Consider the following 144,179-nt stretch of genomic DNA (forward strand, 5'->3'; position numbering starts at 1 on the left):
CGCTGGGACCACCAGATTAGGGTGGCCGCGGCCATGCGGTGTGGAGCGTTTGTATGGTCTGTGCAGAGAGATTATCAACGTCTTGACAATATTTTGATTTGATCTTATGTAGACAGGCATGTGCCTTTCCAAATCATGTCCAATCGATTGAATTTACCACAGACGGACTCCAATCAAGTTGTAGAAACATCAAGGATGAGCGCTGGAAACAAGATCAAGATCAAGAACAAGATTAAGCACCTGAGCTCAATTTCAAGTCTCACAGCAAAGGGTCTGAATACATATGTAAAGAAGGTATGTTTTTTATTTTTAATAGATGTACAAAAATGTCTAAAAATGTCTGTTTTTGCTTTGTCATTATGGGGTATTGGCTATAGATTGATGAGGAAAATGTTTTATTTAGTACATTTTAGAAAAAGTCTGTAACGTAACAAACTGCGGAAAAAGTGAAGTGGTCTGAATACTGTTCGAATGCACTGTATGTACTTCTGGATGGTGTCCATATTGATCGTGTCCCTGCTTACAAATAACTGGGCATCTGGATAGATGAAAAGCTGTCTTTTTAAAAAGCATATTGATGAGTTAGTTAAGAAGCTGAGAATAAAAATTGGCTTCTTCAATATAAATAAGTTCTGCTTCTCTCTAAATAGTAGAAAGCAGATTATTCAGTTGACGTTCCTATTCCTATTTTAGTACTCATCACAGCATTCTCTTCAGGAAAGTTGGTAGGCCCTCGTTGATGTCACGTTGATACATCGCAACATCATACAATGTTTTCATTTGTAGAGCCTTTTTACAAAAAGTTCCACTGTATCCAACATCATTACTGTCACGCCTGCTCCAGCTTTGCCTCAGGTGGCTTGTCGAGCTTCCACGCCTTAGCTGGCATGAGAGGTTTTCTTGCCTCGGTTGGTTCGGCAGGCGCCCATCACACGACATGCCTCAGCCAGTTCATCGGCCTCCCACGCCTCAGCGGGATCGTCAGGCTCCCACGCCTCAGCGGGATCGTCAGGCTCCCATGCCTCAGCGGGATCGTCAGGCTCCCACGCCTCAGACGGCTCCTCAGGCTCCCACGCCTCAGCCAGATAGTCGAGCTTCTGCGCTCCAGCCAGCTTGTCCAGCGCCCATGCCTCAGCCGGCCCATCAGGCTCGCCCAGGTCGGACACTGGGTGGTGCCCCTGGAGGGGAGGGGGGGATATTTCAGGGCTCATCTGTAAAAGAGTCCTTGGTCTCACATTATTATTTTTCAAATTAATCAAGCTCAGTCTAGTTGGTTGTTGATCATTGCTAGACAGCTATTTTCAAGTCTTGCCATAGATTTTTCAAGCTGATTTAAGTCAAAACTATTACTAGGCCACTCAAGAACATTCAATATCATCTTGTTAAGCAACTCCAGTGTACATTTGGCCTTGTGTTTTAGGTTATTGTCCTGCTGAAAGGTGAATTTGTCTCCTAGTGTCTGTTGGAAAGCTGACTGAACCAGGTTTTCCTCTAGGATTTTGCCTGTGCTTAGCTCTATTCTGTTTCTTTTTATCCAAATTAAAATTCCCTAGTCCTTGCTGATGACAAGCATACCCATAACGTGATTCAGATACCACCATGATTGAAAATATGAAGAATGGTAGTCAGTGACGTGTAGTCTTGTGAAGAAGCATCGTGAAGAAGGCGCAGCAGCGCCTCTTCAACCTCAGGAGGCTGAAGAAATTCGGCTTGTCACCAAAAGCACTCACAAACTTCTACAGATGCATAATCGAGAGCATCCTGTCGGGCTGTATCACCGCCTGGTACGGCAACTGCTCCGCCCACAACCGTAAGGCTCTCCAGAGGGTAGTGAGGTCTGCACAACGCATCACCGGGGGCAAACTACCTGCCCTCCAGGACACCTACACCACCCGATGTCACAGGAAGGCCATAAAGATCATCAAGGACAACAACCACCCCAGCCACTGCCTGTTCACCCCGCTATCATCCAGAAGGCGAGGTCAGTACAGGTGCATCAAAGCTGGGACCGAGAGACTGAAAAACAGCTTCTATCTCAAGGCCATCAGACTGTTAAACAGCCACCACTAACATTGAGTGGCTGCTGCCAACACACTCAACTCCAGCCACTTTAATAATGGGAATTGATGGGAAATGATGTAAAATATATCACTAGCCACTTTAAACAATGCTACCTAATATAATGTTTACATAACCTACATTATTCATCTCATATGTATACGTATATACTGTACTCTATATCATCTACTGCATCCTTATGTAATACATGTATCACTAGCCACTTTAACTATGCCACTTTGTTTACATACTCATCTCATATGTATATACTGCACTCAATACCATCTACTGTATCTTGCCTATGCCGCTCTGTACCATCACTCATTCATATATCTTTATGTACATATTCTTTATCCCCTTACACTTGTGTCTATAAGGTAGTAGTTTTGGAATTGTTAGCTAGATTACTTGTTGGTTATTACTGCATTGTCGGAACTAGAAGCACAAGCATTTCGCTACACTCGCACTAACATCTGCTAACCATGTGTATGTGACAAATCAAATTTGATTTGATTTGTGTTGGATTTTCCCCAAAAGCTTTGTATTTGGGACATAACGTTTTAAAAAATTGCCACATTTGCATGTTTTGGAATATTTTTTATTCTGTATAAGTTCCTTCTTTTCACTCTGTCATTTAGGTTAATATTGGGGAGTAACTACAGTGTTGTTGATCCATCCTCAGTTTTCTTCTATCACAGCCAATAAATTGTTTTAAAGTCACTTTTGGCCTCATGGTGAAATCCTTGGGATTTTCAATGTCTATTGTTGAATGTTTAACCAATCTATCAATAGGTGCCCTCTTTGTGAGGCATTGGAAACCCTCCCTGGTCTTTGTGGTTGAATCTGTGTTTCCAATTCAGTGTTTGATGGAGGGACCTTACAGATAATTGAATGTGTGGGGTACAGAGGTGGGGTAGTCATTCAAAAGTCATGTTAAACACAACTTGTATTGCTAATTTTCACTCAACTTATTTTGGCTTGCCATAAAAAGGGTTTGAATACTTATTGAATCAAGACATTTCAGCTTAAATTTGTAAAAAAATATATATAATAATACATTTAGACTTTTTGTGTGTATTGTGTGTAGACCAGTGACACAATATATTAAATTCAGTCTGTACCACAAAAAATGTGGAAAAAGTAAGGGGTGTGAATACTTTGCACTGTATGTTTTAGGTGCATTATTATACAGTATCAGTTATCTGTGATAACAGATGTAAACAAAGTGTAGGCTGCCCTTTTTCACCTGCCTTTTATTTGACTATTGTTATATCCTTTTCCCCATGGAAGCACCCCTAGAGAACATAGTTACCCCTAGAGAACATAGTTACCCCTAGAGAACATAGTTACCCCTAGAGAACATAGTTACCCCAAGAGAACATAGTTACCCCTAGAGAACATAGTTACCCCTAGAGAACATAGTTACCCCTAGAGAACATAGTTACCCCTAGAGAACATAGTTACCCCAAGAGAACATAGTTACCCCTAGAGAACATAGTTACCTAGAAATGCTACAAATATACACAATCTTGGGAAGAGATGACACTTCAGACTTGTCAAGCTACTCAAGCTTGTTTGCCAGCCAGTGGCTATAGAAAGCCTATAGCAGTCATTTAGGCAGCAGGCATATAAACAAATTATGCAGTCAAATAATACCTCTGACAAGTGCTGGACCGACGTATAAAAATGCTGCTCTATATTGAATTTAGCCTCACAATTCTTCTTCGTCGTCTGCCATAACAGCACAGGACTTTGTGCAAAACCACTGGCAGTTAAAACCAGCTCTGGATGGCACATCATAAACAATAATGGAATGACAGTTAGGAAAGAATCAAAATGGCCGAATCAAGGGCACTAAACAATAGCTCAGGCACCCTGAGATTGAAAACAGAAGGCAAGCAAAAGCTACATGAATAACCCCATAACAGGTGTGGGTTGCTGATGGGATTTGGGGACTGACGCGTACACACCTGCCATCTGTTTTGCATCTGTTTTACATTGCAACGGCTGAAGCGGCAACCTTTTTGGGGTTTTGGAAATGAATACATTTGGCTTGCTCATTACTGCTTTGCTTTTGTAAGCAAAACTCCAGGGATGAGGATGGGTTGTGTAAGGATAATGCAATTAACAATGAACAACAAGGAATTGTGATTGGTAAACCCTTAGATTTACTCTTCATCAAAAGGCATTTATACATTAATGAGCACTTCATAAACATGACATGGCTGTGAGGCAAGATGTTATTGAAGCTTTGAAATGCCCCAACATCATTGAACATTTCAATTATTTCTGTCTAATTTAACCCTATCAGTCCCGGGACTCCAGAAAACATTCAGCTTTTCATTTATCGGACTTTCATTTACAGTGCATCAAAATAAAATGTTATTTGTCACAAACACATGATTAACAGATGTTAATGCGATTGTAGCGAAATGCCTGTGCTTCTAGTTCCGACAGTGCAGTAATTTTTAACAAGTAATCTAACAATTCCCCAACAACTACCTAATACACACAAATCTAAAGGGTGAATGAGAATATGTACATGTCAGTATATGGATGAGTGAGGGCCGAGCGGCACAGGCAAGGTGCAATAGATGGTATAAAATACAGTATACATGTAATATGAGTAATGTAAGATATGTAAACATTATTAAAGTGCCATTATTTAGAGTGGCATTGTATAAAGTGAGGAGTGATCCATTTATTAAAGTGGCCAGTGATTGGGTCTCAATGTAGGCAGTAGCCTCTCTGAGTTAGTGATTGCTGTTTAGCAGTCTGATGCCCTTGAGATAGAAGCTGTTTTCCAGTCTCTCGGTCCCAGATTTGGTGCACCTATACTGACCTTGCCTTCTGGATGGTAGCGGTGTGAACAGGCAGTGGCTCGGGTGGTTGATGTTCTTGATTTATTTGGCCTTCCTGCGACATCGGGTGCTGTAAGTGTCATGGAGGGCGGGCACCTTCTGGAGAGCCTGGAAGTTGAGGGTGGTGCAGTTGCAGCTGTGATACAGCCCGACAGGATGCTCTCGATTGTGCATCTGTAAAGGTTTGTCAGGGTTTTGGGTGACAAGCAAAATTTCTTCAGCCTGCTGAGGTTGAAGAGGCACGATTGCGCCTTCTTCACCACACTGTCTGTGTGGGTGGACCATTTCAGTTTGTCTGTGATGTGTATGCCGATGAACTTTCCACCATCTCCACTGCTGTCCCTTCAATGTGGATAGGGGGGTGCTCCCTCTGCTGTTTCCTGAAGTCCACGATCATCTCCTTTGTTTTGTTGACGTTGAGTGAGAGGTTGTTTTCCTGACACCACACTCCGAGTGCCCTCACCTCCTCCCTGTATGCTGTCTCGTCATTCTTGATAATCAAGCACTCTACTGTTGTGTCGTCTGCAAACTTGATTATTGAGTTGGATGTGTGCATGGCCATGCAGTCGTGGGTGAACAGGGAGTACAGGAGGGGGCTGAGCACGCACCCTTGTGGGCCCCCAGTGTTGAGGGTCAGCAAAGTGGAGATGTTGTTTCCTACCTTCACCACCTGGGGGCGGCACGTCAGAAAGTTCAGGACTCAATTGCACAGGGTGGGGGTTGAGACCCAGGGCCTCCAGCTTGATGATGAGCTTGGAGGGTACTATGGTGTTGAATGCTGAGCTGTAGTCAATGAACAGCATTCTTACATAGGTATTCCTTTGATATGATCCTTGACTAATCTCTCAAAGCACTTCATGATGACACTTCAAGACGGTAGTCTTTTAGTTCCACCTTCTTGGGTACAGGAACAATGGTAACCATCTTGAAGCATGTGGGGACAACAGACTGGGATAGGGAGCGATTGAATATGTCCGTAAACACACCAGCCAGCTGGTCTGCACATGCTCTGAGGACGCGGCTAAGGATGTCATCTGGGCCAGCAGCCTTAGAAGGGTTAACACATTCAAATGCTTTACTCACATCAGCAATGGGGAAGGAGGGTGGATGGTGGCACTGTATTATCCTCAAAATGGGCAAAGGTGTTTAGTTTGTCTGGAAGCGTGACGTCGGTGTCCGTGACGTGGCTGGTTTTCTTTTTCTAGTCCGTGATTTCCTGTAGACCCTGCCACATACGTCTCGTGTCTGAGCTGTTGAATTGCGACTCCACGTTGTCCCTGTACTGGCATTTCGCTTGAAGCACTTTGTTACATTACGTTACAGCCTTATTCTAAAATGGATTAAATTGTATTTTTTTCTCATCAATCTACACACAATAGCCCATAATGACAAATCCAAAACAGGTTTTTAGGAATGTTTGCAAATGTTTGCAAAAAATACCGAAATATTAAGACCCTTTACTCAGTATTTTGTTGAAGCACCATTGGCAGTTATTACAGCCTCAAGTCTTCTTGGGTATGACGCTACAATCTTGGCACACATGTATTTGGGGAGGTTCTCCCATTCTCCACTGCAGATCCTATCAAGCTGGATGGATGGGGGAGTGTCGCTGCACAGCTATTTTGAGGTCTCTCCAAAGCCACTCCTGTGGTGTCTTGGCTGTGTACTTAGGGCCGTTGTCCTGTTGGAAGGTGAACATTAAGACCCGTATGAGGTCCCAAGCACTCTGGAGTAGGTTTTACTTTGCTCAGTTCATCTATCCCTCGATCTTGACTAGTCCACCAGATGTGATGCTTTGCATTCAAGCCAAACAGTTCAATCTTGGTTTCATCAGACCAGAGAATATTGCTTCTCATGGTCTGAGAGTCCTTTATGTGCCTTTTGGCAAACTCCAAGAGGGCTGTCATGTGCCTTTTACTGAGAAGTGGCTTCCGTCTAGCCACTCTACCATAAAGGCCTAATTGGTAGAGTGCTGCAGAGATGGTTGTCCTTCTGGAAGGTTCTCTCATCTCCACAGAGGAACTCTGGAGCTCTGTCAGAGTAACCATCGGGTTCTTAGTCACCTCCCTGACCAAGGCCCTTGTTCCCCAATTGCTCAGCTTGGCCAGCTCTAGGAAGAGTCTTGGTGGTTCCAAACTTCTTCCATTTTCGAATGATGGAGGCCAATGTGTTTTTGAGGACATTCAATGCTGCAGAATGTTTTAGTACCCTTCCCCAGATCTGTGCCTCAAAACAACCCTCAGAGCTCTACGGACAATTCCTTCAACCGTATGATTTGGTTTTTGCTCTAACATACACTGCCAACTGTGGGAATTTATATAGACAGGTGTGTGCCTTTCCAAATCATGTCCAATCAATTTATTTTACCACAGGTGGACTCCAATCAAGTTGTAGGAACATCTCAAGGATGATCAATGAAAACAGGATGCACCTAATCTCAATTTCGAGTCTCACAAAAAAGGGTCTGAATACTTATGTAAATCAGGTTTTTCAATTATATATATTTTTTAACAACAACAACATTGAAAAACATGTTTTATTAAGTTTTATTTTGGTCATTTTGGGGTATTGTGCATAGATTGATGCATTTTTTTGTTGTAGTATTTAATCCATTTTAGAATAAGGCTGTAACATAACAACATGTGGAAAAAGTCAAGGGGTCTGAATACTTTCCAAAGGCACTGTATGTCCAGCCCTTATATTTAGTCTCACAACTAAGTGTTTTACCATTTTCTTTTAACCAGGGCTACTAAGTAGAACACAAAATACGTAAACAGTTACATTCTCGAGTGTTGTTGACAAATGCATAAACGGATAAAAATGAATTCATGCAAATACTGTTAGTACAGAAATAGTTTGCTCACTGGCCAATTAATATCCAACTAGTCTATGACAACTGTGTGGAGTTTGAAGTTTGTGACAGCAACTATGTCAGCTTATTACAGTATTATAGACACTATGTCCTGGATTTCTTTAGATTGTCTATGTAAAGAACCTCTTACCTTGTAAGGACTTGTGTAGCTTGTGAGCATCAAAGCAAATGTTACATGAGTGTGTGTTCGTGAGTATCTCAGCTTTTCATAGGTAGCTTTTAATAGTGTGTAGCTCGAACCATTCGGATTCTACAGACGTTAAACATTATTATTGTACACAGAGTCCATTCAACGTATTCTGTGAAATGTGAAGCACAGTTTTACTCCTGAACTTATTTAGGTTTGCTATAACAAAAGGTTTGAATGCTTATTGACTCAAGACATTTCAGCTTTTCATTTTTTATTAATTTGTAAACATTTCAAAAAACATAATTCCACTATGACATTATGGGGTATTGTGTGTAGATCAGTGACAGAAAATCTAAATGTAATCAATTTTAAATTCAAACTGTAACACAACAGAGTGTGGAAAAAGTCAAGGGGTGTGAGTACTTTCTGAAAGCACTGTAAACTATCAGAACTAGACATGAAAATATTTACATAAAATCTGTAATTTGGCACACTTTTCCACTAACATTTTAAAGGATACATAAATATGGCATATTTGGGCCCTTTTATTGCATTCTCCAGACCCCCTTAAACATTTACGCCATCATTGGGCTTCATGTACCTATTATTTTCGGAGATATGGCCATGTGATTCCTGTCCAATATGGCCCCATGATATGATCAGCCTGAAAGCCTGAGGGAATTGGAATTTGTGGAATTGTTGGGGAATTTGAATTGGGAATTGAATAATTGGAATTGACCTAATATTGGAATTGAGAGGAATTTAATTATTTAATTATTTCTTAAGACTGAACAGACATTTGAATTGAATTACATGGAATTTACAGGGAGAGGGAATTGAATTAGAATATAATTTGAATATAATTTGTGGAATTAACCCCAACCCAGCTAGCTAAGTTCTATCTCTGTGTTTGCTGATTTAAAAAAAAACGTTCTCAATATCTATTACCAGAGTGTGCGTCGTGTTACAAAACAGGTTCCATCAGGACACAAGTTGCTTGCCAATGGGTTTAGAATTTTGGAATATTTACAAGTGGCAGTTGGGATGCAAGTGCGCATCGTATCAATCCTCATTTTGCCCAAAACAGTAGCAGACTCGAGTGATCACTATCAAACACATCAGTGCCCACTCCATAAAGGGCTTAGGGGCCAAGTGTTCTTTCAACATGTTGTCTTATGTAAACAAGTCCATGTCCGAGGTGCTGCATAATGGAAATGTCTGTCTCTCTCTGGAGGTTGTGTCCTTTGATTGAATAGAGCGCAACCAGCACAGCTGTTTCTTTGTGCATGATAATTCACCTTAGGCGTTACAATCCTGTACTTGTGGGCAAGTGGGCATGACTGTTATCCAAACCCAACCGGCATGTAAGTTGTGACGACATCAGCTACACAAATCTCACAAAACTTAGTTTTGGAATATAGTGACTTTTAGAAAAAAAATTAAAAATCCTACATATTATTTTTAGTTACTCTTGGCACTGGAATAAAAGTTTGACTAATATCAATGCCTATAGGCCATTTTCAACCAGGGAAGTTTTTTTTTTTGCGTTCAGTTGCCTTTTAAGTTCATAATGAGTGATAAACAATGCAGGGCTATTTCCAAAGAGACTGGAACTAGCCCTGAATTGACAGGAAAAGTCGACCAAGGTGAAAGAAAAACAAGAATTTCCGTGATTGATTTTTCTAAACAAAAACGTGTCTTTAGCACAGGATGATTTACTTTAAAGCCACATTTCCTTTCACAAATTCAAATAACAATGGTAACTATGTATACTTAATGATTATTAAGTCATAACAGATATGAAAGGTTATTAAAGTATACATTGTCTTTTGTGAAATAAGCCACATTGATATTTATTTTAAAAAACAGATTCCATAAAATGGAATAAAAATAAATGTGCACACTGGTAGGCCTATATGCTCCCAAGTGTTTTAAAATGACATTTTTAGGATAGCGTTTCATCAGTTGGGGTATGTACTTAATAAAATGACAGTAAGGACTTGGGACCATGTACCTGTGTGCAGATGTATTTTGTTTTTGGATATATTACTTTCTCTTTCCTTCTTAAAAAGTAAAAAGCAACCAGCCCGTCTCCCCTACTGCTGACCTTTGCAACCTGTCATGATCATTTCCACCAGAGGTCTATCTGTGAAGCCAAAAGGACATTCTACTCCACACGGATTTCCCACTTAAAAAGAGAAAACCCAAGGTCCTGGCACAGGGAGGTACAATGAATGGCCAGAATGAGAAAAGCACCACTCAAAGTAAGTATCCCTGGTTTTGATCAGAACAATAACAAAGCAATTGCACATTTTTCTTACAGGTTAGTCAACAAACTAGTCCTCTGCCTGCCCCGCAGCCACTCCCAGACGTCAATGTGTGGGACGTGTATGCTAAATAATATTTTATGTCAATTTGCTTGAGAACAAAGCCAACCAATACGAAACATCCTCCTTCCTGATTCAAGGAAGGAACATTTCCCTCACAGTGAAAAGTGTTCATGATAGTGCCCATTGCTAAATCCTACAAACCATTGATCAGCTGCGACCTATAAGTAGCTACCAAAATAAAGAAAACACCAACATAAAGGTCCAATGTAGCTGTTTTTTATATCCTTCCTGTTTGGCATATCCCTCTAGTGGTGTGGGGGCTGTGCTTTGGCAAAGTGGGTGGGGTTTATCCTTCTTGTTTGGCCCTGTCCGGGGGTGTCCTCGGATGGGGCCACAGTTTCTCCTGACCCCTCCTGTCTCAGCCTCCAGTATTTATGCTGCAGTAGTTTATGTGTCGGGGGGCTAGGGTCAGTTTGTTATATCTGGAGTACTTCTCCTGTCCTGTTCGGTGTCCTGTGTGAATCTAAGTGTGCGTTCTCTAATTCTCTCCTCGCCTTTCTTTCTCTCTCTCGGAGGACCTGAGCCCTAGGACCATGTTTTGTCACGCAGTTTTGTCACACAACACAATGCCACAGATGTCTTAAGGCTTGAGGGAGCGTGCAATTGGCATGCTGACTGCAGGAATGTCCACCAGAACTGTTGCCAGAGAATTTAATGTTCATTTCTTTACTATAAGCTGGCTCCAACGTTGTTTTAGAGAATTTGGCAGTACGTCCGTCCGGCCTCACAACTGCCGACCATGTGTATGGCGTCGTTGTGGGCGAGCGGTCTTCTGATGTCAACATTGTGACATCCATAGTGGTGGTGGGGTTATGGTATGGGCAGGCAGGCATAAACTATGGACAACAAAAACAATTGCATTTTATTGATGGCAATTTGAATGCACAGAAATACTGTGACGATATCCTGGGGACCATTGTGAGGTCCATTATTTTTAAAGGTATTCCCAGTCATGAAATCCATAGAGTAGGGCCTAATGAATTTATTTAAATTGACTGATTTCCTCATATGAACTGTGACTCTGTAAAATCTTTGAAATTGTCGCATGTTGCGTTTATATTTTTGTTCAGTATAATTTATCGCCTGGTGATGTCGCCAGGCAGGCCAACACTCCATCCCACCTAAACAGGCTGTAATTTTAGGTGGTCTTTTCAAACAGCTATTAATGTGCACTATCATAATTTTCACAATTTTACGGTATTATTCCAAGCTCATATATACAGTATAAAACACAGTAATATCATGTTTTTTACTGCACTGGACCATAAATATCTAAGGAAGTATCAAGGTTTTGCTCGACTGAGGTAGAGTATCTCATGATAAGCTGTAGACCACCCTATCTACCTAGAGAGTTTTCATCTGTATTTTTCATAGCTGTCTACAAACCACCACGATTCTGGGGACTTTAATGCAGGGAAACTTAAATCAGTTTTACCTCATTTCTACTAGCATGTTAAATGTGCAACCATAGAAAAAAAAAACTTTAGACCATCTTCACTCCATACACAGAGATGCGTACAAAGCTCTCCCTCACCCTCCATTTGGCAAATGTGACCATAAATATATCCCTCTGATTCCTGCTTACAAGCAAAAACTAAAGTAGGAAGCACCAGTAACTAGGTCAATAAAAAAAGTGGTTAGATGAAGCAGATGCTTAGCTACAGGACAGTTTTGCTAGCACAGACTGGAAAATGTTCCGGAATTCTTCCAATGGCATTGAGTAGTACACTATCAGTCACTTGATACATCAATAAGTGCATCGATAACGTCGTCTCCACATTGACTGTCCATATATACCCCAACCAGAAGCCATGGATTGCAGGCAACATCCGCACTGAGCTAAAGGGTAGAGCTGCCGCTTTCAAAGAGCGGGACTCTAACCCAAAAACGTATAAGAAATCCCATGCCCTACGATGAACCATCAAACAGGCAAAGGGTCCATGCAGGACTAAGATCGAATCGTACTACACCGGCTCCGATGCTCGTCGGATGTGGCAGGGCTTGCAAACTATTACAGACTACAAAGGGAAGCACAGCCGAGAGCTGACCAGTGACACGAGCCTACCAGATGAGCTAAATTACCTCTATGCTCACTTCGAGGCGAATAACACTGAAACATGCATGAGAGCACCAGCTGTTCGAGACGACTGTGTGATCATGCACTGCGCAGCCGATGTGAGTAAGACCTTTAACCTCTCTGGGATATGTGGGACGCTAGCTTCCCACCTGGCCAAAAGCCAGGGAAAATGCAGAGCGCAAAATTGAAATAAATTACTATAAAAATCTAAATGTCATTAAATCACACATGCAAGAGCGCAAATTAAAGCTACACTTGTTGTGAATCCAGCCAACATGTCAGATTTCAAAAAGGCTTTTCGGCGAAAGCAAACAATGCTATTATCTGGGGATAGCACCTCCGTAAACAAAGAGAGAAACCATATTTCAACCCTGCAGGCGCGACACAAAACGCATAAATAAAAATATAATTAATTACTTACCTGTGACGAGCTTCTTTTGTTGGCACTCCAATATGTCCCATAAACATCACATATGGTCCTTTTGTTCGATTAATTCCGTCGCTATATATCCAAAATGTCCATTTATTTGGCGCTAATTGATAAAATTGAAGTCGGGATAATCTGTGTTCAATACAGGAGTAAAACAAACTGTAGCATGCTTTCTGGTCACACGCCTCCATCTAACAGTACACTTCAAGTGACCCTCGTTCAAGATGGCCGTACTTCTTCATTACACAAAGGAAAAACCTCAACCAATTTCTAAAAACTGTTGACATCCAGTGGAAGCGATAGGAACTGCAAGGTCCCTTAGAAATCTGGATTCCCGATGAAAACCCATTGAAAAGAGTGACCTTAAAAAAAAATCTGAATGGTTTTTCCTCCGGGTTTTACATGCTAAATAAGTTATGTTATACTCACAGACATAATTCAAACAGTTTTAGAAACTTCAAAGTGTTTTCTTTCCAAATATACTAATAATATGCATATCTTATCTTCTGGCGATGAGTAGCAGGCAGTTGAATTTGGGCATGCATTTCATCCAGGCGTGAAAATACTGTCACCAAGAAGTTAAAAAGGTCAACATTCACAAGGCCGCTGGGCCAGACGGATTACCAGGACGTGTACTCCGAACATGGCCTGACAAACTGGCAAGTGTCTTCACTGATATTTTCAACCTCTCCCTGTCTGAGTCTGTAATACCAACATGTTTCAAGTAGACCACCATAGTCCCAGTGCCCAAGAACACTAAAGTAACCTGCCTAAATGACTACCGACCCGTAGCACTCACGTCTGTAGCCATGAAGTGCTTTGAAAGGCTGGTCATGGCTCACATTAACACCATTATACCAGAAACCCTAGGCCCACTCAATTACCTTGACTAACTGGTACCCCCTGTATATAGCCACGCTATTGTTATTTTACCGCTGCTTAATTATGTTTTACTTTTTTTGTATTTTCTTAAACCTGCATTGTTGGTTACGGGCTTGTAAGTAAGCATTTCACTGTAAGGTATTCGGGGCATGTGTCAAATAACTTTTGATTTGATTTGAGTCTACCTGTTGGCCCAGCGAGCCATATGACCAGCCAAGGGCGCCAACCTGCGGTACAATTCCCAGAATCCATCCACTACGTGCGTACGCAAGTGTGTCCCACCTAGGGACTATTTATTGGCCCGGCAGGGCCTCTTAGAATCAGGTGCACTAGATTAGAGTCGGAGTTGGAGAGTCCTGAATAAAAGTGATACCAAAGAAATGTTAGTGGTCAAACATGCATTTAGTTTAGTTTGTTTCAGGATATTTTGTATAATGTCAAGTGCACTTTATTTTACCTGTAGAAGACCACAACATAAAATTAATTATTTCAGTTTTTACCTCAAAATTCCACTCAAAAGCAAATGAAATCAATGTATCAATGAAATTGCAAAAAAGTATCAAAAGTCAAAGTAAAAGTATAAACCATTTCAAATTCCTTATATTAAGCAAACCAGACAGCACAATTTAATTTTAAATTTTATATTGACGGATATCCAGGGGCACACTCCAACACTCAGACATAATTTACAAACGAAGCATTTGTGTTTAGTGTGGCAGTATGATCAGGGATGTTCTCTTGATAAGTGTGTGAATTCGACCATTTTCCTGTCAAAATGTAACGAGTAATTTTGGGTACCAGGGAAAATGTAAGGAGTAAAAAGTACATTATTTTCTTTAGGAATGTAGTGAAGTAAAAGTAAAAGTAAGGTACAGATACCCCAAAAAACTACTTAGGTAGTATTTTAAAGTATTTTTACTTAAGTACTTTACACCACTGCTTTTAGCTTAACATTGACCTAGGAGTAAATGCTGTATTCCAGAAGTGTTAAATACAAGCCATCAGTTTACATTTAACAGTAACCTAATGTAAAAATGTAATTCTAATATCGAATTCTAATGTCTTAAATACAACACCAGGTCTGTGTTAAATGTACACTGTTATTGTGTTCACTGATGGCATGTATTTAACATTTCTGGATACAGCACTTTAGGTCAGTGTTGAGGTAAAAGTGTTCACTGATTGCTACCATTCAAAAGTACGTAGACAGTCATTTCTATGCTTTATTATAGGCGATAGGTTCAGTATTCAGCTTTCAGCTTTCTGTATCAGAAAGTTGGCTGGCACTCTCTGAAGTCTCGTAGATCGATGCATTGCACTCTTCTTGTTTATAAAGCCCTCCTGCATAAACGTCCGCCGTAGCTTACTTCATTGTTAACTTACAGAAGTACGAGATACCAGACCCGGTTTCAGGGGTGGCTAACTCTGGAGATCCCTTCGATCTCCACTGAGTTAGGTGAAACTGCTTTTAGGTTTTTTGATCCTTACTTGTGGAATGATCTCCAAGGCCCTCTAAACTTGGATGAATTGGTGCCTCAAGGGTAAGATGACATACAGTTGGTAGTGTTAGAGCTCCCTTTGTCACAGACATCTGACAAGAGTCACAAGGGAGATAGAGAAAAACATATGCAGTGATTTTCATATTACAGCAAAAGGAACAAAGATTCACCTCAGCCCAACAGGCATTTCAAGATGTGTAAAAGTAATTTGGCTAGAAAGTCCCCCTTTGAAAAATCCTGCCGACAGGAACTCGGCTGGGCCAAAAAACAAGGACAATTTCTCCCACAGGGGAATTTCAGCTACACCTTTCAAAGACAGAGATGTAGCGCTTGTTGAGATGAACCGTGCATCACCAGCACCTCGACACTGAGGGAATGAGGTGTCCATTTTAAGACAGGCCCAGTCTTAGCAGGAGTTGAGACTAGACAACTCCTGCTGAGACCGAGGCTGTCCTAATAAGGACACTGTAAGCAGTAGCAGGGTAAAATAAATGAGGAAGCCAAGCCAGTAAAAAAGTATGTTACAAACTATGTTGTGAAATGTGTATTGTTTGCTCTATAACACATCCTTTCACACGCCACCGTGATACTCAATAAGGCTGTGACAACAAAAAGAAAACAGTCACACAGTGTCGGAATGAACTCAACTACACATACGTTTGTTTCATCAAAAAAAACGGCGAGCAAAAAACATTCAGTGAAATCCACAAAGCAAGTATTGCATGTAACAAACAGTTGTATGACCTGCAGCATGGTCAAGTTAATATTTTTTACAGTTTACCAAACAACTGCTGATTTAGAACCACCGAGATACCATAAGTCAGCAAAAAGACAACAGGAGCCCTGCCTCTGCTATTCCATCACCCTTTCAACTTAAACATCATCAAATCAACAAGGCTATATACTCTTAATTTAATACACTGAAAACAAACGTAAAGATACCAAAACAATTTATCAGTGTTGCTAAATATAATGTGGCTATCCATGGTACTGATTTCTGTCTGTGTGTGTGCATGGTGAGCAAGTAAAAACTCTTCTTTTTTTTACTCACAGTACTTGTAGACTAGTTGAACGCCAATGCCATCCTCCTGTCTTTCATGTGGGCTAAACGGTCTATGGCTCTGTCATAAAGCATAATTTTAGTTTTTGATGTCATAGGCTACCTAGCTAAAGTGCTTGCTAGCCTAACTTCCTCGCATGGGCAACAATGAACCAGCTAAGTTAGCTAGCTAACTAACATGAGCCTACTAGGCTACATCTAGGCTACATATTGAACTTCAATTGTCCCAGGCCAGTGGCACAATATATGAATGTATGGTTAGATCAGAATCGCCGCCATAATCCTTTGTCTGTAGAGAGAATTAAGTCAAAGCCACAAGTCCAAATCCCCATCTCCATCCATGGCTTAGGAAAGGGGTGAGTTAGCAAGCTAGCCACTGCAGGACATCAACACAAACAGACAAGTTTTTCTGACAATGACGACATTTACCTTAGGATGTGATTGGATTGGTTTGAAGCGAAATCTAAACACCTTAGGACGAGTTTTGCTACGACCAGGACAGCCCAGAGTTGACCGTTTGGCTGATTGTCTAATTCTTTCATAATTGTTTTATCAAGGCAGGCCAAATGCTTGCTGGTATCAATCAATCAAATGCTACAGCGGCAACATGTCATACTCTTTTGTTCCAGACAGCATCAGATACATGGGCTACACATACTGAGAGAGGGGCACTGTTTCCCTCCATTCGATGATTTCTCCAGTGAGATTTAGTGAGATTTAGCCACTTGCAAATTGGGAAAATTATGAAAACACAGAGACCCAAATATTTGGGGAAGCCTGGCTTCCCTTAGCATCCATGAATACACACCACTGACAGTAAGGGAACAACAAATACGATTCAGAGTGGATACTGGAACAAGCTGGGCCTAATTTGCTCCAGTGCAAACAATTATGTTTCCACAGGGTATTATGTGTAAACAATCTGTGCCTCTCTCTTTCGCTCACTGTTCTCTCTTCCCTCCATCTCTCCCCCTCTCTGCAGTTTGAATATAAGTCTCTAATGGAGGAAATACATTGTCTTTAAGCCCTCTTTGCAGCAGCTTCAAAGCAGCAGTTAATCAGGGACACAATAATGTTGTTTCTTTTTTATAGGATTGGCATTGTCATCCGATTACAATCAGGTATAGGCAGTAAATACTGAACTCACAGGGGTCTAAGGTACTGTTGACGTTGGCCTTGTAAATATCATATACAATTAGAATTGTGGATGAATATGATTGATGCAATGATCATAGTGTAAATGCTTGTGAGTGCATACAGATATGATTTACCTCTAGTCTGTTTCTTATTTCTCTGGTAGGCCAGATTTGAGTGTGTCTATTTCAGTAACCAATTTTGAACGTTCATTTTGCCAATGCAAAATATACACTGCTCAAAAAAATGAAGGGAACACTTAAACAACACAATGTAACTCCAAGTCAATCACACTTCTGTGAAATCAAACTGTCCAGTTAGGAAGCAACACTGATTGACAATAAATGTCACATGCTGTTGTGCAAATGGAATAGACAACAGGTGGAAATTATAGGCAATTAGCAAGACACCCCCAATAAAGGAGTGGTTCTGCAGGTGGTGACCACAGACCGGTTCTCAGTTCCTATGCTTCCTGGCTGATGTTTTGGTCACTTTTGAATGCTGGCGGTGCTTTCCCTCTAGTGGTAGCATGAGACGGAGTCTACAACCCACACAAGTGGCTCAGGTAGTGCAGCTCATCCAGGATGGCACATCAATGCGAGCTGTGGCAAGAAGGTTTGCTGTGTCTGTCAGAGTAGTATCCAGAGCATGGCGGCGCAACCAGGAGACAGGCCAGTACATCAGGAGACGTAGAGGAGGCCGTAGTAGGGCAACAAACCAGCAGCAGGACCGCTACCTCCACCTTTGTGCAAGGAGGAGCAGGAGGAGCACTGCCAGAGCCCTGCAAAATGACCTCTAGCAGGCCACAAATGTGCATGTGTCTGTTCAAACGGTCAGAAACAGACTCCATGAGGGTGGTATGAGGGCCCGACGTCCACAGGTGGGGGTTGTGCTTACAGCCCAATACCGTGCAGGATGTTTGGCATTTGCCAGAGAACACCAAGATAGGCAAATTTAATGCACATAGATAACGTGACGAGATCCTGAGGCCCATTGTCGTGCCATTCATCCGTCGCCATCACCTCTTGTTTCAGCATGATAATGCACGGCTCCATGTCGCAAGGATCTGCACCCTGTGCTCTTCACAGATGAAAGCAGGTTCACACTGAGCACATGTGACAGATGTGACAGAGTCTGGAGATGCCGTGGAGAACGTTCTGCTGCCTGCAACATCCTCCAGCATGACCGGTTTGGCGGTGGGTCAGTCATGGTGTGGGGTGGCATTTCTTTGGGGGGCCGCACAGCCCTCCATGTGTTCGCCAGAGGTAGCCTGACTGCCATTAGGTACCGGGATGAGATCCTCAGACCCCTTGTGAGACCATATGCTGGTGTGGTTGGCCCTGGGTTCCTCCTAATGCAAGACTATGCTAGACCTCATGTGGCTGGAGTGTGTCAGCAGTTCCTGCAAGGGGAAGGCATTGATGCTATGGACTGGCCCGCCCATTTCCCAGACCTGAATCCAATTGAGCACATCTAGGACATCATGTCTCGCTCGGATGCCTATATTTCATTTTTGTCAGTGTGTATCCCAGGGGTTGATTGTTTATATGAATCACATAATGACTGCCATGGCGCTGTAAGGTAACCTAAACAGAGAGCTCTGCATATTTTGTACATATTTTAGATGATTGAGTGTCATTGAAGGACTGATGGCAAGTCTGCTTGTTTAGTTTGGCTAGCTAAGAAGCCTGCTGCATTTAAAATATGCATTTCACTCAGCACCGACTTCTTGATCAATGAGACCTGACTGAATTGTGGAAATGGCAAAGAGCTCGTGATGAGGATGACTACTGCTCTGGACTGATGTGTGGTCAGCTTCTTTCCGCAATAGCAGCTGCAAAGGCATCACCCAAGTGGGTGCTACACGTTAGTTGTGGAGGAGAACTAAGTCCAGGCTACAGAGGTTGAGCTTAGAACAACATCATCTGGCATCGATTATCTGGCATCACCATCATCAAATCACCTCCACTAACCCCAATACGTTGCCAGAAGAAGGCCACACTAAAATGTCCAGTTTTGTCACACAATGCCAAAGATTTCTCAAGTTTTGAGGGAGCGTGCAATTGGTATGCTGACTGCAGGAATGTCCACCAAAGCTGATGCCTAAAACGTTGTTTTAGAGAATTTTGGAAGTACGTCCAATCTGCCTCACAACCGCAGACCGCATGTAACCACGCCAGCCCAGGAACCTCCACATCCGGCATCTTTACCTGCGGGATCGTCTTAGACCAGCCACCCGGACAGCTGATGAAACTGTGGGTTTGTACAAACTGTCAGAAATCATCTCTGCGAAGCTCATCTGCATGCTAGTCATCCTCATCAGGGTCTTGACCTGACTGCAGTTTGGTGTCATAACAGACTTCAGTGGGTAAATTCTCACCTTCGATGGCCACTGGCACGCTGGAGACGTATCTTCTTCATGGATGAATCCCAGTTTCAACTGTCCCAGGCAGATAGCAGATGGCGTTGTGTGAGTGAGCGGTTTGCTGGTGTCAACGTTGTGAGCAGAGAGCCCCATGGTGGCGGTGGGGTTATGGTAAGAGCAGGCATAAGCTACGGACAATGAACACAATTGCATTTTATCAATGGCAATTTTAATGCACATAGATAACGTGACGAGATCCTGAGGCCCATTGTCGTGCCATTCATCCGTCGCCATCACCTCTTGTTTCAGCATGATAATGCACGGCTCCATGTCGCAAGGATCTGCACAGAATTCCTGGAAGCTGAAAATGTCCATGGCTACCACAGGGTGGCGACATTGAATATCTCTGAATCACTGGTGTCCAAAAAGGAGAAGGGTAGGCTGTTGAACAGGTCGAGGCCCAGGAGTGACACTATGGCGAGACACATGAAACTAAACAGCTGGCGAAGCTTTCTCCCCGTATTTAAGAGGTAGCTGGAGGGATCCCACAATGTCAATTTTGGAGTTGGCATAACCACATAGGGCAGTTGAGGGGGTGCCCAAAGGTTGGTGGGAGAAAAACTATCTATGTCTCTAAGTTAAGCAAAGACACATTAGCTCCTGTGTTGAGGAGGAGTTGCAGGCTGTCCTCATCAATCATCAGAGTGGATGTTTTAAATGCCACTCGTCCAGAGCTGACATTGTGAATCATTGTGGTTGGTTATTGGGGAACATACCATTGTTGTCTATCATCTTGGGTAGACCTGCAGACTTTAACGGCGACCAACTGTGTTGTTGTCCCTCTAGTGGTGTGGGGGCTGTGCTTTGGCAAAGTGGGTGGGGTTATATCCTTCCTGTTTGGCCCTGTCCGGGGGTGTCCTCGGATGGGGCCACAGTGTCTCCTGACCCCTCCTGTCTCAGCCTCCAGTATTTATGCTGCAGTAGTTTATGTGTCGGGGGGCTAGGGTCAGTTTGTTATATCTGGAGTACTTCTCCTGTCCTATTCGGTGTCCTGTGTGAATCTAAGTGTGCGTTCTCTAATTCTCTCCTTCTCTCTTTCTTTCTCTCTCTCGGAGGACCTGAGCCCTAGGACCATGCCCCAGGATTACCTGACATGATGACTCCTTGCTGTCCCCAGTCCACCTGGCCATGCTGCTGCTCCAGTTTCAACTGTTCTGCCTTACTATTATTCGACCATGCTGGTCATTTATGAACATTTGAACATCTTGGCCATGTTCTGTTATAATCTCCACCCGGCACAGCCAGAAGAGGACTGGCCACCCCACATAGCCTGGTTCCTCTCTAGGTTTCTTCCTAGGTTTTGGCCTTTCTAGGGAGTTTTTCCTAGCCACCGTGCTTCTACACCTGCATTGCTTGCTGTTTGGGGTTTTAGGCTGGGTTTCTGTACAGCACTTTGAGATATCAGCTGATGTACGAAGGGCTATATAAATACATTTGATTTTGATTTGATTTGATTTGAAGAAGTTGACAGAGTTTTGAAATCAGTGGAATGGCTGGCTTGCTTGCTAATGTTACTTGTATTATCTGTGTAGTAATATTATTCGTATCTCAGAAATCTATTTGCATTGCTAGTAATAGCCTAATGTTAGCTAGGTAGCTAATATTGAACCTAGTTGGTTGGCTTTAGCTACCTGCAGAATCATGTATGGTAGTAACGTTATGAGTTGGGATTATGGTTAATTGTTTAACTAACTATTTACATACGTAAACAAAAGACTCCACTATGGATTTAACCATTCCACTGTTCCGTTTACACCTTCTGTACCCTGTACATGTGACAAATAAACATAGCTTTTATTTGATATAGTGTGTGTTTACCAGCGATGGTAATATGAAAAACAACATGACTTGCACCAAAGTCAAATTAGGATATAAAGTTAGGCCAACAAGACAGTGTCCAAGTTTTTTTTAAATATCAGAATGCCTTGCTTTTATTACGTCCCACTCACAACCGTAAGTTATTTTATGTAATTAGCTTGACATTAACTTGTAAGGAATGATCTTGTTGTGAGTTTATTTTCCTGTAATAATGAATAAAAATTTGCTAAAGTTAAGATGTTGTCAGCTATGAAATTGTCATTATTTTAACTGGCTAACTTAACATTAGCTAACAAGCTAGAAATGAACCAAAACACTGTTTAGAAAGTTGCTTTTAAATGCCAGGTTTGATAAATTGACATATATTAAATTCATTTTTAAAAGGATGGGTTTATTGGTGTTAAATACACCAGTTATGCTATTTTGGACCACCAGGCTTCTTATGTCATGCAGCCTGTAGTTTTTGTAACGATAACGACAAGTTTGATGTCGGACGACAATAGAATGTTCACAATGTTACTGCGACAACTGTCTACAGACATGTTGATAGATGTAGTATAAACCAGCCTCACTCTGTTTAGCACATGGCATCACATGTGAATTCTTAAAGAGATGGGTGGGGCTAAGGCTTAAGAGGGTGTGAACAATGCTTAATGGGTGTAGACAAAGAAGAGCTCTGTAGTAGCTGTACCAAAAAATTCAAGGGTCATTTTCTCAAAAGTGAGGTTACAAGTTTATCAACTTTCAAAGCAGAATTACTTTCCCATTGTTCCTCAAATGCAGTGTATGATATACCAATACCTTTTTATCCAATGTAAAAAACACAATTTCAAATGTTGGTACATAAGACTGAATTGAGCCGGTCAGTCACATGTTTAAAGGAATAGCATGCTAGTAGATACCCATAGACTTCCAGTCATTGCACTAATGCTAGATAGCATTTGGTCGCAAAACTACCTCTAACGTCCTTCATACTGGACACAGAGACATAAAAATGGTATCTACGAATTAATCTGCCAAAATCCCAAAGTATCCCTTTAATATGGCTATCATCTCCCATTGTAATTGTTTTCGGACAGATGTGTGTGAAGGTATAGTATTATAATGGCTGCTTGAAGAGACCGTTTAACTGTCGTTCAATTGGTGTAATACAGTACATTTTGGGGTATGGGGAATTCCCTGCTATTATTTTTGTATGGAATGCGGGAATGTGGAGCTTATTTGCAATAGCATGAATGTCTTAATGACGCCATTTTGTCACAAACACAGGTGTAATGTCAAACACATGCATACGCAGGCAGCACACACACACACACACACACACACACACACACACACACACACACACACACACACACACACACACACCATGGAGAGTGCAGATGGATGCATAAGTAACACATGTGGTGTCAGTGTGGCCAGTTGGCTGTTGTGGTGAGCTGACACCGAGCACTTGATATCACGCCACGTTTTCGTATAAAACAATTTCATGCCACAATCCCCCCAACAATGCCCCCGTTTTTCATCCCTCTTTAAAAGGTTTTTCCACATGGCAGCACAATGCTTTGATCCCCTGATTAGGCACCTGCTATGGAGATCCATGCTATGGAGATCTAACTCTTTCACCTGACTCCTATAATTATACAATTGACTATGAGAGAATTGTGGCGCAGATAATAGTTTTCTGTCTCCAAAATGTGCCTAATTATTCATATGCCCAATTATTAATTTGTTGTTTTAATTGCGACAATGACACCCAAAATTATTTTTTTACCCAATATAACAGCACTACCAGAATCCCGTCATATCCTCTTTGAACTGCCTCAGAACATTAAATTGTGTCAGTCCAGTATAAAATGTATTTGTTACTGTGGTTTTCCATTACGAATAGTAGCTTTTGGAGGCATAGGATATTTGGATGTTGACATACCTGTCCAGGTCTGGCACTCTCACAAAGGTAGGTCTCGTACTCGATGGCGAAGACGGGTGCGTTGTCATTGATGTCCGTCACTGTGATCAGAATTATGCACTTTCCCACTTGTAATGGGTGCACTGAAAAAATAAACAAGAGATAAACAAGTGGTCAATGATAAGCACAACCAAATGCACTGGTCTTTGAAGCATGTATCTGGTAGTTGATGGTGTAAAGCAGAAGAAGAGGATGCAGGGAAACTAAATGTTTGAAGCAACACCCAGTTGCATGTCCTGCCCTACAACATCAGTTTCCATTGTTGGGTTCGACATTTTGAACATTGAGATATTAAATAAATGATAGAGAAGAAGCATAGAATCAAAGGAGAAAGTTAAGGGTTCTCTGTAGAAAGCCAGTAGGCTTTGGAATGTGTTTGATGGAGGAGAGGAGAGCGACATATTGATACAGGAAAGACAGATGGACATCTGTGTATTAGATGAAAGAGGAGTTGAGTTCAGGAGGTGAGGACAGAGTCTCTTAAGAGAGTAATACATGTTTGGTATCCTGTTACCCTATTTATTAGCTTCCTGTAGAGCCATAAATTGTAAGGATTGGAGAGAAGGAGGAGTGTTTTAAGTGGGATATAAATATCTGGATGGGACACATGTTGGGTTGTCTGATTACAGCTGTACAGAACCTTTGGGAAGAATTAAACTTGGTTAAGCTTCTCTCCTGTCCTTGGGTTATTTACTCTGAAAAGTAAGAACCTAACACCATTGACTGACAAATTCACCACACACCTGTATCTGTAAGTGTCTTAAGTTAATTTTATAGAGCCACAGGATCGATTTCAGAGATATAATAGAGTTATAATTTGGCAACAGTGTCCAGGTAAATAAAACCAAAGCATGGATTGCTGTATTACCTTGTAAATAGACTGGGTAAGGGCACCAATAAGTAATTTTCTAATTTGGGTGAACTATCCCTTTAAGAAAACATTCATTTTAAAGCCATCAGAAAACCGTCTGTGTAGGAAGTCTGGAAGTTTCCTCATAAAGAGTCAGAGATCGACGACAACTCAGTGGTTTTCATGGCCAGACAACATACTGTATGTCTGCTTTTTAATTAACAAGATCATTTTGTCTTGTTCACGTCATCTTCATCTGAATCTTTACCTTAATATATATCACGAAACAAAAGTTTATCTCAATACTTTGTTATATACCCTTTCTTGGCAATGACAGAGGTCAAACGTTTTCTGTAAGTCTTCACAAGGTTTTCACACACTGTTACTGGTATTTTGGCCAATTCCTCCATGCAGATCTCCTCTAGAGCAAAGGGAGTCGAAAAGCGAACACAGAAGGCTATTGTGTAAAACATCTGTCTCTGGATTACATCTTCAAACTAAGGGCAACCATGGCATCCGTGACAGAGAGGGAGAAGCTACATTTTCAGATATTACACATTTCTAATTTTGCCAAAGTTGTTTTCATTTGAAGTTAAAGCGTACTGTTAGCTAGCTGGCTCACTAGCTAAGCTTACATGTATGATCTGTGTAGTAATATGATTCGGATCACAGAGCCAGTTGCATTGCTAGTTCTAGCTTAATGTTAACTAGCTAGCTAGAATTGAACCTGGTTGGTTAGCTACCTGTAGATTCATGCAGGGTAGTAACGTTATGATTTAGGATTATTATTCATTGTTTAGCTAGCTAGCTACATGTCTAAACAAAAGACTCGCTATCTACGCAAGGAACTATACCTAACTATAACATTAAACATTTAACTATAACATTGGGGTCCCACAAAGGTCAATATTAGGCCCCCTTCTGTTTACCATCTATATAAATTATCTCCCACCTGCTTGCCAACAAGTTAACATGCAGATGTATGCAGACGATACAGTTCTGTATGTACACTCAAAAAATAGACAATTGGTTGTTAACAGGTTAACTGAAGCTATGGTACATTTTTCTAAATGGATGACAAATGATTTTAAATATCGACAAGACTGTATGTACTTCTCTAAGAAATCCATTGCTTCTTCCCAACGAGCTGTTCTTGTTCATGGGTAGAATCTGAAATGTGTGTCTAACTTCAGGTATCTTGGTGTCATTTTGGACTCCAAACATCTGAAGATTATCACGTTAATTAAGATTGTATTATCCAACTTTAGGTTTATAAGATCTTTCCTTAATCTGGAGGCCGCCAAACTATATATGCATGCAATAATCACATTTGAGATATTGACTCACATGCTGGTCACAAGCAGAAGCAACTATTCTGAAACCAATTTAATCACTCTACAAACAAACACTTAAGATTTCATATAACAAACCAAATAGTTACCACCATTGTCAAATCATTTACAAACATTATTTATTTAGTCTGGAATGCTTTAAGCAGTGTGTAGATGCAAGCCTTGTCAACTTAAGATCTTGCATGGTCTTGCCACTGAACCCCTATGCTGGCATATCATGCTCAAGAAAAGCACCCAACAAGGGCAGTAACTAGAGGGGATTGCATTGTCCCTTTTCAACACAGTAAAATGGACCAATTGGCCTTCTCTGACACAAGTACATTTTCTAACATTTGTCAGGTTTGTAGGCCTCCTTGCTCGCACACGTTTTTTCAGTTCTGCCCATAATTTTTCGATAGGATTGAGGTCAGGGCTTTGTGACGGCCACTCCAATACCTTGACTTTGCTGTCCTTAAGCCATTTTGCTACAACTTTGGAAGTCTGCTTGAGGTCATTGTCCATTTGGAAGACCCAAGCTTTAACTTCCTGACTGATGTCTTGACATGTTGCTTCAATATATCCATGTTATTTTCCCGCCTCATGCAGCCATCTTTTTTGCGAGGTGCACCAGTCCCTCCTGCAGCAAAGCACCCCCAAAACATGATGCTGCCACCCCCGTACTTCACGGTTGGGATGGTGTTCTTCGGCTTGCAAGCATCCCCCATTGCCCTCCAGACATAACGATGGTCATTATGGCCAAACAGTTCTATTTTTGTTTCATCAGACCAGACCAGACATTTCTCCAAAATGTACGATCTTGTGTTATTTGCAAAACGTAGTCTGGCTTTTATATGGTGGTTTTAGAGCAGTGGCTTCTTTCTTGGTGAGCGGCCTTTCAGGTTATGTCAATATAGGACTCGTTTTACTGTGGATATAGATACTTTTGTACCTGTTTCCTCCAGCATCTTCACAAGGTCCTTTGCTGTTGTTCTGGGATTGATTTGCACTTTTTGCACCAAAGTACGTTCAGATCGCATCTCCTTCCTGAGTGGTATGACGGTTGCTTGGTCCCATGGTGTTTATACTTGCATACTATTGTTTGCACAGATGAACGTGGTACCTTCAGGCATTTGGAAATTGCTCCCAAGGATGAACCAGACTTGTGGAGGTCTACTGTTTTTTTCTGAGGTCTTGACTGATTTCTTTGGATTTTCCCATGATGTCAAGCATAGAGGCACAGAGTTTGAAGGTAGGCCTTGAAATACATCCACAGGTACACCTCCAATTGACTCAAATGATGTCAATTAGCCTATCAGAAGGTTCTAAATGACATAATTTTCTGGAATTTTCCAAGCTGTTTAAAGGCACAGTCAAGTTAGTGTATGTAAACGTATCATCCACTGGAATTATGATACCCGCTGTGGGGATCCAATCAGCGGAAATTTCAAGTGCGCCACGTATAGTTTTTGATAAAACTCAAACTTTCATTAATACACACATACAAGGTACTGAATTAAAGCTACACTCGTTGTGAATCTATCCACCAAGTCAGATTTGTAAAATTATTTTCGGGGAAAGCATGAGAAGCTATTATCTGATACCATGCACCCTCAAAATACTGCAACGTCACCTAACACGACAGATTTTGCGTTAGCCGTCGCAAACCAAAACGCTGAAATAAAATATAAAACATTCATTACCTTTGACGAGCTTCTTTCTTGGCACTCCTAGATGTCCCATAAACATCATTTAGGGTCTTTTTTTCGATTAAATCGGTCCATATATAGCCTAGATATCGATCTAAGAATACTGTGTGATAAACGGAAAAAATAGCGTTTCATAACGTAACGTCATTTTTTAAAATTCAAAAAGTCGACGATAAACTTTCACAAAACACTTCGAAATACTTTTGTAATGCAACTTTAGGTATTAGTACAGTACATCAGGAGGCGATGTGAAATCTTTAGCTGTCCGTGTAGAAAATCATGTCTGAAGAGAGGTCGAACAAACATCCGGTCGGAGACCGGAGAGAATGAGTTCCCTTGATTGGGCTCGACCAAGAATCAAAGCTGAATCAAATGACATGACTCTAGACACCCTGTGGAAGCTGTAGGCACTGTAATCTCGGCTCTATTTAATTCGGTTCACTTTGAACAATTCCTTGAAGTCGCGGAAGGATATATTTTTCCATTTTCACTGAACAGATTTCCCTGCACTTTTCGATGAAATGCACATTCTGTTAAAGCCACAGCCGTGATTTAAACAGTTTTAGAAACGTCTGAGTGTTTTCTATCCACACATACTAATCATATGCATATACTATATTCCTGGCATGAATAGCAGGGCGCTGAAATGTTGCGCGATTTTTAACAAAAAGCTGCGAAAATTCGCAACAGCCTTAACAGGTTTTAACCAGCATGGCTTCCACAGCATTCTGCAGTGATACGACATCCCATCTGGCTTGCGCTTAGTGGGACTATCATTTGTTTTTCATCGGGACAATGACCGAACACACCTCCATGCTGTGTAAGGGCTATTTGACCAATAAGGAGAGTGATGGAGTGCTGCATCAGATGGTTTGGGATGGGTTGGACCGCAGAGGGAAGAATAAGCAGCCAACAAGTGCTCAGCATATGTGGGATCTCCTTCAAGACTGTTGGAAAAGCATTTCAGGTGAAGCTGGTTGAGAGAATGCCAAGAGTAGGCAAAGGGTAGCCTCTTCAAAGGATCTTAAATATATTTTGATTTGTTTAACTGTTTTTTGGTTCCTACATGATTCCATATGTGTTATTTCATAATTTTGATGTCTTCACTATTATTCTACAATGTAGAAAATAGTAAAAAAAATAAAGAAAACCCTTGAATGAGCAGGTGTGTCCAAACTTTTGACTGGTATTTTGTACTTTCCACAATTGACAAATAATATCCAGAATAATATCCAGAATAATGTAGGCTCTTCCTACGAAGGATTTCTACCTATAACAAGGACTGGAAGTACAAAATAAAAATTGGCAAGCAATTACAATTTATTTTACACTGCACCTTGTGATTCCATTCTAGCCTAACATCATTACCCCATAGCAACAGATGTGTGATGCATACACGCACTCACCCCACCCCTCCGACACAAATACCTCTACCCCTCTCTCCCGTTCCACCGATAGACCGACCATCAACACCCTACGCACTCATTCATACATACACACAACCACAATCTCAGATGTTTAACAGTTGTTCAATCCCCAAGCCCAACTCAAGAGAATACTTGATGTGTGAATGTGTATATAGTTGTAATTGTTTGAGAAGGCATGCCAAATTGAGCAGGAATGGAAGATTTGATTAACCAATGTCTAGTCGTAGCTGATGGAGCTCGGGTACCCCCTTCCCCCCAACACGCGCTGTTCCCCGTTTGTGACCCTTCTTCCCAAGCATCTCTGTTCAGTCAGACCATTTGATTATTCTGTGCCGCCAGTGTCACAATAATTGACCCCCTCTCTGATTGTCCAAGTGTGGCCCCCTCCCCATGGATTACTGCAGCCAATTCTGCCAGCACTGACACTACCTGGGTGGGGGTTCTCCACCGGTATTTCCACCGGCTAGGTATGAGGTCGTCAAGGTTGTCATTAGTAGCTTTTAGAAAATGTTTGTATATTGTGCTCTCCCTTTGTTGGACCAACCCTGCCAGGCAGGCTCAGACTCAGACTGTTTGTGTGTCTGCTTGTGTGTTTGTGAGTCTGCTTGGCCATTACGACTGCCCTCTCAGTTTGTCCTCTGTGATAAAAAAGCATTTGCCACAATATCATTCCAACAGTCTCTCGCTTTCTCCTTCTCGCTGTCCTTACTTTGGGTCAGTTCTGCACGTTGTGGCTGCATTATGAAGAGGATATGACAACAATGATTTAGATTTATTTAGGCTGCAGGGGAGATCAAATGTTTTTCGTTAGATTAAAGAAACAGGAGTACACTTCTGAGAATCCGTAGGCGAGTGAGTAAACTCCCACTGCAATCCGTTCTTCTTGCTAAAGTGCAATCATTGGAAAATAAAATGTATGACCTACGATTAAGATTATCATACCAATGGGACATCAAAAACTGTAACATCTTATGTTTCACTGAGACGTGGCTGAACGACGATACGGACAATATAGAGCTAAAGGGATGTTCCATGCACCGGCAGAACAGAGATGCACGAGAGGCAGCCCCCCAATTTTATTTGGATGGGGGCACACGGAGTGGTTGGTGTAGCTGAGGGTTGAACCAGAGCCAGTCAGGGAGTCGAGTGAGAAGCTCGACGCAAGATTCCGGAGAGAGGTCCTGGCGTTGAGAGCGCTGCAGAGTGAGTGTGCTGAGGAGCATGACACCAGTCCATTGTCATGTGCACAGGTTTCACGCATCTGGCCTCGGGTGTGTCGCCGTTCAGGCACCATGTTATGCGGTTTCACACAACGTGTCTCCAGTGCGCCTTCACAGCCCAGTGCGTCCTGTGCCAGCGCCCCGCACTTGCCGGGCTAAAGTGAGCATCCAGCCAGGACGGGTTGTGCCAGCTCTACGCTCCAGACCTCCAGTGCGCCTCCACAGTCCAGTACGTCCTGTGCCTCCTCCCCGCACTCATCCTGAGGTGCGTGTCATCAGCCCGGTGCCACCTGTACCGGGCCCTGCATCAGGCCTCCAGTGCGCCTCCACAGTCCAGAGCTTCCGGCGACAGTACCCAGTCCAGAGGTTCCGGCGACAGTTCCCAGTCCAGACTTCTGGCTAAAGTTCCCAGTCCAGAGCATCCGGCGACAGTTCCCAGCCCGGAGCTTCCGGCGATGGTCCACAGTCCGGAACCTCCTGAGGCGGTCCACAGTCCGGAACCTCCTGAGATGGTCCACAGTCCGGAACCTCCGGAACCAGCACCTCAGTCATCGGATTCATCAATAAGTGCATCGACAACGTTGTCCCCACAGTGACTGTACGCACATATCCCAATCAGAAGCCATGGATTACAGGCAACATCCACATCGAGCTAAAGGCTAGAGCTGCTGCTTTCAAGGAGCGAGAGACTATTCCGGACGCTTATAACAAATCCTGCTATGCCCTCAGACGAACCATCAAACAAGCAAAGTGTCAATACCGGATTAAGATTGAATCGTACTACACTGGCACTGACGCTCGACAGATGTGGCAGGGCTTGAAAACTATTACGGATTACAAAGGGAAACCCAGATGCGAGTTGCCCAGTGACACGAGCCTACCAGACAAGCTAAATGCATTTGATGCTCGCTTCGAGGCAAGCAACACTGAAGCATGCACAAGATCACCAGCTGTTCTGGATGACTGTATGATAATGCTCTCGGTAGCCGATGTGAACAAAACCTTTAAACCGGTCAACATTCACAAAGCTACTGGGCCAGACAGATTACCAGGACATGTACTCAAAGCATGCGTGGACCAACTGTCAAGTGTCTTCACTGACATTTTCAACCTCTCCCTGACCAAGTCTGTAATATCTACATGTTTCAAGCAGACCACCATAGTCCCTGTGCCCAAGGAAGCGAAGGGAACTTGCCTAAATGATTACCACCCCGTGACACTCACATCGGTAGCCATGAAGTATTTTGAATGGCTCACATCAACAGTATCCTCCCAGACATCCTCCAATTTCCATACCGCCCCAACAGATCCACAGATGAGACAATCTCAATCGCACTCCACACTGCCCTTTCTCACATGGACAAAAGGAACACCTATGTGAGAATGCTGTTCATTGACTACAGCTCAGTGTTCAACACCATAGTGCCCAGGAAGCTCATTACTAAGCTAAGGACTCTGGGACTAAACACCTCCCTCTGCAAATGGATCCTGGACTTCCTGACGGGCCACCCCCCAGGTGGTAAGACTAGGCAACAACACGTCTGCCACACTGATCCTTAACACTGGGGCCCCTCAGGGGTGCATACTTAGTCCCCTCCTGTCTTCCCTGTTCACCCACGACTGCGTGGCCAAACTCGACACCAACACACCATCATTAAGTTTGCTGACGACACAACAGAGGGAGGCCTGATCACCGACAATTATAAGACTATAGGGAGGAGGTCAGAGAACTGGCAGTGTGGTGCCAGGAGAACAACCTCTTCCTCAATGTGAGCAAGAGAAAGGAGCTGATTGTGGACTGCAGGAAAAGGCGGGCCGAACGGGCCCCCGTTAACATCGACAGGGCTGCAGTGGAGCAGTGTCGAGAGTTTCAAGTTCCTTGGTGTCCACATCACCAACGAACAATCATGGTCCAAACATACCAAGACAGTCATGAAGAGGGCACAACAGTCTCCCCCTCAGGAGACTGAAAGGATTTGGCATGGGTCCCCAAATCCTCAAAAGGTCATACAGCTGCACCATCGAGAGCATCCTGACCGGTTGCATCACCCCCTGGTATGGCAACTGCTCGGCATCTGACCGAACGTGCTACAGAGGGTAGTGCATACGGCCCAGTACATCACTGGGGCCAAGCTTCCTGCCATCCAGGACCTATACAATAGGCGGTGTCAGAGGAAAGCCCATAAAATTGTCAGAGACTCCAGTCACCTAAGTTATAGACTGTTTTCTCTGCTACTGCACGGCAAGCGGCATAGCCTCGTTATTGTTATTGTGTTACTTTTTAGTATTACTTTTTATTTTAGTCTACTTGGTAAATATTTTTTTAACTCTTCTTGGGTTAAGGGCTTGTAAAGTAAGCATTTCACGGTAGTCTATACTTGTTGTATTCAGCACGTGTGACAAATAAAGTTTGATTTGAATCTAATGTAGCCAGAGAGTTTCACTGCAAGGTTGCTAACGCTGTGGGTTCAAATCCGTTCTCAATCAACAAATGTCTGGCTACCATACAAGGTCGGTCAGTTCAGTCTTACAATGGCAGGGATGTAAAATAATTATGTTCAGTATGTAAGAAATGGGAGAAAACTGTCAGAAACAGAGTGAAGTGAGGTGGTACTATTTGAACTTGTCTGCTTTCATTTTACGTTGCAAAATGTTTTGCTAGCAAGAGTAGGCTTTTTAGGGCTTTCATTTTTGGCAAACTCAATAGAAAAGTATCCTGAAGGGATAATCAGGTGAAGAGAGAGTGGGAGTTGTCATGTTATCAAACTTTGGGTTTTCATGCACATACAATTATGCATAGCTTACCACCTTGTTAATATTGTTATGTGTTGTGTTTCTCGTTGCTTTTCAAGTCTGTGCTATCACTCTCTTAGGAACCAGAAGGAGAAAGTTTAAAGGGGAGGAGTCGACAACTCCAGCAGACACGTTATTATCAGTGTTCTATGAGAACTGGAAATAAGTGTGTGCATGGTGTGCCTGTAGAACAGAGGCCATAAGTCTCTACGTTTTTAAACCTCACTGTGAATGTTAATTATGTTGTATTTTTTGTTAATGTTTTATTGTCATTGTTTGTCCATTTCTAAGTCATTTCCAAGTTTAAGTAATGTCGAACAGTATGATATCAAATGTTCAAAGAGGATGGACTGATGGGTTCAGATTTCTAAACTTTGAATATTATTAATCATTAGCTATGCTAGAGACATGAGGGGTTCCCTAGTCTAGGGTCTACACCATAAGTTAATGGGTATCTGTAGGAGGAATGTATATGATCTGTGCAATTAAGTTTGTAATGTACTGAGTGTAGGGGAAACAATCACGTGGCAGCACTGATAAGGGGAGAGAGCCGTGGATTAGTGATGAAGGGGGTCGAAGTCAGGTCAGGTCAGGTCACATTAAGGGAGAAGGAACAGTTTATTGCCCGTATCACTTAATTACCAGCCTAGCAACAAAGATGCAATGTTTAGCGAGAAGGAGGTGACTCCACCCCAAATTGGGGTATATACCTCTGTATATCTGTATGTGCGTCAGTTGTTTTAGTCTGCCCTACACATAAAACTGTTTCCTGTGAGAGACAAGTGTTTTCACTGTTCTATGAACTTAATGTGTGTTCTCAGTTGTGTTTGATTTAATTTAGTTCCCAGACACTTCCACCCAAATGCGCGAAGAGTCTGATGGGCCAACACATGTGGCGAGAGAGAGAGGAAAAGAGAAGCACTGATCTCAGTTGTCTTTAGGTATATTTAGCTGAGAGCGAGGGAGCGAGAGAGAGAGAAAGAGATGAATGAAGAGGCTAGTAACCAAGCACTGTAAAATTCTATCTTCAAAGAGACAGTGTGGTGACAGTGTGGTGAAGAAGGCGCAACAGCGCCTCTTCAACCTTATGAGGCTGAAGAGATTTGGCTTGCCAACGCTTAATCGGGAACAAACTACCTGCCCTCCAGGACACCTACAGCACCCGATGTCACAGGAATGCCAAAAAGACCATCAAGGACAACAACCACCCGAGTCACTGCTTGTTCACCCCGCCACCATCCAGAAGGCGAAGTCAGTACAGGTACATCAAAGCTGGGACTGACAGACTGGAAAACAGCTTCTATCTCAAGGCCATCAGACTGTTAAACAGCCATCACTAGCACAGAGAGGCTGCTGCCTACATACAGACTTGAAATCACTGGCCACTTTAATAAATGGAACACCAGTCACTTAAATAATGCATACATAAAACTCAGCAAAAAAATAAACGTCCCTTTTTCAGGACCCTGCCTTTCAAAGATAATTAGTAAAAATCCAAATAACTTCACAGATCTTCATTGTAAAGGGTTTAAACATTGATTCCCATGCTTGTTCATTGAACCATAAACAATTAATGAACATGCATCTGTGGAATGGTCGTTAAGACACTAACAGCTTACAGACGGTAGGCAATTAAGGTCACAGTTATGAAAACCTAGGACACTAAAGACTGAAAAACACCAAAAGAAAGATGCTCAGGGCCCCTGCTCATCTGCGTGAACGTGCCATAGGCATGCTGCAAGGAGGCATGAGGACCGCAGATGTGGCCAGGGCAATAAATTGCAATGTCAGTACTGTGAGACGCCTAAGACAGCGCTACAGGGAGACAGGACGGACAGCTGATTGTCCTTGCAGTGGCAGACCACGTGTAACAACACCTGCACAGGATCGGTCCATCCGAACATCACACCTGTGGGACAGGTACAGGATGGCAACAACAACTGCCCGAGTTACACCAGGAACGCACAATCCCTCCATCAGTGCTCAGACTATCCGCAATAGGCTGAGAGAGGCTGGACTGAGGGCTTGTAGGCCTGTTGTAAGGCAGGTCCTCACCAGACATTACCAGACCCACCAGGGGTGGACCAGACAGGACTGGTAAAAAGTGCTCTTCCACTGGTAGAACCATGTCTTTGTTTGCTTAGCTGTTCGATCCTTTGGGATGAATAAACTTGGTTTAAGCTTTTACAATGTTCACCGAGTTCTTACTCTGATATTTAGAATCTAACAACAACAAGGTACGAAATGGGAGAAAACATTCCGAAACGGAGTGAAACAAGAGGTACTTTTTCATTGCAAAATGTTTTGCTGTGGTGTGAACATGTCCTAATGAACACGACTCTAAACGCCTTGCTTTAATTGAGCAAATAACACAAAATTAGATGTATCAGTTGCCATCTATATAATTTTGTGGATGACACATTGGCTGTGTTCCAGGCCGCCTAAATCTAATAACCTCTCAAAGTGTTTAACATGACAGTAAAAGCATCAATATGATTGTAATTAACACGAGGTTGAGACAGAGAGCTGGTTTCAAGCGCAGGAAGCAGCAGGTGTTTATTGCAAAGGACCACAGGAGGAGGCAGGTTGCTGGGTCCAGGGGCATGCAGAAGGTCATACACAGGGGTCCAAAAGGGCAACGGTACAGGCAGGGAAAAGGCTAGTAACGCAGTCCAGGAGATCAGGTAATAGGTAGATAACAGGAAATCCGATAGGCTAAAGTACAGGCAGGGAATAGGCTAAAGGTGTCGTTAGTGAGGCATGCAAAAACTATCGTACACGGGAGGAATAACTCACGGGAAACCCAGCGCTCTGAAAGCCGTGTGTCACAAAACAAACAATACCTCACAGTGACTGGGTGCAAAGAACTGAACTAAATAGTGTGTAATAATGACATACAGGTGTGTGAACAGGTGATTGGGATTTGGGGAGTGAGCTGCGTTCAGGGGATTTAGGTGTTTGAGAGTGTGAGCTGGAAAGTGAGCTGCATTCAGGGGATCTACGTGTTAGAGGGTGTGAGTTGGAAGCAGATTTTACAATGATTTTGAAATCTGATGCCCAAATCATAGATTTTTTTTGTACCTTTATTTAACTAGGCAAGTCAGTTAAGAACAAAGTCTTATTTTTCAACGACGGCCTAGGAACAGTGGGTTAACTGCCTGTTCAGGGGCAGAACGACAGATTTGTATCTTGTCAGCTCGGGGATTTGTGTTATTCATGGAGATGTTTTCATATCATTTGCATGAACTTGCAACCTTTCGACTGCTAGTCCAACTCTCTAACCACTAGGCTACCCTGCCGCCCCGGTTACTCTGCTGCCCGTCCTGTATGATTAATATGTGCAGTCGGTCTGGAATGCGGCCAATATCATAATGAGTTTTCCTGTAAGCATACAGGACATGTGTTTGTAGTGCAAAATTCCAGTGCAAATATCCAATGTTTATCTCCCTCATGCAAATGATATCAAAACATCTCCATGAATAACACATTTGCGAAATGAACACCTTTCACTACTGTAGTGTTAGCTACATGTCTCCACAGTGCTGATTGCAGCTCGACTCGGAAATAGATTATGTGCATCTGTCAGTGACTCATGCACATCTGCTGTTAATTTACAGAGGTGAAGCGGGAGAGAGTGCAAGAGAGGGAGAGAGAGAGAGCACTTAATTACTGTAAATCACACACACACACTTCTCAGTAAGGCAGCCAGCCACAGGTGAGAAGCAGATCCAGGAATCTTGCCTCACTCTCCAGGTACAGTAACCCAGTTGGTGTATGATGCTGCCCAAAGGGAATACATAAAGAGAGGTGATATTTTAGCTGAGCTCTACCAACTCTGACAATGGCAATAAAGTATGTTGTCATAGAGATACAGCTCCCCACTCTATTCAATGTCTTGAGGGCATAGACTGGAACTAGGTATAGAGAGACAAAAACTGAGTGTTAGCCTTTGGATCAAACTTCTGTTCTTGCAAATTGGCCTGCTTTGGTACAACTTATCTCTAACTTCCTAATAAAGTTTGGACTTAATATCCAAATCATGAGGATATCCAAAGTAATAATTGCTAACTCTGGCTAATACAATGGACACAAGGCTTCTTCAGGGATCAGCCATGTCTCCCACCCAGAGAAACATAGGAGAAGACACCTCAATCTTCCCTGCCAAGACACATTTAAGGGACCTGCGATGCCTCTGACCATGATCTATTGACTTTAAAGTCTCTATTTCAACAAACCTAATGCAATGATTAATATTAGCGCTGGCATTACACTCTTGGAAAAAAAGATGCTATCTACGACCTTAAAGGATACATTAGCTGTCCCCATAGGAGAATCCTTTGAAGAACCATTCACACTGATTTAGGGGCTAGGCCTACTTTAAATTGCAATCTGGACATGGACATGCCAAACAGTCAATAAACAAGATTCAATTCACTAGGCTATTGATAAGGCCTAAAATTACAGTGTATAATTCTAACCAAATTCTTATAAAAATGCAACAACTTGTTTTAAATAGGCTATGTCTAAATGCAGTTACAGGCCCAATAAATGATCCCTGTGAGCATGTAATACAGACAGATAGGAAGGAAATCGCTCAGGGATTTCACAATGGTGACTTTAAAACAGTTAGAGTTGAATTGCTGTTATATAGGGGAAACCTGAGTAGCATTGTAGTTACTCCACAATATGGAGAGTGGTACTCAGTAACCTATGGTATTGGTTGGTCACCAAACATAACAAGAAGTTCAAGACAGTTGGACAAGCATTCCAGGTGAAGCTAGTTGAGAAAATGCCAAGAGTGTGCAAAGCTGTCATCAAGACTCTCAAATATAAAACCTATTTTGATTTGTTTAACACTTATTTGGTTACTACATGATTCCCTATGTGCTATTTCATAGTTTTGATGTCTTCACTATTATTTTACAATGTAGAAAATAGTACGAATAAAGAAAAACCCTTGAATGAGTTCTAAAACTTTTGACCGGTAGTGAACATGACCAGCATTGCCCATCCCCCACCAAAATGAGTTGATCCCAAGAAAGTTGCTGTTCAGCACGTAGGCTTGTTTTGGTGGAAGACACATTCGAGCAAGCAAGGGATGGCCTTATTCTGCTGGACAGACACTTGTAAGTAGCAACATTGGATATGGGTATTGATTGTTGGTGTTACTGCTGTAGCTACAATGTGTAGTTATTGCTATAAATGTTAGTTACAAAGTACTTTCAGGTTTCATAGAACACCATTGTAGCTGGTGTAACTAGCAGCTTAGCCTAAAGAAAGGGAAGGAACGGTAACATAAAGCCACATCATAATGTGAACAAAACGTTCAGATTGAAATATATTATATAACACTATGCATCTGACATGAAGAATATGGAATCCTGTCAGCTCTGTTTATGACATTTCCTTCGGTCAAGTCATCTTGAGTCAAAGATGAGTATCTTGTTTTTCTATTTAGTTGAGGAATCTTCTATCAACTACATTCCATGTCCACTTTCATAAGTGATATAAACAACAAAGTAAATCACTAATGAACATGTTAATTTTTGCCTGTTGAACTGTTCAACAGCATAACCACTTTGATGAGTCTTTTATATTGTGTAGACCTGTGCTGTGATGCGTCGTTTATATTGTGTAGACCTGTGCTGTGATGCGTCGTTTATATTGTGTAGACCTGTGCTGTGATGCGTCGTTTATATTGTGTAGACCTGTGCTGTGCTGATTTATGGATTTGTTTTTGTTGCTTTTTGAATAATTAATTTCTTTAGATTTTACTTCAGGAATGATGAACCCCTGCTCGGATGAAACCTCTTTCCTGGATGAAACAATTGATCAGTCAATCTCCCTCCTGGCTGGCTGAGCTAGTGCTGTATAGCCTATATTTTTCAGCCAATGCAAACACACCACTATTTAGGATATCAAGTTTATTCAAATGGTATACTGACTAGCAAATCCTGAACATGCCGCAAGCAATTGTGGTCCCACAGGGACCCTGTTTATTGTGTATGTAGACTACCTAGTGCTTTTTCTTCTTCTTTTTTCCCCATATTTTTCTATCTAGACATAACTACAAGACATTTACACAACTGTATTTATTTCTCCTTTCAGGAAAGATGAGCTTTGTGATGCGACCTGTATGACAAAGAAGAGAAGTACTACTATTCACATCAGCTGTGTCCCTGACACATCAACAGGGCTGCAGTGGAACGAGTCGAGCGCTTCATGTTCCTCAGTGTCCAAATCACTAAGGAGTTACGGTAGTCCACACACAGGAAGAATGAAGAAGGCGTGACAGTGCCTCTTCCCCTTCAGGAGGTTGAAAAGGTTTAGCGTTGAGGGCCCTCAAACCCTCAAAAGGTTCTACAGCTGTACCATTGACAGCTTCTTGACCGGATGTAACACGGCTTGGTATGACATGCCGCTAAAGAGGGTGGTGCAGACAGCCCAGTACATCACTGGGTCCGGACTCCCTGCCATCCAGTACTTCTATATCAGGCGGTGTGAAAGGAAGGCCCAGAACATCGTTAAAGACTCCAGCCACCCAAGCCATAGACTGTTCTCTCTGCATCTTCATGTCAAGTAGTACCGGTGCATCAAAACTGTCAAGCAGGCTCCTGAACAGCTTCTATCCCCAAGTCATAAGACTGCTAAATAGCTGACAAAATGGCTATATGGACTAATTGAGTTCATAGTCTGCATAGTCATTTGCACTCTCTCTATGCACACTCACTGACCCTCCAACACACACACAAACACACTTCATATTTCGCTCACACACACATAATATGCACATATATTTATACTGACTCTACACACACACACACCCACTCACATACAATCATCATATATGCTGCTGCTACTCTGTTTATTATATATCATCCTGATGCCTTACCCCTATACATATCTATCTCTATCACTCCAGTATCCTGGCACATTGTAAATATGGTAAGGGAACTGACTGACCCTGTATACAGTATGCTTACTTACTTTCTCTTGATTCTCTTGATATTTCTACCTTAAGTTATTTTTAGTATTGTTATTGTTGTTGATCACTGCACTGTTGTGTTTAGAGCTTGCAATAAAGGCATTTCACTGTATTTGTGATGCAAAATTAAAACTGAACTTGAAACTTGAAACCTGGTGTTAGGGCTGGAAAATCCCAATGCGCCAGTTTTAATATTGACAAAATTGCAAACTAATATGCGTTTGACACTTGCGCCTCCATAGCGCCAGCTGAAAATAGAGCCCTGTGTAAGGTGGCATCCGAAGACTGTGTTCCCAAAGGCTACTTTGATATTGGAGCAAACTCACAATCTCTTTACTCAACATAATTCAAATCAATATGCATATTTGTCCATGGCTGTGTCCGAAATCTGTCTTTCCTACTTACTAAAACTGCATACTGTGTACTCATCAAACTTCCTACTATTTAGTATTCACTGTTTGGTAAAAATGTATGCAGTAAGAAACAAATATTAACATACTAATCATACATACTGAGAAATCTAATGTGTAATTGTAATGCTCCGGGTGTCGTGGGTGTGGAGTCAAACGCAGGAGACAGAGAGTGCAATGCTGTGCTCTTTAATTGCACCAACGCACCACAGGGTGCTCACAATATTCACGGCCCCAAACACAGGGAATGAAAAATGTACAACTGAAAAATGCACGACCAGGAACTAACAAGTTCCTCTACTACAGAGCCGAAGGTTACAATGATTAATCCCGCACAACAAACAGGCAGGCCGGCTGTCTAAAGAAGCCCAACTAATCATCACAAACAGGTGCTACCAATAAACATACAAGGAGGGGGAGGAAAGACAATCAGTGGCAGCTAATAGGCTGGTGACGACGACCGCCAAGCGCCACACGACCGGGAAGGGAAGCCACCCTCGGTCGGACTCGTGACAGACCCCCCCCCCTGCCGACACCGGCCTCGCCTGGAGGACGAGGTGCAGGGCGATCCGGATGGAGGCGATGGAAATCCCTCAACAAGGATGGATCCAAGAGGTCCCCCACCGGTACCCAGGGGGGGACCTCCGGCACCTCACTGTCCTGCAGGGGACCAGCTACCACCGGCCTGGGGAGAGACACATGAAACGAGGGGTTAATACGATAATAGGAAGGGAGTTGTAATCGATAACACACCTCGTTTATTCTCCTCAGGACTTTAAAGGGCCCTACACACTGCGGACCCAGCGTCCGGCAGGGCAAGCGGAGGGGTAGGTTTCGGGTCGAGAGCCATACCCAGTCCCCTGGTAAAAACACGGGGGCCTCACTGCGGTGGCGGTCAGCACTCCTCTTCTGCCGTCCACTCGCTTGTTGTAGAGATTCCTGGATGGCCCTCCAGGTCTCATTGGAGCGCTGTACCCATTCCTCCAAAGCAGGAGCCTCGGTCTGGCTCGGATGCCATGGTACCCCAACACACACTGACAAGGGGACACGTTAGTAGAGGAGTGGCGTAGTGAGTTCTGAGCCATTTCCGCCCAGGGAATGTTTCGTGCCCACTCCCCTGGCCGATCCTGGCAATACGATCGCAGAAACCTACCCACCTCTTGGTTCACTCTCTCCACCTGCCCATTACTCTCGGTGATAACCGGAGGTCAGGCTGACAGAGACCCCCAAACGTTCCATGAAGGCCCTCCAGACCCGGGACGTGAATTGGGGGCCCCGATCAGAAACGATGTCCTCCGGCACCCCGTAGTGCCGAAAGACATGGGTGAATAATGCCTCCGCAGTCTGTAGGGCTGTCGGGATACCGGGCAACGGGAGGAGACGGCAGGACTTAGAGAACCGATCCACAATCACTAGAACCGTGGTGTTCCCCTGAGCCGGCGGAAGATCGGTCAGGAAATCTACGGATAGATGTGACCATGGCCGTTGTGGATCGGGGAGGGGTTGTAACTTCCCTCTAGGAAGGTGCCTAGGAGCCTTACTCTGGGCGCACACCGAACAGGAGGAGACATAACCCTTAACGTCCTTTGCCAAAGTAGGCCACCAATACCTCCCCCGAAGGCTCCCCACTGTCCTCGTCACCCCAGGGTGACCCGAGGAGGGTAGGACGTGAGCCCACCGAATCAGTTTGTTCCGAACACAAAACGGCACGTACTTACGCCCCGCCGGACACTGAGGAGGCGCAGGTTCCGCCTGTAACGCCCGCTCGATGTCCGAGTCCACCTCCCATACCACTGGTGCTACCAGTTTAGAGGCGGGAAGGATGGGAGTAGGTTCGGTGGACCCATCCTCCGTGTCGTAAAGACGGGACAGTGCGTCAGCCTTTACGTTCTGGGAGCCCGGTCTATACGACAATGTAAACCGGAACCGGGTGAAGAATATGGCCCACCTTGCCTGACGTGGGTTCAGTCTCCTAGCTGCCCGAATATACTCCAGATTCTGGTGGTCGGTCCAGATGAGAAAGGGGTGCTTAGCCCCCTCAAGCCAGTGTCTCCACACCTTCAGAGCTCTAACCACCGCTAGCAACTCCCGGTCCCCCACATCATAGTTACGCTCCGCTGGGCTGAGCTTCCTTGAGAAAAAAGCGCAGGGGCGGAGTTTTGGTGGCGTACCCGAGCACTGTGATAGCACGGCACCCACCCCATCCTCGGACGCGTCCACCTCCACTATGAATGCTAGAGAGGGGTCCGGATGCGCCAAAACGGGCGCATCGGTGAACAGCGCCTTCAACTTGTTGAAAGCTCCGTCCGCCTCTGCTGACCACTGCAACCACACCGGGTCCCCCTTCAGCAGTGAGGTAATGGGAGCCGCTATCTGGCCAAAACCCCGGATAAACCTCCGGTAGTAGTTGGCAAAACCCAAAAACCGCTGCACCTCTTTTACCGTGGTCGGAGTCGGCCAATTACGCACGGCCCTAATGCGGTCGCCCTCCATCACCACCCCCGAGGTGGAAATGCGATAACCCAGAAAGGAGACGGCTCGTTTAGAGAACACGCATTTCTCAGCCTTTATGTATAGGTCATGCTCCAGCAGTCTACCAAGCACCTTACGTACCAGAGACACATGCGCGGTGTGAGTGGCCGAGTAGATCAGAATGTCATCGATATAAATCACCACTCCCTGTCCGCACAGGTCCCTGAGAATCTCGTCTATGAAGGATTGGAAGACGGCTGGAGCATTCTTTAACCCATACGGCATGACGAGGTACTCATAGTGGCCTGATGTGGTACTAAATGCGGTTTTCCACTCGTCTCCCTTCCGAATACGCACCAGACTATACGTGCTCCTGAGATCCAGTTTTGTGAAGAACTGCGCTCCGTGAAATGATTCCACCGCCGTAGCGATGAGAGGTAGAGGGTAATTATACCCCACTGTGATGGCGTTTAGACCTCTATAATCAATACATGGACGCAAACCTCCCTCCTTTTTCCTCACAAAAAAGAAACTCGAGGAGACGGGTGAGATGGAGGGCCGAATGTACCCCTGTCCCAGCGACTCCGTGACATATGTCTCCATAGCCAACGTCTCCTCCTGGGACAACGGGTACACGTGACTCTTGGGAAGCGCAGCGTTTACCTGGAGATCTATCGTACAATCCCTTCCCGGTCGATAAGGTGGTAATTTAGTAGCTTTCACTTTACTGAAAGCGATTGCCAAATCGGCATACTCGGGGGGAATGCACACGGTGGAACCCTGGTCTAGACTCCAGCGGAGGGGCTGGGTGGTGGAATGCGCAGGACCCTCTCCGAACGCCCGCGGGCAGCCAGCAGATTGTCCAGTCGAATAGACATGTCAATCAGCTCATCCAGTGACAGAGCGGTGTCCCGACACGCTAACTCCCTGCGGACGTCCTCCCGGAGACTACACCTGTAGTGGTCAATAAGGGCCCTGTCGTTCCACCCAGAACCTGCTGCCAAGGTCCGGAACTCCAGCGCGTAATCCTGGGCGCGCCTCCTCTCCTGCCTGAGATGAAATAGTCGTTCTCCCACCGCTCGGCCATCTGGAGGGTGATCAAACACGGCACAGAAGCGGCGGGAAAACTCTGGGTAGTGCTCCTTCGCTGAGTCTGGGCCATTCCAGACTGCATTCGCCCACTCCAGAGCACGACCCGTGAGGCAGGAGATGAGGACACTCACCCTCTCCGCTCCCGAGGGAGTGGGTCTGACGGTGGCCGGGTATAGCTCCAGCTGAAGCAAAAACCCCTGGCAACCTGCCGCCGCTCCATCATAAGCCCTTGGTAGCGTCAGACGGAGGGTGCTGGAGTCGGGAGATGGGGAGTCCGGAGCCGGGGGTGCCGAAGGTGGAGAGAGGAGACCACTCCTCTCCCATCGGTCCATTCTCTCCATTACTTGATCCATCGCGGATCCGATCCGATGGAGGACGGTAGTGTGGTGGTGAACCCGTTCCTCCATCGATGGGAGAGGGTTGGCTGCTGCTCCTGCTGACTCCATTCAATCTTTAGGTGTGGGATTCTGTAATGCTCCGGGTGTCGTGGGTGTGGAGTCAAACGCAGGAGACAGAGAGTGCAATGCTGTGCTCTTTAATTGCACCAACGCACCACAGGGTGCTCACAATAATCACGTCCCCAAACACAGGGAATGAAAAATGTACAACTGAAAAATGCACGACCAGGAACTAACAAGTTCCTCTACTACAGAGCCGAAGGTTACAATGATTAATCCCGCACAACAAACAGGCAGGCCGGCTGTCTAAAGAAGCCCAACTAATCATCACAAACAGGTGCTACCAATAAACATACAAGGAGGGGGAGGAAAGACAATCAGTAGCAGCTAATAGTCCGGTGACGACGACCGCCGAGCGCCACCCGACCGGGAAGGGAAGCCACCCTTGGTCGGACTCGTGACAGTAATGGTGATTTGTTCATTTTTGTACAGGACATCCCCTATTCTGATTATTAGCTGTTGTCAAATACACGTGGGTGTGAAAAGACGATTCTCTTCCTCAATAGCAGTGGTGTAGTGGAGGGTATATGCCGTATACCCACTTATTTTTCTGTGGGCATGTAACGGCTGTTGGAAGGAGTGGAGGACCAACGTGCAGCGTGGTACGTGTTCATCTTTATTATTTGAACTGAACACTGACTAACAAAAAAAACAAAGAGAATGAACGAAAACCGAAACAGTTCTGTCGGGTGCAGAAAGACACAAAACAGAAAACATAGAACCCACAACATAGAATGCCCACCCCAACTCACGCCCTGATCAAACCAAAATAGAGACATAAAAGGATCGCTAAGGTCAGGGAGTGACAGTACCCCCCCCCGCCCCAAAGAAGCAGACTCCGGCCGCAAAACCTAAACCTATAGGAGAGGGTCTGGGTGGGCATCTATCCACGGTGGCGCCTCTGGAGCGGGGACCCTCGCTGCTTACCCCGGACTGGGGACCCTCACAGCGGGCCCCGGACAGTCGGGAGACTCTGGCAGCTCCGGACAGGCGGGAGACTCTGGCAGCTCCGGACAGGCGGGAGACTCTGGCAGCCCCGGACAGTCGGGAAACTCTGGCAGCTCCGGACAGGCGGGAGACTCTGGCAGCTCCGGACAGGCGGGAGACTCTGGCAGCTCCGGACAGGCGGCCTCCTCCTTGGCCGAGGCACCGGACACACTGAGCCGTGGAGGCGCACTGGCGGTCTCGAGCGCAGAGCTGGCACCACCTGTTCTGGCTGGATGCCAGCTTCACGTGGGTGTGAAAAGACGATTCTCTTCCTCAATAGCAGTGGTGTAGTGGAGGGTATATGCAGGTATATGCCTCTCGGGCTTCCTTGCCAGCAGTGTTCGTGTTATTATATTATTAATAATAATATTATGTGTATTATTATAAAATAACAAAGAGAATGAACGAAAACCGAAATTGTCCTGTCTGGTGGAGAAAGACAGAAAACAGAAAACATAGAACCCACAACATAGAATGCCCACACTAACTCACGCCCTGAACAAACCAAAATAGAGACATAAAAGGATCTCTAAGGTCAGGGCGTGACAGGGTATTGTGTATACTCACTTCTTAATCCCCACGAATACTTATCAAAGTAATGTACTGGAGGTGTATGCCTATCATTTAGGGCTGATGGAACAGATCAGAATGTTTATCTTAAATAGTTGATAAACTATTATTTATTCACATTTTAGGCACATCAATGTACACACGAGAGTAAGCCTACACAGGAATGTTCTATTTCAAAACTCTATTCTATAATGCGCACCGCAGATGCAAGCGGTTTCATGGACAGAAATGCTCATATCCATTAGAAAGAGGAGGGATTTAAAGATGCAACAACTTTCAAGGGTCGAAAACATGATTAGGATAATGCCTTTGGCTTCTAGACAATGAAAGAATGTTGAAAAGAAAACAATAGAACAGGAGAATGCATATGAGTTAGTCTTAATAAAAATAATTGCCTTCACATTTCAAAATTGTAGACCTCCACGAGTCTGGTTCATCCTTGGGAGCAATTTCCAAACGCCTAATGGTACCACGTTCATCTGTACAAACAATAGTACGCAAGTATAAACACCATGGGACCACTCAGCCATCAAACCGCTCAGGAAGGAGACGCGTTCTGTCTCCTAGAGATGAACGCACTTTGGTGCGAAAAGTACAAATCAATCCCAGAACAACAGCAAAGGACCTTGTGAAGATGATGGAGGAAACAGGTAAAAAAGGATGTATATCCAGAGTAAAACGAGTCCTATATTGACATAACCTGAAAGGCCGCTCACCAAGGAAGAAGCCACTGCTCCAAAACCGCCATAAAAAAGCCAGACGACGGTTTGCAACTGCACATGGAGACAAAGTTCATACTTTTTGGAGAAATGTCCTCTGGTCTGATGAAACAAAAATAGAACTGTTTGGCCATAATGACCGTCGTTATGTTTGGAGGAAAAAGAGGGATGCTTGCAAACCGAAGAACACCATCCCAACAGTGAAGCACGTGGGTGGCAGCATTATGTTGCGGGGGTGCTTTGCTGCAGGAGGGACTGGTACACTTCACAAAATGGATGGCATCACGAGGATAGAAAATTATGTGGATAATTGAAGCAACATCTCAAGACATCAGAGTTACACCAAGTTAAAGCTTGGTCACAAATGGGTCTTCCAAATGGACCCCAAGCATACTTACAAAGTTGTGGCAAAATGGCTTAAGGACAACAAAGGCAAGGTATTGGAGTGGCCATCACAAAGCCCTGACCTCCATCCCATAGAACATTTGTGGGCAGAACTGAAAAGCGAGTGCGAGCAAGGAGAACTACAAACCTGTCTCAGTTACACCAGCTCTGTCAGGAGGAATGGGCCAAAATTCACCCAACTTATTGTGGAAGGCTAGTGGAAGGCTACCCAAAACGTTTTACCCAAGTCAAACAATTTAAAGGTAATGCTACCAAATACTAATTGAGTGTATGTAAACTTCTGACCCACTGGGAATGTGATGAAAGAAATAAAAGCTGAAATAAAACATTCTCTCTACTATTATTCTGACATTTCACGTTCTTAAAATAAAGTGGTGATCCTAACTGACCTAAGATAGGGAATTTTTACTAGGATTAAATGTCAGGAATTGTGAAAAACTGAGTTTAAATGTATTTGGCTAAGGTGTATGTAAACTTCCGACTTCGACTGTATATCTCACTGGTCATCCCCAAAGCCACCACCCCCTTTGGCCACCTTTCCTTCCAGCTCTCTGCTGCCAATGACTGGAACGAATTGCAAAAATCGCTGAAGTTGGAGACTTATATCTCCCTCTAACTCTAAGCATCAGCTATCTGAGCAGCTTACCGATCGCTGCAGCTGTACACAGCCCATCTGTAAATAGCCCATCCAATCTACCTACCTCATCCCCATATTGTTTTCTAAAACTTTTTTGCTCTTTTGTGCACAAGTATTTCTACTTGCACATCAGCATCTGCACATCTATCACTCCAGTGTTAATTTCTTCGCTACTATGGCCTATTTATTGCCTTACCTCCTTGCGCCATTTGCACACACTGTATATAGACTTTTTCTATTGTGTCATTGACTGTACGTTTGTTCCATGTGTAACTCTGTGTTGTTGTTTGTGTTGCACTGCTTTGCTTTATGTTTATCTGCTACTGCCAGGTCGCAGTTGTAAATGAGAACTTTTTCTCAACTGGCCTACCTGGTTAAATAAAGGTAAAATACAAAAAATTAAGAATTCATATACTGTCCCTTGCAAAAATGCCCGTTATATCTACTTCGATTTGAGTTTAATTCAATATTCACTCATTGTCTAATTAATCGCACTGCTTAAAATGTTTTGAATGTCAAATGAAATTGACTGAGGAGTGGTTGTAGTAGTACTCTATTCCAATAAAATATGTTAAAAGTTCAATTAAATTTACAAGGAGGGACATTAGAGTACCCTACTCAACTCTACTGATATGTTGAAAGTGAAATGTCATTGACTAAGGAGCAATGTTAGAGTAGATAGTACTGTGCACTCGTAGAAAAAAAGGTTCCAAAGGGGTTCATCAGCTGTCCCCGTAGGAGAACCCTTGGGATAACTGCTCAGGGGCACAAAGACATATTTTTACTTTGTCAGCTCGGGATTCGTTATGTTAGAGTAGTTAGAAATCTACTTAAACATGTTGAAAGTAAAATGATTAAGGAGCAATGTTACACTCCTCCAACCCCAATGGGGGTTTGCCACGGTGCAGGTTTAATTGAACTCCCGCCTCAGTAGTACTGAGTCAGATGGAATGATTGGGGAACAGGTGCATTTATTTTGGTGAAGGTCACAGACAAAGTCTGCAGCGGGAGAACCCGGGCATTGGGAGGAAAGCATGTGTGTGTGGATCAGCGTCGGCCATCGTTCTGAATCAAGGTGAGGCTCGATCAAACACCACAAGTTCTAGAGCCAGCGATCAACTGCAGTCAACCTCTGTAGCAGCAGAGCATCTGCTCAAACTCTCCTTTACAAGTCATGGAGATGAAGGGTCTGTGCAGGTTCTCCCTACTAATTTTCAGACTTCCGGGAGAATTTGGCAACATCTCAGTGAGCCTTCTACTAATTATATTCATTGGGATATAGTACAGGAAGCTTAAGTATATATTTTAGGATACAGGATTTACTTAATTTTAAAGATAATTTGGGATTTGTCCGTGTGAAATATTCTTAAATTGTATTTGATGTCACTGTTGAAGAGGCACTACATAATATTTGCCTCTAGGGGTGCTCTTTAGGGGTCTCTTAAATATACATATTGTCCAGAAATCACCTCATTGTATAGAAAGCAAACATTTGATGTACACAATTAGCAACTCCATTGTGTATCCTTAAGGTGTAAACAGTGATTGACAAGAACCCAGATATAATGTAGCAACTGTGCAGACAGAGCATAGTAAGAACACTTACAGCTCTCCATGGCAAAGATGGTGATGTTATGTATGGCGTTGACTTCTCTGTCCAGGGGCTTGGCAGTGCTGATGACACCGGTGGTGGCATCTATGTTGAAGAAGCGCTCCAAGTCGGTGTTGCGGTCTATTGAGTACCTGGAGTTAGGTAGACAGGAGAGAGAGCCTATTGAAGAGGCTTCCTATCGTGGGCCTGTTTCAACAGCACCCGCCGTATAAACGCATTCTATGGACCATCTGTGGGCAATGCATTAATCAGGGATGCATACTGTACATTTATGCAGGCTGTTATAATAAGGAGCAATCATACATCGAATGATGAAGGCTACAACTGATGCATACCATGTACATAACAAGCAGTTGAACAAACAGCAAATGTATTTGTCGTAGAAACACAAAATAGAACTGATCAAAAACGTTCAAACAGTAACAGAGCATTACGATTTAGAACTTGCTATGATGAATCCTTGCCACACCCCTACCTGATGGGACTGTTGGTGGAATCGGGGTCATGTGCGGACACCGTCCCGATGGTGGTGCCCACCTTTGCTGCCTCCGATATTAACATCTTGCTGAGCGGCAAGGAGAAGACAGGCGGCTCGTCCACGTTCTCCACGATGAGGCGCACTGTAGCTGTGTCGCTAAATGGGCCAAGGGAGAGGAATCGCAGGTCGATGTTTCTATTGGACACCTCGACACGTAGGGTGTAGCTCGACTTGGTCTCAAAGTCCAGGCCCTACCGATTTGAAAGGGAGAGAGAGATATTTATTGAATGAAGTAGGGAAAGGAGTAGGGAGGGTCAGACTTTGGGCATGTCTGAATACCAGTACTTGAGTTCTAAATAGTAGCCTAGTTGGGAATGTGAAAATATTGTATGTAAAATGTTGACAATTTCGACAATTCTTTTGGCTTTTCATCTAGTATGAATTCGCTGCATGCTATTGAGGAAGATAATCATCTTTTGGGACCTTGTGTGTGTTTGACAACTGCTGATAATCACAAAAGGGGATGTGCATTATACATTATATTATGTGCTCTACCAAAATAAAAAATGGTTGGAAACAACACGATTGTGCATTAGATGAAATAATATTTGTATGGATGATGTTGACATTTGTTTCTTACTGCATACGTTTTTATTAAATAGTATATTCTAAATCCACTATAATTGAGAATTTCAATAAGCGTTTTTCTACGGCTTGCTATGCTTTCCACCTGGCTACCCCTACCCCGGTCAACAGCACTGCACCACCCGCAGCAACTCGCCCAAGCCTTCCCCATTTCTCCTTCTCCCAAATCCAGTCAGCTGATGTTCTGAAAGAGCTGAAAAATCTGGATCCTTTCTTTCTAAAAATGATCTGCAACCCCTATTACTAGCCTGTTCAACCTCTTTCGTGTCGTCTGAGATTTCCAAAGATTGGAAAGCAGCTGCGGTCATCCCCCTCTTCAAAGGGGGGGACACTCTTGACCCAAACTGCTACAGACCTATATCTATCCTACCCTGCCTTTCTAAGGTCTTCGAAAGCCAAGTCAACAAACAGATTACCGACCATTTCGAATCCCACCATACCTTCTCCGCTATGCAATCTGGTTTCAGAGCTGGTCATGGGTGCACATCAGCCACGCTTAAGGTCCTAAATTATATCTTAACCACCATCGATAAGAAACAATACTGCGCAGCCGTATTCATTGATCTGGCCAAGGCTTTCGACTCTGTCAATCACCACATCCTCATCCGCGATAGCCTTGGTTTCTCAAATGATTGCCTCGCCTGGTTCACCAACTATTGCTCTGATAGAGTTCAGTGTGTCAAATCGGAGGGCCTGTTGTCCGGGCCTCTGGCAGTCTCTATGGGGGTGCCACAGAGTTCAATTCTTGGACCGACTCTCTTCTCTGTTTTCATCAATGATGTCGCTCTTGCTGCTGGTGAGTCTCTGATCCACCTCTACGCAGACAACACCATTCTGTATACTTCTGGCCCTTCTTTGGACACTGTGTTAACAACCCTCCATACAACCCTGCCATACAACTCTCCTTCTGTGGCCTCCAATTGCTCTTAAATACAAGTAAAACTAAATGCATGCTCCTCAACCGATCGCTGCCTGCACCTGCCCGCCCGTCCAACATCACTACTCTGGACGGTTCTGTCTTGGACAACTACAAATACCTAGGTGTCTGGTTAGACTGTAAACTCTCCTTCCAGACTCACATTAAACATCTCCAATCCAAATCTCCAATCTAAATCTAGAATTGGCTTCCTATTTCGCAACCAAGCCTCCTTCACTCATGCTGCCAAACATACCCTTGTAACACTTAGCATCCTACCGATCCTCGACGTCATTTACAAAATAGCCTTCAATACCCTACTCAATAAATTGGATGCAGTCTATCACAGGGCCATCCATTTTGTCAGAAAAGCCCCATATACTACCCACCACTGCGACCTGTACGCTCTCGATGGCTGGCCCTCGCTTCAAACTCGTCGCCAAACCCACTGGCTCCAGGTAATCTACAAGACCCTGCTTGGTAAAGTTCCCCTTTATCTCAGCTCGCTGGTCACCATAGCAGCACCCACCTGTAGCAGGCGCTCCAGCAGGTATATCTCCCTGGTCACCCCCGAAACCAATTCTTACTTTGGCCGCCTCACCTTCCAGTTCTCTGCTGCCAATGACTGGAACGAACTGCAAAAATCTCTGAAACTGGAAACACTTATCCCCCTCACTAGCTTTAAGCACCAGCTGTTTTGCACCCTCATCTCTACTTTGCACATTCTTCCACTGCAAATCTACCATTCCAGTGTTTATTTTTTTTACTTTCTATATTGTATTTATATTAGAATGATACTCAGGCACTCCTCACTTTGTGCAAATCAAAGTACCTCACTATCTTGATCACAGAGACCGTTAAAACCACAAAAGTATGCATTAACAACGCTGCTATGCCTTCTTCCGGGTGTGTGAAATCTATGTGAGTGTTTACGAAGATTAACACACTTTGCCATGCTGTCTCCCCTTATGGTGAGAGTAAGAATTCAAGAGAATGAAAGCCCCATTGTTTAGTTCATCGAAGATACATATATTTGCCTTTGATTGATACACACATTTACTACTGTAGCTTATATTGTGTCAACATTTACAAATCAGTCAGACAATATTTCAAGTAAACTAGAGTAGAATGGTTCATAAGTTTCAAGTTTCTTGTTCTTTGGAATACCTAGGATAGGATAAAGTAATCCTTCTCACCCCCCTTAAAAGATTTAGATGCACTATTGTAAAGTGGCTGTTCCACTGGATGTCATAAGGTGAATGCACCAATTTGTAAGTCGCTCTGGATAAGAGCGTCTGCTAAATGACTTAAATGTAAATGTAATGTATTTACTTCGCCACCATGGCCTTTTTTTTGCCTTTACCTTCCTTATCTCACCTCATTTGCTCACATTGTATATAGACTCATTTTTCTACTGTATTACTGACTGTATATTTGTTTTACTCCATGTGTAACTCTGTGTTGTTGTTCGTGTTGAACTGCTTTGCTTTATATTGGCCAGGTCGCAATTGTAAATGAGAACTTGTTCTCAACTTATCTACCTGGTTAAATAAAGGTTAAACAAAAAAATTAACAATTCGAAATAGTATGTAGCATGATTACTACACAATTACTACACAATATGTAGGATGGATGGAAGGAATACAGTGCCTTGCAAAATCATTCATCCCCATTGGCATTTTTCCTATTGTGCTGCATTACAACCTGTAAAATTGATTTGTATTTTTATTTCATATAAATGGACATACACAAAATAGTCCTAAATGGTGAAGTGAAATGAAAAAAATTACTTGTTTCAAAAACATTTAAAAAGCGTAAAACTGAAAAGTGGTGTGTGCATATACATTCCCCTCTTTGCTGTGAAGCCCCTAAATAACATCTGGTGCAACCAATTACCTTCAGAAGTCACATAATTCGTTTTAAAAAAGTCCACCTGTGTGCACCTAAGTGTCACGTGATCTGTCACATGATCTTAGTATATATACACCTGTTCTGATAGGCCCCAGATTCTACAACTCCACTAAGCAAGGGGCACCATGAAGACCAAGGACCTCTCCAAACAGGTCAGGGACAAAGTTGTGGAGAAGTACAGATCAGGGTTGGGTTATAAAAAAATAGCCAAAACTTTGAACATCCAACGGAGCACCATTAAATCCATTATTAAAAAATGGAAAGAACATGGCACCAAAACAAGCCTGCCAAGAGAGGGCCGCCCACCAAAACTCATGGACCAGGCAAGGAGGGCATTAATCAGAGGCAACAAAGAGACCAAAGATAACCCTGAAGGATCTGCAAAGCTTCACAGCGGAGATGGCAGTATCTGTCCATAGGAAAACGTTAAGCCGTACACTCCACAGAGCTGGGCTTTAAACCATTGCTTACAGAAACAAATAAGCAAACACGTTTTGTGTTTGCCAAAAGGCACGTGGGAGACTCCCCAAACATATGGAAGAAGGTACTCTGGTCAGTTGAGACTAAAATTGAGCTTTTTGGCCATCAAAGAAAACGTTATGTCTAGAGCAAACCCAACACCTCTCATCACCCTGAAAATACTATCCCCACAGTGGAGCATGGTGGTGGCAGCATCATGCTGTGTGGATGTTTTTCATCGGCAGGGACTGGGAAACTTGTCAGAATTGAAGGAATTGTGGATGGCGCTAAATACAGGGAAATTCTTGAGGGAAACCTGTTTCAGTCCTCCAGAGAGGACAATGACCCTAAGCATACTTCTAAAGCAACACTCGAGTGGTTTAAGGGGAAACATTTAAATGTCTTGGAATGGCTAGGTCAAAGCCCAGACTCAATCCAATTGAGAATCTGTGGTATGACTTAAAGATTGCTGTAAACCAGGGGAAACCCATCCAACTTGAAGGAGCTGGAGCAGTTTTGTCTTGAAGAATGGGGCAAGAATCCCAGTGGCTAGATGTGCAAGCTTTTAGAGACATACCCCAAGAGACTTGGATCTGTAATTGCTGCAAAAGGTGGCTCTACAAAGTATTGACTTTGGGGGGGGTGAATAGTTATGCTCAAGTTCTGTTTTTTCTCTTATTCCTCGTTTGTGTCACAAAAAAATATTTCAAAGTGGTAGGCATGTTGTGTAAGTCAAATGATACAAACCCCCCCAAAAAATAAATGTTCATACCAGGTTGTAAGGCAACAAAATAGGAAAAATTCCAAGAGGGGTGAATACTTTCGCAAGCCACTGAGGATTGAGATAAGAGACAAAGGTTTTTTTAAATATGGAAGGGAGTAAATAAAAAAATAAGGAAGAGAGGGAGAGGAGAGAGAGAGATGAACGAGAGGGAAGGAAGGAAGTGAGGAACAATAGGAACAAGGAAGAAAAAAATAAATAAATAAGTCCGCTAAAATCACAATATATGAAGGCCCAGGTTTAATTCATACCCTTTACAATTCTGATCTCATTTTGTCCACACATATACAATTGTTTTCTGAACCTTCTCAATCTCTGAACATTGCTGTCATATTGACTTACAGTACATAACTGTGCCAAGGCAAAATATTGATCTTAAGACAAAGATACAAGACCCTGAAAATGTTTTCTGACGCACTCGCGCACCTCCTCATTTATTCATCCTGTCAAAGTTATGAAATTACTGCTTTTTAAGATATCAAATGCAAAGTATTTAGCTCATTGTCTGTAAATAATTCAAATTGTATAAAAAAGCTAAAGAGATATTTTTTTATCTCCATCTCCATATTTTGTCAAGAGTAAAAAGCTTTATGATTAGGTTCAGAGAAACTTAAGAATAATTTAGAATTCAAATTCTTCAAATTCCAAGGGACATCTTACAGACTTTGGCCGTGTATGAATACCCATACTTGTGTTCTAAATCGAAGACTAATTGGATTTGCAAAAATATAATATAGTTTTATAGTATGTCACATTTCTAAAATGTCATGTGCTTTAAATGCTAGGATGTCATACTCATTTTGGTTTTTCATCTAGTAGAATTCGCTGCAGGCTTTTGAGCAAGGGAATCGTGTTTTCAGACCCATGTGTGTTTTACAACAGCTTATAATCAGATAAGAGGAGGTCTGTATCAACATGAACGAAGGGCGGGAAACAACAGAAGTGCGCATTTTGAATGCATTCTCCATATGGATAATCCTAGTATGTTGATATTTGTTGCTTACTGCATACATTTATACTAAACAGTACATTCTAAATGGTATGTAATATAATTAGTAGACAGTATGTAGTTTTAGTAAATAGTAGGGGGCAGCAGGTAGCCTAGTGGTTAGAGTGGTGGGCCAGTAACCAAAAGGTTGCTGAATCGAATCCCTGAGCTGACAAGGTAAAAATCTGTCATTCTGCCCCTGAACAAGGCAGCTAACCCACTGTTCCCTGCTAGGCCGTCATTGTAAATAAGGATTTGTTCTTAACTGACTTGTCTAGTTAATTAAAGGTTAATAAAAAAGTAGGCAAGACAGATTTTGAACACAGCCTGAGGAGCTATGGTGTGTACCGGCTTTAGTTCCAGCCTAGTACTAACACACCTGTTTCACATAAGCCTGTCTCTCAATGGGAATTTCATGGTTAAATAAAAAATGATTAGCTGTATCAGTTGTGTTATTGCCGGCGTGGAGCAAAGGCATGCACACAAAGTAGCTATCTGGGACCAGAGTTGGAAAAGCATTAGATTAAGGATCTGCATCTATAGAGTGTCCATGGACAAGAGTTACACATTCATGGAATGTGTCAATCTCACTTGGAGATTTGAATTGGTGTTGTTGTCGCTTTGACACCAACTTCTGACTCTGACACAACTTCCACTGTCCTAATACGGACACGTTATCTATTGGTTTTATAGGGTGTCCATGAGGACAGTGCAATACTATAGCAGACCTCTAGCGATGGCTTCCTTAAAGGAAAGGTCTGCATTATACCTTTTGCAGAGTGATGAGGCCTTCCTGTGTGTCTCTGTCGGGGGTGATTCGGAACAACCCGAGGCCATCCCCATCCACAATCCTGTACTCCATCTCAGCATTGGGCCCCACATCCGAGTCTAGCGTCTTTATCTTGGCTACCACTGACGCCACTGGCAGGGACTCAGACATGCTGAATTGATAACTTTCTACAGGCGAGAGACAGAGAGAGACAGAGAGAGACAGAGAGAAGAGGAAAATGATAAAAACAGCCCACACATACAAGTTATTGATGATACCATTTTCCATCTTCGCTCTATGTCCACGCTCATCGCCCTGTTGCTAAATGAATGCTACCTGTTTCTGTTGTTATTTTTCTGTAGGGTTCCTCTACCCTGTGCAGATTGAGCTATATTAACTATTGCGTGAGTCTGACATGTCTGTGGATAGATTCCCACCACCATTTCCTTCTCAACCAACAACTTCTGGTTTGTGTCCACCCTGAGCTTGGAAGGTTGGGAGCTCGATCCCTGGCTGAGTCATTAAAAAATCTCTATATATTTAACCTTTATTTAACTGGACAAGTCAGATAAGAACAAATTCTCATTTACAATGACGGCCTACACCTGCCAAACCCAGATGACGCTCTGCCAATTGTGCGCAGCCCTATGGGACTCCCAATCACGGCCTGAATGTGATACAGCCTGGAATCAAACCAGAGTCTGTAGTGACGCCTCTAGCACTGAGATGCAGTGCCTTAGACCGCTGCGCCACACAGCCCAACACTGTTACACACATCTCAAGGAACCATGGAACCTTCAGGTTTGCAACTTCACTTTATTAAGTTTATTTGAAAGTGACAAAGTACATTAATCAACATTTTTGTGAACGTGCCAGATTTAGCCAGCCTGCTAATTTCACTTGAAATCCATGGGCAGGTAGACAAAAGCATGCTCATTCTCCACAAGTCACTGGGATGGAGCTTTTTGATCTGAAAATACAGATCTTTAGATGGGTCAACCCCTTCTCTATCACTCAATAATGCTGTTATAGCATTGTCTCAATACCCTCTTCTTAACAATGGCACCACCTTTCATTAGGTAGCGATAAAAAAACGGTTGTTGTAAAAATCCAGTAAAAATAGCCTTTTCTAGTTGAGTAATGGTGTTCTGTGGTTGATTATGGTCCTGTAGATATAGTCTGGCCCCCAAAATACTGTATACAGTTTTATTAAAACAATGTTATTTTTGCCCTTATTAAAAATCAAACTTTAGACCTTTGCACGAGCGAGCCGGAATGTTTCATAGGAGCAGGAGCCTATCTCCTGTTTCTCTCTTGAGGCAGCTTGATGTACAAGTACACCCCCTGGACATAACTCTAGTCTATCGCAGAGCCTTACCCTCAGTCTATCTCCTTAATGCTGAGTGCCAAGCAGAGACGCATCCGGTCACATTTTTACAGTCTTTGGACTTCAGAGTGGTGCAGTTGTCTAAGGCACTGCGTCTCAGTGCTTGAGGCATCACTACAGACACCCTGGTTTGAATCCACAACCGGCCATGATTGGGAGTCCCATAGGGCGGTGCACAATTGGCCCAGCATCGTCCGGGATTGGCTGGTGTAGGTCGTCATTGTAAATAAGAACATGTTCTTAACTGACTTGTGCAAACTGACTGAAAAGAAGGGCTTACTGCGAGAGAAGTGTGGTGGGTTGTCGTTGACGTCAGTGAGAGTCACCATGACGGAGGTGGTCCCAGAGAGTCCTCCCATCTGGCCCACCATGTCCTTGGCCTGGATGACCAACAGATACTGGTCCCGTGCCTCACGGTCCATATTGGGCAGAGCTGTCTTGACCACGCCTGCAAAAAAAGATTCAATAACACTTTACTTAGGGCATTCAGTTATAACAGTTATAATATAACTTGGTACATCTTGGTATGTTTTTGAATCAACTTATGTTATGTCTTCTACGTGGCAATTTTTCAACCTTCTTGAAATGACTGATTCATTTTTTACTCAGATTCATTATAACATTATAGTAACTCCTAAAAAAGAATAGACAAATCCCACTACGACTTGCCCAGCGTGCAAAATTTGGCACATTATGTAATCATGTGGTCTTTGTTACACAAAGAAAATGATGGCGAGATCAAGGCATCGTGAGAAATAAGTCATATTATGGTTCTTATGATCTCGTCAGATTATTAGGTTAAAACCAGATAAAGATACATTTTTATGGTTGATTAAACAACATTAACAAAACCTCCTTAAACAACCAGTACACAACCTGACCACAACATAAAATACATCATAACGATGTCATTGCAACCTCTTTTGCTTGCTGGGAAGAGTTTCTCCCTGGTATGACAATGACCATATGGTTGTATTCTAGAATAATCCTTGGCAAATGCGCCATCACCTCTCTGAGCCTTAAACTCATAACTCAGGAACGTTATTACAGTTTGTCCCCGTCGCCCATGGTCAGCACTCTGGTTCATGCATGCAGTACTCCACTCAAAGAATGATGACATAAGAGGCACCGCGTTAGGTTGTAAATGCTGTCCTTGATGGCAGAGGAGAGGCTTTTAATCTGGGAACAGACTACTGTACGTGTGCACCCCCCTTTACACTCAGTAACATCAGGAGAACCATCATAAAACACAGTTTGAGTTGTATTAAGTGATAACTAGATAACAATTTCTACCTTTGATAAAGTACCAGTCAAAAGTTTGGACATACCTACTCATTCCAGGGTTTTTCTTTATTTTTACTATTTACTACATTGTAGAATAATAGTGAAGACAAAAACTATGAAATAACTCATTTGGAATCACGTAGTAACCAAAAAAGTGTTTAACAAATCAAAATACATTTTATATTTGAGATTCTTCAAAGTAGCCACCCTTTGCCTTGATGACAGCTTTGCACATTCTTGGCATTCTCTCAACCAGCTTCATGAGGAATGCTTTCCAACAGTCAACCAATACCATAGTTGTTTAGTAAACTGTTTAGTAAACTAATACATTAACTTGCTTGGCTGTAGGTAACGTTTTGTTACATGCATTGTTTACTTTCATTTGTGTGTAGTTGAATTTATTCCCGCCACAGTGTGACTGTTGGCCGAATTTTGGACATCCTTTACTCATCTCATATGTGTATACTGTATTCTATTCTACTGTATTTTAGTCAATGTCACTCCATCTAAAAATGATACATTTCTTAATTCCATTCTTTTTCTTTTAGATGTGTGTATTGTTGTGTATTGTTTGATACTACTGCACTGTTGGAGCGTGTATTGTTTGATACTACTGCACTGTTGGAGCGTGTATTGTTTGATACTACTGCACTGTTGGAGCGTGTATTGTTTGATACTACTGCACTGTTGGAGCTAGGAACACAAGCATTTCGCTACACCCGCAATAACATCTGCTAAATATGTGTAAGTGACCGATAACATTTGATTTGATGTCATTTTGTTGTCTCAGCTTTATCGTGTATTACGGTGGCATATGAACTAATGGGTTATAGAGCAAACATTGCAATTATCACAACATAGGTTGTAACATGGCTTTAATCCTGGCTTGACTTCCTCAGTGATCTTACCCACGTACCGCTACTGGGCAATTTTAAGAAATATTCAGTGATGTATTTATCTACAAACTGAAAATGTACAAAACATAAAACACTCAAATAAGCTTTCAATCTAATTGCCTTTTGTAAGTTTGAGGAAACTTGACTTTGCTGTGTAACATAATGTCAGAATCCTCCAATATATCTCATATTTTAATTTTGCAATCTAACAAACTATCCCTGCGGAGGTTTAATAATTTGTATGTAATTATGCGTAAGGGTGACGGCAGACAGCACAGAATGTGATGGGATGCTAGGTATCCCTATTTTGCACTTAACCCCTAAACCTGCTCCAGGGGTGCTTCACTGTGGCTGACCCTGGCTTCCAACACCTCGGGGTGTTCGTTGATCCAGCTTTTAGACAGTATACACCTCTGTGTGATTTGGTTTAATCCTCACCTGTCTTTGGTTCCACGGAGAAGTAGGGCTGGCCCTCGAGGATACTGTAGATCACCCTGGCACTGTTTCCATATGTGGGGTCATCCGCATCTGTTGCCACCACCATCACCACAGATGTGCCTGTAATGACAAATCATTTGGCCATAAAAACAACTGAAAAGCCTGTTTCACCATTCTTTTTTTTTTTCAAGCGTTGTAGTTGAACAGACAGGATAATGTAGGTAGACAGAGAAATGCTGATCATTTTTTTTGTCGAAATAGCTGTGGAACCAGGATTTGATCCCATGAGGGATCGGATGGATAGTGAACGTGGTGATGTTATCCTCTAGGACGAAAGGCCAAAAGTAGGGTTGTAGTGATAATGTATTGCATGGTGTAGGCTAGAGTTGGTCTTGCGTTTCAATTCAATGGGTTACATTTTTTTTTATTTAACTAGGCAAGTCAGTTAAGAACAAATTCTTATTTTCAATGACGGCCTAGGAACAGTGGGTTAACTGCCTTGTTCAGGGGCAGAACAACAGATTTTTACCTTGTCAGCTTTGGGATTCAATCTTGCAACCTTTCAGTTACTAGTCCAATGCTCTAGCCACTAGGCTACCTGCCTCCCCGTTCTCATGAGCCTGGTTGTGAGGTGTGCTTTGAAAATCAGCGCAAACTTTGTTATTTCAAACTGCTTCAAAACATACCTTTGCGAATTTGAAACTTGTGATAAAGCCTGCTTATGTTTAATAAACATTTTGAACATGATCCTAATTAAAACACATGGACACTAATAATAGTTATTTTGTGAATTTATCATTTCCGCCATGCCCTGAATCGGGAAGAATAACAAGTTTCAAGACAGCCCACATGGAAGCTACCACAGACATACAGTACATTTGCGAGTTTTGATTGCATGCATGTATTTTTTCCATTTGCATTGGTATACACATACTCACACAGTTCCAAGACATGATGCATTCCCCAACATACAATATCAGCATATAAAATGTCACCCAATCACTACCTTGGTGGTTCAACTGGCCTTCAGTAATTCAACTGCAATTCTTCAGCACAATCAATTCAGTCACAAGGGGACCATTTCAGCCAGCTATAGTGGCTACTCAAATGTATTGGTAGAATCTTGAATTCAGTTAAATAAGTCCCCCCCCCCCGGTCCCTTTCTCCTCATGATTGAGAAGGCCGCCTCCTTTCCCGGTTGTTTAATGGCTTCACAGCCGACTGCTCTTTCACTATATCTTGGTCAAGGTACAATTCAATGGCTCTCTATGAAGACAAAAGTCTACTTTTCGACGCTTCTTGTATTTTTTATGTTTTTGCCCTTTGCCTGCCAATTGTGGCTTTGGACATATTTATTTCATAAGGGATACAGAGATGTCACCACTGTGTTACTTTGGTGGCACTTAAAGGGAAAATTGGGGGAACATATTTGACCTTTACGGTAAAATGTAAAAACATTGACCAAAGTTACTGGAATCTTCAGGAATTTAGGTAATTAACAGAAAATCTATAACAATCTATCGTAACTTTGGTAATTTATACTTGAATGTATAAAAGAGAATGTGTTCTCAGTCAATTTACCTGGTAGAATAAGGGTTAAATAAAAATTAAAATACTATAGCCGGCATATTTCGGTTTTCTTTCTACGTGCCATCTCAATAGTCACAGTAAATTGTCTTGAGAAGCATTACTGCAAACAAGCTATTAATTACCAAATTAAACAAATAGTTCTCTTTATCGGATCCATTCACACTACATTACCAAAAGTATGTGGACACTCGTCAAAACTTTATATGGAGTTGGTCCTCCCTTTGCTGCTATAATAGCCTCCAATCTACTGGGAAGGCTTTCCACTAGATGTTGGAACATTGTTACATGGACTTGCTTCCAATGAGCCACAAGAGCATGAGCGAGGTCGGACACTGATGTTGAGCGATTAGGCCTGGCTTGCAGTCAGCATTCTAATTCATCCCAAAGGTGTTCGATGGGGTTGACGTCAGGGTTCTGTGGAGGCCAGTCAAGTTCTTCCACACCGATCTCGACAAACCATTTCATTTTTGCTTGGATTTCACTTTCTGCACGGGGCATTGTCATGCTGAAACAGGAAAGGACCTTTCCCAATTTGTTTCCACAAAGTTGGAAGCACTGAATAGTCTAGAATGTCATTGTATGTTGTACGGGTAAGATTTCTCATCACTGGAAATAAGGGGCCTAGCCCAAACAATGAAAAACAGTCTCAGACATTATTACTCCTCCATCAAATGGTACAGTTGGGACTACAGGTAGCGTTCTCCTGGCATCCGCCAAACCCAGATTAGTCCGATGGACTGCCAGATGGTGAAGCGTGATGCATCACTCCAGAGAAAGCGTTTCCACTGCTCCAAAGTCCAATGGCGGCAAGCTTTACAATGGCGGTGACTCCAGCCAATGCTTGACATTGCGTATGGTGATCTTAGGCTTATGTGCAGCTGATCGGCCATGGAAACCCATTTCCTGACGCTCCCGATGAACAGATATTGTGCTGACGTTGCTTCCCGTTCGATTGCTACAGACAATTTTGTGAGGAGACCAATTTTCGGGATGTCTCATGGTCTGACAAATACCACTCTAGCTCTGTCACCTTTCACCGTAGATGCGGAAATGTGACATCGGTGAATGTGGTGGATTCATAAGCATCCGATGCAAAAGCATCCAAGATATCTCTATCTTAAACTAACAGTGATGGTGATTTTTTTTAATCCTAATTAGATTCCCGCTGGTGCGTGGACATCAACTCTATGGGGTAAAAAAAGGTAAGGGCATTGATCAGAAAACCAGTCAGTATCTGGCATAACTACCATTCGCCTCATGCAGTGTGACACATCTCTTTTGCATAGGGGTGATCAGGCTGTTGATTGTGGCCTGTGGAATGTTGTACCACTCCTTTTCAATGGCTTTGCGAGGTTGTTCTATATTGGAGGGAACTGAAACAAGCTGTTGACACGTCGATCCAGAGCATCCCAAACTTGCTCAATAGGTGACATGTCTAGTGAGTATGCAGGCCATGGAAGAATTGGGACATTTTCAGCTTCCAGGAATTGTGTATAGATCCTTGGGAAATGGGGCCATTCATTATCATCCTGAACTATGAGGTGTTGGCGGCGGATGAATTGCACGACAATGGATCTCAGGATCTTGTCACTGTGTCTCTGTGCATTCAAATTGCCATCGATAAAACGAAACTGTGTTCATTGTCCGTAGCTTATGCCTGCCCATACCATAACCACACCGCCACCATGGGGGCACTCTGTTCGGTTCTGCAAACCCACAGTTTCATCAGCTGTCCGGGTGGCTGGTCTCAGATGAACTCGCAGGTGAAGAAGCTGGATGTGGAGGTCCTGGGCTGACGTGGTTACACATGGTCAGCAGTTGTAAGGCAGTTACCAAATTCTCTAAAACAACATTGGAGGTGTCTTATGGTAGAGAAATTAACATCCAGTTCTCTGGTAACAGCTCTGGTGGACATTATTGCAGTCAAAATGCCAATTGCACACTCCCTCAAAACTTGAGACATCTGTGGAATTGTGCTGTGTGACAAAACTGCACATTTTAGAGGGCCGTTTTATTGTCCCCAGCACAAGGTGCAGCTGTGTAAGGATCAGGCTGTTTAATCATTTTTTTGATATGCTACACCTGTCAGGTGGATGGATTATCTTGGCAAAGGAGAAATGCTCACTAACAGGGATGTCAATGCATTTGTGCAAAGAATTTGAGAGAAATCAATTTTTTTATGTGTATTGAACATTTCTGGATCTTTTTTTTCAGCTCATGAAACATGGGACCAACACTTTACATGTTGCGTTCATATTTTTGTCCAGTGTAGTAAGAAAGTTAAACAAAATGTCCTCTATGCTACACAGTGTATGCCTATTGCTTGTCACCCACTATGCATTTTTTGCACCATTCCATAGGACTTCCCAGCAGGAAAAACTGGTTGAAATTAGATGGTTGAAATTAGATAACTCCAACTAAAAACTATTTTTGCTCGGTTTTGCCAGCTGGGTTGATGTCACTTAATGTTACTCACCCACTGGGGACATCTCGGGGACCCTGGCTGAGTAGGGCCCATTCAGGAACTTGGGCTCATTGTCATTAATATCCTGGACCTTGATGACAAACTCGGACTCAGGCTCCACGGGCAGGTTGTTTTCGCGATTCCTGGCCTGAGCCCGGAGTGTGTAGTAAGCCTGCTCCTCGCGATCCAGACGCTTGGTGGCATGGATATCACCAGTGTTCTCGTCAATGGTGAAGATGGAGGTAGCTCCCTGGCCATTGAGCACGTACTTCACCTGCCCTTCACCCTTGTCCACGTCCGAGTGCAGCTACAGGGGTAGAGATGAGGTTATATTACAAAATAAAACAGCTTTATTTTCCATTTGTCACAATGGAGAGTGGTCCTCTGCTCTGCACTCAATAACACCCCCCAAACAACTAAACAAACACATGTTGAGGTTGTGGGAGTCAGATAGTTATTGAGACAATATCAAAGATGACACTTTACATGTCTTTGTGTTAATAGTTTGAGTTTGAGTTTATTTAATTTTTATAGGGACAGTGCACATTAATCAACGTTTCAGTAAAAGTGCCAGTTTTAGCCAGCCGGGTAATTTTCAACCGCAGTCCCTGGACAGGTTATTGAAAACAATTACAATATAGACAATAGCAACATAGGACAAGCAAGACATAGCATACAGACAGAGCAACATAGGACAAGCAAGACGTAGCATACAGACATAGCAACATAGAACAAAAAGCAGTAAGACAAAATTCATAAAAGCAACAAAGTGTTTCCACACCTCACAAGCTACAGACAACATAGAAAGCGGCAATAGCACTTCAAAATCAAACCAGTGACACTATTGATTTACTCATATATCAAATGATGAATTCCTGTTTTCCAGTGTCTGTTGGAAAGCAGACTGAACCGGGTTCTCCTCTAGGATTTTGCCTGTGCTTAGTATTATATCATTTATTTATTAGTGTTTTATTAGTGTTTGCTGATGACAAGCATACTAATAACATTATGCAGTCACCACCATTATTGACTCCACAAATTTCAGCTTTTATTTTTAATGAATTAGTAAAAATTGCTAAAAACATAATTCCACTTTGACATCATGGGGTATTGTGTGTAGGCCAGTGACACAATATCTCAATTTCAATTTGAAATTAAGGCGGTAACACAACAAAAAATGGAAAAAGTCAAGGGGTGTGTACTTTCTGAAGGCACTGTATATCATTGAACTAATATACACTGCTCAAAAAACTAAAGGGAACACTAAAATAACACATCCTAGATCTGAATGAATTAAATATTTTTATTAAGTACTTTTTTCTTTACATAGTTGAATGTGCTGACAACAAAATCACACAAAAAATATCAATGGAAATCAAATGTATCAACCCATGGAGGTCTGGATTTGGAGTCACACTCAAAATTAAAGTGGAAAACCACACTACAGGCTGATCCAACTTTGATGTAATGTTCTTAAAACAAGTCAAAATGAGCCTCAGTAATGTGTGTGGCCTCCACGTGCCTATATGACCTCCCTACAACGCCTGGGCATGCTCCTGATGAGGTAGCGGATGGTCTCCTGAGGGATCTCCTCCCAGACCTGGACTAAAGCATCCGCCAACTCCTGGACAGTCTGTGGTGCAACGTGACGTTGGTGGATGGAGCGAGACATGATGTCCCAGATGTGCTCAATTGGATTCAGGTCTGGGGAACGGGCGGGCCAGTCCATAGCATCAATGCCTTCCTCTTGCAGCCACATGAGGTCTAGCATTGTCTTGCATTAGGAGGAACCCAGGGCCAACCGCACCAGCATATGGTCTCACAAGGGGTCTGAGGATCTCATCTCGGTACCTAATGGCAGTCAGGCTACCTCTGGCGAGCACATGGAGGGCTGTGCGGCCCCCCCAAAGAAATGCCACCCCACACCATGACTGACCCACCGCCAAACCGGGCATGCTGGAGGATGTTGCAGGCAGCAGAACGTTCTCCACGGCATCTCCAGACTGTCACGTCTGTCAAAATGTGCTCAGTGTGAACCTGCTTTCATCTGTGAAGAGCACAGGGCGCCAGTGGTGAATTTGGCAATCTTGGTGTTCTCTGGCAAATGCCAAACGTCCTGCACGGTGTTGGGCTGTAAGCACAACCCCCACCTGTGGACGTCGGGCCCTCATACCACCCTCATGGAGTCTGTTTCTGACCATTTGAGCAGACACATACACATTTGTGGCCTGCTGGAGGTCATTTTGCAGGGCTCTGGCAGTGCTCCTCCTTGCACAAAGCCGGAAGTAGCGGTCCTGCTGCTGAGTTGTTGCCCTCCGACATCTCCTGATGTCCTGGCCTGTCTCCTGGTAGTGCCTCCATGCTCTGGACACTACGCTGACAGACACAGCAAACCTTCATGCCACAGCTCACATTGATGTGCCATCCTGGATGAGCTGCACTACCTGAGCCACTTGTGTGGGTTGTAGACTCCGTCTCATGCTACCAAACATCAGCCAGGAAGCATAGGAAATGAGAAGTGGTCTGTAATCACCCCCTGCAGAACCACTCCTTTATTGGGGGTGTCTTGCTAATTGCCTGTAATTACCACCTGTTGTATATTCCATTTGCACAACAGCATGTGAAATGTATTGTCAATCAGTGTTGCTTCCTAAGTGGACAGTTTGACACTAACATTGAGTGGCTGCTGCCAACACACTGACTCAACTCCAGCCACTTTAATAATGGGAATTGATGGGAAATGATGTAAAATATATCACTAGCCACTTTAAACAATGCTACCTAATATAATGTTTACATACCCTACATTATTCATCTCATATGTATACGTATATACTGTACTCTATATCATCTACTGCATCCTTATGTAATACATGTATCACTAGCCACTTTAACTATGCCACTTTGTTTACATACTCATCTCATATGTATATACTGTACTCGATACCATCTACTGCATCTTGCCTATGCCGCTCTGTACCATCACTCATTCATATATCTTTATGTACATATTCTTTATCCCCTTACACTTGTGTGTATAAGACAGTAGTTTTGGAATTGTTAGTTAGATTACTTGTTGGTTATTACTGCATTGTCGGAACTAGAAGCACAAGCATTTCGCTACACTCGCATTAACATCTGCTACCCATGTGTATGTGACAAATACAATTTGATTTGATTTGATTTCACAGAAGTATGATTGACTTGGAGTTACATTGTGTTGTTTAAGTGTTCCCTTTATTTTTTTGAGCAGTGTAGAATAATCCTTTGAGACTGTTGAAATGATTTGATCTGGTTTAGACATTTTTTACAAGACTTGCGTGTTAAGATTAAGTCAAGTTGTTCTGTTCTTCACACACCTCAGTCTTTGCAGAATCAGCACATTTCTGGAACACATGAATACCAACTGCCGTTCTTGGTCAAGGATATCTTGTTAAACATAATACATCAGTGTACAACACGCTTTACATTTCTCAGGTACCACTCCAGGTGCCCTCGGTTTCGGGGATCTGTTTTCAAGAAAATGTGTTTTTCTGTCATTTCTTATTTATTAGAGGTGTAACATGGTGTAACATGGATTTGCGTAGTTTATTATTTTTCCCCTGTGTACAAACTTAGCTCATTTTTACCATGGATTTCATTCAAATACAGCCACTGAATCTCGAGTTATTGAAATGCAAATATTGGAAAACAAGTTTATTTTACATCTGACTACGTATGTGAAGAAACATAATGCGCCAGGGTTTTTCACATCACATTCTGAATTAAGGAGATTTAGAATCAATGCTATTAATATAATTGCTTTATGTAAAAACAAAAACATAAGCCTACTGGGTATCTCTAAAACTGATCATCCTACCGATCCTCGTCTTCGGCGAAGTCATTTACAAAATAGCCTCCAATACCCTACTCAATAAATTGGATGCAGTCTATCACAGTGCCATCCGTTTTGTCAGCAAAGCCCCATATACTACCTACCACTGCGACCTGTACACTCTCGTTGGCTGGCCCTCGCTTCATACTCGTCGCCAAACCCACTGGCTCCAGGTAATCTACAAGACCCTGCCTGGTATGTCCCCCCTTATCTCAGCTCGCTGGTCACCATAGCAGCACCCACCTGTAGCATGCGCTCCAGCAGGTATATCTCTCTGATCACCCCCAAAACCAATTATTCCTTTGGCCGCCTCTCCTTCCAGTTCTCTGTTGCCAATGACTGGAACGAACTACAAAATTCTCTGAAACTGGAAATGCTTATCTCCCTCACTAGCTTTAAGCACCAGCTGTCAGAGCAGCTCACAGATTACTGCACCTGTACATAACCCATCTATAATTTAGCCCAAACAACTACCTCTTCCCCTACTGTATTTATTTATTTATTTTGCTCCTTTGCACCCCATTATTTCTATTTCTACTTTGCACATTCTTCCACAGCAAATCTACCATTCCAGTGTTTTACTTGCTATATTGTATTTACTTCGTCACCATGGCCTTTTTTTTGCCTTTACCTCCCTTATCTCACTTGCTCACATTGTATATAGACTTATTTTTCTACTGTATTATTGACTGTATGTTTGTTTTACTCCATGTGTAACTCTGTGTTGTTGTATGTGTCGAACTGCTTTGCTTTATCTTGGCCAGGTCGCAATTGTAAATGAGAACTTGTTCTCAACCTGCCTACCTGGTTAAATAAAGGTGAAATAAATAAAATAAAAAATAAAATCTTTGGGCTTGTTTTCATTTCTCAATGGAAAATAATTATAATACAATACATTCATGACTGTAATATGTGTCTGGCAGTGGGGGCTACTGAGGGGAGGACAGTTCATAATACGGATTAAATGGAATGGTATCAAACACATTTTTGTTTTGTTTTCATGTGTTTGATATAATTCCTTTCACTCCATTCCAGCCATTAAACTCAAATTTAGCCATTATTTTAGAGCCGTTCTCCCCTCAGCAGCCTTCACTGGTATCTGGAGATTGAAAAGAAATGCTCTATATCATCTCAAACAGGAAATCTATGTTGCCCTTCTCCCTCTCTACCCATCCACCCCCGCTCTTTCTTTCCCTCTGTTTCAAATAGAGAAACACTTTTTCTCTGACTGAAAAGCTTTATTTAATTTCGGTCTCTTGAGGCACCTGGGTCACAAGCTAGGCTCTTAGCTTTTTCTCCTCTAATATTGAAACCATCATAATTTTCAAGTCAACCCTCTCCAGACTCAGGAGTATGAAAAGAGAGTTTGTGTGTGTGTTTGGTTTACTATCCTTGTGGGGAACAGAAGTACTTACAAGGATAGTAAAACAAGTTAAATCCGGACAAATGGGGACATTTCGCAGTTCCCCACAAAGAAAAAGGCTATTATTGTCTTAGGGGTTAGGGTTACAATGAAGGTTAGGAGTTAGAGTTAGGGGTTAAGGTTAGGGAAAATAGGATTTTAATAGTTAAACAAATGTGTGTGCGTGTGTGTGTGTTTGGGGGGCATGGTTATGTTTTGTTCTGTGTTCTGCTCAGTCATCTGTGTATTTACAGTGATGAACCAAGGAGAAAAACACAGTCTATTCCATATCCGCCCTCCTCTCTATAGGAAAAGGCTCGCAGTCCCAATAACAAGACTGTCTCCATGGCACAGCTCAATGCTCTTTTCTAAGTGACTGCCCGCAGCTACTTAAGTTACACTGTTATTTGTTCAAAGTTGCTCAAGGGATGCTAGAGTTGGAATAGGTGAGGACATCAGTTCCGTCAAGGCCAAAATAGCTAGTTGCCATTGAGATATGACCGAAAATATGACATGTTTGCAAGGGTTATAGTCGTGTAAACAAAAACAGGGAATGTACATGTGAAATGACTTAATAATGTGCTTTCAGTACATTTGGAATACAAATACTAATACTAATGTATTTGGGAAGTAAAAATGCTCTCCAGACAAGCTTTTTCAGATGTTCGTGAAAGCAAAGACAGGTTAGAATGCATTTTTAACATGTTACAATTCAATTTGTCTTACAATCAAATGTGTTATTGTGCAATTATTGTATTTCCAACACGTTTTTAAACATATACATTTCGGGGTAGGGAACATGGCTGTGTATTGATGTTGTGTAGAACTCCTTTTTTTTCTCCCCCTCAAGACTTGATCGAGTACAGGTGTACAACTTAGCTTCCCTGTACATTTTCCAATATAAAATATTAATATCACCTGTATTGGCGCAGCAATTCGTCTATAATGTTGCTTGATCAATGGTTAGGCTATTAGCTGGTCAAAATGAGGCTTCAGGAAAAGTAAAAAGCTGCCATATGCCATAAAAAAATATTTGTAACATTTTGTTCAACCCCTTTTTTTCTTTTCATTTATTGGCTCCACCCCATAGGATAGTATGTCACACCGATGGAAAATACACAACAGGCAGTCAAATGTTATGGTTAAAACATAAATAATGACACTTTCAGAGGTTTCTGACTGCTCTAAAATGCAACTTCTGAACATCAGTCATGGATCCTCATTAATTAAAAGATTTCAAATGTAGTAATTTCAATTGAAAGAGTCCTGTGTTGTTATTTTTCGTCACTAACTCCGAGTCGGGAGTGGGTAATTTGCACGCAATGGTGCCTTCCTTGGACGTAGTAGCTGTTTTTAGACCCCCCATGATTCCCCTTTGGTCACTACAGAAAGTACCATTGAATGTTGATAGGGCAGACTGTCAGCGCCAAGAAAGGCATGCCACCTGTCGAGGTTATAGGGTCACCAAAAGCATCTGAGAGTAGGCCTACCCCACATGGGTTTAGGGTCTGAATAAATGCATGCATCCCTGAAGGTCAACACTTGTTGGCATGTATTAGCTCTATCATTGCTGCAGTCATCCAATCCAAGTGACGTTGGAGCCAATAAAGGAACCATAACTAATTTAATGAGCCATTTGCAGTTTCACTGACCGGCCCATTGTACTAAGACTTTCATGGCAAGTCTTTGAGACAGCAATATGCTCCTGGCAGGATCACTCAGATAGACCCCCAGAACGTTGATGTGTACTTGGCAGTGCAGAAATGCGCAGGGGCAGAGTTCTCCAGTGATGGAGGAGACCTAAGCCTACCCAGTGTAAGGTCTCAACCTACCAACAGCCGAAGCCATGGGAGCTGAGGCACCACTCGAGATGTGTTCTTTTGCAGGGTTTTTGGAGTATACCGCAAAATGGAGCCAATAACAGGGTTTGAGAAACACAACGTGTCCCTCCCAGGGACGGATCACGTATGCCAATTGGCCAGGAGGAGTGAAACTGGTGGGACAGAGAGAGGGATCGAGGGGATGGTTGGTCTAATGCGGAGAGTGAGAACCAGGAGTGGGAGCACCACATCCAGTCGCCAATATCTACCTTCACCATCACTAGGGCCAGGTAAAAGAACCAGAGGGCAGAGACAGACCCAGGGGTCGCCGGAGCAATGATCACTTTCAGGATGTGAGAAACCAGGCGTGGGAGAATTAATATGTAAATACTGCACTCAGAACCACTTAAAAGAAGCAAAAATGCAACAGGTCACAAATATGTATAATACAAATAAGTGTTATTAGATAGAAAATAAGTCTAAAATGGTCATTATTTCCTCTGATGTGATACCCTCTTCATGTCACACCAAGGGAAAAAAGCTGTTATATTCTTATTTCTATTATACATTCAAAAGGCACCAAAGGACTAAGAAATGGACCCCTTGTATGTTAATGGGAGAAATATTTCTAATAAAGCTTACAATCTGTTCAGACCATGTGCTCCAGCAATGTCTTATGTACTTCCTCATTGTAAGAGAACCCTCCCCTGCGCAATTAATCACAAAATTGTGTCACACTATGTGGACATTTTGGGGACAAAATTTGATCAAATCAAGAACTATTTGGAAATATCATGAATTGACTTCAGGACTACTGTTTCTTAAACTTCTGTGTCATAAGTAAAAGAGTAGGTGAACAAAATTTCATTCATGTTTTCATTACATTAGTTATCTTTTTTTAAATGTGTTTTTGGTTCCACCCTTCAGCTACCCTCAAACCCTCCCATCTATCTCTGAAAACCATCCTGTTTTGATTTCTAATTGCCATATATTTTTAAACTGTGCTGTAATGTTTCGTAAAAGTTCTGAATCTGTCTATTCTCATAGTTTCTACAGATTGTAAATTAAAGATGAACATGTTTTACTAAGAGTATTATTATATTATTGATTGATTGACTATGGCTTTTCAAGAAACAAAAGTTTGTGCTTGTCAATATAATTAATTAAGAATTATAGAGAATTAAAATCACATCAACTACCCTAACTATGTGTTAGTTTGTGTTTTCAGTGAATTTATCACAAAGCTCATCTACATTTCCTGCGGCACATGAAAATGATCTAGCAACAAAAGGGTGATCAAATTAAAATCCTACATCAGTGTGGAGAAGTGGCTAGTTACAAATGTCTCTCAGTTCAGGATATATCCCTTTAGGATGGTCAGGTCCTCAGGATGTTGCTTTTACCAATGTCAGAAAAGAGCTGAGCACACAAAGTCCACACAGACTATGACCCTTGTGGCTCATGTCTGTCTTCCAAGGCTAGTGGGCATCTCTTACTGCTCCACAGAACAAAAAAGTGCTAGATATTACAATGTCACATCTGAGGACAATATATTTGCTATCTGCTTAGAAAAAGGCCCACCAGAAATGTATAACAAATGCAAGCTTGAAGTGGCTTAAAGAAAACAGACTAAAGAAACAGCTCATAGAGAACAAACTGGGTACTGAATATAGGCTAAAAGTAGTGTGGGTACAGAAGTTGGTTGATGTCAGACATGCACCTACCCCCAATGCTCTCTTGCTGATGACTGGGATAGTGGTGCATATTTCAGGATTCGGACAACACCCACTCTTTTTGACTGATGATTGATATGAGGGCATATATTTCTTACTCCAAGTAAAGTGACACAGGATGATCATAATGCTCCATGACAGTGTCATAAAGTACATTTTCTACAAGTTATTTAAAATATGATAAAAAATATATATACATAACTGTAAAGAATTCATTGCAACAACAAAGGATTTACGAAACAAACTTTCAAATGAAATAAATTCTTGCCAGGGAAAAATTCATTTGAATAAATATGGGTTTTGAAAATCTTATATAGGTGTCATAGCCATCCATAAAAAAATACAATTTAAGTCACAACAAGTGAAAATATATGGGTCATGACATTGTTAAGACCATATTATGATAGGTTATGACAAGTTATTTCAGCTGGTAGACACAAACCCGCCACCAAAAAATGTTTGAGCCGACTAATGTTTCCACATAATTTCAACAGACTGAATTAACATAATTACTTTTTGACCGAATGGGAAAATTTCTATTCATTTCCTGAACAGAATGGAAACCTGAATTGACCCTAACCCTGCTGTAAAAACTTAGTGCCCTCAAATGTCCGAAAGATGGCCAACTCCTATATATACCCATGGCGTATGTACAGATAGAGACAGCCAGGCAGAGACAGCCAGCCAGCCAGGCTATCAAAGGCTGTGTGTGTGTGTGTGTGTGTGTGTGTGTGTGTGTGTGTACATATGTCTGTGTGAACGTGTCTGTCTGTGGGTGTTCATGTGTGTGTGCATCTATCAAACACAATATATTTCAACAGTGATAAAGGGAGACAAATGAACCTAGCTAACACAAGCCTCCTCGTTTGTCCAATGGCACGTGGCGAACACCAATTATGCCAGCGAGAGTACAAACCCAGCTCGTTTCAGACACACTAATTTAGTATTCATCCGTTTCACTTCCTGTATCGCAGCTAACCCCACATCTCAACTGGCCCCTCCGTAAATGTCACCCGATGAAGGAATATGGCGTTGTCGTGCCATCTCCCCTGCCAACACACATCAATTATCAGTCTCTCTCCCCTCAACGAATGTGCCCGTTCATCAGCACATAAACCATCCTATCAAATAAGCGGCGTCGAAATGCATGTCATATCCTGAGTGATGGGCTTTGGCCCGACACACTCCAAGACAGTACATGGGATTTAGTTTGGGCAAATTTAATTACAGCGGGTGGGACCGAGAGCTGATGGATGCCATGCAGCTCTAATTCAATACTTAAGACTCAATCATCCCTCTTTATTTAAAGGACGTTGTATGGAAAAATGTGGAAAAGTTCAACTTGTTATAAAATAATAAAATCTATTTCTATGTAATTGCTAAGTATTTACTGAAGTAATATGTAACAATTTTGTAACTGTAGTAATAATAGTGTTACTATACTGGTATAAGAGCAACTTAATGTAAAGTGTTACACTTATTCTCTCATGTGAGATGTGAAGAAGTTACTGTAAACAACAACCTTATGGTAGGGTAAATGTAAGCACGCTAGCTTAGCGAGTATGAAGTTATTTTTGAAACTTTGTGTCCCAGGTCAGGCAGACAGGAATACAATACAGATGACCCTGAAAGTAATTAATGTTACAGGTTTTATTAGCAACGATTATGTTATGTGCTTGACTTTGTTGACACACTTATTGTAAGTTGCCCGGAATAAGAGCGTCTGCTAAACGACTAATGTGTCAATGTACCCTCATTCCCATCATGAAAGCAAAGCCTTGGTTAGTATTGGAAACGACTTAAAACTGTTATAACAGTAGTCCTACTGTTATTATAATCACTGGTCGAAGCCCTGTTCAGAAAGGTAACAGGGGAAGTTCATATTAAATTACATTTGACGATGTCTCGGTCTACTTGACTTACATACAATCTCTCCCTTTATAGGAAACAAATAGAGACATGACCAATTGAATAGTCTATCTCCCAAATTAATTTTACAAGAGATCTAACAGAATAACAAAATAGAGCTGTTTGCCAGGGCACTGCTCACTCTTATGCAGGGCAGAACAGCTAGTGTAACGGCTGTCGTCAGAAGGATGAGACCAAGGCGCAGCGTTCCTTGAGTTCCACATAATATTTATTGTTGAAGTGAAACTTTTAGACAAAACAAAACAATAAAGAAAGAATGAAAACAACAACCGAACAGCTTCGTAGTGCAAACTACCTGGTCACAAACGAAGAACAAGATCCCACACAGAAGGAGGGAAAAAGCTACCTAAGTATGATTCCCAATCAGAGACAACGAGGGTCGGAAAGGAATTTGATAGCTTTGGATTGACTCATATGTTTTCAGTCTCATTGCCAGAAACTCCTTTCCCTTTTTAAGTTACATTTTGGGGGGTGAATGAATGAACGCATCAAGAGTGCTAGCTATATAAATGCAAATTGTATTGTATTACTTTGTGGTACTGCTCCATTCAAGAGAAATCAAGAGCTTTTTTCCTTGTATCATCTTCATTAGAATCAGAGATGTCTGCTCATATCGTTTTCAGCACATAAAGAGCTCTACTGGCTTGAATGAGAAGAGATGTTCATGCCACAGCCACCAGCCCATCTACATAATTGTATGAAAGGCAGACTATTCATTTTCTCCATAATTAGTGTGTGTTTGTCTGTGTGTGTGTGTGTGTGTGTGTGTGTGTGTGTGTGTGTGTGTGTGTGTGTGTGTGTGTGTGTGTGTGTGTGTGTGTGTGTGTGAGAATAGCTGTTGTGGTGTCGCTTGAAGGCGAGCCAGGAGAAAGCACTGGTGATTGCCAACCTGATGACTTTCACCTCCTGCCCTGAAAAATGGCCATGGAGCAGCCCAGAGACTGGGAGATACGGATTAAAAGCCCTGGAATTGCATTTCATTAATAAACACATATTCAAAATCACACCAAAGAGAATGTACTTCACCTTGGAAGGTGAAGTGTCAGGTTTTTTTTGGACTGCGTGGTAAACAGGAAATTGTAATAGACTGCAGCAGCGGCCCAGAAGATTCAAAGACGCTCCTGGCGAACGTTCTCCTCCTCGACTGCAAAGGATCTCCTCCAATTAAACCCGGACTCAAAGGGCTTCTCCTCAGGAGAAACCCGGCAAACAAGGGAAGGGTAGGGGAAAATGTGATCGGCTCAGGCCAGGATGCTGTGAGTCGCTCCATCCCCTTAAGGGGGAATCGTGTGGAATGCCGCAGTATTTTCGTTCAGGCCTGGAGGCAGTGGACTTAAAGTATCAGTAAATAACTACAACCTCCTCAGCGACTTCAATATTCTCTTGCCATGCTCATACATATCAAACCCTGCTTTTTCTGTCTTATTAAGGCTGCAGCCAGGGTTGGGTAGGTTACTTTCTAAATGTAATCGGTTACAGTTACTAGTTACCTGTACAAAAATTGTAAATTGTTTAATTACCCAAACTCAGTAACGTAATCTGATTACATTCAGTTACCTTCCCCTTAAGAGGCATTAGAAGACAAAAATGTGTGTTACCAATTGAACGACATCTAAGATAAATCAATGTTAAAGTTTACATAGCTGGCCTTTATGGATGTTACATTTTACTTATGGGGTGGTTATGTAGGCTTCTTTTAACCCATTGCTTTCTACTACATACGATTAAATTATCTATTTATATTAAAATCCAAAGTCTATCAGAATTCCAGTCATTCCATTAAATGTTATACCCCTTGATCTTCAAGAATAGGACTTGGAAATATGGAAGTATAAATCAGCCAAATTGTTTTACCTGAGCATGATCACAAAAATAAGGACTTATTAGCCAGCCCTATTCTGTTGTTTAGGATTTTGTTAACATGGAGGACTGATTGGGCTCATTGATTCGAGTTGAAAATAAATGCTGCTCTCATGTAATGGCCTGCTTTGAGCACTACTGAAAAGTGCTATTTACATGTGAAAAATGAATGTCATTTTCTGCATTTGCTATAGGCCTATTGTTTACCTTTTTGTTGGTGACACTTTGATATCTTGATAATATGCAGCTGTTTAAATCCATAATTGAAACAATAACAAAACGGTGGCCCCACCTCTGTTTTGGTAAATAGCTGATGCATTGTCCTGGAGAAATGTAACCACTCACGGACTAATAGCCAGAGCTATGGATGCAAGGACTTACCATCAATGATATCAAAATTATTGTTATAACCATGTTGAGGCTATACAGTGTTTGTTTACATTTACAATGTTTACAAATATTGTCGAAAAACAAGTTGAGAATTTTTTAAGTAATGTTCTTCAAGAATCAATGGATATATAAATATTTAAATATACTACCGTTCAAAAGTTTGGGGTCACTTAGAAATGTCCTTGTTTTTGAAAGAAAAGCAAAACCCGCAAAATACCAGTCTCAACGTCAAGAGCGAAGAGGCGACTCCGGGATGCTGGCCTTCTAGCCAGAGTTGCAAAGAAAAAGCAATATCTCAGACTGGCCAATAAAAAGAAAAGATTAAGATGGGCAAAAGAACACAGAAACTGGACAGAGGAATTCTGCCTAGAAGGCCAGCATCCCGGAGTCGCCTCTTCACTGTTGACGTTGAGACTGGTGTTTTGTGGGTACTATTTAATGAATCTGCCAGTTGAGGACTTGCGAGGTGTCTGTTTCTCAAACTAGACACTCTAATGTACATGTCCTCTTGCTCAGTTGTGCACCGGGGTCTCCCACTCCTCTTTCTATTCTGGTTTGAGCAAATTTGCTCTGTTCTGTGAAGAGAGTAGTACATATCATTGAACGAGATCTTCAGATTCTTGGCAATTTCTCGCATGGAATAGCCATCATTTCTCAGAACAGAAATAGACTGACGGGTTTCAAAAGAAAGTTATTTGTTTCTGTCCATTTTGAGCCTGTAATCGAACTCACAAATGCTGATGCTCCAGATACTCAACTAGTCTAAACAAGGCCAGTTTTATTGCTTCTTTAATCAATATACAGTTTTCAGCTGTGCTAACATAATTGAAAAAGGGTTTTCTAATGATCAATTAGCCTTTTAAAAAGATAAACTTGGATTAGCTAACACAACATGCAAATGCGGAGGTGTTGCTAACATTTACACTAGCAAAATTCAATTTATTAAAAAAAGCTTAGCTTCTAGTCATGAAATCTATGCAGCCTACTCAATCAATTTTTATAGCTACTGTTTACAGGCCTCCTGGGCCATATACAGCGTTCCTCACTGAGTTCTTTCCAGTTTTTAATAATGGATTTAATGGTCCTCTGTGGGATGTTCCAAGTTTTGGATATTTTTATTCTAAAATTGCTAAATTGTTTTTTCTGCTCATCAATATACACACAATACCCTATAACGACAAAGCAAAAACTGGTTTCGAAATTTTTGCACATTTGTATAAAAAAAACTATAACATCACATTTACATAAGTATTCAAACTCTTTACTCAGTACTTTGTTGAAGCACCTTTGGCAGTGATTACAGCCTCAAGTTTTCCTGGGTTTGACACTACAAAAGCTTGGCACACCTGTATTTGGGGAGTTTATGCCATTCCTCTGCAGATCCTCTCAAGCTCTGTAAGGTTGGATGGGGAGGGTCGCTGCACAGCTATTTTCCGGTCTCTCCAGAGATGTTCGATCTGGTTCAAGTTCGGGCTCTGGCTCGATCACTCAAGGACATTGAGACTTGCCCCAAAGCCACTTTTGGTTTGTCTTGGCTGTGTGCTTAGAGTTGATGACCTATTGGATGGTGAACCTTCACCCCAGTCTGAGGTCCTGAGTGCTCTGGGGCAGGTTTTCATCAAGGATCTCTCTGTACTTTGCTCCATTCATCTTTCCTTGATCCTGATGAGTCTCCCAGTCCCTGCCACTGAAAAACATCCCCAAAGCATGATGCTGCCACCACCATGCTTCACCGTAGGGATGATATTGGCCGGGTGATGAGCGGTGCCTGGTTTCCTCCAGACCTGATGCTTGGCATTCAGGCCAAAGTGTTTAATCTTGGTTTCATCAGACCAGAGAATCTTGTTTCTCATGGTCTGAGAGTCTTTTAGGTGCCTTTTGGCAAACTACAAGTGGGCTATAATGTGCCTTTTACTGAGGAGTGGCTTCCGTCTGGCCAGTCTTACATAAAGACCTGAATGGTGAAGAGCTGCAGAGATGGTTTTCCTTCTGGAAGGTTATCCCATCTCCACACAGGAACTCTGGAGCTCTGTCAGAATGACCATCGGATTCTTGATCACCTCCCCGACAAAGGCCCTTCTCCCCGATTGCTCAGTTTGGATGAGCGGCCAGCTCTAGGAAGAGTCTTGGTTCTTCCATTAAAGAATGACGGAAGCCAGTGTCTTCTTGGGGATCTTCAATGCTGGCAGACATTTTTTGGTACCCTTCCCCAGATCTGTGCCTCAACACAATCCTATCTCGGAGCTCTATGGACAATTCCTTCGACCCCATGGCTTAGTTTTTGCTCTCTCATGCACTAACTGTGGGACCTTATATAGACAGATGTGTGCCTTCATTTTCTATGAAAGTATCTTTACTTTTACTTAAGTATGACCATTTAGTACCTTTTCCACCACTGCTAATATGTGCCGAAAAGACTAAGGACACACAAATGGTTACGTTCATGGCTTTGTGGTGGTGTCCTCCCACTTGTCCGCATGATCAAGATTAATTTACGTGTAAGGCAACACTCAGTAGATTCACCCCCATGAGAGACACGCGTTCCAACAACATCTCGGATTCCCAAGCGAAAGAGACGTGTTCATCGCTGTATTGTAACAGTTTTGACTTGAGGTTATTATTTATAGGGGTGCCAGGTAGGTTGTGCCTACCAGAGAAAACATTAGTTTCTCTTTTTGGTTTGGGAATTTTTTTGATTTATTTCACCTTTATTTAACCAGGTAGGTTGGTGAGAACAAGTTCTCATTTGCAACTGCGACCTGGCCAAGATAAAGCGTAGCAACTCGACACATACATCAACAGAGTTACACATGGAATAAACAAAACATACAGTCAATAATACAGTAGAACAAAATAAAACAAAAAGTCTATATACAGTGAGTGCAAATGAGGTAAGTTAAGGAAATAAATAGGCCATGTTGGCGATGTAATTACAATATAGCAATTAAACACTGGAATGGTAGATTGGCAGAAGATGAATGTGCAGGTAGAGATACTGGGGTGCAAAGGAGCTAAATAAATAAATACCAGTATGGGGATGAGGTAGGTAGATAGATGGGCTGTTTACAGATAGGCTAAGTACAGGTGCAGTGATCTGTAAACTGCTCTGACAGCTGGTGCTTAAAGCTAGTGAGGGAGATGTGAGTCTCCAGCTTCAGAGATTTTTGCAATTCGTTCCAGTCATGGACAGCAGAGAACTGGAAGGAAAGATGACCAAAGGAGGAATTGGCTTTGGGAGTGACCAGTGAGATATACCTGCTGGAGCGCGTGCTACGAGTGGGTGCTGCTATGGTGACCAGTGAGCTGAGATAAGGCGGGGCTTTACCTAGCAGAGACTTGTAGATAACCTGTAGCCAGTGGGTTTGGCGACGAGTATGAAGCGAGGGCCAACCAACGAGAGCGTACATGGCGCAATGGTGGGTAGTGTATTGGGCTTTGATGACAAAACGGATGGCACTGTGATAGACTGCATCCAGTTTGTTGAGTAGAGTGTTGGAGGCTATTTTATAGATGACATCACCGAAGTCAAGGATCGGTAGGATGGTCAGTTTTACGAGGGTATGTTTGGCAGCATGAGTGAAGGATGCTTTGTTGCGATATAGGAAGCAGAATCTAGATGTAATTTTGGATTGGAGATGTTTAATGTGAATCTGGAAGGAGAGTTTACAGTCTAACCAGACACCCAGGTATTTGTAGTTGTCCACGTATTCTAAGTCAGAGCCGTCCTGAGTAGTGATGCTGGACGGGCGAGCAGGTGCGGGCAGCGATCGATTGAAAAGTATGCATTTAGTTTTACTTGCGTTTAAGCAGTTGGAGGCCACGGAAGGAGAGTTGTATGGCATTGAAGCTCGTCTGGAGGTTAGTTAACACAGTGTCCAAGGAGGTGCCAGAAGTATACAGAATGGTGTCGTCTGCGTAGAGGTGGATCAGAGAATCACCAGCAGCAAGAGCAACATCATTGATGTATACAGAAAAGAGAGTCGGCCCGATAATTGAACCCTGTGGCACACCCATAGAGACTGTCAGAGGTCCAGAGAGATGGGAATGAGTCCCATCTGGTCAGTCAAGTCTACACCAATACAAAAAAGGACTTATGTAAAAGTCAGGATGGAAATACACTTTTCATAAACCCTTAAAACATTGGAAAGAACTTAAAAAACAGCTATTCTTTTGCGTGGGTTGTATTACTAATATACATGATTACACAACACATATAATAATATCACACAATGATTTCTGGTTCCTCCAGAAATGTCCTGTACCTCGGGCCTAAAAGTCCAGCCCGGTAAGAGTCCAGCCCGGTAAAGGAGTTCAGGGAAATCAAGTGACCTTAGTCACGCAATGTTTGTCCGTTCCTACAAGTGTAGCGTACACCCAGTATCAAGTCATACAATCAATATAACAATTATTTTACCACACAACTATAAAGAGTATCAACTCTTACTAAGTCCTCAACTACAACTAACTACATAAATCATCACAGTATACATCACATCAAAACAAATGAAATACCGTATACAAAAAGGTTGTAAAGAGTGGATCCGATCCTGAGTACAAAACACACATTTGAAGGCAACAAAACAAACGGGATAGAGAAGCTTCGGGAACTGAGGGATGAACACATCCTCATTCACGTCTCCATCACAACCCCACTTTTGCGCAGCTGATGCTGGCTATTTAATTGGGAATTAAAGGCAAAGCGCCCTATTGGAAGGAGAAGCACTGAGACGGTTCAGAAAAATTCAGGGCTGTCACAGTATGCCCCTGCCATCTACATACAAGATCTGTTTAAATACTGAAAGCATTTGAAAGATAAAGGAAGCTTTCGATCGCAATGAACTGTCAGCGATTATTTGACTGGGTCGAGTATGAAATGAGAGGATGTACATGCTCGCGTTCGAGAGGCCTCTTTGATACAATTGCTATTCGGCTTTTCTTTCAGATCGTAAACAAGATACATTTTGAGTCTTAAGAAAATGTCACTGCTTAAGTACCTTTGCTATGTCTTCATTTACTGTAGACTATGGTAGGGTTGATTAAGGGATTAGAATAATCTTATGCCTGTGCCATCCAGACCTCCCTGTTGCTGTACAGTATGTAGCTTTCCAATGTCTCTGTTTTGCCAACTCAGTGCCATTCAACAATAGTATCTCTTGTAGTATTTTAATGAACGGAGGCAGTAGCATGAGTTCACTAGTAGTCCGCAACCCAAACCGCCAGGCCCAAAGAGGAACGCCCTAACCACTATTCCAATTGTAAGGTGCCTATCGACTAGTGTTGTTACAGTATAATTTCATCTTAATTTCCACATACAGTGTTAGTTGGGTGTTTGAATTACTTTCTTCCCCTTGTATTGCCCAACAATCTATCAGGAATCAAGGTAAGACCCAAGTGCAGACTGTGTGAAGTAACAATGTTTATTTTAACAGGGGCGGGCAAATGACAGGTCAAGTTAGGCAGGGGTCGATAATCCAGAGTAGAGGCCAAGTTACAGGACGACAGGCAAGCACAGGGTCAGGTCAGGCAGAGTTCGGTAATCCAGAGGTGGAACAAAGGTACAGGATGGCAGGCCGGCTCAGGTCGGGGACAGGCAGAGTGGTCAGGCTAGCAGGTACCTGGTCAGGACAGGCAAGGGTCAAAAACCAGGAGGACGAGAAAGAGTGACTGGGGAAAATGAGCTGAGACAAACCACTGGTAGGCTTAAGCAAACAAGACAAACTGGCACAGACAGAAAACACAAGTGGGGAAGTGGGGAAGATCGGCGACACTTGGAGGGGGTGGAGACAAGCACAAGGACAGTCAGAGCTTCCTTTTCCTTGTGGATATGTGTACCCAATCCAGCCATTTGGTTTAATGCCATAATCACATACAGTGGCAAGACAAAGTATATGAACCCTTTGGAATTACCTGGGTTTCTGCATAATTTGGTCATAAAATGTGATCTGATCTTCATCTAAGTCACAACAATAGACAAACACAGTCTACTTAAACTAATAACACACAAACAATTATATTATGTCATGTCTTTATTGAACACACCATGTAAACATTCAGTGTAGGGTGGAAAAGTATGTGAACCCTTGGATTTAATAACTGGTTGGCAGCAATAAACTCAACCAAATGTTTTCTGTAGTTGAGGATCAGACCTGCACAACGGTCAGGAGGAATTTTGGACCATTCATCCTTACAAAACTGTTTCAGTTCAGTAATATTCTTAGAACGTGTGGTGTGAACCGTTCGAGGTCATGCCACAGCATTTTAAATCAGGTTGAGGTCAGGACTGATGTTGATTTACTCCTGTGTTTTGGGTCGTTGTCCTGTTGCATCACCCAACTTCTGTTGAGCTTCAATTGGCGGACAAATAGCCATACATTCATTCCCCTGCAAAATGTCTTGATAAACTTGGGAATTCATTTTTCCGTCGATGATAGCAAGCTGTCCAGGCCCTTAGGCAGCCCCAAACCATGATGCTCCCTCCACCATACTTTACAGGTGGGATGAGGTTTTGATGTAGGTGTGCTGTGCCTTTTTTTCTCCACACATAGTGTTGTTTGTTCCTTCCAAACAACTCAACTTTAGTGTTTATCTGTACACAGAATATTTTTCCAGAAGCGCTGTGGAACATCCAGGTGCTCTTTTGCAAACTTCAGATGTGCAGCAATGGTTTTTTTGGACAGCAGTGGCTTCTTCCGTGGTTTCCTCCCATGAACACCATTCTTGTTTTACGTAGATTCGTCAACAGAGATGGTAGCATGTTCCAGAGATTTATGTAAGTCTTTAGCTGACACTCTGGGATTCTTCTTAACCTCATTGAGCATTCTGCGCTGTGCTCTTGCAGTCATCTTTGCAGGACGGCCACTCCTAGGGAGAAGCATCAGTGCTGAACTTTCTCCATTTATAGACAATTTGTCTTACCGTGGACTGATGAACATCAAGGCTTTTAGAGATATTCTTGTAACCCTTTCCAGCTTTTTGCAAGTCAACAATCCTTAATATTAGGTCTTCTGAGAACTCTTTTGTTTGAGGAATGGTTCACATCAGGCAATGCTTCTTGTGAATAGCAAACTCAAATTTTGTGAGTGTTTTTTATAGGGCAGGGCAGCTCTAACCAACATCTTCAATCTCGTCTCATTGATTGGACTCCAGGTTAGCTGACTCCTGACTCCAATTAGCTTTTGGAAAAGTAATTAGCCTAGGGGTTCACAAACTTTTTCCAACCTACACTGTGAATGTTGAAATTATGCATTCAATATAGACAAGAAAAATAAACTAATAACACACAAATGATTGTAAGCACACTGTTTGTCTATTGTTGTGACTAAGATAAAGATCAGATCAAATTGTATGACTAATTTATGATCCATCCACTACTCCATCTTGGAGGTGCCCTATCAAAACCTATAATTCTTATCAGACCTTAAGCAGGAGGCATAAGTGGACACCATTGGCCTGTTCAGGAGGATGCAAAGTTACAGAATGTTCAGATAGAAAGCCTTTTTTCTAAGAACAGGCATGATTGTCAAGTAGAATTATAGAATAAAGTAAGCTCTATTTATTTCTATCGGCAACCTTCTGAAGGTTTCATCTCACTAAATAAACCCCTGAAGTAAACATGCAATTGAAAACCATTGTGCTCTTCATGCACTCTTTATGAAAAGGTTTCTACACAAGAGCATCTAATGGAGATGGATGAAGACCTGAGACCCCAAGACTCTCTGAAACGCAAAATGTTCTCTGTTGCTCCTAAATCCTTCCTGTGAACTCACATCTTTAACAAATGCATAAACAGGTAAATAAGTATTGGATAACACAAGTAGCATTAACTCCAGTCATAGTTGGGTCAAGACTTTTTGATCATCTTGTACTCAGCATCTTTTCTCCCCTTCACCGTATCCATCTATATTGTGTCCATATTAGGAAAGTCACACATCCACCGGTTCCCTGTGTAAATGCACAGCTGAGAGAGAACCCAGATGAGAGAGAAATTCTTACCTTGCCCACGTAGAGTGGCTCGTCCCCTGTGTACTCCTCCAGCACGAAGAACTGGTTCCACACCCAACTGCGCCTCTGCCTGTGGTGTGCCCCACCTTCGCAGCTTCTTTGGTATGTCCCTACCGGCGGCAGGGGCACTGAGTTAAAGCTCAGGCCAGAGCAGCCCATCTCCCAAAGTGGTAATAGCAACAAAGTCAAAAGGCTAACCACACTCCACATGGGTGAACAGTTCAGTCTCATCATTACGATACACATTTTTTGTGTGAAAATGAACTGCGAAAGACTCAAGAAGAAATGTTGTCAACCATACACAGGGTGAATTTTGGGGTTCAACAGAAGCAACAACCCAGTGCAGGTGTCGTTGGTTTAATGAGCAAGTGTATCCTTCAGCAGACAGACGGAGGATAGTTATTGTTGGTTGTCAAGGAGTCAGAAAACGGCTACTGCAGCAGAATGGTCTTCTGGGCACAATGAATAATTGGAGCCTATCAGAAAGAAAGAGAGGGGTGGAGGGGGAGAAAGGAAGGAAAAGAAGGTGAGGTGGAGAGAGAGATTCAACATTGGATGAAAATTCTCATGTCAAGGCTTACATGTATGATAACAAGCATTCGGGGATAACATTCATTTTTTTTCTCCAGAGAATTTAGCATTTGTCAATGTAGGATCATTCAGACATTTGATTTTTAATTTTAAGACCCCTTGAAGTACCCCCCCCCCCCAAAATATAAAACATTTATTTGATTTTAAAAAATGTGTGGCCTTACTGCTATTAGCCCAAATGCATTGAATAACAAATTCACTACACGGAACAACAGATAGTCCAACAAACAAAAACAAAAAAACAAAATCTGTTATGAAGTGTCTGTCCTAGAGATATAAGAAACATCAGGAAACCTTTGTAATAATTTTTGGGTATTTTTTGTTGTTGTCGTATTTAATCCCTTATTTTTGGCACTGAACAGTACTTCCATAACAGTTTTCAGACGAGTCTTGTAAGGCCTGTGGGCGTGTACGTGTTTGTGAGAGTCTCACGTTTCCACAGAGGGGTCATATTAGCGTACAGCCCAAACTGTTTGGATGCTATAGACAGAAGTTGGCAGATCAGTTGTACTGAATTCAGACGAGTTCTAAGAAGCTTGTGGGGGTCGTAAGAGCAACATGGAGAATACCGTCGTGTTCACGAGAGTCTCATCTTTCCATAGAGGGGACAAAACAGTTCGGACATTACATGCGATTTTGTGAGGAGAGCTCTAGCTCTGTCACCATGCACCGCAGATGCGGAAGTGAGAAACCAGCGAATGCTGTGGATTGAGAAAAATAACTGATATCTCTAGCTAAAATGTACAGATTTTTATGGGGATTTTTTTCTTATGATAATTAGATTTCAGTGGGGACGAGGACTTTGACTCTAGTTTTTTTTTTTTTTACAAACTTTTATGTCTGGTATATAGTATCATAACCTAAGAATTAAAGCCATTTTTGTATTTTCTAAAGTCTTGCAACTTTGCCCGCAAGTATGCCAGCTAAGATAGTTAGACAAAATACTTTTACTTGATTAATAGCCTAAAATGGCTTGGTAGCTGGTTATGAGGTTAGGCGATTGGGAACCTATTTAGCTGGCTAGCTAAATAATTGCTAGGTGGCTAGTATTATATAGAAACAACAAAACACTTTATAATAATTTATTCATCAAGAAGGAATCAATAGGCTACATAGCTTGATTAAATGAATTTACAAACTTACTTCCTGTGAGTCCTGTCAATCATCGGCAGCTAAAATCAAATCATACGCTGTGTGTCACTCAACACTTTCTCTCCTCCTCCACTGATGGCTCAGTTTGCACACACTACAATATCTCATGTCCTGCCTAGCATATCTTTCCTAAGTGGTGCATCTTGGAAGGGCATGACACCTCTGTAAGCAATAATAACACAAGTAACACCATGACATAGTTTCTACCGAGATAAATATATTTTAAGTTCTGGTAACTACAAAAGGTACCTGAAGTCGGTAAATACTGATGGAATCCACACTGTTTTTCCGTCATTTCAGGTCACAACTTGCAGACTTGTTTAAGTGTTGCTGTGCATTTTGTTGCCAACCTTACTAAGCTACCAGACAACTTTACGTTTTTCACTTTTTAATTACCGTTTATATTTTTAGTTTTTTCCCCACACTTTTTTTTCATTCAACTTTTTCACTCCGGACGCTTTATCTGGACATGGTTCATCAGGACTTCCAACAGCCGAAGCTAAGTAGTAACATTAGCATGATGCCTTCTAATTGCAGTCGCTGTACTCATAATATATAGGAGAACGATCGCATTACGGCGAGGATAGCTGTGCTGCAAGCCCAGCTTCAGACGCAATCATTAGGCAAGGGTAATTTCAGTGTAGGAAAGGATGAAAACAGCGTCTGTGTCAAAAGTAAGTACAGATAGTAACGTTGGTACAAATCCCCTCGCACGGTGTCGCGTTCATCATAATGACGAGACCAAGGGGCCGCGTGAACAGAATATTCTTCTTTATTTACACGAAGAACACTAAACAAACTAAATAGCAAACTAAATAGGATCCCCAATCAGAGACAACGATAAACAGCTGTCTCTGATTGGGAACCAATTCAGGCCACCAGAGACCTACATTTACCTAGACAATCCCAAAACCCCATAGATATACAAAAAACCCTAGACAAGCCAAAAACACAAATACCACCCTCGACACACCCTGACCTAACCAAAATAATAAAGAAAAGAAGATAACTAAGGTCAGGGCGTGACACACGGTCCCCGCAGCCGGACAACTTTCTCATGGCTTCTGGAGGGAAATGCTGTAGGAATGCTCAACCGGTGTCGCTCATTCAGCCGACAGAAACCTTCAACCGGTTCTCCCCATTAAGCAGTGAGTCGGAGTCTGAGGCCGAGCCTTCTCTGGTCTCTACTCCTCCCGTTACGAGGTCTGAGATGCCGAAGCTTCCCACCATTAGCTCTGACAAATTGAAAACCCTTGTCATTGTCGACTCCATTACCTGCAGTATTAGACTTAAAACGAATCATCCAGCGATCATACACTGTTTACCAGGGGGCAGGGCTACCGACGTTAAGACTAATCTGAAGATGGTGCTGGCTAAAGCTAAAACTGGCGAGTGTAGAGAGTATAGAGATATTGTTATCCACGTCGGTACCAACCATGTTAGGATGAAACAGTCAGAGGACACCAAGCGCAACATAACTTCAGCCTGTAAACCAGCAAGAAAGATGTGTCGGCATCCAGTAATTGTCTCTGGCCCCCTCCCGGGGAGTGATGAGCTCTACAGCAGAGTCTCTGGCCCCCTCCCGGGGAGTGATGAGCTCTACAGCAGTCTCACACAATTCAATTGCTGGTTGAAAACTGTTTTCTGCCCCTCCCAAAAGATAGAATTTGTAGATAATTGGCCCTCTTTCTGGGACTCACCTCCTGGTTACACTAGTGCATCCCGCAAAGGCGGAAGTTGTTGCTAACATTTACGATAGCAAATGTCAATTTACAAAAAAAAACCTGACGTTTTCGTCTTTTGAGCTTCTAGTCACGAAATCTATGCAGCCTACTCAATCACTTTTTATAGCTACTGTTTACAGGGTTCCTGGGCCATATACAGCATTCCTCACTGAGTTCCCTGAATTCCTATTGGATCTTGTAGTCATAGCAGATAATATTCACATTTTTTGTGATTTTAATATTCACATGGAGAAGTCCACAGACCTACTCCAAAAGGCATTCGGAGCCATCATCGACTCAGTGGGATTTGTCCAACATGTCTCTGGACCTACTCACTGTCACAGTAATACTCTGGACCTAGTTTTGTCCAATGGAATAAATGTTGTGGATCTTAATGTGTTTCCTCGTAATCCTGGACTATCGGACCACCATTTTATTACTTTTGCAATCACAACAAATAATCTGCTCAGACTCTAACCAAGGAACATCAAAAGTCATGCTACAAATTCTCAGACAACCCAAAGATTCCTTGATGCCCTTCCAGACTCCCTCTGCTTACCCACGGACGTCAGAGGACAACAATCAGTTAACCACCTAACAGAGGAACTAAATTTAACCTTGCGCAACACCCTAGATGCAGTTGCACCCCTAAAAACAAAAAACATTTGTAATAAGATACTAGCTCCCTGGTATACAGAAAATACCCGTGCTCTGAAGCAAGCTTCTGAAGCAAGCTTCCAGAAAATTGGAACGGAAATGGCGCCACACCAAACTGGAAGTCTTCCGACTAGCTTGGAAAGACAGTACCGTGAAATATCGAAGAGCCCTCACTGCTGCTCGATCATCCTATTTTTCCAACTTAATTGAGGAAAATAAGAACAATCTGAAATTTCATTTTGATACTGTCGCAAAGCTAACTAAAAAGCAGCATTCCCCAAGAGATGATGGCTTTCACTTCAGCAGTAAGAAATTCATGAACTTCTTTGAGGAAAAGATCATGATCATTAGAAAGCAAATTACAGACTCCTCTTTAAATCTGCGTACTACTCCAAAGCTCAGTTGTCCTGAGTCTGCACAACTCTGCCAGGACCTAGGATCAAGAGAGACACTCAAGTGTTTTAGTACTATATCCTTTGACACAATGACAAAAATAATCATGGCCTCTAAACCTTCAAGCTGCATACTGGACCCTATTCCAACTAAACTACTGAAAGAGCTGCTTCCTGTGCTGGGCCCTCCTATGTTGAACATAATAAACGGCTCTCTATCCACCGGATATGTACCAAACTCACTAAAAGTGGCAGTAATAAAGCCTCTCTTGAAAAAGCCAAACTTTGACCCAGAAAATATTTTAAAAACTATCGACCTATATTGAATCTTCCATTCCTCTCAAAAATTTTGGAAAAATCTGTTCCGCAGCAACTCACTGCCTTCCTGAAGACAAACAATGTGTACGAAACGCTTCAGTCTGGTTTTAGACCCCATCATAGCACTGAGACTGCACTTGTGAAGGTGGTAAATTACCTTTGAACCTTTTGCGTGTAGGGGCAGTATTTTCATTTTTGGCTAAAAAACGTACGCATTTGAAACTGCCTATTTCTCAGCCCCAGAAACTAGAATATGCATATAATTGTCAGCTTAGGATAGAAAACACTCTAAAGTTTCCAAAACTGTACAAATATTGTCTGTGAGTATAACAGAATTGATATTGCAGGCGAAATCCTGTGGAAAATCCAATCAGGAAGTGCCTCTTATTTTGAAACCTCTCTGTTCCCGTGCATGCCTATCCTCCATTTAAAGGGATATCAACCAAATAGTTTCAGGCTTTTATTTTGAAAAATGAGCATGAAAGATCACATTGCATAAGTGGATAGGTGGGGGCTCTCAGAGTGAGTTTTGCGCAACTGAGTAAAGCCGCCATTGTTCCTCCCGCTGTTATTGAAAAACCTACACACTCGGTTGATATATTATCGAATATATATTTTAAAAACAACATGAGGATTGATTATAAAAAAACGTTTGACATGTTTCTGTGGACATTATGGATAGTATTTGGAATATATGGCTGCGTTGTCGCGACCACTCTTTCTTGAGGATTTCTGAACATAACGCGACAAACAAACGTCGGTATTTTGGGTATAAAAATATTATTTTTGGAACAAAAGGAACATTTGGAGTCTCGAGTCTCGTGAGTGAAAACATCCGAAGATCATCAAAGGTAAATTATTTTTTTGATTGCTTTCTGATTTTCGTGACCTAGCTACTTAATGCTTAGTGTACATAATGTTATGTTATGCTATCGATAAACTTACACAAACCTTTGGATTGCTTTCGCTGTAAAGCATAATTTCAAAATCTGAGACGACAGGTGGATTAACAAAAGGCTAAACTGTGTTTTCCTATATTGCACTTGTGATTTCATGAATCTGACAATTCATCTTGATGGTTGTACCGTCGTCTCAAATAAACTGGGAAGGACCTCGGCGTTACTCTGAATCCTGATCTCGCTTTTGACGAACATATCAAGACTGTTTCAAGGACAGCTTTTTTCCATCTACATAACATTGCAAAAATCAGAGGCTTTCTGTCTAAAAATGATGCAGAAAAATTTATCCATGCTTTTGTTACTTCTAGGTTAGACTACTGCAATGCTCTACTTTACGGCCACCCGGATAAAGCACTAAATAAACTTCAGTTAATCCTAATACGGCTGCTAGAATCCTGACTAGAACCAACAAATTTGATCATATTACTCCAGGAGGGGTGCGTCACTTGAGTGGGTTGAGTCACTGACATGATCTTCCTGTCTGGGTTGGTGCCCCCCCTTGGGTTGTGCCGTGGCGGAGATCTTTGTGGGCTATACTCGGCCTTGTCTCAGGATGGTAAGTTGGTGGTTGAAGATATCCCTCTAGTGGTGTGGGGGCTGTGCTTTGGCAAAGTCGGTGGGGTTATATCCTGCCTGTTTGGCCCTGTCTGGAGGTATCATCAAATGGGGCCACAGTGTCTCCTGACCCCTCCTGTCTCAGCCTTCAGTATTTGTGCTGCAGTAATTTATGTGTTGGGGGCTAGGGTCAGTTTGTTATATCTGGAGTACTTCTCCGGTCTTATCCGGTGTCCTGTGTGAATTTAACTATGCTCTCTCTAATACTCTCTTTCTTTCTTTCTCTCTCTCGGAGGACCATGCCTCAGGACTACCTGGCATGATGACTCCTTGCTGTCCACCAGTCAACCTGGCCGTGCTGCTGCTCCAGTTTCAACTGTTCTGCCTGCAGCTATGGAACCCTGACCTGTTCACCGAACGTGCTACCTGTCCCAGACCTGCTGTTTTGTTGCACCCTCGATAACTACTGTGATTATTATTATTTGACCATGCTGGTCATTTATGAACATTTGAACATCCTGGCCATGTTCTGTTATAATCTCCACCCGGCACAGCTGGAAGATGACTGGCCACCCCTCATAGCCTGGTTCCTCTCTAGGTTTCTTCCTAGGTTCTGGCCTTTCTAGGGAGTTTTTCCTAGCCACCGTGCTTCTACACCTGCATTGCTTGCTGTTTGGGGTTTTAGGCTGGGTTTCTGTACAGCACTTTGAGATATCAGCTGATGTTAGAAAGGCTATATAAATACATTTGATTTGATTACACTGTCGCATGATGAATTACATTGTACTTCAAAGTGGCTTAACCTTTCGCTGCTGCTGAGAAAACAGTCTTTGAGACTTTCAAAAGAACAAGCAAGCATTGACGATCATATAATACAATCATATAAGAGCCTATCAAACCGCAGTGAAGATTCAATAGGAAAAATGTCTTTGCTCATATCTTATGTGGAGAAAGCCTTCTCTCATTGTCTCTGTGTGACTTGCCTTTGAGTTGTGTGTGGAAATGTTATCAGCAGTCATGCTCACTCCAGAAGTCTTTGTTTGCTCTTACCCTTGGAGCTGTAAGACCACTGTGCCTGTTGGCAGCTACAGTATATGGGAGAGGCTATACGGACATGCCTGGTGCCCAAATTAATGAAGTATGTCGGGCAGCTGAGAGTCGAGTGGAGACGAATGGATTCAGTTCAGTGAGGTCAGTCAGTCGTCTTGATGAGCCCTTCTCAGCCAACTAGTTTATAGCTGGCTAGCTGGCATCAAAAGCAGCATGGAGCTGGGTAAAACTTGTAAAAGAAAGTGATCTTTATTTTGATGGGTAAGGTTGATATAACTTGTAGTATTGGTCACCATCTGGATGTCACCATGACATGCCAATTATCTAACGTAACGACATGCCGGGAGAATGACCAGTGCAACGGTGTTTTATCAAGGTGCTTCCCACTGATGCTTCCCACTGGGCAGCAGTTGCATCACATGTCGCTAGCGGTAGCTAACTTGGCCAGTTTGTTCCATCCCACTGATTTTGTTTAGAGTAGGATAGCAGCCTAGACAAGAAATAACTTGGAATATTGGTAGTAAGAATCTGGATGTCACAGTGATACAGTCTACTGCTCAATAGGGAGAGTTTGCACCAGTTTATTGACTGCTGTCCTGCAGTAACGAGAGGGAAGTAGCTAGATAGTGTAGCCAATATCAGGTCAGGGTGACATCTCAAGCACATTTATTGTAGTGATTTTCACAAAAAAAAATTACAAATACAGCATTACAACATGTTTGTAAAAAATATATATATATATAGTTTAAATTTTAGCCACAAGCATAAACTAGCTAGATAGGGAGGGCTCATTAGGATGACTGACTGAACTGACTGAACCGAATCCATTCATCCCTATTCAACTCTCGCTGCGTGACATGTCATACATTTTGGGAACCAGGTGTTTCTGTATAGCCTCTCCCATGTACTGTAGAGCATACGGGAACTAAATAGTAAATCCCAAGGGTTCTTGCTTTAGCACTGACGTGTGAAGCGAGAAAGGTGTCGAAGCCTTTGAGCTTCTCCCAAGTGGGTGTGACACCTACTCCTGTTGCCTGCTGCACTGCTGCTTGGATTCTACCTGGGGACCTGTTCACCGTCTGCCCCGGTTGTCAGACTATGTTTGTTCTCACACTCGGGACTCGGGACTATTGGTTACCTTTTGGCCTACCATCCCATTCTAACCACCTCTCCCCGGCTTTGTATTCATGGTAACTGATGAAATTGCTCTACAATATGATCTTGCTGCCATCTGATGCACATTCAGATGTCATAAATCAGCACTGTAGAGCTCTCCCTGTCCTATGCCGTGCCTTGATTGTATTACTGTTCATGATATCTGGAAATGTGGATGTACACCCTGGCCAATCTACTGATGCTAACCGCAATTCTGACATGTGCCCTGATATCTGCTTCACTGGTTTCTGTTCTCGTACAAAGTCTGGGTTTTCTGCATGTTAAAACTAGAAGCTTATTATCTAAAATGGGTGTGGGTTCACAGTTCCAATCCAGATGTGTTGATCATTACTGAGATATGGTTAAGGAAGAGTGTTTTGAATACTGATGTTAACCTTTCTGGTTATAACCTTTTTTCGGCAAGACATATCTTCCAAAGGTGGGGGAGTGGCAATCTTTACCAAGGATCACCCTCAGTGCCCGGGTTGTCTCCACCAAATATGTCCCCAAACAATTTGATTAGCTGGTTTTAAGTATTACACTTTCAAATAGCTCTTTGTTGACTGTTGCTGGGTTCTATTGTCCTCCATCAGCACCGGCTTGTACCCTACCCGCCCTAAGGTCTCTCCTGGCCCCTTACACTAAGTCTGAATTTCTCCCTCTAGGTGACCTAAACTGGGACATGCTTAAACCACCTGACCAAGTCCTAAAGCAATGGGACTCCCTAAATCTTTCTCAGATTACTACCAATCGCACAAGGTATGACTCCGAACACCCAGAAAATGCAACTCTTCTTCATGTTATCCTAAAACAATTATCCTGATAGGTATCAGTCTGGTGTTTACAGTAATGACCATAGTGATCACTATTTTACAGCCTTGTTCGTAATGGCTGCTCAGTCAAACGACCTGTCATAGACACTTGCTAAAAACTTTAATGAGCAAGCCTTCCTTCATGATCTGGCCTCTGTAAAATGGTATAGAAACAGCTCTGTCGAAGACGCTTGGACCTTTGTAAAAAATACTGCTCCTCAGTCTCAGTTGCTAATATATGCATATTATTATTAGTATTGGATTGAAAACTCTAAAGCTTCTAAAACTGTTTGAATGATGTCTGTGAGTTTAACAGAACTCATATGGCAGGCAAAATCCTGAGTTGAAATCCAAACAGGAAGTGAGAAATCTGAGCTTTGTATGTATTCACCAGAGTCCCCAATGAAATCCCCTTGAGATATTAATGATGTTGCACTGCCTAGGGGTTCCACTAGAGATCAACCATCAATAGAAATTATAATGAGACTTCTATGGTATTGTGGGAGTGAATGATAGCAGAATCAGTCAGGTGTCACGAAGACAAGAAGGAGTACTCCGATTGGAACTTTATTGAAGCTATATGTTAAAAACATCCTAACGATTGATTCTGTACTTAGTTTGAAATGTTTCTTCGACCGGTAATATAACTTTTTGAAGTTTTTGTCCGATATAACGCTGACCAGAATGAGCGTATGGATATGTATACGAAATGCGATAACAAAAGAAGATATTTGGACATAAATAACGATCATTTTCGAACAAAACAAACATTTATTGTGATTTACTGGGATTCCTGGAGTGCTTTCTGATGTAGATCATCAAAGGTAAGGGAATATTTATCATGTAATTTCTTGTTTATGTTGACGTCAACATGGCGGCTATTGTGACAAATTTTTCTGAGCGCCGTCTTAGATTATTGCATGACTGGCTTATTCCGTAATTTAAAAAGAAATCTGACACAGCGGTTGCATTAAGGAGATGTATATCTATAATTCCATGTGTATAACTTGTATTATCATCTACATTTATGATGAGTATTTCTGTTGAATGATGTGGCTATGCAAAATCACTGGATATTTTTGGAACTAGTGAATGTAACGCACCAATGTAAACTCATATTTGGATAAATATGAACTTTATCAAACAAAACATACATGTATTGTGTAACATGAAGTCCTATGAGTGTCATCTGATGAAGATCATCAAAGGTTAGTGATTAATTTTATCTCTTTTTCTGATTTTTGAAACTCCTCGCTTTGGCTGGAAAAAATGGCTGTGTTTTTCTGTGGCTATGTGGTGACCTAACATAATCGTTTGTGGTGCTTTTGCTGTAAAGCATATTTGAAATTGGACAATGTGGTGGGATTAACAACGAGAATAGCTTTAAAATGGCATGAGATACATGTATGTTTGAGGAATGTTAATTATGAGATTTTTGATGTTTTGAAAATGGCGCCCTACACTTTGACTGGCTGTTGTCAAATCGGGATTGCAGCCATAAGGAGTTTTAAAACACTCCCCCATAAAGAAAATTAGAATTAAAAACAGGTTCAGCAACAGCACACGCAGGCTGACTGGCTCTTGTTCAGGCAAATGAAAAATAAATGCACTCAGGAAGGCAAAAGTTTGTTACTTTAAGGAGCAGCTCTCTCTCTGTAGGTCTAACCCCAATAAATTCTGGAAAACTGTTAAAGACCTGGAGAATAAACCTTCCTCCTCACAGCTGCTCATGTCCCTTAATGTTGATGGTGTGATTGTTAATGACAAGAAGCACATGGCTGAGCTCTTTAATCATGATAAAATAATTTCAATGTTGAAAGATAATGATTAAATAATTCCACTCTGAAACCTTATAATTGTATGAAATTGATTAGAATCATAAAATTATAATATGATGATGTGTGGAGTTTTAGTCAGGTTTTGGTTAAACAATGTATCTGTATAGTGGAAAAACAAGGCGTAGCTCGGGATTTGAACTTGTATGTGGGAGTTGAAGAAAGGTACCGAGAACAGTTCATCTGTGTTTGGACCGACCTGGCTAGGCCTCTGAGGAATTCATGAGGGCATAGGGAGTACTTCTCAAGGTCTCCCTAATCTCAGGGGAATGGAACTCAAATCAAATCAAATCCAATTTTATTTGTCACATACACATGGTTAGCAGATGTTAATGCGAGTGTAGCGAAATGCTTGTGCTTCTAGTTCCGACAATGCAGTAATAACCAACAAGTAATCTAGCTAACAATTCCAAAACTACTACCTTATAGACACAAGTGTAAGGGGATAAAGAATATGTACATACAGATATATGAATGAGTGATGGTACAGAGCGGCATAGGCACTAGGCAGGTAGCCTAGTGGTTAGAGCGTTGGACTAGTAACCAAAAGGTTGCAAGTTCGAATCCCGAGCTGACAAGGTACAAATCTGTCCTTCTGCCCCTGAAAAGGCAGTTAACCCACTGTTCCTAGGCCGTCATTGAAAATAACAATTTGTTCTTAACTGACTTGCCTAGTAAAATAAAGGTAAAATTAAAAATACAGTTGATGGTATTGAGTACAGTATATACATATGAGATGAGTATGTAAACAAAGTGGCATAGTTAGTGGCTAGTGATACATGTATTACATAAAGATGCAGTAGATGATATAGAGTACAGTATATACGTATACATACAGTGCCTTGCGAAAGTATTCAGCCCCCTTGGACTTTGTGACCTTTTGCCACATTTCAGGCTTCAAACATAAAGATATAAAACTGTATTTTTTTGTGAAGAATCAACAACAAGTGGGACACAATCATGAAGTGGAACAACATTTATTGGATATTTCAAACTTTTTTAACAAATCAAAAACTGAGTTCAGTGTATAAAGTCAGAAAAGCTGCTTTCTCAGCCACTGCCTGTCACCAAGGGTGTATCCCAAGGCTAGATCCTAGGCCCCACGCTCTTCTCAATTTACATCAACATCATAGCGCAGGCATTAGGAAGCTCTCTCATCCATTTATATGCAGATGATACAGTCTTATATTCAGCTAGCCCTGCCCCGGACTTTGTGTTAACTTCTTCGACATAGGGCTCTTTTAGGATAAAAAAATGTTCCCGTTTTAAATAAGATATTTTGTCACTATGCATATAATTGACAGCTTTGGAAAGAAAACACTGACGTTTCCAAAACTGCAAAGATATTATCTGTGAGTGCCACAGAACTGATGCTACAGGCGAAACCAAGATAAATTTCAAACAGGAAATGCCCCAGATTTTGGAGGCGCTGTGTTCCAATGTCTCCCTATATGGCTGTGAATGCGCAAGGAATGAGCCTACACTTTCTGTCGTTTCCCCAAGGTGTCTGCAGCATTGTGACGTATTTGTAGGCATATCATTGGAAGATTGACCATAAGAGACTACATTTACCAGGTGCTCGCTTGGTGTCCTCCGTTGCAATTATTGCGTAATCTCCAGCTGCGTGCATCTTTCCATTTGGTTCAGAGGAGAAACCAAACTGCCACGAATGATTTATCATCGAATAGATATGTGAAACACACCTTGAGGATTGATTCTAAACAACGTTTGCCATGTTTCTGTCGATATTATGGAGTTAATTTGGAAAAAAGTTTGGCGTTGTAATGACTGAATTTTCGTTTTTTTTTCTTAGCCAAACGTGATGAACAAAACGGAGCGATTTCTCCTACACAAATAATATTTTGGGAAAAAATGAACATTTGCTATCTAACTGAGAGTCTCCTCATTGAAAACATCCGAAGTTCTTCAAAGGTAAATTATTTTATTTGAATGCTTTTCTTGTTTTTGTGAAAATGTTGCCTGCTGAATGCTAGGCTTAATGCTATGCTAGCGGTCAATACTGTTACACAAATGCTTGTGTAGCTATGGTTGAAAAGCATATTTTGAAAATCTGAGATGACAGTGTTGTTAACAAAAGGCTAAGCTTGTGAGCCAATATATTTATTTCATTTCATTTACGATTTTCATGAATAGTTAATGTTGCGTTATGCTAATGAGCTTGAGGCTATGATTACGCTCCCGGATACGGGATTGCTCGACGCAAGAAGTTAAATGCTCTAAAACAAAGCTTTCTTAGTGTCCAACAAGCTTTCTCTACCCTTAACCTTGTTCTGAACACCTCCAAAACAAAGGTCATTTGGTTTGTTAAGAAGAATGCCCCTCTCCCCACAGGTGTGATTACTACCTCTGAGGGTTTGGAGCTTGAGGTAGTCACCTCATACAAGTACTTGGGAGTATGGTTAGACTGTACACTGTCCTTCTCTCAGCACATATCAAAGCTGCAGGCTAAAGTTACATGTAAGACTTGGTTTCGTAATCACTCCTCTTTCACCCCAGCTGCCAAACTAAGCCTGATGCAGATGACCATCCTACCCATGCTAGATTACGGAGACATAATGTATAGGTATGCAGGTAAGGGTGCTCTCGAGCGGCTAGATGTTCTTTACCATTCGGCCATCAGATTTGCCACCAATGCACCTTACAGGACACATCACTGCACTCTATACTCCTCTGTCAACTGGTCATCTCAGTATACCCGTCGCAAGACCCACTGGTTGATGCTTATTTATAAAACCCTCGTAGGCCTCACTCCCCCCTATCTGAGATATCTACTGCAGCCCTCATCCTCTACATACAAAACCCCCTCTGCCAGTCACATTCTGTTAAAGGTCCCCAAACAACACACAACCCTGGGTCGCTCGTCTTTTCAGTTCGCTGCAGCTAGCGACTGGAACGAGCTGCAACAAACACTCAAACTGGACAGTTTTATCTCAATCTCTTCATTCAAAGACTCAATCATGGACACTCTAACTGACAGTTGTGGCTGCTTTGCGTGATATATTGTTGTCTCTACCTTCTTGCCCTTTGTGCTGTTATCTGTGCCCCAACATGTTTGTATCATGTTTTGCTGCCTTGCTATGCTGTTGTCTTAGGTCTCTCTTTATGTAGTGGTTTGTTGTCTCTCTTGTCGTGATGTCTGTTTTGTACTATATTTATATATATTAATCCTCTGTCCCTGCTGGAGGCCTTTTGCCTTTTCGTAGGCTGTCGTTGTAAATAAGAATTTGTTCTTAACTGACTTGCCTAGTTAAATAAGGGTTAAATTTAAAAAATTATGGTCTTCAGGAGTGTTAAGAGGCACTAGTCCTCTGGTCCCTGGTCCCTGGATGGGAGTGGTCTAAATAAACATGTGAGAAAAAAATTCACATACGGGAAACTTGTCTGAAAACCCTGTGTCTAACTTGTGAGGGTAGCCATGTCAGCCCATGTTAATCACAGTACTGTTCAAAAGCCTAGAGAAATTCTCCTTTCAGAAAGACGATAATAGGTGTGGAATATGGAAGCTAGTGATGGGTTGCCACTTATCAAAACAATAAAATATTTTACATGGTGAAGTTCCAAAATAATTCTGACTTGCAATAAGCTCGCATGCATATGATACAAAACAAATGGCAACCAAAACGTTGTCCGGCATGATAGGAAAACAGACACGGACAAAAAAACAAAAAAACTAACAAAACACAAGCATCTTCTGAGTGGAAACATCATTTCTACTCAGAGCCAATAGTCAAGTAAATAAGACAGGATTAGGAAGGCTGGCCATGTAAGACTAGGCACCAAATGAAAGAAAATGGTCCAAATGGTCCAAAACAGGGGAGGGAGTACCTGGACTTGTCCAATGAGAAACACTCACTTCATTTTCTATGGTGTGCAGTAATAAATACTACCCTACTGTAACTGGTGGGATTCAAAACCCTGGTATCCGGCTCGTGAATCCTAATCTTAACCTTTAGACGAAGAGGACACCCTCAAGGTTCAAAGCATACATTTGGGCTTCCAGTGGAATTTCTGAAGGCTCACAGGGAGAAAGGAACAATATAATTGCTATAGGTATGCACAACAGGCAAATTGGTAATTTGACAGAGGAGGAGAAACGTAGTACATTTTCCACATTCTGTTACATTACAGACTTATTCTAAAATGGATTAAATGTTAAATTTTTAAAAAAAGTTTCCTTATCAATCTAGACACAATACCCCATAATGACAAAGCAAAAACAGGTTTTAAGAAATGTTTGGAAATGTACACTCCCGTTCAAAAGTTTGGGGTCACTTAGAAATGTCCTTGTCTTTGAAAGAAAAGCAAAAAAAATTGTCCATTAAAATAACAATCAAACTGATCACAAATATAGTGTAGACATTGGTAATGTTATAAATGACTATTATAGCTGGAAATGTCAGATTTTTAATGGAATATGTACATAAGCATACAGAGACCCATTATCAGCAACCATCACTCCTGTGTTCCAATGGCACGCTGTGTTAGCTAATCAAAGTTTATCATTTGAAAAGGCCAATTAATCATTAGAAAACCCTTTTCCAATTATGTTAGCACAGCTGAAAACTGTAAAGAAGCAATAAAACTGGCCTTCTTTGGACTAGTTGAGTATCTGGAGAATCAGCATTTGTAGGTACAGGCTCAAAATGGCCAGAAACAAAGAACCTTCTTCTGAAACTTGTCAGTCTATTCTTGTTCTGAGAAATGATGGCTATTCCATGCGAGAAATTGCAAGGAAATTGAAGATCTCGTACAACGCTGTGTACTACCCCCGTCACAGAACAGAGTAAACTCGCTCTAACCAGAGTAGAAAGAGGAGTGGGAGGCCCCGGTGCACAACTGAGCAAGAGGACAAGTACATTAGAGTGTCTAGTTTGAGAAACAGATTCCTCACAAGTCCTCAACTGGCAGCTTCATTAATTAGTACCCGCAAAACACCAGCCTCAACGTCAACAGTGAAGAGGCGACTCCAGGATTCTGGCCTTCTACACAGAGTTGCAAAGAAAAAAGCCATATCTAAGACTGGCCAATAAAAATAAAAGGCAATAATAATATGGGCAAAAGAACACAGAAACTGGACAGAGGAACTCTGCCTAGAAGGACAGCATCCCGGAGTCGCCTCTTCACTGTTGACGTTGAGACTTGTGTTTTGCGGGTACTATTTAATGAAGCTACCAGTTGAGGACCTGATCCAGAGCACTCAGGACCTCAGACTGGGTCGAAGGTTCACCTTCCAACAGGACCCTAAGCACACAGCGAAAACAACGCAGGAGTAGCTTCGGGACAAGTCTCTGAATGTCCTTGAGTGGCCCAACTAAATCAAGTCAAATTTTATTTGTCACATACACATGGTTAGCAGAGGTTAATGCGAGTGTAGCGAAATGCTTGTGCATCTAGTTCCCAACCATGCAGTAATATCTAACAAGTAATCTAACAATTTCACAACAACTACCTTATACACACAAGTGTTAAGAAATTAATAAGAATATGTACACAAAGATATATTAATGAGTGATGGCCGAACGGCATAGGCAAGATGCAGTAGATGGTATGGAGTACAGTATATACATATGAGATGAGTAATGTAGGGTATGTAAACATTATATAAAGCCTGGACTTGATCCCGATTGAACATTTCTGAAGAGACCTCAAAATAGCTGTGCAGCGACGCTCCCCATCCAACCTGACAGAGCTTGAGATGATCTGCAGAGAAGATTGGGAGAAACTCCAAAGATACAAGTGTGCCAAGCTTGTAGCGTCATACCCAAGAACACTTGAGGCTGTAATTGCTGCCAAAGGTGCTTCAACTGAGTAAAGCGTCTGAATACTTATGTAAATGTGATATTTCAGTTTCTAAAAACTTGTATTTGCCTTGTCATTATGGGGTATTGTGTGTATTTTGATGAGGCAAAAAGCATTTCATCAATTTTAGAATATGGCTGTAACGTAACAAAATGTGCAAAAAGTCAATGATCTGAATACATTCCGATTGCCATGTAGAAGCCATGTCTTTAGGACAGAAAGAGAGAGAAGAATGGAAAGAGAGGGAGAGAGGTTGGAGCCATGAAACATTGTAGCATTGTGTCAGCTATCACTAGTCTTTATCCAAAGATAACACCATTCTAGAATTACTGTCCCTTTATTGCGGATATCATTTGGGAGAGAGCGCAGAAGATCTCCATTGTAGTGCAGTTGAAATGTAAAGATAATTTCTGAATGAGCAAACATATGCAGTGTTTACTGTTAATGCAGTCTCTGCAAACACGGACACGTTGCCTTTAAATGTTAATTGTGTTATAGCACTGAAAAAGCAAGACATGTTGGAAGTGTATATAGTGTCTGGTCTTGAGATCCACAGTGTCTGCTGATTTTCACCCAAAGGTTTGTGGTCTCTCTGGGCCAAACCAACCACAATTCACCAATCATTAGGCAAATTTCATTCTTAAAGATTTGCAGTTTAGTTTCAAATAAATGTTTCTTTCTGCACATTTTGGATCAACTGAACCAATGTTCAGTAGCTTCTCTAAAATTCCCCGGTTTTCCCCAAAAATCATGGTTGGAAGATTCCAGATTTCCTGCTTATTCCCTCCTGATTCTGGGAATCTTCCAACTGCGATACAGCATTACTGTGATGCAGCCTCAGCAGACTTCAGGGCTTTCATGCTTAGCGGAGCAGAGCAGAGCTATTGTGAAGGAAGTTGTCATGGAAGATTGTGTTTATACAGGACGTACCCCCCCACCTCTGTACAACCTGGAGATTTTGGGAAAGTTGGTTACAAGAATTTCTCACCTCTACCGATGTTTGTCGCATTATCATCTCTCTTGATGCAATTCACAGTATATACTAACATAAACAAGCCCAAGCTCCAGTGGATTAGGCACTAGCCACATGTTTCGACAGTTACTTGTCCACTAGGGGTGTTGTCGATGGGGGTGAGAATGGGCTAACAAGTGAGCTATGGCTCCGAACATTGTGCTAGGCACTTGTTTTTTAACTTTAGTTTGTCTGTTTTAACCCAAACCTTAACCCTAACCACTCGGAATTAATGCCTAAATTTAACCCAATCCTTAACCCTAACCTTAACCACTCGGAATTCATGCCTAAACTTGACCCTTAAGGTTGGTTTTGGTTTGATGAGTGAATGACAGCACTTTTGTTGTGCCGTTTGATTGACGGATGACAGGACGTGTTGATATGGGGATTTGTATTTGGCTGTTTAGAAGTTCACAAAACATATTAAATATTTAGGATGCATAATAAGTAACAAACATATAAAGATAACTTTATTCCATTACTCAACAATATGAAAACAGATCTAACTAAATGGAATAAACTTCCCAAAAATCTTAGTTAGAATAAACATCTTTAGAATTGCATTGCTGCCAAAGTTTTTGTATTTATTTTCAGTAATACCAATTACACCACCTAAAGCATTCTTCTAAATATGTATAGACCTTATATGGGGAAATAAAATTCATAGAATAAAAGTAAAGATCTACGTCTTCTTAAAAGGCTCTGGTCAATTCGATGTCTGAAGTGGCTTTACAGCATTTACTGCGATGCAACCTCAGCAGACTTCAGGGCTTCATACTTCATACGCTACGGAGCAGAGCAGAGCTATTGTGAAGGAAGTTGTCGAGGAAGACTGTGTTTATACAGGATGTACCACCCCCACCTACTGCAACCAAACATGTCAATGCGGAGCTATATTTGAGAGGCGCACAGCTAGCGATACGGTAGAGAGCTTTATTTGGCCTCTGCAGGAAAAACGGAACATTCGCTATCTAACTGAGAGTCTCCTCATTGAAAACATCCGAAGTTCTTCAAAGGTAAATTATTTATTGATTGTTTTTGCTGGTTTTTGTGAAAATGTTGCCTGCTAATGCTAACGCTAAATGCTAATGCTAAATGCTAACACTAAATGCTAAATGCTAGTTTGCTATGGTAGAGAAGCATATTTTTGAAAATCTGAGATGACAGTGTTGTTAACAAAAGGCTAAGCATGAGAGCTAGCATATTGATTTCATTTCATTTGCGATTTTCATGAATAGTTAACGTTGTGTTATGCTAATGAGCTTGCGGATAGATTTACACAATCCTGGATACAGGTTTTTTTCGTAGCTAAACGTGACGCAGAAAACGGAGCGATTTGTCCTAAACAAATAATCTTTCAGGAAAAACACTTGCTATCTGAGAGTCTCCTCATTGAAAACATCCGAAGTTCTTCAAAGGTAAATGATTTTATTTGAATGCTTTTCTGGTTTTTGTGAAAATGTTGCCTGCTGAATGCTAACGCTCAAACATATACATAACTTATTACAAGCTTCACAGCATCAACCTGAGAAATGCTTTTATTGTCCATATGATTAAGTATTTGATCAACTGCCAAAACAAATGACTTGTTTAGTAGTATTGTGTGTGTGTGTGTTCAGCGTTGATGGGGTTGTTCGTCTCCCTCCCCCATAGTTGCGGACTCCCGACCGCAAACCTGAACTTATAGGGGAGGGTCCGGGTGGGCATCTACCCTCGGTGGCGACTCTGGTTCTGGACGCCGCTCCCCCTTCTTTACACTGAGTTCGCTCTTGTAGCACTGACCCGTGATCATCGCCGGAGGCTCTGGACTGCGGATCCTCGCCGTAGACCCTCGCTGCGTGGACCATCGCCGGATATTTTGGACTGGTGCCCGTCGCTGGAGGCTCCGGGCTATGGCCCGTCGCTGGAGGCTCTGGAGTGGGTACTGTCGCCGGACACTCTGGACTGGGTACTGTCGCAGGACGCTCTGGACTGCCGAGGAACACTGTAGGCCTGGTGCGTGGTGCCGGCACTGGGCTGGTGACACGTACCTCAGGGCGAATGCGGGGAGCAGGAACAGGATGTAATGGACTGTGGAGGCGCACTGGAGGGAGAGTGCGAGGAGCATATAATTTTAAGCAGGAACAGGACACACCTGACTGGGAAAGCGCACTTGAGGGAGAGTGTGAGGAGTTGGCACAGGACGCACTGGGTCTTGAAGGTACACTGGAGACCTGGTGTGTATAGCCAGCATAAATTGTTCCGGAACTTTAACACACGTTTCAGGACGAGTTCGGAGAGCTGACTCGAGTGTCACCAAACTGACAACACGTTATTTTATTCCAAATCCGTGTGTCCTCCATCAACTCAACAACTCACCCATTTCTCTCTCCTCTGAATCCTCCTTCTCCCAGACTGGCTCTGGTTTACTCCTCGGCTCCGCCGACTGCTCCATGCCGACTGCTCCCCCCCAAAACAATATCTTGGGGTTTCTGTGGTTGCCTTGACTCCTGGTATCGTCGCCTTTCCTCCTGTGCTATCTCCACCTGCTTCCATAGCAGGGTCTTGTCCCCTGCCATTACCTCCACCCAGGCCCAGGATGTCCTCCACTCATCTTTCTCCCGGGTCCAGGATGTCCGCTCCTCATTCACATGCTGCTTGGTCATTATTTGGTGGGTTATTCTGTCACGATCGTCGTATAGAGACCAAGGTGCAGCGTTGTAAGTGTACATCTTCTTTAATGAAAGAACAGTGAACAAACTATACAAAACAACAAAACATGACGCTAATATGAGAAGTGCAGAACAGGCAACTAAACATATACTAACAACCCACAAAATAACCAAGGAATATGGCTACCTAAATATGGTTCCCACCCAAACGGTAAACAGCTGCCTCTGATTGAGAACCAATCCAGGCAATCATAAACACCTAGACAAGATAAACCCCTAGACATACAAAAAACCCTAGACAATACAAAAACTAAACAAACCACCCTTGTCACACCCTGACCTAACCAAATATTAAAGAAAACAAAGATATCTAAGGTCAGGGCGTGACAATAGGGAAAATATACAAAACCTTGCAGAGAGCTAACAATCTCTTAGAAAAAAATATAAATTATTGGAACAAAGACTTAAAAAGGACTGATGTTGGCACAAAATGGAGGGAAAGTTGGAGCATAAACTAATGAAATTACACTTAGCAAAAATGTATGCTCAATCCAGTATAAACTAATGTATATAATGTATTATACACAAAAGACAAATTTCACAAATGCTAAAGCACGACTGGCAGAGTCATGTCTCAAGTGTAAACTAATAATGACTCAATAACCCATGCTTTCTGGGAATGCTATAAAGTCCTGAAGTTGTCGGCAGAGCTAAAGGTTGGCTGTTAGAAGTAATACAATGTAAACTTACTTTAATCCGTCTGCATATTTCAAGACATGGCATATGCGGGTGTAGTGCTATACCCATTTGGCTGGACGACTCTCTTTTCATCACTCATCTTGTACAAAATGTATAGCAAAACTTGGACACAATGGAACATTTTTATGATTTATTATTGAAACATTGAAATAGCATGGGCAACTGAGAAAAACGAATTGGTACAATTTAAGGCTAAGTTACAAGCAATAATGCAGGCACTAGGGATAGGGGTGTGAGCATGCAGGTCTGAGCAGATGAGAGGTAGTCATTGTTGGTCAAGTTGTTGTTCGTATGTATACATTTGTTTTTGGAGTGTAAAAAAAAGGTGAAAAAATCTCAAATGTAATACTTTTTTAAAAAATACTAAAATTACAAAAATAAACCCACAGACTCCTCACTATTCACAAGGCCTCTTGGATTCAGAGGTGCAAGATGAACTTATGCCATTCTCTTTGATCATCATCTATCCAGCCTCCTTTCCATCCATCCATCTCTCCCTTTCTCTTGCTCTCTCCCTCCTTCTCTCACTCCCTTTCTTTTTATCTTTCTCTCTCTCTCTTCCCACATGCTGCAACACTGCAGGGGTGACTTGCATGAAGAGGAAATGTCTTATCTGAATCCTCTAATCTCTTTTATAAGCCTCACTTTACAGGGAATTACAAGTGCTTAGTAACCGATTAGATAGATATTGTCTCTTTAAACAGCATACATGCAATACAACCTGTTGAATTGAACAACTGGAGAGTTCAGGAAATAGTAAACACAGCTATTGGATATGATTATTTTCACTATTCTATTCCTGTGTGGCGCTTGCAACACCAGGGGTAGTGGGTTTGGTTCTCGCTGGGGCCACCCATAAGATTTTTATTTATTACTATTCTAGGCGACTCGTTGCTGTATATTAGAGTGACTACACTACAATGTATCTGACAGCACTAGCAGAGCCTATAAGCGTGGATAGCACGTGACTTTATGTCAGACTTGACTGGGATTGGGGCTCTACTACTGGAAAGTTCTTTCAAATATGCTAGTTGCTCTTGATTTAGCTTGCCCGGCACAATGGAACCAGTGGAGTTGTCCCAAAAGTGCAATCCCGTCCATCTGGCACTCCATGCAATGAAACAGTTGCACTGGGCTCTTAACTTCTTGACGCTACCCATCCCTGTCGCTGGATCATTTTCGTCAGCAACCACTGAATAGCATAGTCAAATAATATTACTAAAAAATATTCATATTCATGAAATCACAAGTGCAATATTGAAAAAAACAGCTTAGCCTTTTGTTAATCCACCTGTCGTCTCAGATTTTGAAATTATGCTTTACATCGAAAGCAATCCAAGCGTTTGTTTATCGATAGCCTAGCATAGCATTATGTACACTTAGCATCAGGAAGCTTGGTCACGAAAATCAGAAAAGCAATCAAATTAACCGTTTACCTTTGATGATCTTTGGATGTTTTCACTCACAAGACTCCCAGTTACACAACAAATGTTCCTTTTGTTCCATAAAGATTATTTTTATATCCAAAATACCTCCGTTTGTTTGTCGCGTTATGTTCAGAAATCCACAGGAAAGAGCGGTCACGACAATGCAGACTAAAATTCTAAATAGTTTCCATAGTGTCCACAGAAACATGCCAAATGTTTTTTATAATCAATCCTCAGGTTGTTTTTAAAATATATAATCAATAATATATCAACCGCAAATGTCTTTCACAGTAGGAGAGGGAAAAGCAATACCTATCCAAACTCTGTTGCGCAAGCGATGTTATCGTTCTGGCTCATTTTTCAAAATAAAAGCCTGAAACTATGTCTGAAGACTGTTGACACCTTGAGGAAGCGATAGGAAAAGGAATCTGGTTCATATCCCTTTAAATCCAGCAAAGGGAGGCTATGGAACATGGAGTTTTCAAAATAGATGGCACTTCCTGTTTTGATTTTCCTCAGGGTTTTGCCTGCAATATCAGTTGTGTTATACTCACAGACAATATTTTGACAGTTTTGGAAACTTTAGAGTGTTTTCTATCTAATAATAATATACATATATTAGCAACTGAGACTGAGGAGCTGGCCGTTTACAATGGGCACCTTTTCATCCAAGCTACTCAATACTGCCCCTGCAGCCATAAAAAGTTAACATCACACTCTTTATACCTACCCAGACCTTTCAAACATGCTAACATCAAGGGGTTGGGGACGATTTAAGACTAAGACTTTCTGAACCCAGGTCTGCGAACATTGAATGGAATTATGAATGGAATTGTAGCATAACCAAAAGGTAGTACATACAGGCAAGAGTGTAGGCAAAATCTATTCAATAAGATTGGTTGCTGGAAAAGTTTATCCAGAAACTAATTTTTGCATTTGTTTTCAAATATTAAAAATTAAAAATTGTCAGAGATTTGCTCTCGCTTTGAAATTATTTGCTTACAAGTTATTGGTTTTTGCTTTTGATGTCTTATTTTTGTTTACAATTCTATACATTTTCCTTTCAATTGTTTGGTTTTTGATTTCAACAGCCATTATTTCATCCGTCCTCGAAAAAATAATGTTTACATTCTCAACTTTATTTTTCATGTTCACGATTTATTTTATTTTGAAATCAATACATATGGCGTGAAATTGACCGCATAAGGTTAAGCCCCCTTTAGCCCCCTCTTGGATCCGGGTATGACACACACACACAAGACCAAACACACACAAACAAACAGAGTCATGCTTTGAAAGAGGAACTATTTGCCCCGTGAGAGTGAAGCAGGGATATGGCTACAGAGATGTGTAAATCTTGCCCAGGGGACTCACGGTGCCCTTGTGTGCACTGTGTACACACCAGAGAAGAGAGGGAATTACTAATTGTGTGTGTGTGTGTGTGTGTGTGTGTGTGTGTGTGTGTGTGTGTGGGGGGGACTGATGGGGGGGTTGGAAACTCGTTGGCAAAATGTTTGGGGGGAATGGAATTCAATCCAATCGTGCTTTCTCAGCTATGCACCTTTTAAAGCCAATGTTCCAGTGTTTGCAGAGACCGCATTCAACACACGCCATGTCTGATTGGATTGAATCCCAGCCCTAGTCTATGCTACATAGTCAACAGGGTTAAGTGGAATAACATAACGTAAGCTACCATCAAGTTTATATACACAGCAGCACCAACTCACAGGGCTGAATTCAGTCAAATCGGCATTGCAGTAGTTTAGCATGTTAACATATCGCTTCTCTTGTGGCCAAATCAAATCTTAGAGTGATATTGGTTAGTTTCAAAGCACTCCCCTCACAGGAAGATGCTTCAGTCATATGTGTGTAAATCACTCCTCAGCTTGATGTCTCCACCCGCTGCTTCAAATTGCTAGCTTTTCGGTGGCGCAGCTGGCTAAGACGTTGTCAACAGGGCGGTGACGTGTGCAAGACAGACGTCGCTAGATCCAGCCCAAGGCTGTGAGTTGTTGAGAGAGGAAGAAGTAATGATAAGCAAACAGCGTGATGCCTATTACCTGTGCATGCATGACTGCTTGTGCAGGATTTTGTTGGCTAATATAAATAAAGATTTGACATTGTCAAGACAGGTCAGGAGAAATGGAGAAGTGTGCAATCAGTAATCAGTCATGTCTGCCCCTCTTCTCTGTGGCCACTGAACAATAATGACTCCTATTGCAAGGGTGAGGGTGAGCAGGAATAGGACATAACACGGACATCAGAGTTTCTCATAATTCCATTCTATACTTTGCTTTCGATGTTTGTTTTTTTGCTTTCAGTGCCAGTCTTTTCGATTGCAAGTTTCGGCATTATTTTTCTGTGAAGTGCGGGGGTAGACAATGAGTCTCCATTGGTCCACTAGTTTTGGAGTGGCGGTTCGTCTGAACCCAATCAATTAACCTGATAGACAGGCTTTTTTTCTATTGCCTACTAAAGTAGACGGACTGACGTCACCTCGTTTTAGGGTTTTAGCTAACACACTTCAACATTTTCAGTCAAGGGTCAATAATGTACGGATATTAGAATTCATCAAATGGACATACCATATTGGTCAATATTTATTATGCTAATTTGGAATGTGTCCTTCTGCCTAGATGTCTATCAGTTTGGGTAGTGTTACTGAACTGACATGATTTCAGGTGAAGGGAAAATTAACACTGATACATCCTGACAATGTTTGAGATTACTGTTTATGTGTGAGGAATGTATCTCGAGCATCATTTAAAATGTCGAGACCAGAATAAGGTTAGGGGTGTGTGGCGAAGATACGCTATATCCACGTCTCTCTCCACACTCTCTCTATTGCACACTAACTCCTGCCAATTCGTGCACACTATATGTTTCATTGTGTCAATTGTTTTGGGAATGTTTATCAATGCCCCGTGAAATATATAATCATCAGTGAAGTTACTCTTAATCCCAACATATTCCCCCATGAATTTAGAATGTTTGGTTACAGATATTATTGTAGAATTAATTAAATATAATATACAGTGCCTTTGGAAAGTATTCAGAACCGTTGATTGTTTAAACAATTTGTTACGTAACAGCCTTATTCTAAAATTGGTTAAAAATACTCCATAACAATTAAGCAAAACAAAAAAACTGCAATATCAAATTTATATAAAAGTTCCGACCCTTTACTCAGTACTTTGTTGAAGCACCTTTGGCAGCGATTGCAGCATGGAGTCTTCCGTAGAGATGGTGCCAGGTTTCCTCCCAACGTGACGCTTGTCATTCAGGCCAAAGAGTTCAATCTTGGTTTCATCAGACCAGAGAATCTTGTTTCTAATGGTCTGAGATCTTTAGGTGCCTTTTGGAAAACTTCAAGCTGGCTGTCATTTGCCTTTTACTCAGAAGTGGCTGCTGTCTATCCACTCTATCATAAAGACCTGATTTACATTTACATTTACATTTAAGTCATTTAGCAGACGCTCTTATCCAGAGCGACTTACAAATGATTGGTGGGGTGGTGCAGAGATGGTTGTCCTTCTGGAAGTTTTTCCCATCTCCACAGAGGAACTCTAGAGCTCTGTCAGAGTGAGCATCGGGTTCTTGGTCACCTACCTGCTGACAAAGGCCCTTCTCCCCTGAATGCTCAGTTTGGCAGGGCGGCCAGCTCTAGGAAGAGTCTTGGTGGCTCCAAACTTCTTCTATTTAAGAATGATGGAGCCACTGTGTTCTTGGAGACCTTCAATGCTGCAGATATGTTTTGGTTGCTTTCCCCAGATTTGTGCCTCGACACAATCCTGTCTCGAAGCTCTACGGACAATTCCTTCCACCTCATGGCTTAGTTTTTGCTCTGACATTCACCGTCAGCTGTGGGACCTTATATAGACAGGTGTGTGCCTTTCTAGACAATGTCCAGTCAATTGAATTTACCACAGGTTGATTCCAATCAAGGAAACAAGGATGATCAATGGAAACAGGATGCACTTGAGCTCAATTTCAAGTCTCATAGCAAATAAGGTATTTCCGTTTTAAAAAATTTAAAAAATCCAAAAATGTCGAAAAACCTATATTCGCTTTGTCATTGTGCCGTGTTGTGTGTAGTTTAAGGCTGTAACGTAACAAAATACTTTCTGAAGGCACTGTAATTCCAGTGTAAGAATCCCCTCAAAACTGCCTCTAACGATTTCAACTGCCCCCTTAGTCACTTTATCCAAGCACCAGGTCTGGTACTGCGTGGCTCACAGTGTGAAAGCAACAAAGAGGACTATTGCAGTAGTTGCTATATGAAGCACTATATCCAACTGAGCACCGAGTAGAGTTGTCCTTATTTTCTCTTTGCCCTCACCCTCCTCCCCTCTTTCACTTCCCACCTTTTTTTCATCCCAGTCCTGAAATATGCCTGTTGTCGGTCTTGGCACTGCATGACCGAAGCAGTGTTCTGCGGCTTGTCCAAATGGACTGAGACAGGATGATGAAGTCTCATTAGACTCTCCTGCCATCTGATGCGCATTGCGCATGCTTCCAGAGAGCGCACTCAAACCGTGAGTTTCAAGCGTTTGCAGCACCACCGTCCCTCCATATCTAACCCCCTTCCCCTCAACCACTACTTTATGTCCCCCCTTCTCCTCAAACCATTTGCTAGAAACAGAGAGCTCCCTTGGAGTGAAGTGCAAACACAGGCATTTAGAGCACAAGACCACACTTGGGGAACAACCGCAGCCTCCTGGGGAGAGAACGCTCAAACGCAGTGTGTGCACGCCACTCCTGTAATCTGGACATAAAGCACAGCGTGGGGAGTGACTGCTAACATAGCCTTGTTATCATGGCTAGCCGACTCAATTTTCAGCCCTTTACTGTGGTAGAGAGACTGAGGCAGAAGTTATCATGCATGTAGTTGAGAAACACTTTGGAGACGTAGCTTACGGAAAGGCATGATGATTTCCATGCCAGAACTGAGTTCTGATCAATTAACTGAGTCCTAATCAATTAACCAAATGTGGATTGACACTTACAAAACCTTGAATTAAAACGAATTAATCCATCATTAAATATATATATCTTTTTAAATCACTTCTAGGTTTTTTCCGATGGCATTACTCATTAACTATAACCTAATAATTTTGCCCTGTGCGTGTGCTGAAAGCTACTCGATGTCCTTCTTAATTAACACATTGACTAATCAAAACACACCCTGACACAGCATAGGCTACATGCAAGCACAGACTTAAGTATTCAAAGCAACATGCTTATTGCTAATAACATGTCATCAACTAACCTAAGCCTATTTCATGATTAGTGTGTTAATTTATTCATCTTCCACATTGTTTCCAAGAGTAATGTAATTCTATTTGTAGATGCCTTTTTTATCATTGGCCTATATATTTTCCACAATACAGATGGCACACACAGTAAGCATCTCTATAGGACATTACGGCGGTAAGTAGAGGGCCCTAATCAACATGTGATGCAGTGCCTGTGCTATGATTGCTTATCATGCCCTACCGGCTTAAAACTAGAACCACTAAATCAGTAATTTTGACAGCTCATGAATTTATTTATTTTATTACTTTTTTTATTTTTTTAAACTATTTTTAAAGTCATGCCCCCTTCCGTACTTGAATTTGCTTAAATAAGTCTATATAACAGATTGATGTTGTTCGAAACATAATATCAGAAACAGAACTGGAGTTATAACCAGTTTTAGGAAGGGATGTCTTAATTCAATGGTTTTCACCCGTTGCCCCTCCAATGAAATATGCGGTGTCCAGCTGATAATCAGCCCGATATTTGCCTCAAAACTGAAGCTAAACTATACCTAATTTCACACATAACAACATATACACTACCGTTCAAAAGTTTGGGGTCACTTAGAAATGTCCTTGTTTTTTAAAGAAAAGCTAATTTTTTGCCCTTTAAAATAACATCTAATTGATCAGAAATACCATGTAGACATTGTTAATGTTATAAATGACTATTGTAGCTGGAATTGGCTGATGTTTATTGGAATATGTACATAGGCGTACAGAGGCCCATTATCAGCAACAATCACTCCTGTGTTCCAATGGCACGTTGTGTTACCTAATCCAAGTTTATCATTTTAAGTCTAATTGATCATTAGAAAACCCTTTAGCAATTATGTTAGCACAGCTGAAAACTGTAGTTCTGATTAAAGAACCAATAAAACTGGCCTTCTTTAGCCTAGTTGAGTATCTGGAGCATCAGCATTTGTAGGTTTGATTACAGGCTCAAAATGGCCAGAAACAAAGACCTTTCTTCTGAAACTCGTCAGTCTATTCTTGTTCTGAGAAATTAAGACTATTCCATGCGAGAAATTGCCAAGAAACAGAAGATCTCGTACAACGCTGTGTACTACTGCCTTCACAGAACAGCGCAAACTGGCCCTAACCAGAACAGAAAGAGGAGTGGGAGGCCCCGGTGCACAACTTTGGCAAGGAGAGAAATATCACCATGGACAATTTCTTCACAATTTCTTCACTTCACTGTCATTGGCAAACAAGTTGCTCGGAAATAAAACAAGCATAGTCGGCACCATGAACTAAGCAAGACGGGTGCACCCTCCCTCTGCGCAAAATAATGCACCTGCACAGCCGTTGTTCTCCACAACGGTGCTAAAGAATGACAAGACAACAGTCACACTATACCATATCAAGGCAAGAAAGAGTGTTTCTGTCATGAGCACAATGCATCCAACAGTTGCCATTGAAAAGGAGACAATAAAGAGAAAACCGGATACTATTACGCCCCTACAACCAAACAAGGTAAGTAAATATTACATTGCCATATATCAGTAAACGTATGCAATGCATTATGCTCTTCTGTATAATACGTGTTTTTCCTATGGGACAATAATCATAATGTTTACTACTATATACTGTTCCATAGGTTGGGGTGGATGTTTTGGATCAGATGGCACAGTTGTACTGTGTGAAAGGAGGCACCCGCTGCTGGCCTGTTGCTGTGTTCTACAACATGTGTGACTTGGCTGCTATCAACTCACACGTGTTGTTCATGCACAACACCATGCCCAGGAGAGACTTCACCATGAGTGTGGCATACTGGCTACGTGAGAGACATATGTGGGCCAAGGCAGCAGCAGAGTTTCCATGCGAGCCTTTGCGCGAGCCAAATTGCGTACAGCACCTGGAGGAGAAAGTGCCAGATGGCCAGATGAACAAAGAACAGAACCCAAGACACTCATGTCGCCTGCAAGTTACGTTTTTGTGGGATGTTTCAAGCAAGTGACAGTGGCAAAGATTTGTGTGGACTGTTAGGACAAGGGATAACCGCTAAATGAAATCTAACTGATGCCATTGCGTGAAAACGCAAACAATGTAAGCAAGCACAAGCTGACAATAATGGACTATTTTTGACTGCTGTCATAATGACACTTACAGTGGGGCAAAAAAGTATTTAGTCAGCCACCAATTGTGCAAGTTCTCCCACTTAAAAAGATGAGAGGCCTGTAATTTTCATCATAGGTACACTTCAACTATGACAGACAAAATGAGGGAAAAAAATCCAGAAAATCACCATGTATGATTTTTAATGAATTTATTTGCAAATTATGGTGGAAAATAAGTATTTGGTCACCTACAAACAAGCAAGATTTCTGGCTCTCACAGACCTGTAACTTCTTTAAGAGGCTCCTCTGTCCTCCACTCGTTACCTGTACTAATGCACCTGTCTGAACTTGTTATCAGTATAAAAGACACCTGTCAACAACCTCAAACAGTCACACTCCAACTCCACTATGGCCAAGACCAAAGAGCTGTCAGAGGACACCAGAAACAAAATTGTAGACCTGCACCAGGCTGGGAAGACTGAATCTGCAATAGGTAAGCAGCTTGGTTTGAAGAAATCAACTGTGGGAGCAATTATTAGGAAATGGAAGACATACAAGACCACTGATAATCTACCTCGATCTGGGGCTCCACGAAAGATCTCACCCCGTGGGGTCAAAATGATCACAAGAATGGTGGGCAAAAATCCCACAACCACACGGAGGGACCTAGTGAATGACCTGCAGAGAACTGGGACCAAAGTAACAAAGCATACCATCAGCAAGGGCATTGAAGATGAAACCTGGCTGGGTCTTTCAGCATAACAATGATCCCAAACACACCGCCCGGGCAACGAAGGGGTGGCTTCGTAAGAAGCATTTCAAGGTCCTGGAGTGGCCTAGCCAGTCTCCAGATCTCAACCCCATAGAAAATCTTTGGATGAAGTTGAAAGTCTGTGTTGCCCAGCAACAGCCCCAAAACATCACTGCTCTAGAGGAGATCTGCATGGAGGAATGGGCCAAAATACCAGCAACAGTGTGTGAAAACCTTGTGAAGACTTACAGAAAACGTTTGACTTCTGTCATTGCCAACAAAGGGTATATAACAAAGTATTGAGATAAACTTTTGTTATTGACCAAATACTTATTTTCCACCATAATTTGCAAATAAAATTTTTAAAAATTTAAAATTAAATTTAAAAATCCTACAATGTAATTTTCTGGAATTTTTTTTTCTCATTTTGTCTGTCATAGTTGAAGTGTACCTATGATGAAAATTACAGGCCTCTCTCATCTTTTTAAGTGGGAGAACTAACTAAATACTTTTTTGCTCCACTGTATATTATTATAATGCCATTATTGCTTTTGTGCTGATTTTCACTATTTATCAAGCACACGTGGCGCTTGTATTTTAGACAACTGTTTTCATCCTTTGACCGTGTTCTGCTGACCGTGCATCTTTGTGATTGGGGTATTTCTTTTTAGATAAATATTTATTAATAGAAGCTGTTACCATCTTCCAACACATATGGTTTTTGTTTCATAGTTGTTACAAAAGCATGCCACGCATAAAATTGATTGAACATTTGAATGTTTGTGTTTTTTAGTTTTTACATATAGCTTACAGTAACATAAACTTATGAAAATGCTATTTAAAATGAAAAATAAATTGTATTCTAGTGTTACCTAACACCTTCATGAGCACAACCACATTCTTATTTTAGAGATAGCAAATATAAAATGTATTAATTACACTTTTAGAATGTTACAGTCACAATGACTGCTTGTTAGCTTGAAAAGGGGTGTCATGACTTCCACCGAAGTCATTTCCACTCCTTGTTCGGGCGGCGGTTGGTGTCACCGGTCTTCTAGCTATCGTCGATCCTCTTTTCATTTTCCATTTGTTTTGTCTTGTTTTCCTACACACCTGGTTTCCAATTCCCTTATTTTTTGTTGTGTATTTAACCCTCAGTTCCCCCCATGTATTTGTGTGGAATTGTTTGTTGTAAGTGCTTGTGCACCTGTTTACTGGTATGCGTCAGGTTTTTTGTACCGATATTCTGTTGTATGTTTAGGCTGTTAGTTTTTGGATTATACTGCTCCGGCTACTACCTAGTTCTGCTCTCCTGCGTCTGAATTCCCTGCCACCAGTTACGCACCCCTTTACAAGGGGCCCCTCGTGGCCCAGCGGTTCTAGTGTTAAGGGAAACACGTGGGCTACATCATCATCATCTTCAATCTTGTCTCATTGTTCGAGCTCAGTCGGAATAAGCAGACCTGCACAGTAGCTAAACTATACAAAACTAATTTCACACATATAATAGATTAAATAAATTAAGTAAAGTATGATGGAGAAGAAAGGGGGAGAATGGGTGAGTTGATGAGCAAGGGGAAGCAAACAATGCATAAATATGTAATCACCAATTGTGACAGAGGAACAGGGCGGGCCATTCTATTGTATAGATATATTCTAATTATAATCTCAAAATGGAATGTACTCCATATCAGTCCACCAAATCTAAGCAGTCTTATCAGTCTACTCTGGCCAACTTGGAGTACACAGTGAGAGCGAGTGTAATTTACAATGGCAAGAAGACCAAGAAGAATGGATGTACATGCTGCGTTAGCGCAGATACAATATCTGAATGAAAAGGACTCCGATGGTGGGAAAGAAATGAATCATGACATCTCTGATGATTACTCTTCCGATTCTGAGCCTCAGCTTGAACCTACACATTTGAGGCCTAAACGGAAATAAACCAGAACGGTACGCACTGAGCAGGTGCAGGCGCCACCACCAAATCAAACCGTGAGACAGGAGAGAGGAAGGGACGGCACCGTTTAGGAAAAGATCCACATCGGGCAGCAGGTGAGTGAGTGACGGAGAATGTGGTGATGAAGCTTGTGGAACCTTACACTGGCAAGGAGAGGAATATCACCAATTTCATCACTTCACTGTCATTGGCGAACAAGTTGCTTGGAAATAAAACAAGCCTAGTCGGCATCATGACCAAGGCGAGACGGGAGCACTCTCCCGCTGTGCAAAATAATAGAACAGGGTTAGCAGAGAAATCAACATATTTATATTTTAGTATGCACTCTTTTCCAAAAGGACTTACATGAGCAATTAGGGTAAAGTGCCTTGCTCAAGGGTACAGATAGATTTTTCACCTTGTCAGCATTGAGATTTGAACCAGCAACCTTTCAGTTCACCTTACCTGCCTCCCACATATCAAACAACAATCTGTTTGGGGAAGAATTACAGCCTAATATTGGGCAAATATTGTCTTAAATTGTTCAAGAAAAATATAAGTTGTGAAACTTCTAAAACATCTCCATTTGTAGGCCTACAAACTATTGTCTATTTAATATACATTTTTCAAACATACAGTAGTTGTTGACTTTGCATCCCCCCCAAATGTTAAAATCAGAAGTGTTATATCGAATAACTTTGCTTTGTCGTAGGCTATAGACCTACAGGTCATGATGTTGCTAGAACAGGGACCCATAATCATTACAAACTATAGGCTAGTATCATCCACGCCACCCAGTGGACAAAATAAAACCTATACACTGGACCAGAAAGACCGTTATTCAAACGGAACAATCATTGTCTCGACTGATGAATGATGCAGAGATGTTAGATATGGAGTGATACTGTCTCATTTCATATCAACAAGAGTTAACCACATTATCTGCCATATATGATTGCCTATATTTATTATGAAACCCAAAGCGTCACTCAAAAGTATAGGCCTGCGCACTAATAAACTGAAAATGTTTTTGAGGACACGCAAATTCTAGCCTATTTGAGCCTACTTTACCAATTATTCATGATAATGATAGTTCCCATTCGTCCAATATGTCATATAAAATAGTCTCGATGTATAGGTTAATGTACATAAAAGTTTAAACTAATAAAACATGTATGAGCAACATGAGCCGCTGTATAGGTAGCCTGATCCATCATTATACAGCTTTATAATATTGCCTACGGAATTCTAATAAATGAGTCTGCGATGCAATCGTTTTTGATATTCATTAGAGGCATCACTATCATATTATGCAATTATACATCCATGCAAGAAACATCACTGTCATAGGAAATTGAGAAATAGGCTAAGCAAAACAGATCTTTTCGGATTTTAAAATATTCCAAGTTGTTTTATTCTTCCAGATTCCTTACGGGCAAATTCTACTGAGAATAAAGCCATGTCCAGTCAGTTTTGAAGAAACACACGTTTTTAGTTCATACAGAACATGTGTGTCAAAGAACTATACTAGAACTCCTAAAATATCCAAATCATTAAAATTGCACTCTTGGACAGTTAGTTAATATGAAGTGAATCCTGGTTCATACCTTTTTTTCTCGCGCTCCGAAACGCACTCAAAAGGAATCCGCAATCGCATAGCCAATAGATGCGGTAAAGAGGTCAATGGACCTTGACCAAAATAATGGAAATTCGTGGGGGAAATATACCGAATCTTCTCATTGCCCCCAAGAAAAATGTATGGATGTTATCCCCAATACATATTCACGTCATCGTCACCTGCACTACAGTTCAAAACGACTTTGACTACCACCTTTTTCTACCAGTTTATACGAACGGGAGTTCGCATTTAACAGACACTTCTAAACATGAAAATTGACTACTTCTAAATGTTATGCAGTGAAGACAGCCAAATATATGCACATCGGACTTTAGTAACCACATTGTGGGCCTGTTACAATACAATTGAAGAATATCTACATTGTTAGATTTGTTGAATAGGCGCCAATCCAGTATCCTTCTTCTATCCCCCACGTTCTGCGTTCCATTGACCTCTTTACCGCATGCATGTATGCTCTAAAAAAATAAACTTAACACATGGTAAAGCCTCTGCCATAGTTGAAGTCTTGAGGAAGCCTCACTGTAACATCTTATAAGCCCTACCTTAACACTACGGTCGTTTGATGTCTTCCTCTCTCACACACAGTCAGGACGATGCCACTGCAACAGACAGCAGCGCGCTCAACGTGATTGCAATAACTGCGCTGCTCAGCTCCAACTACGTGTTGTCGCTACAATGAGCTCCATTGAGAAGTCACAGCTGCAGCCGGACGCAGACCGATGATGGCTCCGCATGCTGTGGGAAGTGTTGGAGAAAAATATAACTGACAGTCATTAAACATGCTCCGACGCTTCAATGGCACCTTAATAGACATACAGAAGTGGAAAGGGAGGTAGGCAGTCAAGCATACGGCTCTAGGCTACTTTTCCAGGCGCAACAATACTGTTGGCATATTTTAAGAATACTATTGAATTAGGATGAACATTGCCATGGGTGGGTAGTAAGGACTGAACTAATTAACACTAAGGAGGAAATAGACTTATGGCAGCAGTGTGATATCAGATAACCTTGTAAAAACTGCCAAATTGCCAAATAACAAATATATTTTCAAACTGACAAATAACATATTGTCACAAACATTGCAATACATTTAATCTGTGACCAGTGTGCAGTGTAGACAAACCAACCATCTGATTGTTGTGTCTTGTCAGGTTACCTAAACACAACGTGTGTGTAATGCCCTCCCAAGGCAATAGGTTACCCTTCTGTTTCCCTCAGGGTTGAATTGTATCTGCATCATGTATCATGAATTTTATCTGCATAACTCAAACTCAAATCTGGCAGTGCTGCATAAACACATGACATGCATGCACACATGCAGGTTGGAAGACAGATAGACACATGTGACACACACACCAGCCTGGTCTCATAGACAGAACATAGTACATTTAAATAAGACAGAAGGTTACTTAAGGTAAAAACAAAAGGAGGGTTTTTGGTCGATTACTTACTACCTTTTAGCTACTTTGCAACTACTTAGCATGTTAGATAACCCTACCCGTAACCTTAACCCATTTGGCTAACCCTTCCCCTTCCCTTAACCCTTTAACCTAACTCCTATTCTTATCCCTAACCCAGCATTTCCCAAACTCGGTCCTCGGGACCACAAAGAGTGCACATTTGTTTTTGCCCTAACACTACACAGCTGATCCAAATGATCAAAGCTTGATGATTATTTGATTATTTGAATCCGCTGTGTAGTGCTAGGGGGAAAGAAATACACTGCATGCACCCCATGGAGTCCTGAGGACAGAGTATGGGAAACCCCGCCCTAACCCCAAACCCTAACCCCTAGCCTTGTTAACGTTAGCTACCTAGATAAAGTCAGCCACAACAATTTGCAATTCGTAACAGGTCAAATGTTTTGCGAATTCGTAACAAATTGTCAATTTTGCTAATTTGTAACATATCTTACAAATTGTAATTCATAACATATCACATGAAAGGAATGATGGATATCCACAAATTAATATATACCAATACGAAACGTAGTGTATCATGCTAAAGGTAGTGTCTCAGATCTATGTACAGAATAATGCAAAATGCTCTGAGACAAAGTTGTTTACACACAGACACGTTTATTTTAACTTTATTTTTACGAAATGTATCAGCTATAATTTCTTACAACCAACAACAACTTTTTAACATCAGATTGGCAGTTACTTACCTAATTTCAGGCCTCAACTTCATCTCATCTGCCCTGGGCTCTTTTTATAATTGCGACCCAAATTTTCAGGCTACCCAAGAGGAAACGGCGATGTTACTAATGCAAGAGATGGGGATCCTGGCGAAATTAAGATGAAGGGGGAACCGGCCACCTCTTCCCTCCATTCTACTGGCCAGTCACTTGATAATAAAATGGATGACCTCTGATCACGGATTTCCTACCAACGAGACTCTCGAAACTGCAATATTCTCTGCTTTTCTGGTTGCCAGCAATTTGAATTCTGCGTCATTAAGACACGTGATACCAAACTTCCATACATTTTTACCCCAGAATGCAACATACTTTGAAAGGAGGTAACCAACGATGGTCACCAAGTTCACAAAAGTGATCTGCTTGAATTCACACATTGAGATGAGCAACATGCAAGACTTTGCTCTCACACAGTCACACAAAATATCTGTGCATGTGCACAAACAGCAAAGAAGTTTAGCTTCGTGCTTTAACGCCCCTGGTTGTTTCAGAAATTGACCCACTACTACTGTTTACTTTGTGAATCTATGTCATCTCACTGAGTCTACCTTTGAAGAGCAGCTGAAGCAAAAAGGATCATTTTGGTCTAAAAGGTCAGTGAAACAGAGATTTGGAAAAAAATGGAAACATCTTCAAATAATATTTTTGCAGGAATCTCCTTGCGAATGATTTTGCCGAAGCTTGTATCACCGCCGGGCTGGGCAACCTGAGCTTTTGCTATCTCATCCGCCAATTGGCTCTAGCCAATTGTACAGCAATACTAGTTTTCTGCAACATTTTTACTTGAGAAATACTACACTAAACCCCTTAGCTAGACGTAAAATTGCGCGACTAAGACCTCCTTGGCAAAAATGTCAAAATGAATTAGATCTCTTGATTACTTTAAGATTCATTCAGACTTCGTGAGGTTGAAATGTTGTTACCGTGACTCAAGGGCCAAACAATAACTGCCAGCGTATGATATAGTGAACAAAACACACACATTGAACAACACATCCGAGACCTAAAGCTTGTTTTTTTTATGAGCAGCATGCTGAATCGGTGTGTTCAGCCCCCCTTAAAGATCGACTGCCACTAAAAAGCGACTTCTCGTTTTGAAAACGGCCTATGTGGCATCGTTTGACTCAAAAACATTTATTCTAGTGTAAAAATTGAGATTTGAGAGATGATAGTTCATCTCATATTCATATTTTTACAATATTAACCTTAATTTAACTAGGGAAGTCAGTTAAGAACAAAGTCTTATTTACAATGACAGCCTACCCCAGAAAAATCTGGACAATGCTGGGCAAATTGTGCCACCCTATGGGATTCCCAATCAAAGCCAGATGTAATACAGCCTGGATTTCAACCAGGGAATGTAGTGACACCACTTGCGCTGAGATGCAATGCCTTAGACCACTGCACCACCCGGAAGACTGCTTGCAACAGTTTTCCTTGGGTTGGGTTTATTTCAATTCTGCCCACATGCCGACAGCTGGAAGCTCCCAAGTAATCATAATTTCAGAGCACAGCTGCACCTGATCTGATCAAAATGCCCATAGTCAATTTGGTTTGACATTCGATATCCCTATGGGGCTAGTTAGGGACTATCAGTCAATTACACAATGTACATGGGACAATATTATTTCAATGGTAATGACAAAATATTTCAATGATGTAAAAACCTCAAACCAACTATAAATTGTAGAAATTCATATACAAATATTGAAAGCATTTAATGACACTTGCAACATGAAAATATTGTCCCATTTACATTGAGTCATTTATTGATGGTCCCTAACTAGCCCCTGAGATGTCAAATGTCAAACCAGATCTGCCATGGTTACACACCAGCCGGCTGAAGTTAATTGGTGAAAGAAGTTGGCTAGCATTAGCTAGGCTGGGCGACTTCAAGACACAAGACCTGGTTAGACTGTTTCAAGTTATCTAGAAGGGTGAGTGACTGTAACTGTGTATTGTTTTGGCAGAGTGAATGTACAAACGCTTGCCATGTACAAACACACACACACAAGAGACACCCCCGCTGATGCATTTCTTCTTTACCAAGATGAAAAATTAGGCCAAATTAGAAAGTTCAGCCACCCTTTAAAACCTAACCAAAGATTATCTATTGTATTGACAAGATGGTCGGGTGCCCATTCTAACAATGGAAATACATGTCTTCAAAGATGGAAGGCAGGCAAGAGGAGGGAGATCAGGTGGCACCATTCTATCCATTGAGAGGGCAGATACGCGTGTCAACAACAGGCTCAACTCCAATACAAAGTAGGTTTGAAATGCCACTTGCATCCACTTATATCACTGCATTTGTAACAACCTAACCATTATGAAACGTCTATTAGATTACATAAGCCTCACGTAGAAAATGAGCAATTCCATTTTTTGTTGACCTCCGTGCAAAAATTCCTCACTTCGTGGTCTTATTTTTGTGGACAGATTTAGGCAGCGTAAACCCTCTCGCTTTGCCTCATCCTCTCTGACATAACTTATGCATTACTGCCCTACATTGGCAAGAAGTGACATCCCCAAAAACACAAATGATCTCTGGCAAAGTTGTAACAGTTTCTGTCTGTCTGTTTGACAGTGTAACAGTTTCTGTCTGTCTGTTTGACAGTGTCTGTGTTTGTGTCTGTGTGATGTCTCTCGAAAAAGTGATTATATAAATGCTAAATAAAACATGAAGGATAAAAAAACACAATAAAATACAGTAAGACCTAAACACATAAGTATTCACACTGCAGAGTCAATACATGTTAGAATCATATTTGGCAGTGATTACAGCTGTGAGTCTTTCTGGGTAAGTCTGTAAGAGCTTTGCACGCCTGGATTGTACAATATTTCAACATTATTCTTTAAAAAATTATTCAAGCTCTGTTAAGTTGGTTGTTTATCATCGCTAAACAGACATTTTAAAGTCTTGCTAAAGATTTTCAAGCCGATTTAAGTCAAAAATGTAACTAGGCCACTCAGGAACATTCAATGTCATCTTGGTAAGCAGTTTATATTTGCCCTTGTGTTTTAGGTTATTGTCTTGCTGAAAGGTGAATTTGCCTCATAGTGTCTGTTGGAAAGCAGACTGAACCAGGTTCTGGCTGTGCTTAACTCTATTATGTTTATTTTTATCCTAAAAAACTCCCTTGTCCTTGCCAATGACAAGCATACCCATAATATGATGCAGCCACCACGCTTGTAAATATGAAGAGTGAAACTCAGTGATGTGTTGTGTTGGATTTGCCCCAAACACAGCACTTTGTATTCAGGACATAAAGTTAATTTCCTTGCCATGTTTTTTGCTGTTTTACTTTAGTGCCTCAATGCAAACAGGATGCATGTTTTGCAATATTTTTTATTTTGTTCAAGCTTCCTTCTTTTCATTCTGTCACTTAGGTTAGTATTGTGGCATAACTACAATGTTGTTGATCCATCCTCAGTTTCTCTTAGCACAGCCTTTTATCGCCATAACTGTTTTAAAGTCACTATTGGCCTCATTGTGAAATCCCCAATTTACTTTCTTCCTCTCAGGCAACTGAGTTAGTAAGGTGACTGTATCTTTGTAGTGAATGGGTATATTGATACACCATCTAAAGAGTAATTAATAACTTCACCATGATTTTTTCCCCTCGGTCTACCAATAGGTGCCCTTCTTTGCGAGACATTGAAAACCCTCTCTGATCTTTGTGGTTGAATCTGTGTTTGACATTCACTGCTCGACTGAGGGACCTTACAGATAATTGTGTGGGGTACAGAGATGAGATAGTCATATAAAAATCATATTAAACACAATTGTTGCACACACAGTGAGTCCATGCAACTTAAGTACATTTTTATGACTGAACTTACGGTGCATTCGGAAAGTACTCAGGTTTTTAGATATTTGTGCAAATGTATTAAAACACAAAAACAGATGCCTTATTCACTTCAGTATTCAGACCGTTTGTTATGAGACTCGATTGAGCTCAGGTGCATCCTGTTCCTATTGAGCAACCTTGAGATGTTTCTACAACTTTATTGGAGTCCACCTGTGGTAAATTCAATTGATTGGATATGATTTGGAAAGGCACACATATGTCTATATAAAGTCCCACAGTTGACAGTGCATGTCCTCAGTAAAAGGCACATGATTGCCCACTTGGAGTTTGCCAAAAGGGACCTAAAGACTGTCAGACCATGAGAAACAAAATTATCTGGTCTGATGAACCAAGATTGAACTCTTTGGCCTGAATGCCAAGCGTCACGTCTGGAGGAAACCTGGCACCATCCCTACTGTGAATTATGGTGGTGGCAGCATCAGCGTCGGCCCAAACTCTGAATGCAGTGCTGCCTAACTACGGTGTAATACTGCCAGAATTACAGTAAGGGAATTGAATTGCATATTAAAACATTAAGTTAAAAACAAATGATGAATTATGTTTTAATGTAATATCCTTATTTTCTGAAGTGGACATCAAGGGCTTTTGCTTGGGTGTGAAACATTAAGCTAAAATTGTCAATGTTATTTTGTCAAATTATGTCTGTATGAACAGTATGAACAACAACAAGCCTATTTTAAGAATAGTAATACTCATTATATTGATACTTTCTTTCTACAGGCCTGAGTGAAGGATGTTGGTGCTCACCTTGACTTCCGGATAACAATGAATTAAATGTAAGTTTTGGATATCCGAGTTGTGACATTGCTTTATCAAAAGTGTTGCACAGGGGATAATCTCAATTGCATTTCCTTGATTCCTCACATCCTTTCTCCTCGCCTCCTTCTCAAAATCCATTGGACGAGAAGAGTTCAGTCCTTTCTGAAGCGAGGACAGAGGACCCGAGAAATCAAGGAAATGCAATTGAGTTTTTCACCATGACACTCAAAACCTTGAAATTATAACAGTATTTGAAAGGCAGCTAAGAGTTTGCCCTTTGGTGACTATTCCATTGATTCCATTGTACCAGTTAAATTAAACCAAGCCCAGCACTTATCACAAGTCATTTTAGGCTAAATATACAAATATTTCTCTTGTGGATATTTAATAAATTGTTACCAATTACATACTGTTGATGTACCAGGTTAGATTAGTAACCCTATGTCATAAAATAAATGTTTAGTTTAAGGATGTCCACACAAGGCATACCACTGTTCTCTGTGCTCTTCCTGTGTTGTTGCATAAGGAAGTATTTGAATTTTGCTTAACTTGCAAGGTAGCTTTTTTATTAATCTGGTTGCTGTTGGTTATTGCGCCCATTCAGAATTCACCCACTCGTAGCTCCTATACACCTGTGGTGATCTGAGAGGATTAGATGGGTGAGGATGATGTTAACTTTATATAGACAACCATAGGTCAGGGTGGATATACTGCTATATAATATCATAATATTCTGACGAGCTTGGTGACGAATCGGTAGCCCGACTTATAATCGTCAGTGACCATGCCGAAAATATAGTCCACTACAACCTGGTCAAGTATCCCCGTTGTCCCCAGACTGGCAGAAGCTTAACTGGTAATGTTTGGTCTAATCTATGATCTACATCTCAGTTATTCAAAAGAACTGTCCAACACCTTTGAATTATTTCAGAAAATCCTGCTCAGTTTAAAAGATGTTAAACTGAAGTCAAGACATTGTCCAAACGACAAACACTGTCTTAAAACACCCTGTGTCCTTTTTTCAACATTACGAATGTGTCGTAAGAGTTTTCTGTATTTATTTTTGTTCCACGAGACATTGGGTTAGATTCAGTAAGAACTGTTATGTTGAGCTGTATCTAGAATAAAATTTTAAAAAGAAGAAGAAGTATGACAGTAAATTAAGTCTTTGTGAAGCCTTTGTCATAAATTAATGCCTACTTCTACACTTTTATGAGTGCCCATAGGAAGGAGAGCCTATGGGTGAATCTCGATGGCGGTTCCTTGTCTCCTCGCATCTTCTCGCCTCGTCTTTTTCTCAAAACCCATTGGATGAGAAGTTCTAAGTGGAGGGACCTCTCATCATCTCATCCAATAGGTTTTGAGAAGGAGGCAAGGAGAGAGGACCCGATGAATCAAGGATATGCAATTGAGGTATTCTCCAAGAAATTGATTTGGAATAAAGAGATGGAGAGACCATATTTATTTGTAACAACCTGCTCTTTGTCAATGGGAGAATCTCAATTGCATTTCCTTGATTCCTCAAATTCTCTCGACTCCTTCTCAAAACCAATTGGAGGACACAAGGAATCAAGGAAATGCAATTGAAATTCTCGCAATGAATAGTCTGTTTTCTACTACACAAATTCTATGTAGGCCTGTGTAGAACAATAGGATAAGCATGACACCATGATCTTTTATTCTGCACATAATCTATTATCTTAAATATGAACATTTGCACTCTATTTTGTTTTTATTTTGATTTATTTTATTTCACCTTTATTTAACCAGGGTAGGCTAGTTGAGAACAAGTTCTCATTTGCAACTGCGTCCTGGCCAAGATAAAGCATAGCAATTTGACACATACAACAACACAGAGTTACATATGGAATAAATAAAACATACAGTCAATAATACCGTAGAAAAAAAGAAAACAAAAAGCCTATATACAGTGAGTGCAAATGAGGCAAGATAAGGGAGTTAATTAAGGCAATAAATAGGCCATGGTGGCGACATAATTACAATATAGCAATTTAAAACTGGAATGGTAGATCTGCAGAAGATGAATGTGCAGGTAGAGATACTGGGGTGCAAAGGAGCAAGATAAATAAATACAGTATGGGGATGAGGTAGATAGATGGGCTGTTTACAGATTAGCTATGTACAGGTGCAGTGATCTGTGAGCTTTTCTGACAGCTGGTGCTTAAAAGCTAGTGCGGGAGATATGAGTCTCCAGCTTCAGTGATTTTTGAAGTTCGTTCCAGTCATTGGCAGCAGAGAACTGGAAGGAAAAGCGACCAAAGGAGGAATTGGCTTTGGGAGATGACCAGTGAGATATACTTGCTGGAGTGCGTGCTACAAGTGGTGTCATCTGCGTAGAGGTGGATCAGAGAATCACCAGCAGCAAGAGCGACATCATTGATTTATACAGAGAAGAGAAGAATTGAACCCTGTGGCACCCCCATAGAGACTGCTAGAGGTCCTGACAACAGGCCCTCCGATTTGACACACTGAACTCTATCAGAGAAGTAGTTGGTAAACCAGACGAGGCAATCATTTGAGAAACCAAGGATGTCGCGTCTGCCAATAAGAATGTGGTGATTGACAGAGTCGAAAGCCTTGGTCAGGTTGATGAATACGGTTGCACGGTAATGTCTCTTATCAATGGCGTTTATGATATCGTTTAGGGCCTTGAACGTGGCTGAGGTGCACCCATGACTAGCTCTGAAACCAGATTGCATAGCGGAGACGGTACGGTGGGATTAGAAATGGTCGGTAATCTGTTTGTTAACTTGGCTTTCGAAGACGTTAGAAAGACCGGGTAGGATAGATATAGGTCTGTAGCAGTTTGGGTCTAGAGTGTCACCCCCTTTGAAGAGGGGGATGACCGCTGCAGCGTTCCAATCTTTGTGAATCTCAGATGATACGAAAGAGAGGTTGAACAGGCTAGTAATAGAGGTTGCAACAATTTCGGCAGATAATTTTGGAAAGAGAGGGTCCAGATTGTCTAGCCAGGCTGATTTGTAGGGGTACAGATTTTGCAGCTCTTTCAGAACATCAGCTATCTGGATTTGGCTGAAGGAGAAACGGTGGGGTCTTGGGCGGGTTGCTGTTGAAGGTGCCGGGCAGTTGACCGGGGTAGGGGTAGCCAGGTGGAAAGCATGGCCAGCCGTAGAGAAATGTTTATTGAAATTCTCAAATTTAGTGGATTTATCGGTGGTAAGTGTTTCCTAGCCTCAGAGCAGTGGGCAGCTGGGAGGAGGTGCTCTTATTCTCCATGGATTTACATTGTCCCAGAACATTTTTGAATTTGTACTACAGGATGCAAATTTCTGTTTGAAAAAGCTAGCCTTAGTTTTCCTAACTGCCTGTGTATATTTGTTCCTAACTTCCCTGAAAAGTTGCATATCATGGGGGCTATTAGATGCTAATGCAGAACGCCACAGGATGTTTTTGTGCTGGTCAAGGGCAGACAGGTCTGGAGTGAACCAAGGACTATATCTATTCCTAGTTTCACATTTTTTGAATGGAGCATGCTTATTTAAGATGGTGAGGAAGGCACTTTTAAAGATTAACCAGGCATCCTCTACTGATGGGATGAGGTCAATGTCATTCCAGGATAACCCGGCCAGGTCAATTAGAAAGGCCTGCTTGCAGAAGTGTTTTAGGGAGCATTTGACAGTGATGAGGGGTGGTCGTTTGATCGCAGACCCATTACGGATGCAGGCAATGAGGCAGTGATCACTGAGATCTTGATTGAAAACAGCATTGGTGTATTTGGAGGGCAGGTTGGTTAGGATGATATCTATGAGGGTGCCCGTGTTTACGGATTTGGGGTTGTACCTGGTAGGTTCATTGATAATTTGTGAGAGATTGAGGGCATCAAGCTTAGGTTGTAGGATGGCCGGGGCTTTAAGCATGTCCCAGTTTAGGTCACCTAGTAGCACGAGCTCAGAAGATAGATGGGGGGCAATCAATTCACATATGGTGCTGGGGCAGAGGGTGGTCTATAGCAAGCTGCAAAGGTGAGAGACTTGTTTCTGGATAGGTGAATTTTTAGTAGAAACTCGAATTGTTTGGGTACAGACCTGAATCGTAAGACAGAACTCTACAGGCAATCTTTGCAGTAGATTGCAACACCGCCCCCTTTGGCAGTTCTCTCTTGGCGCAAAATGTTATAGTTAGGGATGGAGATTTCAGGGTTTTTGTTGGTTTTCCTAAGTCAGGATTCAGACACGGCTAAGACATCCGGTTTGGCAGTGTGCTAAAGCAGAGAGTAAAACAAACTTAGGGAGTAGGCTTCTAATGCTAACATGCATGAAACCAAGGCTTTTACGGTTACATCGCGACATCGCAAGTTTACTAACCTGCGGTCCTGGCAACAATCATTACGCACACCTACACCCCATCGTTATACAAACCTGGACTTCATCAATACCTTGATTACGTTTTTTTAAATGCCCTCCTAACCATCTTAAATAAGCATGCCCCATTCAAGAAATTTAGAACCAGGAACAGATATAGCCCTTGGTTCTCCCCAGACCTGACTGCCCTTAATTAACCAACACAAAAACATCCTATGGCGTTCTGCATTAGCATCGAACAGCCCCCGTGATATGCAGCTGTTCAGGGAAGCTAGAAACCATTATACACAGGCAGTTAGAAACGCCAAGGCTAGCTTTTTCAAGCAGAAATTTACTTTCTGCAACACTAACTCAAAAAAAGTCCATGGAGAATAAGAACACCTCCTCCCAGCTGCCCACTGCACTGAAGATAGGAAACACTGTCACCACTGATAAATCCACTATAATTGAGAATTTCAATAAGCATTTTTCTACGGCTGGCCATGCTTTCCACCTGGCTACTCCTACCCCGGGCAACAGCCCTGCACCCCCCACAGCAACTCGCCCAAGCCTTCCCCATTTCTCCTTCTCCCAAATCCAGTCAGCTGATGTTCTGAAAGAGCTGCAAAATCTGGACCTGTACAAATCAGCCGGGCTGGACAATCTGGACCCTTACTTTCTAAAATTATCTGCCGAAATTGTTGCCACCCCTATCATAAGGTGAACGCACCAAGTTGTAAGTCGCTCTGGATAAGAGCGTCTCCTAAATGACTTAAATGTAAAATGTAAATGTACTAGCCTGTTCAACCTCTCTTTCGTGTCGTCTGAGATTCCCAAAGATTGGAAAGCAGCTGTGGTCATCCCCCTCTTCAAAGGGGGGACACTCTTGACCCAAACTGCTACAGACCTCTATCTATCCTAACCTGCCTTTCTAAGGTCTTCGAAAGCCAAGTCAACAAACAGATTACCGACCATTTCCAATCTCACCATACCTTCTCTGCTATGCAATCTGGTTTCAGAGCTGGTCATGGGTGCACCTCAGCCACGCTCAAGGTCCTAAACGATATCTTAACCGCCATCGATAAGAAACATTACTGTGCAGCCGTATTCATTGATCTGGCCAAGACTTTCGACTCTCTCAATCACCACATCCTCATCGGCAGACTCGACAGCCTTGGTTTCTCAAATGATTGGCTCGCCTGGTTCACCAACTACTTCTCTGATAGAGTTCAGTGTGTCAAATCGGAGGGTCTGCATTCCAGACCTCTGACAGTCTCTATGGGGGTGCCAAAGGGTTCAATTCTTGGACCGACTCTCTTCTCTGTATACATCAATGATGTCGCTCTTGCTGCTGGTGAGTCTCTGATCCACCTCTACGCAGACGACACCATTCTGTACACTTCTGGCCCTTTTTTGGACACTGTGTTAACAACCCTCCAGGCAAGCTTCAATGCCATACAACTCTCCTTCTGTGGCCTCCAATTGCTCTTAAATACAAGTACAACTAAATGTATGCTCTTCAACCGATCGCTACCTGCCCGCCTGTCCAACATCACTACTCTGGACGGCTCTGACTTAGAATACGTGGACAACTACAAATACCCAGTCTGGTTAGACTGTAAACTCTCCTTCCAGACCCACCAATCCAAAGTTAAATCTAGAATTGGCTTCCTATTTCACAACAAAGCATCCTTCACTCATGCTGCCAAAAATACCCTTGTAAAACTGACCATCCTATCAATCCTCGACTTCATTTACAAAATAGCCTCCAATACCCTACTCAACAAATTGGATGCAGTCTATCACAGTGTAATCCGTTTTGTCACCAAAGCCCCATATACTACCCACCATTGCGACCTGTACGCTCTCGTTGGCTGGCCCTCGCTTCATACTCGTCGCCAAACCCACTGGCTCCATGTCATCTACAAGACCCTGCTAGGTAAAGTCCCCCCTTATCTCAGCTCGCTGGTCACCATAGCATCTCCCACCTGTAGCACGCGCTCCAGCAGGTATATCTCTCTGGTCACCCCCAAAACCAATTCTTTCTTTGGCCGCCTCTCCTTCCAGTTCTCTGCTGCCAATAACTGGAACGAACTACAAAAATCTCTGAACCTGGAAACACTTATCTCCCTCACTAGCTTTAAGCGCCAACTGTCAGAGCAGCTCACAGATCACTGCACCTGTACATAGCCCACCTATAATTTAGCCCAAACTTCCTCTTTCCCTACTGTATTTATTTATTTTGCTCCTTTGCACCCCATTATTTTTATTTCTACTTTGCACATTCTTCCACTGCAAATCTACCATTCAAGTGTTTTACTTGCTATATTGTATTTACTTTGCCACCATGTCATTTTTTTGCCTTTACATCCCTTATCTCACCTCATTTGCTCACATCGTATATAGACTTGTTTATACTGTATTATTGACTGTATGTTTGTTTTACTCTGTGTAACTCTGTGTCGTATGTGTCGAACTGCTTTGCTTTATCTTGGCTAGGTCACAATTGTAAATGAGAACTTGTTCTCAACTTGCCTACCTGGTTAAATTAAGGTGAAATAAAATAAATAAAAAGACAACATAATTTAAGTATACTTCACTCAATGATTATTTTCGGTCTGTGACATCATTGGTTTTGAACAGTGAATGGGAAGTGATGAGCAAGCACACGGTGGTTGCGTCCAAAATGGCACCCTATTCTGAATTTAGCCTTTTCTTTTGGCACCCTATTCACTATTTAGTACACTATATAGGGAATATAGTGTCATTTGGGACACTATCTCCTTACATGTAGCATTTGACGTGAGAGACTGTATTTGATGTTTAAGGGTTACATGTTCCCAGAGTGGAGACAAGTCCTCTGACATTTAGGGTACAAGTCCCAGGACATTTTGTCCAAGCTCTATATGAGCCGCAACAGATATAGACCCCCCCCCCTCTCCCCAGCATACAAACACAGGACGAGCACACGTATGCATAATACACTCTTAGAAAAAAACGGTTCTGAAAGGGTTCTTTGGGTGTCCTCATAGGATAATCCTTTTTGTTTCAGGTGGAGTCCTCTGTGGAAAGGGTTCTTCTTGGAACCCATAAGGGTTCTACCTGGAACCAAACATAGTAATTCAAAGGGTTATCCTATGGGGACAGCCGAAGAACCATTTTAGGTTCTATATAGCACCTTTTATTTCTGAGTGTATACACACACGCCCCCCCCCACACACACACACAAACATATGGCGGCCTGCACTCACTCACATGTCTTATGGGAATACAACAGCATTTGAGCGCTGAAGGCACAGAACAGATGATGTGCCTCTTGCACACTTACATCATCTTGTCTGTTGTCTGTTCACAGAACAATAGAGGGCACCTCCAGGTGTGAACTCTATGTTCAGTCCAACAGGGTGGCTACAGGGGTGATTCAAGCCTATGGGCGAAGTATTGAATCTCCATTCATGAAAGGAGAGTTATATATGAGAGGAGTGGAAGTGTGAGCATTGTGTAACATGAAAAAGGCGAAACCCCACGCATGTCTACTTGTGGATTCTTATCTTAGGTTGTACACAAATAGATGTATGGCTGAGGCACTAAAGATGCCCTACTCATCCCTACAATACATGAAAAAAGGAAGATCCGCTCTGTCTTCGCAATGAAATAAAGTAAAAGACCGAGTTCGGACTGTCCCCTTTTTTAAAGCTATATTGGAATGAGTAAGAGTGTCGACTGTAGGGCATCTTTAGTGCATTAGCCATAAAACTCTTTGTTTATAATAAGAGTATTAATACAATTCATTCACACAGGTGGAAGAAGAGTCACCTTTGAGTTGTCATTTCGTTTTTCTATTCACCTAACTAAATTGACCTCTTAACGGGATATACTGTGACATGAGTACACAACACTAAACACATAATGTACTGTAACAGAGTACAACCAGCTTGTTACATTCTGTTAAATCTATTTGAATACTGTTTTAATTTGTCTGTATGTATCTGCTTACTTTTTCTCAACTTTATCAAGATACAAAATATGTGGAAAATTTTCAAAAAAACTTGTTATGAGGCATTGCAAATAACCTATTGGAAAAAAGAGTCTCTCCACCTTGAGACAAAAGTAACCAAACACCCAAGGTGACACAAAGTAAAAAGTGTGAAAATAGTGTATATTTGTGCTATTGAGCCTGTCATGTGGAAACAATGTTTGCCCAAAGGACACAAAGTAAGCATTCCCCTTTGAGTGAGTTTATTAAGCTCCATAATTAGATGAAGATGTGTATTTCTCCTCCATTTCCTCTACCTGGGTGTGTGTGTGTATATACACACTACTTAAAAAATAAAGGGAACACTTAAACAACACAATGTAACTCCAAGTCAATCACACTTCTGTGAAATCAAACTGTCCACTTAGGAAGCAACACTGATTGACAAATTTCACACGCTGTTGTGCAAATGGAATAGACAACAGGTGGAAATTATAGGCAATTAGCAAGACACCCCCAATAAAGGAGTGGTTCTGCAGGTGGTGAACACAGACCACTTCTCAGTTCCTATGCTTCCTGGCTGATGTTTTGGTCACTTTTGAATGCTGGCGGTGCTTTCACTCTAGTGGTAGCATGAGACGGAGTCTACAACCCACACAAGTGGCTCAGGTAGTGCAGCTCATCCAGGATGGAACATCAATGCGAGCTGTGGCAAGAAGGTTTGCTGTGTCTGTCAGCGCAGTGTCCAGAGCATGGAGGCGCTACCAGGAGACAGGCCAGTACATCAGGAGATGTGGAGGAGGCCGTAGGAGGGCAACAACCCAGCAGCAGGACCGCTACCTCCGCCTTTGTGCAAGGAGGAGCACTGCCAGAGCCCTGCAAAATGACCTCCAGCAGGCCACAAATGTGCATGTGTCTGCTCAAACGGTCAGAACCAGACTCCATGAGGGTGGTATGAGGGCCCGACATCCACAGGTGGGGGTTGTGCTTACAGGCCAACACCGTGCAGGACGTTTGGCATTTGCCAGAGAACACCAAGATTGGCAAATTCGCCACTGACGCCCTGTGCTCTTCACAGATGAAAGCAGGTTCCCACTGAGCACATGTGACAGATGTGACAGAGTCTGGAGACGCCATGGAGAACGTTCTGCTGCCTGAAACATCCTCCAGCATGACCGGTTTGGCGGTGGGTCAGTCATGGTGTGGGGTGGCATTTCTTTGGGGGGCCGCACAGCCCTCCATGTGCTCGCCAGAGGTAGCCTGACTGCCATTAGGTACCGAGATGAGATCCTCAGACCCCTTGTGAGACCATATGCTGGTGTGGTTGGCCCTGGGTTCCTCCTAATGCAAGACAATGCTAGACCTCATGTGGCTGGAGTGTGTCAGCAGTTCCTGCTAGAGGAAGGCATTGATGCTATGGACTGGCCCGCACGTTCCCCAGACCTGAATCCAATTGAGCACATCTGGGACATTATGTCTCGCTCCATCCACCAACGCCACGTTGCACCACAGACTGTCCAGGAGCTGGCGGATGCTTTAGTCCAGGTCTGGGAGGAGATCCCTCAGGAGACCATCCGCCACTTCATCAGGAGCATGACCAGGCGTTGTAGGGAGGTCATACAGGCACGTGGAGGCCACACACACTACTGAGCCTCATTTTGACTTGTTTTAAAGACATTACATCAAATTTGGATCAGCCTGTAGTGTGGTTTTCCACTTTAATTTTGAGTGTGACTCCAAGACTTCCATGGGTTGATAAATTTGATTTCCATTGATCATTTTTGTGAGAGTTTTGTTGTCAGCACATTCAACTATGTCAAGAAAAAAGTATTTAATAAGAATATTTAATTCATTCAGATCTAGGATGTGTTATTTTAGTGTTCCCTTTATTTCTTTGAACAGTGTACATATGTATGCATTAGCACTCGTGTGCATTGGTTGGTTTATGTGCATGCATGTGAGCTTTCCCCTGTGTGTGTGTGTGTGTGTGTGTGTGTGTGTGTGTGTGTGTGTGTCTGGGATGCTTTTTTTCACAAGCCTCAGAGGGTTTGGGAAGCTTCTGTAGCACAACACCCAAACCAAGAACCCAGACTGCTGCCTTTGAAGAGCCAGAAAAATAACATCAATATTGTTGGAGGCTGAGAGAGGACTGGACTCGCTGCCACTGCTCTTTTTCTCCATCCTTTAGGCACCTCTCTCTCCTCTGTTTTCCATCTCTCTTTCTTCCACTCTCTTTTGCGAAGCAGTGACTGTGGGCCTCAATCAATCAAGACCCCCATTGATAAGTGGCAGATGTCGACAACACTGAAGCAGTCAAGCCTGTAGGTTTAGACCCCTCTCCTTCCATCCCTCTGCCCCTCCTTCCCCATCTCTCATAATTTTACTTGCCCATAATTTTACTTGTTATTGATCGGTTAGAGAGAAAAGAGAGAGAGGGGTGCCGAGAGAGAGAGAATGGGTGTTTTTGGAATGGAGAGGACAGGTGCTTTTGGAGGAGAGAGACTGGGTCGCTTTTCAGTCACAACGGTTTCATCTCCTGTGGAGCATGTGCTCATACGCCTCAGCGAGTCCACTGAATGACGGCGAAGGCCCCCCGCTTATGCCGCTTGTTCACGCGGTGGTTAGAGGAGGAGTATAGCCTCCAGTGCGGTCATCATGCTCGTCTAGCTATGAACAAACCCCATCCCCAGGAACTCCCCACCAACCTATTTTCTTCCCCTCTGGCTCACCCTCCTTTCCTCCCCCCTTTCCCGCCCCCACCTCAGATGTCTGCTTATGGATAGCTGTGTCCAATGGAGATGACCTGAGGAATGAAAAGAAATAACGAAAGAAAAGAAGGAACATGTTATGATATCCTTCATTTTGAGAATGTACAGAAGGTAAAGGGGGAGAAATGTTGATGATGTAACAATACGAGAGCACCTCCGACAATTTCCTATGAAATGACACGGTGTAAAAAAGCTAAACAGAGCAGCGAATTTAACAGACATTTTTATTGATTAGCACTCAGGATAATGTCAAACCAAGTTTGTACTCTGCAAATTGCATATCTGCTATCTGTGGAAAACTATCATAAATATATACAGTGCCTTGCGAAAGTATTCGGCCCCCTTGAACTTTGGTGAAAGGGAAAATTGAAGAACTAGTGTGTGCAGAAGCCAAACAAACATGGGTCCTACAGCTTTAAAAGTATTGGGACAGTGCATTTTTTGTTGTTGTTTTGCCGCTGTACTCTGTATTTGAAATGATACAATGACTATGAGGTTAAATTGCAGACTGTCAGCTTCAATTTGAGTATATTTTATTTCAAATCGGGTGAAATTACAGCACCTTTTGTACATATTCCCCCTATTTTAGGGCACCAAAAATATTGGATACATTTATTTGTATATGTAGTAAAAAGTAAAGTATTTTGGTCCCATATTCATATCACGCAATTTCTACATTATGATTGTGATGCTACACAATTGTTGGATGCATTTGCTGTTTGTTTTGGTTGTGTTTCAGATTATTTTGTGCCTAATAGAATTAATGGTAAATAATGTATTGTGTCATTTAGGAGTCACTTTTATTGTAAATAAGAATAGAATATGTTTCTAAACACTTCTACATGAATGTGGCTGCTACCATGATTACGAATAATCTTGAATGGCAGGATCCACGATTTGCAGGATCCATGATTGGCTGATATACTGGAGGGGTTGGACATGCCGAGAGATTCTGTAACGCTCGTCGTGAGGTGAGGACCAAAGCGCAGCGTGGTAAGTGTTCATCATTATATTTATTAAACCGAGAACACTAAACAAAATAACAAGGGAGAACGAAACAAAACAGTTCTGTAAGGTGACCTACACATAACAATCACCCACAAAACACAGGTGGGAAAAGGCTACGTAAGTATGATTCTCAATCAGAGACAACGAACGACACCTGCCTCTGATTGAGAACCATACCAGGCCAAATACAAAACCACAACCTAGAAAAAAGAACAGATTCCACACCCAACTCACGCCCTGACCATGCTAAAACAAAGAAATAACAAAAGATCTAAGGTCAGAATGTGACAGATGGGTTCTGATTGGTCTGTCATGTCACTGTCTATAATAGAATGGGGTATTCACTGGTCATTATATAGCTAATCTTTGCTACCACTGATATTTTTAAATGTATACATTGCCTTCAGAAATTATTCACACCTTTTCATTGTTTACACATTTTGTTGTGTTACAGCCTGAATTGAAAATGGATTCAATTGAGATTTTGTTTCAATGTCAAAGTGGAATTATGTCTTGAGTCAATAAGTATTCAACCCTATTTGTTATGTGTTGTGGAAAATTACATAATTTGTCATGCTATCCCGTGTTTGACTGCTTAATGAATAGTTTCTTGTTATATGCTTGTGTTCTCTTAACTTGATACAAACTTGTCATAAGACTGGGCATATAGCTAAGGTCTGTTTGGGTGCGACCGCAGCATGTGACATCCTGTGGGTTGACCATCTACAGAAAGTCACATGTATGGAAACTTGAAGAAAGGAGCACATTATAGTGTTTGCTGTTGTAGATGCAGTTATACGGTTGAGCCCTCAGACTATCTTAAATCTGCACAGACCACTAATTACCTTTTACACACTATCTGCTGACTGCCAGGTATACAAAAGGATGTGCTTCTCTATAAAAGCTGAGAACCGACACTATTCGATGGTCCTTAACTGGACAACTGTTGAAGTGCATAGTTAACTGCTCCATTTTTGCAAAACGCATAATAAAGTGTTTGATGGAATCTGCAGTCTCTCTTCCCTTTGATTAGAATTTCTAGACAATTTGGTGACAGAGGTGAGATACTTGCTCCTGGGAGACCGAGGTTAACTGCGTGCAGGGTCACCGTTAGATGTGGCTCAGGGGAGCCCACACTCCACTTACTTGGAGCAGGAGGGACCATCCTTGGACCTACCGGGAGTGTGAGTGGATACATTTCGGACAGATAAGATAAATTAAGGGTGAGAGTGATTTTCTTAAACACAGCCTCCAATTGAGGAAGTTAACTTATAGAAAGTCGTCACGCGTGTTAGAGATACCAGGACAGAGTCCTGATGTAAGTGATTCCAGAATAAGATCCTGAGGTACTATAGCGATACCAGGACAATTTCCTGAATTAATATACCATGGGTTACGATCGTAAAGTGTAATGCATGAGCTATGTAAGAGATACGAGGACAGAGTCCTAATGAAAGTGTTCCATGATAAAATAAGAAAATAGACAAATATATAGTAGACAAATATATATCGTTTGATAAACATGGTAAAAGAAAATGTATTAATCAGTGTTCTGGTAAAACAGTTAGTTATTATTGGGAAACAAAGAGCAGCAGGGTAAGTTTGGAAAATCGGACCTCCCCTGAAAACAACCCTTTTACAACCCTTTACAACAACCCACATATGGACTGACACAAGGTAGAGACAGTTGACACCCTTGGACAGCTTTTAACATCTTGAAGCTAGGGGGCACTATTTTTATGTTTGGAAAAATAACATTCCCAAAGTAAACGGCCTATTTCTCAGGACCAGATGCTAGAATATGCATATAATTGGCAGATTAGGAAAGAAAACACAAGTTTCCAAAACGGTCAAAATATTGTCTGTGAGGATAACAGAACTGATATTGCAGGCGAAACCCTGAGGAAAATCAAACCAGGAAGTGGCTTCTATTTTGAAAACTCCATGTTCCATAGCCTGCCTTTGCTCCATTTAAAGGGATATCAACCAGTTTCCTTTTCCTATTGCTTCCTCAAGGTGTCAACAGTCGTTAGACATAGTTTCAGGCTTTTATTTTGAAAAATTAGTGAGAAAGATAACATTGCGTCATTGTATGGCCGGGTGCCAGCAGCGTTTTGCTTGGCGCAACAGTTTGGGCAGCCATTGCCTTTCCCTCTCCTACTGAAAAAGACGGTTGCGGTTGATATATTATCGATTATATATTTTAAAAACAACCTGAGGATTGATTATCAAGAAACGTTTGACATGTTTCTGTGGACATTACGGATACTATTTGGAATCTGTCTGCATTGTCGTGACCGCTCTTTCCTGTGGATTTCTGAACATAACGCGACAAACAAACGGAGGTATTTTGGATATAAAAATAATCTTTATGGAACAAAAGGAACATTTATTGTGTAACTGGGAGTCTCGTGGGTGAAAACATCCGAAAATCATCAAAGGTAAATGATTAATTTGATTGCTTTTCTGATTTTCGTGACCAAGCTACTTGATGCTAGGTGTTCATAATGTTTTGTTGAGCGATCGATAAACTTACACAAACGCTTGGATTGCTTTTGCTGTAAAGCATATTTTCAAAATCTGATACGACAGATGGATTAACAAAAGGCTAAACTGTGTTTTGTTATATTGCACTTGTGATTTCATGAATATAAAAAAAAATTGTAATATTATTTGAATTTGGCGCTATGCAATTCAACGGTTGTTGATGACTATTATCCCGCTAAAGGGATGGGTCAAGAAGTTAAAGATTTTTTTTTATGGTTTGTCGCTTCGTCAGTGGTGAGTCAATAGATTTTGTGGTAGACACTGGTGCTGCAAGGTCTGTCATAACTTTAAACCTCCCATGTCAAATGGATCAGTCAGCAATGTGGAGTGACTATGAAAGAGTTGCTAACGATGACCCTACATGTTAAAGTTGTAATACTGACTTTCCCACTCGCCGTCTGCGGATCCTTACTCGGCACCCCGCTTTGTGTCCTCTGTACCTGTGTCTCTTTTTCTTGCCAATGACGGGGATGTTGGCCTTGTACCTGTGCGCCCTGCTTGTTGAAGAAAAAATCTTTGTCTAATCCGAGGTGAGTGATCGCTGTCGTGATATCCAGAAGCTCTTTTTTTGCCGTAAGATAAGGTGGCAGAAACATTATGTACAAAATAAAAATTGTATATAATATATTATATACAAATAACACAAACCCCACATAAAAGCACATAAAAGCATAATTGTTTAGGCGCCCGATAAACTGCTGCAATTTCTTCCTGGTGCCATTTTATCCAAACTCTGGATACTGTTGAGAGAGGCACAGAAATAACCATCATAGAAGAGGTAAACTATAGCAAAGCCATAGAGGCATTAAAAAAGCCCAATAGCATTCTAGCAATTCAGCTGGAAAATGAAAATAATCTAAATAATGTATGAAATTTGGCAGCCTTTCCCGTACTCAGCATAACCACGAACCATACTATTTGTATGCTTATTGGTCTTAACCTCTTCAGTCGACCCTCTACTTTTTTGAACATTCTGTTAAAAATCGCGCAACATTTCAGCGCCCTGCTACTCATGCCAGGAATATAGTATATGCATTTGCTTAGTCTGTGTGGATAGAAAACACTCAGACGTTTAAAAAACTGGTTAAATCACTGCTGTGGCTTTACCAGAACGGCATTTACATCGAAAAGCACAGGAAAAACTGATCACTGAAAATGGGGAAAATATATCCATGCGCTACTTGAACCCATTGATAAACGTGAACCACAATTAATTGACTGAGGTTGCAGTACCTACAGCTTCCACAGGGTGTCTAGAGTCTTGTCATTTCCCTTCGAGTTTTTTCTTGGTCAAACACATACAGGACACCGTATCTAATCCGGTCTAGGACCGGATATTTTCGTTGAGTTTCTAGCCGGACATTTTTCCAGACGGACAGCTAATGATCTTTACATCGCCTCCTGATGAATTTTATCGCTTATTAACGTTTACTAATACCTAAAGTTGCATTACAAACGTATTTCGAAGTGTTTTGTGAAAGTTTATCGTCGACTTTTTGAATTTTAAAAAATGACGTTACGTTTTGAAACGATGTTTTTTTCGTTTATCACACAGTCTACATATAACGATATCTAGGCTTTATATGGACCGATTTAATCGAAATAAAGACCCAAATAGTGTTTATGGGACATCTAGGAATGCCAACAAAGAAGATGGTGAAAGGTAATGAATGTTTTCTATTTTATTGTGCGGTTTGTGTAACGCCGAAATGCTAATTCTTTTGTTTACGTCCCCTGTGGGTCTTTTGGGGTGTTGCATGCTATCAGATAATAGCTTCTCATGCTTTCGCCAAAAAGCATTTTAAAAATCTGACTTGTTGCCTGGATTCACAACGAGTGTAGCTTTAATTCGATACCCTGCATGTGTATTTTAATGAACTTTTGAGTTTTAACTAATACTATTAGCATTTAGCGTAGCGCATTTGCATTTCCAGAGCTCTAGTTGGGACGCAAGCGTCCCGGGTAGAAGCAACAGGTTAAAGGTTGCGAGAATACACCGCGGGACTTAGAAGTACCAAGCGTCACAGCTTCATTGCTCCAGACCACCTCAAGGGGTAGTAAGAGCACTCATTATGCATTTGGGTCCCAAGGTTTTTATATGACCAATCATATCGAGTGGTTCCAATGACGAATTTGACGAGAGCCACCCGTCTCTGGTGGCTTTCTTCAGACTTCAACAAAGATGGCTGACAAAACATTACAGTGGAAGCAGATGTAGTTATAACGTCATAATGAGTCAAGCTAATGTAGAGACAAACGATTGTGCATATATTTTTGTCATAAAGTTAATTTACGAAATAGGCCAATTAGCAAGTTAACTGACTGGCTAACATTAGCTCGCTGGCTAAAAGCAGCAACACAGGCTGTTGTCTAGGGAAACAGTGGATGTAAAGAATCTAGCTAGCTAAAGCATTGTGTCACGACTTCCGCCGAAGTCGGCTCCCCTACTTGTTTGTTCGGCGGTCGATGTCACCTGCTTTCTAGCCATGGCTGCTCAATTTTTCATTGCTCCATTTGTTTTTTTCTTGTTCCCCGCACACCTGGTTTACATTCCCTAATCACACTGCATACAGTGGGGCAAAAAAACATTTAGTCAGTCTGGCTTAAGCAGGGGGACACGTCTGGCACTGCAGGAGTGTGTTACTGATGGTAGGCTTTGTTACTTTGGTCCCAGCTCTGTATATACAGTGGGGCAAACAATGGGGCCATGTAATACTTATTTTCCACCATCATTTGCAAATAAATTCATAAAAAATGCTACAATGTGATTTTCTGGATTTTTTTCTTCTCATTTTGTCTGTCATAGTTGAAGTGTACCTATGATGAAAATTACAGGCCTCTCTCATCTTTTTAAGTGGGAGAACTTGCACAATTGGTGGCT

At 41.9% G+C, this 144,179-nt stretch overlaps 1 protein-coding gene across 1 annotated transcript; it reads right to left on the reverse strand.

Moving 5' to 3' along the window:
* Nucleotides 1-40,861: 40,861 nt before the first annotated feature.
* On the reverse strand, nt 40,862-120,523 carry LOC115114819 (cadherin-7-like). The gene is made up of 9 exons (XM_065013330.1): nt 120,392-120,523; nt 85,286-85,770; nt 64,298-64,592; nt 60,232-60,351; nt 57,894-58,061; nt 56,227-56,414; nt 49,755-50,008; nt 49,274-49,410; nt 40,862-41,012 (listed from the first exon to the last, which is right to left on the reverse strand). The coding sequence occupies exons 2-9, from the start codon at nt 85,538-85,540 to the stop codon at nt 41,002-41,004; spliced, it is 1,428 nt and encodes a 475-aa protein (XP_064869402.1). The 5' UTR covers nt 85,541-85,770; nt 120,392-120,523; the 3' UTR covers nt 40,862-41,001.
* Between the last annotated feature and the right edge of the window lie 23,656 nt (nt 120,524-144,179).

This window comes from Oncorhynchus nerka, linkage group LG9b (genome assembly GCF_034236695.1).
Source record: "Oncorhynchus nerka isolate Pitt River linkage group LG9b, Oner_Uvic_2.0, whole genome shotgun sequence".
Classification (NCBI taxonomy): domain Eukaryota; kingdom Metazoa; phylum Chordata; class Actinopteri; order Salmoniformes; family Salmonidae; genus Oncorhynchus; species Oncorhynchus nerka.

Coding starts and splice junctions, on each gene's coding strand:
- LOC115114819 (XM_065013330.1), bottom strand. CDS start 85,540: ATGTGTATCGTAATGATGAGACTGAACTGTTCACCCATGTGGAGTGTG. Junction 56,415..57,893: donor CCCACCACACTTCTCTCGCA/GTAAGCCCTTCT, acceptor TCTCGCCTGTAG/AAAGTTATCAATTCAGCATG. Junction 49,411..49,754: donor TCCACCAACAGTCCCATCAG/GTAGGGGTGTGG, acceptor ACCTAACTCCAG/GTACTCAATAGACCGCAACA.